Source organism: Perognathus longimembris, chromosome 1 (genome assembly GCF_023159225.1).
Source record: "Perognathus longimembris pacificus isolate PPM17 chromosome 1, ASM2315922v1, whole genome shotgun sequence".
Taxonomy (NCBI): Eukaryota; Metazoa; Chordata; class Mammalia; order Rodentia; family Heteromyidae; genus Perognathus; species Perognathus longimembris.
In genome coordinates this window covers 59,599,493-59,724,256 of record NC_063161.1, presented here as the reverse complement: position 1 = coordinate 59,724,256, position 124,764 = coordinate 59,599,493, and the positions used below count along the sequence as shown (strand labels likewise).

Below are 124,764 nucleotides of genomic sequence, written 5' to 3'. Positions count from 1 at the left end.
TAAGCACCTGTGGCTCACACCTATGTGTGTGTATACATATACATATATATTTATATAAAATGTATATAGGTGCTTTAGGCCCTTGAGCTTACTAAGGCAGGCACTGTCATTCAAGCCATGTCCCAAGCCCTTTTTGCTTTAGGTATTTTTCAGATAGGGTCTCATATTTATGCCTGGGTTGCTGGTGGCTAGGCCATGACTGCCCTATTGACACTAGCTGGGATCACCAGTGTGCACCCAGCTTTATTGATGAACATGGGTTGCTGGTGGCTAGGCCATGACTCCCCTATTGGCACTGTCTACATAGCCGGGATGACCAGTGTGCACTCAGCCTTTTATTGATGGGTGGTTCTGAACTTTTTTTTTTTTTGCCCAGGCTGGCTTTAAACCATGATCTTCCTGATCTCTGTCTCCTTGAGTAACTAGTATTATTGGTATGAGTCACCATGCCTGGCTTATTTTCATCTTCTTAATGATATGATTTATATCCTCTGGAATCAAATGGTTCTAGAGAAGTTACTCCTTGAGTTGGCATAACAATATTTTTTACATATAGAACAATAGAGAAATTTTCAAATTGATCCCCCTAAGGGAATACTGGGCCTAGCTGGATTCGTTCAAACAGTATAAAGTAGTCTAACCTTGTAACCAAGTCTATGTAGACATCTAGTATCTTACTTTTCTTTCACATTTCCTCCACTACCATTTTGAAAGCCACTCTTAAATTGTTCCCCCAGAAACATAATTGTCCTTGGCAAATTATGAGCTCAGAACTAGAAAATTCCATGATTTTGCTTATTTGTCCTTGATCCATTTCGACTCTCTCATGTGCTTAAGGGTCAGCAGAAAGTCCAAGGATGACAAGAGCGTGCTTATGGCCGGTTATATAGCAATTAATTCTGCCTTCCCTGGACCACTCTAAGAATAAAGGAGCCTGCTTCTGACTCATGGCCAACGAGATGAGGACTGTGATAACAGGCTCATTTTGTTAAACAGTTTTGTTGGTCACAGGAATCGAACTCAGGTCCTGGGCACTGTCCCTGAGCTCTTTTGCTCAAGGCTAGTGCTCTACCACTTGGAGCCACAGCACCACTTCCATTTTTCTGGTGTTTAATTGGAGATAAGGTTCATGGACTTTCCCGCTTGGGCTGTCTTTGAACTGCAGTCCTCAGACCTCAGCCTCCTGAGTAGTTAGGATTACAGGCATGAGCCACCAGTACCTGGCTTGTTCAGTAGTCTTGTTCAGTAGTCATTAAGGAAATGTTTGAGTTCACTGCTAACATTTAAACTTCACAAAGGTTCAGATTCCTGGCTGCTCAAGAAAAAACATGGTCCAGCTTTTTGGTTCATTCTATGACTATAGTTTGCATCCAGAAATGGAGCACTAGTAATCCTCAGGACTCCTTCCAGCTTTTTTTTTTTTTTTTTTTTAATGTTGGTCCTGGGGTTTGAACACAGGGCCTGGGCATTGCACTGTCTCTGAGTTGTTGGGGTTTTTTTTTGTTTGCTTTGTTTTGTTTTTTTCCACAAGGTCAGAGCTCTTCCATTTGAGCCACAGCTCCACTTGGCTCTTTGGTAGTTCATGGGAGATAAGAGTCTCATGGAGGGCTGGGGATATGGCCTAGTAGCAAGAGTGCTTGCCTTAAATACATGAAGCCCTGGGTTCAATTCCCCCGCACCACATATACAGAAAATAGCCAGAAGTGGTGCTGTGGCTCAAGTGGCAGAGTGCTAGCCTTGAGCAAAAAGAAGCCAGGCACAGTGCTCAGGCCCTGAGTCCAAGGCCTAGGACTGGCAAAAAAAAAAAAAAAAAGTCTCTTGGACTTTCCTACCTGGGCTTGTTTTGAATCACATTTCTCAGACCTCAGCCTTCTGAGTGGCTAGTATTACAAGTGTAAACGACTACTGCCTAGGTCCCCTTTTACTATCATTTTGAAGGCCCAGTTTTGTCTCTAAAGTGAGACGTTCTAAAGAAAATGTTACCTCCCTTGTGGTTTTAGTCAGGGACTAGAAGACAGTGAAGAGAACAGCAAACATACCCTAAATGAATCGTGTTCTCTTAATGGGAGCTGAAAGGAGTTTATGTCAAGTCTCTGCTGGAGACCCTGTGGGCAGTGTTCTGTGTGGCCTGCTCTGGGAACATGCACCCTTTAGTTTTGCCATGCCCTTCTAGGGTTAACAGCCAGGCCTTGACGACTGATGTTTATCTTGGGCCAAATTTTGGAGCATACATATATAGTAACTTGCCCAAGTCCTTTATACTCTTGCTAGCTAGATCTGTTGACATCTTTCACTAACTTGAACTGAAAGGCAGTTGCTGCCACTTCTCTTTTGGTAGCTAGCTAGTCTTAGCCTATAGGATTTTAAAACATCAAGGCTGTTATTGCAATGAGGCATTTCTGTATTTCCTAAATATGTAAGGAACTTGGGACAAATGAGAGTAGGGTAATTGCTGCCAGTGTGTTCAGTGGAACACGTGCATTTGTGCAGTCTGCAGATCTGCTTGATGCAGTCCACTGCAGCATAGGTGTTTCTAATGCCCTAGAACTGGGTAACTAGTTTCCTTCTAGAGACAAGTAGAATGGAGAGGCCCCAATGTCTTTGTTTCTGTTTGAGTTTTCTGCCACATACATGTGCTTTCATTTTCCTGGTGACCTTGTTTGGGAAATATATTGGACCCAGGAAATGATGCTGCAGTTAGGCTGGCTCTTTTCCCATGAGAGCTTTTCCAAAGAAAATCTTTATAGACTAGCTAGAATGTCTCATCTTACCCAGGGATGGGCCTAGGCAGGTTGTCCAGCTGATGCTTTACTTCTATTGGCCTTCTCTCCTCTTCAAGGCCTGACAATTTTCATATCCTGACGAGCATGGAAAGATGCACCTCAAGTCCGTGTCGTCCACTTGTTAATGGGGTGTGGGACATGCAAGAGTCAGAGGAAGGCCTGCTAGCAATAGGAAGACTGCAGAATGATAGCTCCCCAATAGTGGAAGTTACCCAAATATGTTTGTAAAGACTTGTATCCAGAAGGGTGGTTTGTTATTTATTGAGCAGTTATTAAATACCTCCCTGGAAAGCCCTGGATGGTACCATGACCTTTCATTAGGACTCAGATGTATATGCAGGAATGGGACATTAACAAAATATTGGCTCCTTACTTCAAATCCAACATAATTTACCCCTTGAACTAGAATCTCATCAACTTGAAGTGTACTCAGTGGCACAGCAAAAACCATAAATTCTACTGGCTATGTTTTGGATCTTCCCCACAAGATACCTATTACCTTGCTCAAGCACCGCCTACCCCAAGGGAAAAACATCCAGACAGCTTCTACTTGTTTTTACCATATATTCCAAGGGTATGTATGGAGATTTTTCTTTTTTTTTCTTTTTAGTTTGTTTTTACATTTATACAGTTTACATTGCTTGACCCATAAATAACACTCGTAAGATTAATAGGGCCATGGTTTTCAAGAGTATTTACACAGCCCCACCATGCATACAGAGCCTTTTTTTAAAATTCAAAAATCAAATCCAAAAAAAAAAAACAGCTTTCCATCACTAGGCAATATAAATTTGATCATCTAAACTTATAAACCCTGACTAAGATACAAGCAGTCGTTTCATCTGTAAATGCCACTTCTGATTCCCTAATGAATCTATGCACTGCAGTGTAACAAACATCTTGCAATTCAGGGATATAAAAATATCAGCTTTAAAATCTGAACTGTACAGTATATACATTAATATTTGCACCGTTAAATTAGGAATACACTTAAGTCTAGGAAGTTCTACATTATAAATAGCGATTTTTTTTTTCCTTTCTCAATCTGTAGCTGGAACTAATACAATAACAATGTTCACCTGGCTAGTCCAGGCCCAAGAGGGGACAAGGTGGCCTCGTACAATAGGGATGCACAGTGTTAGCTAGGTCTGTGTGACGACATGCATGCCTCACAACAAGGACCAATCAGGACCTGAGCCAACCTGACTGACTTATGGAATGACAAACACTATTGCTTTACAAAGGTGGCTGGAGCTCTCCATCTTCCAAGAGGGCCACTCGGTCCAATCACCTGGTGACCAGTTTCTTGGGTATGCATACTCATGTGGGTTGGAAACCAAAGTAGCTCTAGGAAACAACTATACCTGTCACAGGCACAAGATACACCTTGGCCCCATCCAAGGAAGGTAACTGGAGAAACCACACCTTAATGTTATCTGACACTGTAAACAGCAGTAGGGTTCTCATTTACATGGGCAAAGAAAGCACTTTAAAACTATTTGAGCAACTTTTCCTACAGAAGAATAAAAGTCCACTAGTTCGTGGCTAGACTTAATAACAAATGATCTCCATAGCTACTTAGTTAAGAAATAATACAGTTTTTGCCCTTGTGTCCCTTTTTCTTCTTGGATTTCGTTGTCCTCTGACTAAACTGAGGGGTGGGCAGTGCAGAAGCTGGACTGGAAAGGTCGTCTGTGTAATAGGTGAATCTCTGAGGCCTGGGCTGAGGGATTGGTTGTCCAAGAAAATATCCTTCTTCCTCCGAGTCGGAGGAGGAGGAGGAGGAGGAGCCCCAGGAGTCCTCGTCCTCTCCGTACAGACCCAGAAACCGATTCAGCCCTGGGTTTTGCAGTGCGTAGTCGGACGTGGCATGCGCGTACTGTCCATACAGATCTGCGTTCTGGATGTACGCTTGGATCTCGCGGGCGCTTTTATTCTGTATGAACTTCTCATAGTTATCCGGAGTGTAGAGCCGCAGTCGGTCCTTTGGCGTGTATTTCCTCTCCGTGACGAGATTCAGGGCATTGTCAGAGCGGGACTTGCGACTTCTCCGGCGACGATTGTGGTGGGGCCTGGATCCTCGCTCTTCAAAATGGTAGACCCGTCTCCGAGTCCTCTCACTCATTGGTGGCTGCCGGATCTCCAGGTTGTCGTAGCTGCCATTGTCGATGACATCGTCCGAAAACTTTACCTGCTGTGGTCTGGACTGAGACTTGGATCTTCTGAGCACCGGCAGGTGTGCAGGTTTCTCCTCAGGTATGATTTTTTCTGGACACAACTCTGAACTTAGACTTTTTAAAGACTCTGCACTCCTGTGCAGCATGGAGGAGTTCAGAGTCCCCATATTGCTCATCTTCTCACACTCATCGGCCTCCATCTCCTCAAAGTTTTGTAGAGAATATAAGGATGGCCTGGGCTTGCTTTCTCCATCCACAGAAGCCCCTAAAGGAAGCCAAAACAAGATGTGACTCTTAGAAATCCTAATATTCTGACAGTTGTTACAAACACACCACCTAAAGCAATCATTTCAAAGAAAATATCCTATTTCATTGGGTGCTGGTGGCTCATACCTGCAAACCTACCTACTCAGGATGCTGAAATCTGAGGGTTGTAGTCTGAAGCCAACCTGGACAGGAAAAGTCCAAGAGACTCTTATGTCCAATTAACTACAAAAAAATGAAGTGGGGTGGTAGCTCAAGTGATAGAGAGCTAGCCTCAAGCAAAAGATCTCAGGGACAGTGCTCAGGCCTCAAGTTCAAGCCTCAGGAATGGCATAAAAATAATAAATGTCCTGTTTTAATATTTGATTAAACCAATGTGCATTTTTCACAAATTGAGAAGTATGACTTTGTTAATGATACAAGGGTCACTGTTTTGAACCCAGCTTTTTTTTTTTTTTTGGCCAGTCCTGGGCCTTGGACTCAGGGCCTGAGCACCACCCCTGGCCTCTTCCCGCTCAAGGCTAGCACTCTGCCACCTGAGCCACAGCGCCCCTTCTGGCTGTTTTCCATATATGTGGTGCTGGGGAATCGAATGGAGAGAGCTTCATGTGTAGGAGGCAAGCACTCTTGCCACTAGGCCATATTCCCAGCAGGGCCACTGTTTTGGAGCCAAAAATTATTCTAGCACATGGCATAAGCAGCAGAAATCTTGCCAGCTCTTCACAATAGCCTTTTCATGCATTGTCATAAGCTGTGGAAGCTTACATTATTGCATCCATTAAAGTCAAGTTGCCTCAATGAACATCTCTCAAGTCAGTCTTTTCCTTTGATCAGCATCATGGGCCATTGGGAATCCACAGCCCAACAGCCTGTTTGTGTAGAGTGGCACTAGCAGCTCCTACTTCACACATTGTCTATATTTGCTTTCACAATGGCAGAGCAGAGCGATTGCAACTGATACTGTATGATGTCAAAAGGACTTTCCGGTCTTATCAACTCTTAAAATATGCTACTTCCAGATGAATCCTTTTACTTTATTTTTATGCTGGTACTGGTGCTTGAAATCAGGGTCTCAAATACTCCCTTAGCCTTTTCACTTAAGGCTGGTGCTCATACTCTACCTCTTGAGTCACAGCTCCACCTTAGCATTTTGGTAGGTAATCAGAGTCTCACAGACTTGCCTACCTAGGCTTTGATCTGCAATCATCCTATCTCAGCTTCCCTAGCGGCTAGGATGGTAGACATGAGCCACCAGTGCCTTGTTGATTCATCTTATTTCAGAACATTTCTCAAAACTAAGACTCTCCTTTGTCATAATAAACATATAACCTAGTAGACTAAAGGACAATGGAGGGTGGTGTGGATTGTGATTCGCTGGAGACTATGTAACTCTTTAAAACCACTTGTTGTTATTAAGGAATTATCAGTTCCTACCATTTTTTTTCATGTGCTGGGGATTGAACCCAGAACTTACACATGTTAAGAATACGCTCTATTATTACTGAGCCACACGCTATACTTCCAGTTCTGTCTCTAACACTTGAACTTGCCCCACATCATGGCTGTCTTTTTCTTTTTCTTTTTTTAATTTTAAAATACCTTGCACGAGGCCTGCCATACTTCTTCCTCCACTCACTCCCTTTTATTTCAGGCATTACTGCTGACAAGTCCACCAACCGAGGGTAACTACTACTCATCTCTTTTGCACAGGTCATTCTTGGTAGAGGGCAGCCATTCATCCCTTTCTTGGTTTTATTACAGTAACATTACCTTTATCAAAGGACTGGGTATCACAATGTGACTATAAAACTAGCTGAATGAGGACATTTCTGTGGCCAAAGGCCTTATCACAAGAGAATCTTAACTAGCTGGGTTCTAGGCCATCTTGCATTCAGAACCCTTTGAGATGCTTGCATTTTAAGTAAAAACAAAACAAAACAAATCTCAAATATTTTTGAACAATCTTGCAACAGGGTAATTCAGGAAAACATCAAAACAAAGCAAAAATCCATAAGCTTATAAAGTACACTATATAATATAATCAAAGAATGCAGAGATCTTTTGTATACAATCCAGCTATAAATTTTCTTATTCAACCAAATCCAATTTCTCTTCCTTAAACCAGGGTTAATACTGCTGGACACTGGTGGCTCATGCCTATTATCTACTCAGGAGGCTGAGATCTGAGGATCCAGGTTCAAAGCCAGTGCAGGCAGGAAAGTCTGTGCAGCTGTTATCTCCAATTAATCACAGGAAAAAAGAAAGCCAGAAATGGTGCTGTGACTTAAGTGGTAGAATGCTAGACTTGAGGGGGGGGGCGGGGGGAAAGGGAGCAGGACCGTGACCAAGCACAGAGTTCAAGCCCCAGGACTGGCAACCCCCGCCCCCCCCCCCCAAAAAAAAACCAAACCCAAAATGAAGGTTAATACTGCTGTGTTAAGCAAGTGCCAATGGCTCACACCTGTCATCTTAGCTATTCAGGAAAGTCCCTGGGATTCCATTTCTAATTAAAACTATCACAGAATAGCCAGAAGTTGGAGCTGTGTCTCAAGTTGTAGAGCACCAGCGTTAAGCAAGAAAAGCTCAGGCAGGGACAATGCCTAGGTCCCAAGTTCAAGCCCTAGGACTAGCCAAAAACAAAGAAAAACAAAACAAAAAAGTTGTGTTAAAAATATATATAGGGGGCTGGGAATGTGGCTTAGCAGTAGAATGCTTGCCTAGCATGCATGAAGCCCTGGGTTTGACTCCTCAGCACCACATACACAAAAAAAGGCAGAAGTGGCACTCTGGCTCAAGAGGTAGAGTGCTAGCCTTGAGCAAAAAGAAGCCAGGGACAGTGCTCAGGCCCTGAGTTCAAGCCTCAGGACTGGCAAAAACAAAAAAATTATGGATGCATTCACTTAGAGATACCTTTATTTCACTATAATGTAGCTTTACATAAAATGTCTTCCCTTGGGCTGGGGATATAGCCTAGTGGCAAGAGCACTTGCCTCGTATACATGAAGCCCTAGGTTTGATTCCCCAGCACCACATATACAGAAAATGGCCAGAAGTGGCGCTGTGACTCAAGTGGCAGAGTGCTAGCCTTGAGCAAAAAGAAGCCAGGGACAGTGCTCAGGCCCTGAGTCCAAGGCCCAGGACTGGCAAACAAACAAACAAACAAAAGTCTTCCCTTAAGTCCTGGGTTTTTAATAATATACCATACCCTAATGAAATCCGTAATGGCTCCCTTTTACCAAATACCCTCAACTCTGTAAATTGCATACCTGTGATATTAGACAAAGCCAAAGAATCCAGAGAATCTCGAACACTTTGCTCTGGTTTCAAGTCTGACAAGCACTCCAGAGAATCTTCATACCACTGCGTTTGTTCATGATTATATCCTGAGGCACCGTGGTCCAGATCCAGTTCCTGGAGCCTCCGACTGCTTGCAGGGCCAGGGTGGCTGCCATATGCAGAATCACCCAGTCCATCTTGTGACTGGGCCCAGTACATATCAGATTGGTATTTTTTACTTGCAAGGCTCTGATGATTTTGCTTTAACTCGGTCTTGTTTTTAACCATGTTATCAGATATCCAGTGCTCATTGGCTCTTATATCCATCTCACTGGACTGTTGCTGAAAGAGGCTTTTATCACCGAACTTGAGGAGGAGCTGTGTCATATAATCTTCATGCTCTGCCCATTCTTCGGGGTCTTCGGGAGTTTCTTGTTCTACTCTGCCTTTCCAGAATTCGTCATTGGCGTAACTTGCCCCTTGCCTGGAAAGATTCAGGTCATCTAGCTTCCGAGAAAGGGTATCCTCGGCATTGCCTGAAAGGCCCGGAAACTTGTAGTTCAGAGCTGGGGATAAGAGAAGGGACTGTCTGCACTGATCAGCTGACCGACTGCTTTTGCCCATGCGGACACTCCTCCTGGAGTCCCTTGATCGGGCTGACTGGAATGCAGAGTCAGAAGAATCGGAGGCATGGACATCTTCACCAAGGCTGCAGGTTTTGGAGCAATAAATCTGGCCTTGTTTAGGAAGGAAGGGACAGCCCAACAAAGAAGCCTTGCACTGGGCACAGGAGAAGCATGCTTCCGTGGCATGCCAGTGCTGCCCATCATAGGTCATCTGTGCGTGGTCAACACCTGTTTGGTCAAAGGGTAGAAGCACAGCTTACTGCTTGAAATGAGGGAGTACCAAAAAAGAAACCAGTCCCAAAGGGAACTCTTGGGTGACAGAAATGCTCTGTCTTGTTCCTTTTTGGGGTGGGGAAAGTCCTGGGGCCTAAACTCAATGCTTAGGCACTGTCCTTTATACTCAAGGCTAGTGGTCTACCACTTGAGCCACAGTTCCACCACTGGCTCGTTGGTGGTTTAATTGGAGAGAACAGTCTCATAGACTTTCTTGCCCAGGCTGTCTTTGAACTATGATCTTCAGATCTCAGTCACCTTAGTACAGCTAGGATTATAGGTGTGAGTCACTGGTGCCTGGCTTCTGTCTTGTTCTTGATGGAGTATGGGTTACTTGGCTATTAAGAGCCTTCATCATTTGTAGGTTGTGGATTTGTCAGTTTGCCTACTGACTTATCTGTGACCCTCCCAAAATTGATACTTGCCACTTTCACGGGAATCCATGAGGTGAACCATTTCAAGAATGAGGTCAAACAAGAGGATGCTCTGTCTTTAGTCTCAGCTCCCATACAATTAACAACTGCCCTATTTGTAGCTATTTACTATTTACTGCCAGGATTTTTTGTACTTTTGTGCTTTTTATTGGTAATTTGCTGTTTAAAGTAGCCCTCAACAATGGGAGGGGTGACAATGATCAAGATGCTTTGCACTCATTATTTGACATACTGAGTTGAAAACTCCTTTGTACAACTACTTATAATAATAATAATAAAAATAAGCCAGGTGAGAGGTTGTTCATGCTTGTAATACCAACTATTCAGAAAGCTGAGATCTAAAGACTGCAGTCTGTGGCCAGCTAAGGTAGGAAAGTCCATGATATTCATATCTCCAATTAACCACAAAAGCTGTGGCTCAAGTGGTAGAGCACTAGCCATGAGTGAAAAAGCTGAGGATCAGCATCTAGACCCTGAGTTCAAGCCCCAGGACTGGCACAACAAAATAAAATAAAATCAGTTTCACAGAACCCCTGAACAAACGGTTTAGTACCCACTCATTCATTCCTTGCCACTGTGATGTCAGAATTCATTAGACTAAAACCTTCATGATCTGCATGTAAGTTTTACAAAAAGAAAGTGAAGGGCTGGGAATATGGTCTAGTGGTAGAGTGCTTTCCTAGCATGCATGAAGCCCTGGGTTCAATTCCTCAGCACCACATATACAGAAAAAGCTGGAAGCAGCGCTGTGGCTCACGTGGTAGAGTGCTAGCAAAAGAAGCCAGGGACAGTACAAGCCCCAGGACGGGCAAAAGAAAAAAGTGAAAAACCCACCCCACAAGGCTATAGGTTGCCTAAGGTGTCTGCCAGGGCACAGCGGCCAGGTGGAGGCTGGATGAAGGCTAGACTTACCGATATGTTCCCCACAGGTTTCACAGTACTCAGCGTAGAGAGACTCAAAGCAGCCGCAACAGAAGGGGCGGCCATCCTTCATGATGTACCTCTGTCCTCCCAGCACTGTCTCACACTCGAGGCAGCAGAAGTGTTTCATGTGCCAGTGGCGCCCCTCAGCTTCTGTGCACTCATCAGCAAAAATTATCTTTAAAAGAAAAAATGAAACCAGATGATGAAAGAAAACAAATGGGAACAACAAAGGCCAAGCAATTTTGTTTCCCTGGGCTCCTAGCTTGACTCTTGAATTTGATAGCTAGGACACCGTGGTGGCCATCTTAGGGGCTTCTTGCCTGATAGCTTTGTAGTCCTTGAGGGGAGGCAAGAAAGTCAGCATGTGTACAGCTCTCCTCCCACAGACCTTGACAGGACAATCATCCTGAAGGAGGGAGTAAGGAGGGATTGGGGTTTTTGTGGTGGTTTTGGTGTGTATGCCAGTCCTGGGCTTGAACTCTGGGCCTGGGCATTGTCTCTTAGTTTTTCAGTCAAGGCTAGCCCTCTACCACTTGAGCTCCACTTCTGGCTTTTTGATGGTTAATTAGAGATAACAGCTGCATAAACTTTCCTGCCTGGGCTGGCTTTGAACCCTGATCCTCACATCTCAGCCTCCTGAGTAACTAGGGTAAGATCCGAGAGCCACCAGCACCTGGCTATAAGAACTTAGTAGAGACTTCTTGTATCTTATCTTTACAGCTTTTCTATAAATTAAAAGTTAGGAAAAATAGTTTTCCTATCACCCCATAATCCTTTCACACATGCCCACCATTTACTGGGTATATTTTCTGAATATGTAGTAGGTACACACACACACACACACACACACACACACACACACACTATAGTGGATTTTTCAACCCACTTTAAAAACATTGCTCTGCTGAATACTCTTCTTCAAGTTATCCCTAACCCCTCCCCCCAATTCATCAAGGACATTATACTTAGGAAAGCAAAGACACCTGCTACTCTCTATTATCTTCACAGTATTCTACTTCATGAATGCGCAGCGTTATCTTACAAAACACAAAGAACACCAGGAGTCACATATCTGGCTTAGACAGGAAGAGTGGAATACTGGCTTACTAGTAGCTCATTTTTTCCAGCATTAAGGGCTAAACTTTTTTTTTTTACCTCGTCACATGCCGAGCACCGTGGTTTGAGCAGTTCAGCATGGTGCCTGCCACAGTGAATTTTCCCATCCTGATAAAAATAGATGAGGTCGACCAGTAGCTCATTACACGTGAAGCAGACAAAACAGGATGGGTGCCAGCACACACCAGGGCCCGCACGGGAAGCAAACACAGCCACTTCACCTCCATTTATCTTCAGTCCACACTGAAAACAAAGATTTTAAATGAAAACAATCTTTTCAGTAACTGGATTCTCATTGTTCCCTATTTGACAGTAAATTCCAGCTTCATCAGAAAAGGTCTATTTATTTTTGGTTGTGGGGCTTGAACTCAGGGCCTGCACCCTGTCCCTGAGCTCTTTTTTGCTCAAGGCTATCATTCTACCACTTTGAGCCACAGCTCCACTTCCAGTCTTCTGGTGGTTAATTGGAGAGTCTCAAGGACGTTCCTGCCTGGACTTGCTTGCATTGAACCATCATGCTCAGATCTCAGTCTCCTGAGTAGCTAGGATTACAAACATGAGCTACCAGCATCCAATATAAGCTGTATTATTTTATTTTTTACACTGGTCCTGGGACTTGAACTTAAGACTTGGATCTGTTCTGGAGCTTTTTAGTTCAAGGCTAGTGTTCTACTACTTGAGCCACAGCTCCATTTCTGGCTCCTCTATTTTTTTAAGCTAATTAGTAATCAGTTTCATGGATTTTCTTGCCCAGACAAGCTTTAAACTTAGATCCTCAGACTCCAAGATAAGGACACAGGAGGATTCAATTGTTGTTGTTATGTTTAATGTTCTAGGTGAAATTCCTTTGGCATACCCCACGTGGTTACTGTATATGATTTTGGTACAGTGGGTATTGTATATATGCTTACCTGAACTAGGGAAGGGAAAGAAAAATGAGGAAGGGTGTAACAAATATGACAAGAAATGTACCCACTACCTTACTATGTAACGTACCCCCTCTGCACATCACCTTGTCAATAAAACTTAATAAAAAAAACAAACACCAAAAACAGATCCTCAGATCTGTCTTCTGAGTAGCTAGGATTACAGGCATGAGCCACCTGCCATTGGAGAAGTGTTTTGTTTGCCAGTCCTGGGGCTTGAACTCAGGGCCTGAGCACTGTCCTTGGCTTCTTTTTGCTTAAGGCTAGCACTCTACCACTTGAGTCACAGTGCCACTTCCAGCTTTTTCTGTTTATGTGGTGCTGAGGAATCGAACCCAGGGCTTCATGTATATGAGGTAAAGTTACCATGAGGCCATATTCCCAGCCCCTGGAGAAAAGTTTTATCTCCTGTAACTAAATGACTCTTTAATAGTGGATTACTTGTGTACCTTGACTGTAATGAACAAGCTTCATACACAAACCACCCTTGGCCTGTTTCTAAGTACCATTGAATTGGATCCCCACTGACTGCTTTTCCTGAGCCAGCTTCGTGCTGGGTCCATTTCCTAGTCTGAGAACTAGCTACCAGTAAAGATCTGAATGTCTTCATTATGTGTCTGCATTTCTTCAACAGCTAGTGTGTATCCTAGTGCCTTTCCATGCCAATCTCCTGGATAAAGGCACAGTTTTGCCTGTGTTTACTATGGGCAGACTGAATTTTACTGTCATATACCAGGATAACCAATGAGAAACATGCCTTGATATGAAATAAAATTCTGGGCTGTCTCTCCCTCTCCCCGCTCTCTCTGTTTTTTGTATAGGTTCTGTGGCTTGAATTCAGGGCCTGGGTGTTGTGGACTGTGATCCTCAGATCTTTTTGATTAGAGTCTCATATCCATTCCACTTACCACTCACTCAGCAGAAAGGGCTTACCTGCTCACATACAGCATGCATCACTGCTCTGGATAAGAGTTTAATAGTTCCTCTTCCAAGAGCTTCTTTCTTCCGCTGAGCACTGAACACCTGCAATTCTTTCTTCTCCTCCTCACTCAGGGACTGGCAATACCGTACCTTCATAGAATGGAAAACATAAGTCCATGCTACAGTATTCCTCACCCATTCTTTGTTTATGAGAGTTTCCAGAAACAAAACAGCAAGGATAACTCCCCTGCCTTGAATCCCCAGTGGGTTATTTTTTCTTTCTTTCTTTTTGGGGTGGTGGTGGTGTTGGGATTGAACTCAGGGCCTCATATTTGCAAGGCTGATGCTCTATCACTTGAGCCACACCTCCAGCCCCTTTTTGCTTTGGTTATTTTTGATGTAGTCTCCCACAGTGCCCAGTGTAGTCTCCCAGTGACCTGGGAGCTTTGGTCCTCATAGTTGGGCTTCTCTGTGTGCTGTGGATTACAGGTGCACCCAGCCATTGAATGAGATGGAGTCTTGTCTAGTTTTTGCCTAGCCTTAAACCTTGACCCTCTGCTCTGCATCTTCTAAGTTGCTAAGGCTTCTAGCTAGGATTATATCTGGAAAATCACCAGTTTTTTTTTTTAATCCTACACCCAAATCTTGTAGCCCTCAAAAAAAGGAAAATGCAAGCTAAAATGTAAGGAATAGCCTTGTTTTACTACTTTTTAAATATGAGACAGAAATGGGGGACAACAATGGAAGGGGTGATATTGACTGGGGAGCACTGTACTCCTAACCTGACTTTATGGAATTATAACCCCTTTATACAATTACTTAATAATAAGCAAATAAAAAATTAAAAAATATGAGCCGGTCACCAATGGCTCATGCCTGTAATCTTCATTACTTAGGAGGCTGAGATCTAAGGATTGTAGTTCAAAACCAGCTCATCCAGGAAAGTCTATGATACTCTTATCTCCAATTAACCACCAAAAAGCCAAAAAAAATGGAGGTGTGGCTCAAGTGGTAGAGTGCCAGCTTTGAGTGAACAAGGTTTAGTAAGTGAAATTATGAAGCTTCCCTGAGCTCAAGCCCCAGGACTAGCCCCTCCCCATGGGGGGAAAAAAAAGTTTATTATCAACCTTTACTAGAAAGAGACACTGAAAGAAGATGTTACTTTTCCACAGAACTTTTTCCCATATGTTAACTATAACTACCATTTGACTCCCAGGTTCCCAGGCGCTCAACTTTGGGCCTAAACTCCCAAAAAGCATTTACTCTGGATACAGACAGAGGGAAATGTCAGGAATTTGTATGTTTCTGACCACAGGTGGGTGGCTGCAAACACTATAAAAAACTAGTGTTAAGTTTATTACAGGACCACCCTTTTCTCTGTTCACTTAAAAGAATGGACAACTGTATTCTCAGGTCAAATTTGGACTGAAGAAAGAAAGGCCAAAGAGAGGCCTAGGTGAGTAGGGTTTTTGAGAGACAACTCAATATACAGTTAATTTTCTTCTTCCTGTGTCTTTACCTCATTATCGTGTGGTGGCAGCTGGTATAAAAGCTGTTTAATCCGATGTTTCTCTCCAGGGCTATTGACATAAGGAACCTTTTCTTCTGGAAGGCATGCAAAATAAAGCTGAATCTGCATAAGGGACAGAGAATGATATCAGCACACAGAACTGTGAGGTCTGAGCTTGCTCCTTCTTTATAAGTACTGCAAATCAAGGTTTTGGGGTCTCTTGGAGCTTAATAAGAAGACCAGCTGAGCCAACTCAGCAGAACTACAGACCTGCAAATAACTAGCACCCAGTTGCTAAATTGCTCTTCAGGAATGCAATCTGCCAAGTGACAATTAGGGGCGTTCTAAATTACATGCCATAAAATATGCACACTGAATGTTACTTTTTTCTCAGCTCAAGTCTTCCAAGGGTCATGAAGGAATCTTCCAGAGCAGTCCAGGGTAAATTCTGCAAATGACCACCCAGGCTGTGTGCAGTCTTAACCAAAGGCATTCACTTGGTCTTCTGCATTTTACATGTTCCAAAGACAAAAGCTTTGTTGTTGTTTCATGTAAGTGTTCCCTAGTCAGGTTCTCCCAAGGATGAGTGGAAGTTTCTCTCTTCCATGGGTGCTATTGTCTCAATATTTGGCATCAGTTTTCCCAAGGAAACCAGAGAGAAGCCATGTTGAACTGCATTTACCTCATTTTGAAAGGACTTTTTTTTTTTTTTTTGCAGGGGGTGGGGGAGGGCTTGAACTCAGGGCCTGGGCACTCACTGTCCCTGAGTTTTTTCACTCAAGGCTACCACTCTACCACTTAAGCCACAGCTCTACTTCTGGCTTTCTTCTTTTTCTTTTTTTTTTTTGCCAGTTTTGGTTTTGAACTCAGGACCTGAGCACTGTCCCTGGCTTCTTTTTGCTCAAGGCTAACACTCTACCACTTGAGCCACAGCACCACTTCTGCCTTTTTCTATATATGTGGTGCTGAGGAATCAAATCCAAGGCCTCATGCATACAAGGCAAGCACTCTACCACTAGGCCATATTCCCAGCCCCCTGGCTTTCTTCTTTTTGGTAGTTTATTGGAGATAAAGAGTCTCACAGACTTCCTTGCTCTGGCTGGCTATGAACCTTGATCCTCTGATCTCAGCCTCCTGAGCAGCAAGGATTATAGGCATGAGCCACCAGTGCCTGGATGTCCCTCAAGTTTCAAAACAAGTAAATCTGTCTTAATGATCATTTATCAGAAGTCCATCTAACAATGGAATTTTGTCTTTCATGACTGAAAAACCAGCATCGCTGTGGGGTGCCTAGATCCATGAGTGCAGAGAGGGAAAATTAAATAGGACCTTAAAGACCCAACACTCAAAAGTTATCCCAACAAGACTGTGATGGGTGGAGGAGGGGATGACACACCACTGCTGCAGTTATATTTTATGCATTCTTTTTTCTGGGGTTGAGGGGGCAGGCTTGGGACTTGAACTCAGGGCCTGGGCACTGTCCCTGAGCTCTTTTGCTCAGCCACAGTTCCACTTCCAGTTTTTGGAGATTAATTGAAGCATCTCGCATACTTTCCTGCCCAGGCTGGCCTAGAACTATGATTCTCAGATCTCAGTCTCCTGAGCAGGTAGGATTACAGGTATGAGCTGCCAGTGCACAGCTAGTTCTATGCATTCTTAAAACAGTATTCTAGAAAGCCAAGCAACCAGGAATGATGAGGTACCCACCTGCTCTGGCCTAAGGCCTGGCGGGACCCAGGCATACTCCTCCAGCGCACAGCCTGAGTCATCGTCTGACGTGGAACTTCTCTGACACCCAAAAGCCAGTTTGCTCATTTTAGGCTCCATCTCCAATGGCATAATAATAACAACAAAGCTAAAAATCTGGGTTCTCAGTCACTGGACATCCAATAATGGCTGCTGTGGACAATGAAAAAAAACCAAACCAGTTAACCTGCAGGCATTACTCTTACCATCCAAGGGTATTTATTAAATGCTTGTTTACAGACAGCTGGCCTCAGAGAAAGTAATCAAATTACTTTGGTTCCCTACCCTCTACTCCCAATAGCCCTTACCAATTCAGTATTAAAAAAAAAAAAAGAAAAAACTGCTACCAAAGCCAGCCTGTATCGAGGTGCTGGTGGCTCATGCCTATAATCTTAGCTATTCAGGAGGCGGAGATCTGAGTATCACGGTTCAAAACCAGCCCTGGCAGGACAGTCAATGAGATTCTTATCTCCAATTAATCACCAAAACATCAGAAATGGAGCTATGGCTCAAGTGGTGGAGCTCTAGTTTTAAGCAAAAAGGTCAGGGACAGCACCCAGGCAGTGTTCAAGCCCCAGGAGCAGCGTGTGTGCATGCGCACATGTGTGCGCCCATGCACGCACACACAGAGTCCTTTTAACACTCAATTCATTGGGAAAAAAAATCCTCAAAATTGCTTTGTTGACTGTCTTCAGTTGCTTACAAATGAAATCCCTGTGCTAAGACTTTCAGGGAGAGGTGTTAGGAGTGAGCCACCTGCCTTGTGCCCATCAAACCCCCACGCAGCACCCAGAATTTTGCAAACAATTTCACAAAGTGAGGTGCTGTTACCTGCTGAGATTGGGTTCCTTGGGCCAAACTGCTAAAGTTCCAGACTTCCAATCTTGCCACTAAACTTTATACACTGACTAGAAATCACAGAGTTAAATCCTTATTCAGCACTTTAAATTATCAAGCCTCTTCTGAGGGTGAAAGCCAGCCAGGCATTTCTCAATGGGTTCCTTCAACATACAGTAATTGAATACAACACTAAATCCAGCCTTGGTGACTCTTAATGTTTAATTTCCTTAGAAGCCAGCATTTATTGAGAAGTGAGGCAGCTCCTAACTGTGTGTCAAATGCCACTAGCCCTGATGTTGCTGAACCCAGTGAGACACCAGGTCCTCCTCTGGGCCAGAAGCTAGTTCAGATAAAGGGGTTGCCCCATGTATCATTTTAAAATTTATTTTTGTGAGTACTGTGGCTTGAACTCAGGGCCTCACCCTCTAGCTTGGCTTGCTTGCTCACAACAGGTGCTCTACCACTTGAGCCATGTCTCCAGTTTAGCATTTTTGCTGATTCACTGGAGATGAGTATATCAGACTTTTCAGCCCAGATTGGCTTTGGCCATGATCTTCTAGATCCTCAGCTACTTGAATGTGAGCAACAGCACACTATAGCTATAGTCGGTGCTGGAATCATCTTTCTAAGGGGTTTCTGAGTTAAAAATTATCCCCCTGCTAATACTCTACGAATAACAACTTTCAGAACTAGTTGGAACTTTTTATACTTGTCCCCTGCCCCCTCCCTGCACAAAAGAGGTTTTAAAGAAATTACAACCAGCCCAATCAATCATTTTAAGAGAAAACAAAGGTCAGAGAAGTGACCTGCTCAAGGTCACACTGCAAAAAGCCACAGACTTCCAACAGTACCTTAAACATAGAAAGCCCTAAACAACTCCAGCCTAACATGAGGTCCTTTTTTTTGCAATTATTTCATAATAATTCTAAGTAGTGTGAGTTAATCTATGATGATCAAATGGGTTTTCTTTTATAAAGCAGAGGACACTTGAACCTAAATTTCAACCAATTTGCCAACAGTCACAAGCCAAGCATCTCACAGCCATAGTCTTCACTGCACAAGGAACTATGCCACTTCAGTCTAATAAATTTAACTTTCACTCACTCTTAACAGAAAGCAAAGATCGCCTCATTTCCCACAATATCATCAGGAGGCTGACCTTTTAGAGTCATGATTTCGAACAGGTGCAAGTCATGCCTTAAGTCTTCTGGCTATTCGATAAAAAGGGTTATGTTAATGAGAGAAAATGTCTTGAATCTAACCAAGTTTTTCTCAAACAACAACAACAAAAACCCTGCCGGGTGCCAGTGTCTCACACTTGTAAGCCCTAGCTACTCAGGAGGCTGAGATCTGAGGAACAAGGTTAGAAGCCAGCCCAGGCTGGAAAGTTTGTGAGACTCTTATCTCCAATTACCCACCAAAAATCCTGAAGTGCTCTGTGGCTCAAGTGGTAGAACACTTAAGTTTTGAAGCAAGAAAAGCTCAAGGACAATGTCCAGGACCTGAGTTCAAGCCCTAGGAAGGTACAAAAACAAAAAGAAAAAAATCCAACCCACAGTAGTTGGGTATTGGTGGCTCATTCCTGTAATCCTAGCCACTCAAGAGGCTGAGATCTAAGGATTGAGGTTAAAAGCCAGCTTGGGCAGGAAAGTCCACAAGACATTTATCTGCCATGAACCACCAAAAAGCCAGAAATAGAGCTGTGGCTCAAATGGTAGTGCTGGCTTTGAGTGAGTTCAAGCCCCAGTACTGGAAAAATAAATAGGGGGGATATGTTAATAAAAAAAAAACACAAATGTTTTGGATCTCTTTCCCTTAAAAATAAGAACCGCACATGTCAAAGGCTAAGAAGTAGAGGTTCTGACTTCCATGAGTAACTCAAAAACCCTCATCAAAAGAACCAATACCTTCAATACAGTTTAATCTGGATCATCAAATATGTACATGTGTTCCCTGTAAATCTGATTGGGGATACCACAATTATGTTCTTTTCGGATCCACAAAGGACATAAATCAATTTTTCCTAAAAAATTGTCACCTTTTTATGTAAAATAGGGAAAACCCCACAAACCATGGATTTTTCCATGCTGGCCCAACAGACTGCCAAAGATCACAATGCCTTCTCCCACTACCCTCCTTGATCTCTTTTGTGCAATGTGCAATGAATTGTTCCCTATGATCAGAATAACCCAGGTTTAAACGCAGCCATTTCTCTTTCCAGTTACCTGGATGTACTGGCCACGTGTCAAAGCTGTAACTCTATAGGAGTCTTTCAACAAGGTACACCTAGGACGTCATTCACTGACAACTTCAGGCTCATGAGGGACAAAATCATTGTATGTGGTATGTGTGTCCTACTGGGGCTTGGACTCAGGGAACAGGCGCTGTCTCTTAGCTTTTTTTTTTTTTTTTCACTCAAGGATAATCATCTACTTCTGGCCATAGCTTTCCAGCTTTTTGGTGGTTAATTGGCATCTCATGGACTTTCCTGCCCAGGCTGGCTTTCAACAGTGGTCCTCAGATCTCAGTCTCCTGAGCAGTTAGGATTACAGGTGTGAGCCTTTGGCACCCTGCTTATTAATGTTTACTAAAGTAAGTTCTACTGAACCATCAATTGTTCATACTTTGCTCCATTTGCTTTATCATCACATCTTTCCCTTCTTCCTCTCTCACACAAACTACTTTTATGAGATCTAATTGAAAGTATTTTTACATTCTCTTAAAGAAATACAGTTAATTGTATCTTTAAGAAAACATCTAGTGCTGTATGCCAGTGGCTCATGCCTATAATCCTAGCTACTCAGGAGACAGATCTGAGGAGCATGATTGGAAGCCAGCTCACATAGGAAAATCTCCAAGACTCTCATCTCCAATTAACAACCAAAAGGCAGGAAGTAGGGCTGTGGCTCAATTGGTAGAACCTTACAACTAAGGGACAGTGCCTACCTAGGCTCTGAGTTTAAGCCTCAGGACTCGTATGCATGTGCATGTGGGTGCAGTCAATCACACACAGTCAGTTCGAGAAATTGGTGATGCATAGAAGAAAAGGATCTAGACAGAAGGAAGTTGACTTACAAGCCTCAAGTTGGTAAAAGTGAGGATACCTGTTTTCCTAGAAAGCCAAGGATTATCATGGAGGTAATTCTATGCAAGCTGTGCCATAGACAATGGAACAATTCCATTTCCCTCCTTTGTCTTTCCTCTTCCTTGGAAATAGCTAAACAGCAGCTTCTCATCATTTAAAAAGAACCAAATACAAAGCTTGTAGATGTAAGACTTCTCAATCATGATATAATTGTCAAGAGAACATCTGACCTGGGAGCTAAGAGTGTTGAGCATTCAGTAAACTCAGCCCTGGCATTTCTGTACTTTTGACAAGTGGATTGCCCAGGGTTTTTTGTTGTTGTTGTTGTTGTTATTGTTTGTTTTCTTTTAGTGCCTATCCTGAGGCTTGAACTCAGGACTTCGGGGCTGTCCATTAGCTTTTTTGCTCAAGACTGGTGCTCTATCATTTGGAGCAAACTTCCATTTCTGACTGTTTTGGGTGGTTAATTGGTGCTAAGTCTTATGGACTTTCCTTTTAGCCACAGGGATGGGATCTTTTTTTTTTTTTAATGGAAAATTATTCTCCTTTCAAAAATGGTTTAACAATGAGCATGCAAAAGAATATTAAAATCAGGAATGATCTGAATATAAAGACTTCCTATTGCTACTACAATACATGAACTGGCATTGTTACTTCTACTGTGACTAGACACCTGCTGGGGATTCCTTGCAAGTACTAAGCAAATACTCTATTACCACTGAGCTATAGAGCCAGCCCTAAGCCCTAGGCAGGCTTTACTCACCAGTGACATTTGAATAGGAAAAAGTCTAGCTTCCTGAAGTACAATCTTGCCAAATCATTGCCCACATTCTCTATTTGTCTTGGAGGCAACTTCCACCTGTCCTGTAGAACCTTGAACACCATCCAGGTTCAGGGGCTCACACCTGTAATCCTAGCAACTAGCTGAGGATCAGAGTTTGGTGCCAGTCTGAGCAGGAAAGTCTGCAAGATTCTTTTCTCCAAGTAACCACCAAGAAGCCAGAAGTTGAGCTGTGACCAGCCTTGAGCAAAAAAGTCAAGTGAGAATGTGAGGCCCTGGGTTCAAATCCCAACACTGACATATTCCAAAATGCATCTTCATTGTTTTGCCCTACTAATATGGTTATTTGGGAGATAATCTTATTTTCTACTGTGTGGTATGCTGCTTCTGGGCTAGCTAAGGATTGTAGCTTTGACCCTGACATACCCACAGATTAGCATAAAACAGTTTCCTAGAGAGCGTAATTAAGTCATGACAGCACAGGAAGGTGCAGGTGAACAGTGGCCATTTTCCCCAGAAGACATCTTCTCAGCAGCAGGGCAACTGTATCTGAATTAGAATTCCAGAAATTAATATGTCAGGCAGAGGACTTTGAACTTGACACCACAGGCAACCGAAAATGGCAAAAAGGTACAGGAATAAAAGTAGCTATAACGTATTTCAGGCCTTTAAGAAGGTCAGCATGAGCTGGGCACCAGTGGCAGACATCTGTAATCGTAGATACTCAGGAAGCTGAGATCGGAGGATCATAGTTCAATGCAAACCTGGGAAGTCAAAAGAAAGAAAGAAAGAAAGAAAAGGCAATTGAGACCCCAAGGCCCTGAGTTCAAGTGCTAGTACTTGCATGTAGGTTGAGGGGGAAAGGAGAAAGAGGAGGAGGAAGAAGAAGAAAGATACAAGTGAGGAAAGGAGCCTAGGAGGGACCAATGAGTCTTTTAGGAATCCTACCCATAGTTGCTTAATGGAGGAAACTGAGGCACAGCCATAGCTTGGATAACTAAGCACCTAAAAGAGGGCATGCCAACACTTAAATATGGATCAACTCAGCAGGGGGTGAGGGTTTGAGAGTACAGGAGGATGACTTCAGCAGACACACATGGAGGTGGTAACTGTTGTCAGTGATGCATGTGTGGTTCCTGTTATTCATTGTCTCTTTGGACTACATCACCAAATCAAATCATAATCATGCAAATAGACAACAGAATATTTTTCACTGTTGCCCTTGAATCTGAAGTGTAAGGTCCTTTCTCTCATGATGAGTCCTCTAGCTCCAGGGTGAAGTTTGCTATGGCATTCTTGGATGCTAGGAAGAAGTATTTCTGCTGCAAACATGCCCAGGGGAGTTAGGAATCCTTTGATCAACATACACACAAAACCAAAACCCAAACCCACCAGATCTTGATTTGTGAAGTCAGTTGTGCTCACATTCCCTAGGTGTCCCCTGCTGCTAGGGGCCACAGAACAGCAACTTTTCCTTAAACTGTTAACAAGGCCTTAGTGCATTCAGCATGGAGCTCACAGGATTCCCCATTCAAAAAAATGACTCAATCATCCCAGGCTAAATATAAATATGCCCACGAATGCAGACACCTGTAAAGAGTTGTGTTGCATGCATTCAAATTTCTTTAGTTTTCACACAGCCAGAGACTATTCAGTGCCTGTGACCTATTAGAAACCAAAGCTGACAGAACCCAATTCAACTTCACTTGAAAAGGAAAAGTCAAGCCAAGGGCTGGTGGTTAAGGCCTATAATCCTTTCCACTTACAAGGCTGAGATTTGAGGATTGAGGTTTGAAATGAGCCTGAAGAGACAAATCTAAGAGCAAAAAGTCAGAAGTAGAGGTATGATTCAAGTATAATAAAATAATAACAAGGCTAAGTAAAAGCAGAAGGTCCTGATTTCAAACCCCAGTACAGACACAAATAAAAATTTTAAAAAGCATAATGCAGGTACCTACACTGCTTTTGAAACATGACTTGTAGCACTTCGGACCAGTTTTAGTGGCATTATGCCCTTTGGTATTTAAAAAAAAATTTTTTCCAGGTAAACCCTCATTCTAATGCACACATTTTCCAACAGCTGACTGGGCTGTCTGTCATACTGCCACCAGTTGAAAAGAAAAAAAGATCCATTTTTCCAAGAGGAAATGTGGAACTCTTTCAAAGCATTCTAGTTTCATGCACAAATAACATTCCACGACAGTAACACAGACTTGCTTAACAAAAGGAGGAAATCTGATGACAAAGAATGGTCTTTTGCCAGAGATGCCTTTTTTTTGGGGGGGGGGAAGGGACTTTTTTTGTGGTTTATAAAGACAAAGATCCAAAATGCAGTGTAGGCCGCAAGCTCACAATTTTGCACAGTAGGAAACAGCACCTATTTTTCTCAAAACCGTGTTCCCGTCAGTTCTATTGATTTGATTTGATTTTGAATTTCTATTTTCAACGGAGGCCCAAGGAAACGGCCAGCCAGACTCCACTCCAATGTACACAGAAACTCGGGTTTCACCCCGTCACCTGTTGGCTCCTGAACAACACTCTTCTTTGTGGAACTTACAACACTCGTTTGAAACAAGCTTCCAGAGAAAACACTTCAGTAAAGTGTTTGAGAAGTCACCAGCCTGTGAGTTGTAAAAACAAATTCCACACATAGCCTTGGCTGAGGCGGACAGATGGACGTGAAAGTCCCGGCCTTTCAACCCTGTGCCCACCGAAAGGATGGAACCTTTCTTGGAATATTTTGGTGGCCCAATTCTTTCCCCCTTTCTTTTCTTTTCTTTTTTTGGTGCCAATCTTGGGGCTTGAACTCCGGGCCCAGACACTGTCCTGAGCTCCCCCCTCCCCCAAGGGTAGCAATCTATCACTTGAGCCAAACCTCCACATCCAGCTTCCTGGGTGGGTAACTGGAGATAAGCGTCTCAAGGCCTTTCTTGCCTGGGCTGGCTTCGAACCCCGATCCCCAGATCTCAGCCTCCTACGTGGCTGGGATTACAGGCGTGCGCCAGCGGCGCCCAATGGCGACCCACTTCTAGCCACTCCAAGTCCACTGACCCCGGCCGTAGGGAAAGGGACACAATCCCTGAGAGACAGGCGCCAGCGCCCCCCCTGCACCCCAAGGCCCAGCAGAGGGCGCCTCGGTCCGCAGCTCCCGCCGGCTCCCGTGGCTTCGGGAAACCCGAGGCCGAAGCTGGTCAGAGCGGCGCGGTGCGACCCCTCCAGGGTGCAGACGCGAGGCTCCAGCACAGTCCCCTAAATCCGCAAGGCGCCTGCGAAGCCCCCTCACCACGGCTGCAAAGATGCCCGGGTCCTCTTGCCGCAGCTGGGTGGCAGCAAGTGGCCGCGGGTCTCCCTACCCCAGCTCCCCGAGTTCGGTCCCCACCGGGGGTCCCCCAACACCTGTGCGCACGAGCTTCGGGTGGGGGCGGGGAGGTGCTGAGCGTGGCCCGTGTACTCCCTGGGTACCCATCCGACCTGGGTGAGATCCCCAAGGCCCAGAGGACAGGGTGCATCCCAGGTTACCCCGGACACCCATTTCCCGAGCTGAGATTGAGGACCGGGCGACGGCGAGCTGGCTTGGCCGCCCCACGGGGGTCCCCACCACTACCCTTCCCGCGCCAAGACGCACTTGGCGTCCTGGTGGAGTCCTTTTGGGGTACGCGATCCTCACCCGCATCAACCCCCGCCCCCAAAGCTAAGCATCCTCCAGCTCCGGGGCGACCCCCGGCCCCCACCCCGCGAGGCCCACCCCGCTCCGCCGCACGAGTCCCCCGGTCCGTATCGCCGCAACCCCTCGCACTTCCGACGCACCAATTCTGCGTCTATCCACCACGGAGAGTAGACGCCCGCCGCCCGGCTTGCCCCGAGCCCCAAAAGTAATCAGGAAAAAAACCAAGCAACCATTTCGCTTTCCAGCCGACCTCGGCCCGGCTTGGAGGGGTGCAGTGGGGGCTCCCCTTTCCGCCCCAGCGCCCGATCCGTTCCGCAGGAGGTGCTGCCTAGCCCGGGTCTCACGGCTGCCCGCTTTCTAGGAACTGTCACCGCTGCCCGCGTCCCTGGCCCGCGTCCACCCGCGCGCGCACTTCCAGGTACGCACCTCCGTGCGCGCTCGCCCTCCCGCTCGCTCGTTCCATTCCGGGGGAGCCCCGGGAGCCCGAGGAAGGCAGCCGCCGCGGCGCGGACGCCCCCGGGGACGGCTCAGGTCAACTTCCCTCCTGCAGGTGCAGGCGCGCACGCCGGCTGCGAGGCCCGAAGGAAAATGCAGAGGACGAAAGGCTCCGGGGGGCGGGGCTGGGGAGGGGCATGACGTCACGCCCGCCGGGCGAGCGCCCCGCCCCCAAGCTGCACCCCCACCCTGCGCCTAGTCCCCAGGCTGCGGCCCCCCCTTCCCCGCGGCACCCCCACCCAAAGGCTGCGCCTCCACTCCCGCGCCCCGCCCCCAGCTGCACCCACCCCTCCCCACACACCCGGCCCGGGCCTGGACGACCCCCACACACAACACCTCCACCAGGCCCACAACAAGGGCAGCAAATGGCACCTTTTCACCAAGTTCTCAACACCCAGCTGCTAGTTAACATACGAATTCTCCCCCAAGACTCCCCAGCATTTAAAAGTGATACCTGCTGCTCTAGAGCAGGAATATATATGTATACATTTTTTTCTCCTCTCAGTAAATAACAAGCCAAAGAAAAGAAATCAGGTCACCCGAGGTACTGAGTTAGCTAGTTTTTTGTTTGTTTGTTTTTGCAATTAATGTGCAAATTATTATAAAAATGCAAGGAAATATGCCATATAGGTTAAGGTTAATCTTGCTTTTGTGGTATTATAATAGGAGCTCTTCAGTGTTTGTACAGAGGGGACAAAAAAAGCAAAAACAAGACCTCACATCCAGCCCCAGGAAAAAAAAGATGGATATTTAAGAATCAATAGCACAAAACTGGTGGCTCACACCTGTAATCCTAGCTCAGGAAGCTGAGATTTGAGAATCCTAGTTCCTAGACAGCTCAGGTAGGAAAGTCCATAACGTAAGACTCTTATCTTCAATAAACTACTCAAAAACAAAACAAAACAAAAAAGCCGAAGTGGAGCTGTGGCTCAAGTGATAGAAGCACTAGCATACACACACACACACACACACACACACACACACAACATAGAGATGCTCTTCACCAGGTAGAATGTCAAGGGAGAACGTGTGGAAAGCCATGTGTCTAAGAGCTTCATTTATCTATAACACGCCAGTAAATAAAAGTAGCCTCAAATGCTCTCCAAAAAAAAAAGTACCTTCAGGATTCCTTCCAAGTGATATATATACAGTAAGTATACCACTGAACAATAGCCTATTGTAACTGTGGTTTAAAAATACACAAAGTGCCATAAATAGATCAGTCAAATAAATAACTCTGCAACCAAATTCTGTTATCTCTGCCTTTAAAAGCAAGGCAGCTGAGACACTGATTCTTCCCCCGCCCCCCCCCCCCGCAGTTACTTATTTTTAAAGTGACAGAGACCAAAAAGCTGGTGCTTTGCTGTTAAAAGACTAGTTTGGAAATATTGACCAGACAACATGATTTGTAATTCAAATAACCTATCAGCCAGATAATTCCAGTTTCCAGAAGATTTCCCCAAATGTTCTAAGTTAACTCTCTGGCAATAGGGAATAGGGGTTTGAAACTTCAAAGATTACTACCTTCTCCTATGAATCTGTAAAATGAACCAGGAATATGCTTAGGCTAGATTTTTTTTTCCTGCTTTTTTGTGTTTAAGAGTTTCTTCAGGAGGCTGGTCTCCGGTAGTTCAGGCTTGTAATCGTAGCTACTCAGGAGGCTAAGATGTGAGGATCACCCTTTGAATCCAGCCTAGGCAGAAAGTTCTGGAGACTGTTTCGAGTGATAGAGAACTAGCTTTGAGCAAAAAAAGCACAATGAGAGTGACTAGGCCCTGAGTTCAAGACCCAAACAGGTGGGGAGGGGAGAAGGGAAGAGAATACTTCAAGAGGGCCTGTAGCTCAAGGCCTGCAACCCTAGCCACTTAGAAGGCTAAAGTGTGGTGGTTCAAAACCAGATCAGGCAGGAAAAGTCCATGAGACTCTTATCTGCAATTAACCAGCAAAAACCCCAAAATGGAGCTGTGGCTCAAGTAGAAGAATCCTTGGAGAGTGCCCAAGTCATGAGTTCAAGCCCCAGTAACAGCACAATTTTAAAAAATGATTGCTGGGCTCCAGTGGCTCATGCCTGTAATCCATACCTGTAATCTCAAAAGGCTGAGACCTGAGGATCGAAGGTCAAAGCCAGCCTGGACAGAAAAAGTGCCAGTGAGAACTTTTATCTCCAATTAACCACTCAAAAACCAGAAGTGGCACTGTGGCTCAAAGTGATAAGAGTGCTAGCCTTGAGCTAAAAGGTTCAAAAGGGTTCAAGCCCAACAAATGACATAAATAATAAATTATCTAAATAAACAAATAAAAATGTAAAAGAGATTTTAAAAAGAAGAGAGCCTGATATCAGTTGAGGCCACAAAAATCCTCTGACAACACCCACAGCTGCAGTTGGCAATGCAATTGCATGTGTGTTCTCAGAGGCAGCTCCTTGTAAATACTGTTTGCTAGGTTTTTCAGCTAACCCTGACTAGCAGCTTTGTTATCTATTGTAAGTGTTTCTACTGATGAAGCAGTTTGGAGACAGCTAAAAGCTTCCAAACTTTCAATTTGAATGAAAGAGATTTCAGTCTAGTCCGCAAAGCCTGGCTATTGAAGGTGAATTTATGCAGAATAGGAAGCAAGCCCCCCCCACACACATCCTTTTGTCTTTGCCAGGTGGAATATGCATTGCTTGCAGATCACACTTGTGGGGGGCTGAGAAAGGAAACCTACAAATTCTCAGGGCTTAATTTCCTCCATCCTGGTTTCAGCCCTGCTGTCACCTCCTGTGAGAGACTTTCTCCAACCCCTTGATCCAAAATAACACACACTCACACTCACACACACATATACACACACACACACGCACACCCCTCTCCATTTGCATTATTAGTCTTTGGAGCACTTGGCACTGCTTGGCATTATACTTATTTATAAGTTGTTGTTTTTTTGTTGTTGTTTTTTTTTTGTCTTCTCTGGAAGTTGGAAACTTGGGGAAGTTTGCTGGTCTGTTCTCCCAGCTAGCATTCTGCTTGGCACAGAGCAGACAAGTGTGATAATGGAATGGTCCTCACACACTAATCTTGGGCCTTCAGGTGTATCCTACTTGCCCAAGTAACTGTGCTCTGTATGGAAGAGTCATTGTCCTGAAGAATGAGATTACAATAGAGCCAGGCTCTAGTGCTCACTCCTGTAATCCTAGCTACTCAAAGGGCTAAGACCTGAGGATCACAATTTGAAGCCAACCCAGGCAGGAAACTCTCAGACTCTTCAATTAACCACTCCAAAACCCAGAAGTAGAGATGTGACTCAAGTGGTAGAATGCTAGCCTTCAGCAGAAAATCTCAGGGACAGTGCCCAGGCCCTGAGTTCAAGCCCCAGGACTGGCACATGCACACATGCATACACGTGCACACAAACATACACACACAGAGAACACTGGGATTCATGGTACCACCCCAGCACATCTGAGATGCCCTTGGCAAAGGGAAATGTGGTGGCAGCTTTAGTCTTTAGTGAGGTGTCAGGGAGAATAGCAGTTGGTTGCTCTGCCAGTACAGACTAGGATCTGAAAGAACCCCCAAATCATGTACTTGTAGACTTAGTCATTCCTTGGGACCTACATCTTGATAAATCCAGGAGTAAATCTATAGTCAGATACAAAGTGGCTCATGCCTCTAGTCCTACCTAGTCAGGAGGCTGAGATCTGAGGATCTAGGTTCTAAGCCAGCCTGGACAGACAAATCCAAGAAACTCTTATCTCAAGTTAACCAGAAAAAAGGCAAAAGTGGAGGTGTGGCTTAAGTGGTAGAGGCCAGCCATGAGAGAGAGAGAGAGCTCAGCTTCAGTTTTAGCCCCAGTGCTAGCACAAAAATAAATAAATATGTGAATAAACACATACATGGTGAATTTGATCAACATACATTTATATGCATGTTGTAAATATCACAATGGAGCCCCTTTGAGTGATTTGTGTGTGTGTTTGTGCTCAGCCGGAGGCCTGAACTCAGGGCCTGGGTGCTGTCCTTGAGCTTTTTGTTTAAGGCTAGTGCTCTACCACTTGAGTTATAGCTCCACTTCTGGCTTTTTGGTGGTTATTTGGAAATAAGACTCTCATGGGCTTTCCTGCCCAGGCTGGCTTTGAAGCATGATCCTCAGAATTCAGTCTCCCGAGGAGCTAGGATTACAGGTATGAGTCACAAGTGCCAGGCTATGGAATATTTTTTAAAAAGGAAAATAATAATAAAAAAGAAGAAAAAAAAAGAAAAAAAAAGCAACAGCTCCAGAGGAATCACTAGGGTCATTCTTTATGTTTGTTGCCACTGAAAGCTTCTGCCACATGTTTTACTTTCTAGTCAATGAAACGCTTCTGTAACCCATTACAGAGCACAGTACACTGGTGGGTTTGGGGAGGAAGTCACTCACAGGACATTTGTGAACTGTAGTTACCATTAGCAGAGTATGTCCCATCCCCAGGGAAGCGCCCCAAGGCAGACATGAAGCTCTTCCTAGGCATTATGGTCTATAATAGGTTATAGTTTCTCTAAGTCTCCAATTACTTCCTTTACCCTCTGATTACATTCAAGGCATTGAGATTAGAGAGCACTGATGCTTTAACATTGTCTGCACCATTCCTGTTAGATTTACTACTCTAGTCCTCACAACTATTGGTCCCCTGCCCCCCTCATCTCCTTTGTACGTGGGGGTAAACTCTCCTTTCGAAGTACCCAGGTGAGTACACTGTGTTCAAGGCTAAGAAACTTGGAAAAATTACTACCCTAAAATTTTAGTGTTTTGTTCCTGTTGGTTTTCCATCTCAAAAATGCCAGAATTTGGATTGCCTTAATGTTTAGAACTTTTGAGGTGGAGACACAATCCATTTTTCAACTAAAATAATATTGGGGCTAGATATTGGTGGCTCATGCCTGTCATGCCAGCCACTTAGGAGACCGAGATGTGAGGATGGAGATTAAAAGCCAGCCTGGGCAGATACAATGTGGGAGACTTTTACTCCCAATGAATCACCAAAAAGCCAGAAGTAGAGCTGTGGTTCAAGTGGTAGAGTGCTAGCCTTGAGGGGAAAAAACTTAAGGGGCAGCGGCCAGGCCCTGAGTTCAAGCCCCAGTATTGCCACAAAAATGGATAGATAGATGAGCAAGAAAGGACTTGGATAGAGATGAAAGTAGCATGCTTTGGTGCTTTGTTGAAGCCCTGGGTGGACTTCCTCTCCAGTCCTCCCATTGTGTCTCACCACCATGTTCAAAGGTGAGCCACGGGCTCCTCCATCTCCAACTACATGCTCCAAGAAATCCCACCCGTTCTGATAGTTTCTGAGTCTCTAAAAACTTGGTAGCTATTCATGACACTAAGAACAAAGAAGTGCTTACAGCTGTGTTGTCTTGAAATAAGCCCCGATTGGGTGGGAGAAGCCAGGGCCAGCCCTTGGTGAGGGCTAAGACTGCCCACCCTACCCCTTACCCCCTGAATATTTTGAGGTACCTCTTCCCAAGCCCTGGGAAACAGTGGACAAAAGAATTAGCATTCCGATCAACTGAGTAAGTTAACTCAGATTCTGACCTTAGATTCTCCTGTTCTTCTCATGTCCTGTAGTTCTTTTTTTTTTTTTGGCCATTTCTGGGGCTTGGACTCAAGGCCTGAGCACTGTCCCTGGCTTCCTTTTGCTCAAGGCTAGCACTCTGCCACTTGAACCACAGTGCCACTTCTGGCCATTTTCTATATATGTGGTGCTGGGGAATTGAACCCAGGGCTTCATGTATACGAGGTAAGCGCTCTTGCCACTAGGCCATATCCCCAGCCCATGTCCTGTAGTTCTAAGCTCATTTATTTTTTCAGTGCCAGTCTTGAGGCTTGAACTCAGAGCCTCTCACTCTCACTTGGCTTTCTCACTCAAGGCTGGCACTCTACCACTTGAGCCACATCCCTACTTTCGGCTTTTGGGTGATTAATTTAAGATAGGAGTCTCATAGACTTTTCTGCCTGGGTTACTTGATAGGCTTCAAAACATGATCCTCAGATCTTAGCCTCCAAGCCGCTGAGTTCTGCTTAATATAAACATCCTTAAACTTCACTTCTGAAAAACTGCTAACATGTTAAGGATGAATCTTCCAATAAGTACGAAAAGAGCTGTACCATGGCAAGATAGTGAAGACATATTACGTTGCAAACTTCAATACATTGTATGATTCTATTGTTGTAATTTGAGGATTTATAAAGCAGTATGTATAAAGCAAAATAATTTAGAGAATGTAAAAACAAAGCACATATCCAAATGGAGCTATCATTTTAACCCATATTTATATGAACAAAAAAGGGAGGCTACATCTTTTAAGGACTACAGCTAGTTGATCAGGAGTAAGCACTGGCACAGGGTTAGGTAGGGAGCAAAGGGTTATGTTAGGGGAGACCAACAGAAGTTTGAAGGCCCAGCTGGGTGCTGGTGGCTCCCTGGAATCCTAGTTACTACTGAGGCTCAGGTCTGAGAATTAAGGTTCAAACCTAGCTTAGATAGGAAAGTCCTTGAGACTCTTATGTTGAAATAACCACCAAAAAGCCAGAAGTCGAGGTGTGGCTCAAATGGTAGAGTGCTAGCCTTGAGCAAAAACACTAAGGGACAGTAGCCAGGCTTGAAGTTCAATCTCTAGTGTGTGAGCACACATGCACACACACACCTACCCCCCCCCCCCCCCACTCACACAAAATTTGAGAACCCAAAGAAAGGAGAGCTGGAGATTGTGTCCAGAAAGAAGCAGGTCCAGGCTGTTATTGGCTATGTGTCCAGGCTGTGACTGGCTACTTATGCCATCATAAGGATGCTAAGTTACTCCAGGGTGGACACCCACAGACGCTTGTGCAAGAAGAGCATCCTAACAACCGCGTGACAACCGCATGCCCTAATCAGAGAAAGGGCAGAGAGAACAGTGCCAAGAAACCAGATGGGAAGAACTTGGAAGCTGCCCCAACAGTTAAGGGCAGAAAGGACAAGACAGTGTGTCTGAGTCTTTTCTAGAAGCAAATAAATGGGATTTGTGGCTGCTCAGTGTATAGGGTAGGAGTGCAGCGGTGGGGGAGGTGGTGGCAGATGGCCTGACATTCCTCCATGAGTCAGCATTCCCATGGTTTACCTGAAAGACAGCTAACAGATTAGCCCCTGATGGGAGCTCTAATTTGGGATTGCAAATATTCTTTACTGTCCAGGAAGGAAACTGAAGGTAACCTGAAGAATGTTCCTTCCTTTCTTCCTGCCCTCTCTTCTTTCTTTTTTTTTTTTTTTTCATTTTGTTTTTCCCTTTTTTGTGTGTGCTTATACTGGGGCTTGAACTCAGGGCCTGGGATTGCTCCCTTAGATTTTTCACTCAAGGATATCGGTCTACCACTTGAGCCACACCTCAACTTCTGGGCTTTTTGCTGGTTAACTGCAGATCAAAGTCTCCTAGATCTTTCTGTCTAGGCCGGTTTCAAAACATGGTCCTCAGATTGCTCTGTCTCCTGAGTAGCTAGGATTACAAACATCAGCCACTAAAACTGGCTAGGATGTACATTTCTACATTTAAACTCCTATTTTCTTGTTGACAATCAACTTTCAAATATATTTACATCCTCCAGAGCAAAAGAAACAGAGTCCTCCAGTGTGAAACAAATATACATGTTCTTTTAAAGTTGTAGGATCATCTACACAGCCTTGAGCACTCACTCTCTCTGGTGAAATCAAAATGGCAGGGCTCTATGGGGAAGTGGAACGATGCCTGTGGTCTTCAATCTGGCAGTTAATGTTTACTATGAAACAATATTGATTGTTTCATTTGGAGTTTGAAAACTATAGAACACCACCAGAATCAGAGCTTCAAGGACTTTCCTTACTAGGCTGGCTTTGAACTGTGATCTTTAGATTTCAGCCTCCTGAATAGGTAGGATTACAGGCGTGAGCCACTGGTGATTGCTGTTACAGCAAGCACGGAGAACTTGTCCTAACAATTTCCTTCCAGGGAATATTCAGAGGCTCAGAGATTGTGGTTGAACCTGAACAGAACAAGGAGGTAAGTACATTTAGAGTTATGACTTGCTTTGATGTACAGTGCCAAGTCACTACATTATCTTTGATAATATATTGCATAAGAACAGATGAATCTATTATTAGATAGGTGGTGGCATGCTTGTATAGTAGGCCTTGTGCTAAATTCCTGCTCATATCTTTTTTTTTTTCCTATGCCAGTACTGGGATTTGAACTCAAAGCCACATGCGCTTGGTAGGCTTTCCTGTTCATAGCTGGTGCGCTACCATTTAAGACATGTCTCCAGCCCGATTTTTTGCTGGTTAGTTTGAAGATGAAGTCTTGTGAATCTTCTCATGCTGGCTTCAATCCGTCATTTTCTCTCCAGATGTTGGCCTTCTGAGTAGCTAGAATTATAGGCATGAGCCACTGGCCACTGGCCTTGAGCTTAATAGTACCATTTCAATGTCTATACATACAAAATGATTTTATTGTCTAAATACAATAAAAGTAGCTTTTCTTTTTTTGAAATCAGGATACAAATAGTTGCTCTGTGGTCCATTAGTCATGAGCTGTATCAGTACGTACTAAGCTTGTACTCAAATAAAAGAGATATCACTCACTTGTGGTTGCCTGCAGCCCAACCCTATCTCTTCAATCTCAAGGGCAAATGATGCAGTGCCAGGGGCAGACTCAGGCCTGGCTAGGTTTACAGCTATGTGTTACCCTTCCTGCTGAATGCTGCTCACAGGACAATCTCAAGGCACAAGAGACACTGAAGGAATAAAGCCATTCATAAACTTGTCAGGCAAAATTTATCACAGTTCAACTCAGAGGATAAGAATACTTTAAAAAAAAAACACAACTAAACTCCTTCAGGTCAGTTACAACAATGAAAAAAGAAGAAAAGGCAATAGAATTAGTCTATTTAGGTAGCACTGGTGGGCAAAGATTTATGGAAGATGAGCTCAAATAAGGAGAGTTGCCTCAAAATGGCTTATCAAAACAATCTACTTGAGCTGGGAATGTGGCTTAGTGGTAGAGTGCTTGACTAGCATGCATGAAGCTCTGGGTTCAATTCCTCAGTACCATATAAACAGAAAAAGCCAGAAGTGGTGCTGTGGCTTAAGTGACACTAGCCTTGAGCAAAATAAGCTCAGGGACAGTGCCCAGGCCCTGAGTTCAAGCCCCAGGACTGACAAGAAACAACAATAAACAATCTACCTCCTTTTGAAGACCAAATATGTTTATATCACAGCAATTCAAGGTGCACCTTAAAATCGCTGACTAACAATAAACCAATTTTAAACATTAAAAATAAAATTTATCACTGACTACTTTGCTACTAACAGAGCATAATTCCATTACCAACACTTTACAGAGTTTTATTTACTTATTTTTGTGCTGGTACTGGGACTTGAACTCAGAGCCTGGGTACTGTCATTTAGCTTTTTGGCTCAAGGTGGTTGCTCTATAAATTGAGCCACAACTCCACCAACAACTTTTTGCTAGTTAATTGGAAATAAAAGTCTCACTGACTTTGCTTCCTGAGCTGGCTTTGCACCTCTACCCTCAGATCTCAGCTTCCTGAGTTAGCTAGGATTAGTGGTATGAGCTACTGGTATCCAGATTAATATTTTAGGCAGTTTTTAAAGGGGAAACTCAAAGTCTACTTCACTGCAGTCCATATGAAGTATTGTTTTAATTGTTTCTTGGTTCCTTTCTATTTCCAACTTACCAAGAACCCACATTTTATACTGGATTGTATTTTTAGGACAGATGGAGAAAAAGAACAGACTCTCAGATACCTCTCTTCTCTATCTGTTCCCTTCCCTGTGAGGGTTTTCAATAAGGAGGTTTCCATTTTTGATTTCCAAACTATCCTAACGTCAAAACAGGCTACTGAATGCAACAAACCACATGTTGCTCTGCTGTTTCATTTTTTATTTTGGAGTGAAGAAAAATCCATGTTAGATGAAGAGTATGCACACTTAGCAGTTACACTGAAATTAAAGATGTCTTAAAGGTTTTATAACCCCGGTGTTCACCATCTTGTAATATTTAAAAATATAACTGGAAGCATATGAAGATGAATAAATTGATGCTACTTCAAAGCAAACAAAAGACATTAAAATCTGTCGATCATAATTTAGTAAGTGGATTTTGACTTCTGGGGCAATCTGAATTCTTTCACCTATACCAGAGACACAATTAAAAAGAATTAACTTGAAGCATATCCTTGTGAAATCAAATCTAGGGTATTGTGAGTCCCACATGAAACAATCTATATCTGGACTCCTGCAGATTTGCATAAACTACTCAAAACTTTTATGGCTCAATTCAGCTGTCAGAGAGGAGAGTTTGGCCACAGCACTTCACACCTGCTCCTTATCTAGTACTAAAGTTTGGGGCACAGCACCTCCCCCATGGGGTAACTTAAGCATGTCCAGGCTTCTTTTCCCTCATTTTACACAAGGTTCTCTGGAGTTCCCGGTAGTAAAGAAATTAAGACACACTAAAATCCTTGGAATTTCCCCCAAGCAGATGATTACAATACACATCTTAATTACACTCATCACAAACTACCATCACAAGAGGTACATCTGTCTCTTCTAGGCCTTCAGTGCTACACACATGGGCATGTGCTCAGACCAAAAAAAGTCAGCTATCCAGATGTAATAATGATGCATAGATGTAATCCTAGCTATTAAGAGGCTAACGTAGGAAGATTGTGAGTTCAAGGCCACTGACTTCAATATCTGCTGTAAGGAAGGCACTCAACTTGTGTAAGAAATTATGAATGTTGATGTGTGTGTGTGTGTGTGTGTGTGTGTGTGCGCCTCAAGAGTAGTAGGAGATGTGGATGCACAATTACTGATGCTCATCAGAATACTCTCAGCTGCTATGGTCATTCTGTGTAATAAGAGTCTCTCATTTCCTACCTCATATACTTTCTTTTTTGGCCAGTACTGGGGTTTAAACTCACAGACTGAGCTTTTATGCTCAAGGCTGGTGCTCTACCATTTGAGCCACACTTCCACTTCCAGTTTTTTGGTGGCTCATCAGAAATAAGAGTTTCTGGATTTGCCTGCCCAGGCTGGCTTCAAACCATAATCTTCAGATCTCAGCCTCTGAGTAGCTAAGATTACAGGCATGAGCCACCAGCACTCAGCTCCCACTCAGACTTCATACACCTAATAAACCTCTCTGAATATCAAGATGGGTCTCCCCGAGGTCCCAGTGACCTCCAAAGTTCCTGCTGTGGTCCTTCCCCCATGGAGCCATCTACAATTTAAAACATGGGCAGACTGGTTATATAATAATGTAGCAAAGGGATTCGTGGGGAAAAGAGGTTTGAGAGAAATAATCTACTTTTAATTTTAGGTTTATGGTGGGAAAGATAAATTATACAATCTTGTTCTTCACAAAACATCATATATGGATTTAGAACTCTACATGTCAAACAATACATAACAGGGACCTATCAGTTCTGTTGATGACTCTCCATGTAAAAGGTGATGACATTTTAGCACCATGCTCTATACAACTGAGCTACTAACCAAGGTGATGACACTTTAAAGCCAGCCTCCTGCAAAGCTAGGATTGCGGGTGTGAGCCACCAGTGCCTGGCCAAACCCATGTTTAACCTAATTATGCATCGTTTTTCCAATCCCACCTTTTCTTAGGCAAAAGCTCCATTTTCTCCACCAGCAAGTGGTCCTGTGGGTGAAAGAAGCACCTGTCCTGCTGGGGTAGGAGGAAAAAAACCTTGAAGGTTGCTGCTGCTAGACAGCTGCTGTCTCCCTACCTTCTGGAATGTTCCTTGGTGTCTCAACACAGGGATGTACATGGAGGAGGCAGATCACATCATTTGTGGGGACAGGGGATATTTGAAAATAATAAGACATCAAATGTACAACCCTCACAGACAAGACCTGGAAAGGATCTACAGCCTTCTATTTCTTTAATTTAATGAATTAATGTGCTTAGCTACTTATTTTGTGCCAGTATGGAACAGAACTCAGGACCTCATGCTATTGTTTAGTTTAGTTTTCTTTTCACTCAAGGCTGGTGCTCTACCACTTGAGCCATAGGTCCACTTCTGGCTTTTCGCTGGTTAGTTGGAGGTAAGAGTCTTAACAGATATATGGGCTGGTTTTGAACCATGATCTTACTTCTAGATCTCAGCCTCCTGAGTATCAGGGATTACAGGAATAAACCACTGATGGCTGGGTATACCTTTGTGGGGTGTGTGTGTGTGTGTGTGTGTGTGTGTGTGTGTGTGTGTGTGTGTGTGTGTGTGTGTGTGTGCTGGTCCTGTAGCTAGAATTCAGGGCCTGGGTGCTGTCCCTGAAGTTTTGTGTTTTTTGTTATTTCCCCCCCCCCCCCCCCCTCAGAGCTAGCACTCTATCACTTGAGCCACAGCTCTACTTCCAGCTTTTGGGTGATTAGAGATAAGAGTTTCATGGGCTTTCCTACCCAAGCTGACTTTGAACCAAGATCCTCAGATCTCAGCCTCCTGAGTAGCTAGGGTTATGGGCATGAGCCACTGGTACCGGGTTTGGCTAAACCTTTTTTTTTTTTTTTTTTTTTTTTTGGCCATTCCTGAGGCTTGGACTCAGGGCCTGAGCGCTATCCCTGGCTTCTTTTTGGTCAAGGCTACTAGCACTCTACCACTTGAGCCACAGCGCCACTTCTGGCCATTTTCTGTATATGTGGTGCTGGGGAATCGAACCCAGGGCTTCATGTATACAAGGCAAACACTAGGCCATATTCCCAGCCCTGCTAAACCTTTTGAACTAAACATCTACTCATTCACTCAGACAGTCTTGTCTCCATAGAGGACAGAGTGGGTGTTCCTGCCCCACAACTTGCTTTTGCCCCAAATAGGCTACTAACAAATGCTTCCATCTGTTGGCAATTATGTATCTTGTTCTTCTCTGCTATAATCCTTTTCCTTTCTTCTGGACCAGTTCTGTAGCTTTTCCCTTGTTCAGGCTTCTGATTTGTTTTATTACATGTAATAATTTTTGCAGAGCTATTATTATCCTATTACTGTAAGGACGAATTCTTCTGGAAGAATGAACCTCCAATCCCTATCACCCCATCATGGAAGGTCAAGATGCACAGAGCAGGCTGGGCAGGCTAACAGAAGCGGAGTGACATTTACAGAGCCACAGCATCTGTGTTGATTTAATGCAGAGAAATGGAGATGACAATGGCCAGGCACACTAGCAGGGCTTATCAAGGGCTCCCAGGACAATAGTGATATGTATGTTGATACTGGGGCCTGAAGTTAAAGCCTCTTGTTTTCACCTGGCTTTTTCATTTGAGCCACACCTCCTCTCCTCGCTTTTTGCTGGCTAACCAGAGGTTAAGAATCTCATGGACTTTCCTGCCCAGGCTGTCTTTGAACCTCAGTCCTCAGATTTCAGCCTCCCGAGTAGCTAGGATTATAGGCATGAGCTGCTGGTGTCCAGCTAGTATTGATGGTATTACTCATTAGCCAGAGAACAAGGGAAACACTGAGCTGAGGATTCACAGGAGGGGAAAGTTACAGTTTCTCTTCCTGTGTGATTTTTATCAGAATATGAAGCACAATGTCAATCTGACTTGAGTGAATCCATCAATTTGTCACTTTGGCTTTTCATAAAAGCTAGCTAGATAAACAAATGACAGTGAAATGTATTTAATTGATGAGTGAGAAACTATTATTACATGTTTCTTACTTTTTTTTTTTTTAATGTGCTGGTACTAGGGTTTGAACTCAGGAACTCAAGGGCTCAAACTCTCCCTTAGCTTTTTCTTTTGTCTTTTTTTGCCAGTCCTGGGGCTTGGACTCAGGGCCTGAGCACTGTCCCTGGCTTTTTTTTTGCTCAAGGCTAGCACTCTGCCACTTGAGCCACAGCGCCACTTCTGGCCGTTTTCTGTATATATGGTGCTGGGGAATTGAACCCAGGGTCTCATGTATATGAGACAAGCACTCTTTGCCAGTAGGCCATATCCCCAGCCCCTCCCTTAGCTTTTTCTTTTCAAAACTGATGCTCTGTCACTACAGCCATACCTCCATTTCTGTCTTTTTGGTGGTTCATTGGAGAGAAGAGACATTTCTACCTGGCTGGGCTTGAACTGTGATCATCAGATCTCAGCCTCTTGAGTAGCTAGGATTATAGGCATGAGCTACCAGTGCTAGCTTGTTGTAAGTTGTTTTAAAAGCTCGTGGTAATGAACTTTCTTTTTATAATGGTTACACAACACAAAATTGAAAAGACAGAGCAAAGCCTTGAGAAGGAAGGAAGGGGCAGGAAGGGTGGGAAGGAGGAATGCTGGCTCTGGTGTTGGTATTTCTGTTAAAAAAAAAATCTCAGTAGTATCATGCTGCTTCAGGACACCATGAACTTCATTACATGCTAACGATCTTGGCACAACAGACTTTCCTATTAGAATGTCCTGTACTATTACTGTGAACTTTTTTGGCTTAAAATTCAAGCCTGAACATTGTGTGTCATTCAATTCTTACAAATGAGCTACTGTTTGGAAAAGAAAAAAAGGGGGAAGGGCATGCAGTGATCTCTCTGGAAATCTCTATTGCAGCAGTTCTTGAGATCATCTTTAATGGTCTGACTTCAACAATCCCATAGACAGAGATCTCACATATGCTAAATTAGAAATGTAAAAGTTACCAACAGATCTCACAGACAGAGGATGCTCTCAAAACTAACTTTGTTAGAGGCTGGGATTGTGTCTTGGTGATAGGGTGCTTGCCTGGGTTTCGGTATGATTCCTCAGTACTACATAAACAACAACAACAACAACAACAACAACAAAAAGGTCATTAAATGAAAAGAAAAAAAAAAGCAAACAAAAAAACCCCAAGCTGGGCACTGGTGGCTCATGCCTGTAATCCTAGCTACTCAGGAGGCTTAGATCTGAGGATCACAGTTTGAAGCCAGCCCAAGCAGGAAAGTCCAAGAGACTCTTATCTCCAATTAAACACCAGAAGGCCAGAAGTGGAGCTGTGGCTCAAAACAGTAGAGTGCTAGCCTGAGCAAAAAACCTGGGGCAGCATCCAGGCCTTGAGCATTGAGTTCAAACCTCAAGGCCAGCACCAATAAACTAACCCCAAAGAAAAAAATCTGTGTTCTTTACAGGTTAAAAATGTGGAGAAGCATTAGTTTTGATGGTACGCATAGGAAACATCTCTAAAGAACCTGGTTTACCACAGATCTTACCAGGAGCAGGGAAAGGAGTGGCCAAAAGGCTCCTTAGAGGTGTGGGCCTCTATTTTAATTCTGGGAGGGGGGCGGGGAATAAGCCTTGGAATCATGGGTCTGTATCTGTCATTGAATGGCTAGTAGACCTTTTCTTCCCTTGACTGTAACATTCCTTATCCATAACATGGTAGGTGATCATTAAGATCGTGTGTGTGTGTGTGTGTGTGTGTGTGTGTGTGTGTGTGTGTGTGTTGGTACTAGGGCTTGAACTCAGGGCCTGGACGCTGTCACTTAGCCTTTTCATTCAAGGCTAGTACTCTACCCTTTGAGCCACAGCTTTACTTCTGGCTTTTTGGTGGTTTGATTGCAGATTGAATCTCACAGGTTTTTTCTGCCCAGGCTGTCTTTGAATGGATCTCAGCCTCCTGAGTAGTAGGGTTACAGGTATGAGTCTCTGGTTCCTGGGTGAACAAAAAATTTTCTGAGTTTATCTTAGAGGTAGAATACTTAGGATCTTCAAAATAGCCATTAAAAATACCATTTATTCTATTTTTCTACTTCCTTTTTTACTAAGAAGCAACTCAAAGGAAATCACCACTCACTTTTTCAGGCAGAAAGCACAACATTTTCTGGGGTGAAAAAAATCCAAAGCCTTTAGTTGAGTTTTATTTGTATTTTGTTCTTGGTATAATTAATCTTTTAATGAGTAACCAGCAGCAGAGCCTCCAAATGGATGCTATTTTTTTTTTTTTAATTCCCCAAAGACCTTCATTGAGATGGGAGGAAGAGAGAGTTTGCATCCTTATAATAAAGGAGTGCCAGGCTGGGACTGTGTTATTACAGAAGGGCTTCAAAAGCTTCTATTTACATCTCTAGCAATGACACCAGCCTGCTCTGTGAATAGAGCTCTAATAAAAACTTGTGTGATAAAAATGCCAAGGCTTGCTTATCTGAAAAGGCTCTCCCCAGTTCAAAGGGTCACTTTCACACCAGGCTCCCAAGTCTTATCAGCGGGCCTCCCAGTGCCTCCCCCGTGGAAGACAAAGGATGCATCCAGCTGGCACGCACAATGCTCCAATCACCACACTTCAAAAGACACAGGCCTAGCCCTGAGGATGCCCCTGGGTCCCTCCTTGCTGGGATGTTTACAGCTCAGCTCCCCACAAAGGCTGAGCCAGAGAGTCAAGGGCACCGGGCCGGCCCAGTAGGCAAAGACACTGTTTTGCCAATAAAGCTAGGAGAAGACTTCCATTTATTAACTATTTACTCTCAACACTGTGCTCTCAAGAAGTCAGTCTGTCTTCCTGGGAAGAGAAGGCAGTGGGCTGCGTCCTTAGCATGTGGTGCAGAGGGAGCCCGTGTATGTCAGCAAGCAGTGCAGGACAGTCCACAGGTGTGTCCACATAGACTTGACAAATGTAGATTAAAACTAAGAATGAGAGAACCTGATGCTGGTGGCCTGTAATCCTTGATTCTTAGGAGGCCGTAAAATATGAGGACCCAAGTTTGAAGTCTGCCTGGGAAGAAAAGTTTGAGAGACTCTTCTCTCCAATCAACTAGCAAAAAAGTTGGAAGTGGAGCTATGGCTCATGTGGCAGCGTGCTATCCTTGAGTAAAAATAGTGAAGGAAGAACATGAGGCCCTGAGTTCAAGCCCCAGGACTGGCAAAAAAACAAAAACAAAACCAAAAAAAAAAAACCTCCTCTCCCAAATTAGACTGTGGAGAAGGACTGAAAGGATTACTCTGAAGTTTCCCAGAACCTTTCTTGGAGAGAGATGTGTATTGGAGACGTTATAAAAAGGATTATTTCAAAGAAATCCAGGCACCTAGACTATGTAAGCAAAAAGTGAATGGGGAAACAGCTTGATCTCTTTAGGATCAAAGGTTTACTTATAAAGATGTCTTTACTCCTCAAAGCAAGGCCTGTTCCTCGCACATTCTTGGATGCCAAGGATGTTTTCAAAACAAATGACCCTCCATTATTGCAGATAATCTGTTGTGCTTTGCCAAGAGCTTGGGTTTGCTGAAAGATCAAGATGAGCAAGACCTAGGAGGCTGAAATCTACATGAATTGTCCATTATACCCTGATTCTATCACCCCATCCTTCTTGGGCTGGGCTACTTGATGAACCTAGCCCTGAGTCCTTATTCCCAAGAATATGCTTGGATGTCCAAAAAGATGATTTTAGTGTGAAACAAAATAAAGGGTTCAGAAAAAGTTCCCAGAGACATGGACAGAATTGTTTCTCAAAGAGAAAGCAATGGTTCATGCCTATAATCCTGACTACTCAGGGAGGCTGAGATCTGAGGATCATAGTTGGAAGCCAGTCTCGGCAGGAAAATCCATGAGACTCTTATCACCAATGAACCACCAAAAAGCTGGAAGTAGAGCTGTGGCTCAAGTTGAGGTGTGAGAGACTTGAGGGAAAAAGCTAAGGGGGAGTGGCCAGAGCCTGAGTTCAAGCCTGAGTAATGGCACAGAAAAACAAAACAAACAGAACAACCCATGGGGGGTGTGAATAAATAAGAGCAACTCTGGTTCTTAATTTACTATATATTTTCTCTACTTATATGTCTTCATTGCTTCCTCACTTTTATCTCTTTTTAAAGCTTTAATGTTTCTCCTTTAAAAATATAATTTTTTAAAATTTATTTATTAATTGAACACAAATTTTTTGACAAGGTGTTGTGCAAAAAGGGTACAGTTACATAGTAGGGCATTGTGTACATTTCTTGTGATATCTTACGTCCTGTTTTTCTATCTCTTCTCTAGGTCAGGTAGACATATATACAATATACAATGTATCAAAAACATATACAGTAGCCAGGGGGCCATGCCCAAGAAAGTTCGCCTAGGGCTTTAAATGTAATGTCGATATTAGACCATATGTAAAAATATAATTTTATTGTTACTATTAAGTGTTGTACAGAGGTGCTACCATTTCCTAAATTAGGTACTAAGTATACTTTTTTTTTTTGGACAATGTCCCTTCTTCCGCTTTACCCCTCCTGTCCCTGCCCACAACTTGCATAGATCATTTTCCACACAGCATATACTGAAAAGCTTTGGTGTTTCTTCTTTTAAAAAGTCATTTTATGATAAAGCATGGATACAATCTCATTGTCTGCTCGGAAGCTATTCAGATTAGTAGCTACAGCGTATAACTGTCCTCAAACTCATTTGGTGCTTCTCAAAATCCTTTGAGAGCTTATGGCAACGAGATCGTTTAGTATTGTGATGTGCAAATGAATCCCCAAGACATGAAACATTAATGGTTTAATAAAAATAATCGGTTTTAGGTCTCTGCAACTGAAATTACATCTTCCATTTTGGAATTTAAAACTCTTTTATTTTCTTCATTTCCTATTTTCCTCTGTGTGTGCTTGTATGCCAGGAACAATCACTGTGTGTGTGTCTATGTGTGTTTGTGTGCCCATGTGTTCGTGTGTCTCTGTATATGTGTGTATATGTGTATGTTTTGTCTGTGTCTCTGTGTATGTATGGCTGTGTGTGTTTGTATATCTGTGTCTATTTGTGTTTATATGTATCTGTGTTCATGTCTGTATAGGTGTGTATATGTATTTGAATTAGTCAGTGTTCTTATAATAGCTAGCCAAATATAGAGTAATTACTGATACAAAGAAATGATTTCACCAAGGCACGTGAACCATCAGAAATACCTTGAGCTAAAATTAATCTGAACAATTTATCTATTATATGCAGTCAGAAGATTTGTCAAGTTGAAAAATCTACCTTGCCCAACAAAAATGAGAACCAACTTTGTTTCTCCATCCTGGCCTATTACATTGTTCTCTCTTTTTCTCCTAGGTACTTGTGGCTTAAACTCAGAGCCTGGGTGTGGTCTCTGATCTTCTTTTGCTCAAAGCTAGCCCTCTGCCACCTAAGCCATAGTGCCACTTCTGGCTTTTCTGGTAGTTTAGTGGAGGTAAGAGTCTCAGGCAGTCTTCAAATTGTGATTCTCAGATCTCAGTCTCCCCAGCAGCTGGGATTGCAGGCATGAGCTACCACCACCAGCATGAACTAGTTTTTAAGTCCATCTCCTAACACCTGTTCCATGGCCTTTTGTGGCTCAAGGGATCTTTGCAAAGGGAAAGTGCAGGAATTTCTGTTGATAAAAGGCAAGTGTGTCAGCAAATACACACTCCAGGGGGTAGTGAACAGAGAGGGGCATGTACTTCTTTGACAGTCTGAAAGATGTTTTTTTCTTTTCTGTAGGCCTACATTTTTAAAGTTTGAAGGACGAATTAAAAGGTCTCAAAATGACTCAGGAAACTGAGAGCTGAGGATTGCAGTTCAAAGTCAGCCCAGGTAGGAAAGTCCATGAGACTCTCATCTCCAATTAACCAGCAAAATGCTATAAATGATTCTATGGCTCAAATGGCAGAGCACCAAACCTTGATTGGAAAAGCTAAGTGAGAATGCAGGGTCCTGAGTTCAAGCCCTAGTAGCAATGCGCATACACACATGGTCTCAAAATATCTCTTGTAGACCCATGTTCACAATTTTTGCAGAATTTTAAACCAAGTCTACTATGTCTTTATTCCATTAGCAAGAAGGCAGATTTTACTACAAAAGTTGATCCAATTAGAAACCATCAGAAGCCTCTGAGGACATTTTTTTTTTTTTTGCCAGTCCTGGGGCGTAGACTCAGGGCCTGAGCACTGTCCCTGGCTTCTTTTTGCTCAAGGCTAGCACTCTGTCACTTGAGCCACAGTGCCACTTCTGGCTTTTTCTATATATGTAGTGCTGAGGAATCGAACCCAGGCATCACATATGCGAGGCAGGCACTCTACAACTAGGGCGTATTCCCAGCCCAGGACAGATATTTTTATAACATTATAATCAGTAATCAATTGCCTCCTAACAAGATTTTTTTTCATGTCCTGGCGCATTTCTTATATTTTTCCAATTGCAGTGCCTTTCCCTAATAAACACAAACATTAAATATATAACTTGCTGAAATCCATATGTTATAGATTTATTTTCTAACAAAGCAGTTATTTAAGTTCTGACACTCACAACAGCTGCAAACTTAATTTGAAACCGTTAAAAATAGCTCAGTGGTCCTTAATTTTCCTATATTTGTCTCTTACATCTGTCTCCCAATTTTAAAACGAAAAACCATAATTCACCTAAATAGAAGCCTCATTTTAATCTCATCTTTACTAAAAACGAAATCATCAGACCTGTAATCTTAACTACTCAGAAAGCTGAGATCTGGAGGATCACTGTTTGAAGCCGGTCCAGGCAGAAAAGTCGGTGAGACTCCATCTCCAATTAATCTGCAAAAGGCCAAAAGAAGTGTGGCTCAAATGGTAGAGCACCAGCTATGGGCAAGAAAGCTGAGCAAGACTGTGAGTCCCTGAGCTCAAGCTCTGAAACTGGCAGCAAAGAAGAGAGAAAGAAAGAGAGAAACAGAGGGAGAAAGGAGTGTTGAAGAAATGGCTCAGGCGGTAGAGCACCATACCAGACAATGAGTGAAATGATCTTGGACCCCACCCCCCAAAAAAAAGCTGGGCACCAGTGGCTCATGCCTGTAATTGGGGTTACTCAGGAAGCTGAGATCTGAGGATCACAGTTCAAAGCCAGCCCTAATAGGAAAGTCTGTGAGACTATAATCTCTAATGAATCACCAGAAAACCAGAAGTGGATCTGTGGCTCAAAGTGTAGAGTGCTAGGAGCTCAGGGACAGTACCCAGGCCCTGAGTTCAAGCTCTACCACTGAATTCCCACCCCCCACCCCCCCCCAAAAAAAAAAGAAAGAAAAAGAAAAAAGAAAAGAGATGGGCTGGGAATGTGGCTTAGTGGTAGAGTACTTGCCTAGCTTGCCTAAAGCCCTGGGTTCAAGTCTTCAATGCCAGTGCCACATGAACAGAAAAAGCCAGAAGTGACACTGAGGCTCAAGTGGTAGAGTGCTAGCCTTGAGCAAAAGAAGTTCAGGGACAGTGCCCAAGCTCTGAGTTCAAGCCCCAGGACTGGCAAAATTAAAAACAAACAAAACAAAAAAAAGAAAAGAAAGGGAAGGAAGGGAGGGAAGGAGAGAGAGAGGGAGAGAGGGAGAGAGGGAGGGAGGGAGAAAGACAGAAGAGAAGGAGGAAGGGAGAAGATAATAAGGGAACAATTACTGAGCACAGAATTTCTTCATCCTCCTTTTCCCTATCAGGAATGGTGAATTTCCCCCACAATGTTGGCTCACCCCAGTGACATGGTGTGCCCTCCAAGACTGCCACCTTTCCCAGGGTACCCACACACTCCACTCTGCTCTAGAAAGTCCTAGTGCTGTACCTCTGTCCCACTCTCCTGATTGTCTAGGTTTGTGTGATTCATTACTTGGGCCATGATCCTATTTCCAGGGCTCATCAGACATGGTGGGTCTGGCTTCTCCATAAAAGATCAGAAGCAACCCTATACACACACACACACACACACACACACACATACACACACACACACTTTTTTTTTTCTCTGTCAGTCTTGGGGCTTGAACTCAGGGCCTGAGTTCTGTCCCTGAGCTATTGTGCTCAAGGCTAGCACTCAACCACTTGAGCCACAGCTTCACTTCCATGTCACTTAATCTATCTGCAACTGAAGTTTTCTCTGGGCTTTTATAACCTAATCTAGAAAATGTGGTACTGCTTGTGGATAGGCAAAGGGTAGGCCTGAGTCAGACAGTTCTGACCTCAAATCTCATTTTTCCACTTAGTGACTGTGATTGGTTGTAAGTCCTTGCATTTTCCCTTGGCCTTATTCTCCTCCAGCATGCAACAGCAATATAAATTTCTTTTTCTTTTTACTAGTCCTGTAGCTTGAATTCAGGACCTGGGCACTGTCCCTCAGCTTTTTTTGCTCAAGGCTAGCACTCTACCAGTTGAGCCATAGCTCTGTTTCTGGCCTTTTCTGTTTATGTAGTACTGAGGAATGGAACCCAGGGCTTCATGCATGCTAGGAAAGCACTCTACCACAAAGCCACATTCCCAGCCCTAAAATTACTTTTTAGATTAAAATTACTTTCACTAGGGATGATGCATGGAAAATGTTTTGCATGATGGGGACTTCATACGCCCAAGATAGATCCTACATAGGATGCTACATTGCTTTCATGTGATTCACAGGCCATGCCATGTGTTCTCTGCATTGACCTCTAAATTCCAAAGCTTTTATTTATATTTATTTAGTTTTAATTTTTGCTTTTTTGTTGTTGTTGTTGTTCCGTGCCAGTGCTAAGGCTTGAACTCAGGGCCTTGCAATCTTGCTTGGGTTTTTCACTCAAGGTGGGCGTTCTACTCCTTGAATCACAATTGTATGGTGGCTTTTTGCTAAAGATAAAGAGTCTCCTGGACTTTTCTGCCTGGGCGAGCTTTGAACTGAGATCCTCAGACCTCAGCCTCCTGGGTAGCTAGGATGACTGGTGTGAGCCCCCGGTGCCCAGCTCAATTGCATTTTTAAGTTTGATTTTACCTACTTTCCTACCTACCTCCTCCTGTCCCACCCAGGCTCACCATGAACAGGAGATCTTACTGTCTCTGCCTCTCGAGAGCTGGATTGCACGTGTACTTTGGAATCTTTCTTTAAAGCAAGAAATTAAAAAAGTTATTCAAGTGGATGAGCTACTTAAATTTGATGTTCTAGAAATTTTTAGTGAACTTCATAAGACACAAAACTTTGTGCTTCTCTACTTTGTTTCTGGTCACTGTGTGTGTATGTGTGTGTGTCTGCTTGTCTGTCTGTGTGTATGTATTGGGGCTTGAAGCTAGGACCTGGGCACTATTCCTAATCCTTTTTAGTCAAGGCTGGTGCTTTGACACCGGAGCCATATCTCCACTTCCAGATTTTTACTGGTTAACTAGAGATAAGAATAACAGGCTTTGACTGCCTGGGCTGGCTTTGAACCACAATCCTCAGATCTTAGCCTCCTGAGTAGCTAGGATTACAGGTGTAAGCCACTGGTGCCTGACCCCAAATTCTTATTGTTTAAAGCAGAGGGCTGATATTAACTACTTCTATTGAGTCTTCAAACAATCAATAAAAAGGAGAGAGGAGAATGGGAGAGGTAATAAATCTTTGCCTATAGTAAGCTGGGTGTTCCTTTTTTCTGCCAGAGGCTATTTGATGTTTATACCAGCATTTGAATATTTATAACATCATTCAAGTATCACAGCAAATTATCAACCTAGGCAGCTGGGCTGAGGGCATCCTATCAGGTACCAAAAAATTTCAAAGGCCTTCTATAGCCAGGCCACCCCTATTGATGCATTGAAGGGCCTAAACCCCAGGAGATGTGTGATTCAGGTGGAAAAGACACACAGAAACACAGTCAGAACAGATGATGGGATACTTGTAACATATCTATCTGCAAACTTATCCAGGGAGACTCCCTTATCCCATACTTAAGTGAAATTAACGTTGGCCAACTGCAAAGTTGAGGATAAAGATCTTTGATGTTAAACATAGCATTCTGAGCATGTTTTTATTAACTAGTCATTTTGTAAATATAGCATTTATCTTCAAAGCCCAAACTCAGCACAATCCCAGGTACACAGTCCCAAGGAACAACTGTGATGAATTAATTCATGATCTTAAGCATTCCTTCCTCATGAAATGGATTTTAACACACTTTAATTGAATGGACCATAGCTTTATGGAGCTAATCAAAGGCACTTCCTATCTGTAAGTTAATTTTGTTTCCATTAAAATGGCCCATGCAACACAGGTAATTTGAAACAGCATGTATATGCATAATACAGCAGCTTTACAAAGGGCTTTGTGCAGAATGTTTGATTATAAAAGTCAGGGCTATATGAAATACTGCTGATCATCTACTTATGCACCTTGACTTTATTTTTATTTTTTTGTGCCAGCACTGGGGCTTGAACTCTGGATCTCTGATTTTTCTCTCATGGGCTGGGGCTCTACCCATTCAGCTATACCTCTGGTCCAGCCTTTCTGATGGTTCACTGGAGATGCTATCTCATGGACTGTTCTTCACAGACTGGTTTTGAACTGAGATCAGAACAAAGTGCATGTGTGGTCATGTACACACACATAAATTGGGTATGGTGTCATATATCTGTCACCCCAGCTATTGAGGAGATAGAGACAGAAGGACAGTGGTCCAGATCTACTCCATCTCAAATATAACCCAAGAAGGGCTGGGAATGTGGCTTAGTGGTAGAATGCTTGCCTAGCATGCATGAAACCCTAGGTTCAATTCCTCAGTACCACATAAACAGAAAAAACTGGATGTGGCACAAGTGGTAGAGAACTAGTCTTGAGCAAAAGAAGCTCATGGACAGGGCCCAGGTCCTGAGTTCAAGCCCCAGGACTGGCAAAGAAACAAAAACAAGGAAAAAGAGCCTGGTGTCAGGATCAAGTGGTGAAGTAAGTACAAAGCCCCGACAAACCCAAATACTTAAAAGAAAAATGGTTTGGAAGAGTACTAAAAGATGTGGAGGTAGAAAGACCAATCAGGAAATGTTCAATAGCAATGACTATACCTCAGTGCGGCAACTGGCTGGGTGTTAGGGAAATTTCCCAAGGAGGATGGAAAATCTTGTGCTTACCCAGCACTGGTGGCTCACACCTGCAATTCGAGCTACCCAGGAGGCTGAGATCTGATGATTGGGATTAGAAGCCAGCCCAGGCAGGAAAATCCATGACTCTTACTTCTAATTAACTTCTTAGAAGCTAGAAGTTGAGGTATGGCTCAAATGGTAGGTATTAGCCTGAGCAAAAAAGCTCAGGAACATTGCCAAAGCTCTGAGTTCAAGTCCAAGGACTTGCAGCAAAAAAAAAAAAAAAAAGTCTTGTGGTGCTGGAATAATTCAGGGGTAAAGGGGGAGAGCTCCTTTGTGGCCAATAGCACTCTGTACATTCAGATAAATAAAGCAGTTAATAAACACATGAACAAGTCACATGCAGTCAAGAATAGAAGAATACAACTCCTTGGGAAAACCACTTTCTTCTTGTCTCCTCTTCCAGTGAAAGCTATGAGGAACCTAATAGGCAGCATGATGAAGGCAGTCAGGAGCACTGCTTCAAGACAAAGACCAGTGGTGCCTGTGGCTCACACCTATAATCCCAGCTACTGAGGAGGCTGATATCTGAGCAGCAAAGTCCAAGACACACTATCTCCAATTACCCAGAAAAGAGCCAGAAGTGGCGCTGTGGTCCAAGTGGTAGAGTGCTAGCCTTGAGCAAAGAAGTTCATGGACAATACCCAGGCCCTGAGTTCAAGTTCTAGATCACACACACACACACACACACACACACACACACACACACACACTCATTCCATAGCTAGTGAGTATATAGAAGTTATTCAGTGAATGTGTGAATTAACAGTGCTTTTTAATGGAATTATTTTATTTTATTTTTTGCCAGTCCTGGGGCTTGGACAAAGGGCCTGAGCACTGTCCCTGGCTTCTTTTTGCTCAAGGCTAGCACTCAACCACTTGAGGCACAGCGCCACTTATGGCTTTTTCTATATATGTGGTGCTGAGGAATAGAACTCAGGGCTTCATGTATATGAGGCAAGCACTCTACTGCTAGGCCACATTCACAGCCCCTAGTGCTTCTGAATTTTTTAAAAGTCCCTCGGTTTCCTCTCTCCTAAGCACTGAGCTCAGCTCCTTCCCTCTACTTATTTTCTTTCTTTTTATTAGGTGAATGGATGTGCTAGCCTTGGACTTTTTTTTTCTTTTGGCTATGACATATGGAACTGTTTACAAAATTATGGTAAAATATGTACTAGGTTTCTCTCTGTTTTTCTTTTTAATGAGGAAAAATACCTAGTCTTTTTAAAGTAGCTATTTTACTTGGAATTCTATTTGTAATCCAAATGCTCCTCTGGAAGCTTTTCCTGGGTCTTCATTTGTCCATTACAGAGGCCCTGGGGGACTGCGTGTTACCAGTGTTGTGGCAAGAGGAAAAGGTTTAGGATGGAGCTAAACTGCACTGTGGATACATGAGCATGCTGGCTCAGTGGCTCACACCTGTGGGGGGCTGCAGTGGTGGAAGTCGTCCCAACAATGAACTCAGAGTTTCACAAAATCCATACCAGGAAATGGGAGCAGGCATTGTTGGGGTGCCTGGAGGGGAGTCAGAGGTGGGGAGCAGATGAATGGAGAGAGGAAGGGTGCTGGATGCAGTCATGGTACTTGAGGTACGTATGTGAAAATAGAACTGGGAAGCCTGGGAGGGCTGAGGTTGGGAGACACAGGGGAGAAGGATGGGAGAGGTGACACGGATCAAGATGCATTGTGTTCATAAACTCACATGTTGAGTTGGAACCCCTTTGTACACCCACTTAAAGATAATAAAAAATAAAATGAAGCTATAATTGCATACACAAGCTGAAAGGAGTCTAAATGGATAGTTTTTTTGTGTGTGTGTGTGCTCATACTGGGACTTGAACTCAGGGCCAGGGGCACTGTCCCTTAGGTTTTTCACTCAAGGCTAGTGCTCTTTCACTTGAGCCACAGTTCCATTTCTGGCTAATTGGAGATAAGAGTCTCATGAACTTTTCTGCCAGGGCTGGCTTCAAACCATGATCCTCAGATCTCAGCTTCCAGAGTAGCTGGGATTACAGGTTTGAGCCACTAGCACCTCGCTTAGTCTTTTTCCTATTTAGAACACATTTCAGTCCAGACCTGCTGAAGTGCTAGCTCCTTGCTGGCTCATGTTGCTAGACCCAGAAAGAAGACCATTAATATATATTACAACATAAAAACTATACAGCAAATGTAGGGTATGCTTGGATAATTTTGTGAATGGGGAAAGTGCTCAGAAGTATACATGCTAACATGTTCATAGTGGTTCTCTGGGGATAGTTGTTATTGTGTTTTCCAAAGAGCTGACAACAGCCAGGTGCTGGTAGCTCACACCTGTAATCCTAGCTACTCAGGAGGATGAGATCTGAGGATCCAGGTTCAAAGCAGCCTGGGCAGTAAAGTAAGTGAGACTCTTATGTCAAATTAATCAGCAAGAAGCTGGAAGTAAAGGGCTTAAGTGGTACAGTATCAGTCTTGAGTGAAAAAGCTAAGAATCTGAAGTATGGAGTTCAAGTCCCAGTACCAACACAAAAAGTACCACGTCCTGGTGGTGGTGGTTTTTTTTAAATTATTATTTTTTGACTTTTTAGGGGTGATACAGTGGGATGCAGAAAAGGAGGGACACAGGTTGAACAAATGCAATCATGCTATTCAGTATACACTAGGTAGAAAATGAGCTATGCAAGTTGTGGGCAGGGATGGGAGGGGAAAGCGAAGGAAGGGGTGACATTGTCCAAAAAAAAGTGTACTCATTACCTGATAACCCTTCTGTACAATCCTTAATGATAACAATAAAATTATGTATATATTTTTAAAAAGCACCACTGCCAACAAGATACAAGTCAAGATTTGACAATAAATCTTCAAAATCACATTTTGAAGTTAATTAACAGATAAGCTATTTCATATTTTCTAGCCAGCATTGATTGATGATATATTTGGGACTCTTAAGAACAGAAATATCTGGAGCTGGCTTTGTTCTCTATTGCATACTAGTGTGCATTGCCCTCTGAGAATCATTCACTGCTCTGAACAAGACTCAGACTTTGACTATGGCCCTAATATTTGTTCTTTAAATGTGTAATTATAGTAAAGAACTGTGGGTAAATTACTTCATTGCCTGTTAAATGGCCATTTGTTAAGTCTAGACAACAATAATAAATAGCCACTACTTATAATATGGCTATTCAAAGTACTTGGAAAATTGTATAATAAATAGGCCATGTGGCCAACACCTCCTTGTACTCCATGTCCTATAAAAATATATAAACCAAACAAACAGAAGCATAAAATTGCCAGAGGTGTTAAATACAGACACAGCTCACTTAGAAAAAAATCAGAGTAAGCCACGCCCGTAATTCTAGCTGCTCCGGAGATCTGAGGATCTAGGTTTGAAGCCAGTGTGGACAGGAAAGGTCATAAGATGCTAATCTCCAATTAAAGCTTCTAACAAGTTGGAAGTAGAGCTGTGGCTCAAGTGGTAGAGCACCAGCCTTCAGCGAAAAGACTCAGGGACATAGCCCAGGCCCTGAGTTCAAGCTACAGTATTGATTCAAAATAAAATAAAATAAAGAAATTTAAAAAGTGATCTTTAGGAAGGGGACTGTTGTCAGCTGTCTTGACTTAAGCAGGTGCCTGTATAATGCTTCTGGCATCAGTAATTTCCTTTTTTTTTCTGTCCTTCTCAGTGATTTCTGTTTGTAATCACTTGCTAAGAGTTCTGCAACAAAGTTTTTAAAAATTCTTTTTATTTTTTAATATTTTGCCAGTCCTATGGCTTGAACTTGGGATCTTGGTGCTGTCCCTAAGCTCCTTTTGCTCAAGGTTAGTGCTCTCCCACTTGAACCACAGCGCTACTTCCAGTTTTCTGGTGATCAATTGGAGATAAGAGACTCATGGAGGGGCTGGAAATATGGCCTAGTGGCAAGAGTGCTTGCCTTGTATACATGAAGCCCTGGGTTCGATTCCTCAGCACCACATATATAGAAAAGGCCAAAAGAGGTGCTGTGGCTCATGTGGCAGTAGTGCTATCCTTGAGCAAAAAGAAGCCAAGGACAGTGCTCAGGCACTGAGTCCAAGACCCAGGACTGGCAGGAAAAAAAGAAAAAGAAACTTATGGAACTTCTTGCCTGGATTGGCTTCAAACCACCATACTCAGATCTCAGCCTCCTGAGTAGCTAGGATTATAGGGGTGAGTCACAGGCCCGCTTGTAGCAAAGTTTAAGAGGTCATTTTTGCATTTGAAAGTTGTGTGAGAGGCTGGGGATATGGCCTAGTGGCAAGAGTGCTTGCCTCGTATACATGAGGCCCTGGGTTCAATTCCCCAGCACCACATATACAGAAAATGGCCAGAAGTGGCGCTGTGGCTCAAGTGGCAGAGTGCTAGCCTTGAGCAAGAAGAAGCGAAGCCAGGGACAGTGCTCAGGCCCTGAGTCCAAGCCCCAGGACTGGCAAAAAAAAAAAAAAAAAGTTGTGTGAGTGTGCACGCGCGCGCCGGCACGTTTTAAAAAGTTCTGTCTTCTTAAATGTATTCCTTGCAAAGTAACGAGAACAAAGTTTTATTAACATAGAAGACTGCAAGCAATGTCAAATATGCTAGGGTTCTGGTTTTGATTTGGAACTTCAGAGAGAGTCGGAAAAGCCATGGAACAGAGCCTTTTAATTACAATCCAATGTCCCGGCGAATATTTGATATCTCTTCCAGTTGGCAATGGGAGAAGAAAATCAACTGCGCAGACTCATCCCACTTCCTCCCCAGAATCGGGGGTGACACAGCCACGTCCTCAACCACTCTGGTTTTGTTTAGGGTCATGTTTGACACATTACAAGAGAGACATAGCTCAAAAGTGATATCAATAGTTTGATTTATACTCCAAAACCTAAGCCAATAGAAGTTTGGTGCTAAGTTGTTCTGTTTGTATTTTTTCTCCCAACTCTGCTTCACTTTGGGAAGGATAGACTCAGTGTCTTTTATCCCCTAGACAACTGGAAGGATTCTGGAAGAAAGATGGCAGCCGTTTGGCTGTTGAGAGGTGGAGGTTGAAGTTGAAGCCAGCTGGGAAAGAAAAGGCTGTGTGATTTGCTGTCCCAAATAACCAGCAGCAGCAACAACAACCAACCAACAAAAACCCCCAAACCAAGTGGGAGGCATGGCATAAATGGCAGATCACCAGCCGAGCAAGCTGAGCAGAGTACAAATTCTGAATAACAAATTCTTCCCTCAGCCTCATCATGCTGGCCTTAGGAAAATATTCACTGTCTCTTTTAGGACTCAGATTTTTTTTTTCTGTGACATGGGTCTGTGAATAGATGTGGTGGATTAATATTATATATAATGCTGATCATATGGAACTGAACATAGCAAAGAAACATTTAGCATAACATAAACTTTAAGTAGAGGCTAATGTTCTTATTAGAACCGAGAGAGAAGCATCATGGCTTAGTGACCATGAAGTTCCTCCACTTTTATCAAGCCCCTTTAAAGCCCCCTTCTCTATGCTTCTATTTAGAAATCCTCTCTGAAGATACACAAAATACCTGTTTATGAGAGGAATAAAAGTAGTATTAGGCTTAAGGAAAAACAAAACAAATCTAGGGATTGAACTCAGGGCCTCATGAATGCTTCGAATACTTGACTCATGCTCTACCACTTGAGCCACAGCTTCACTTCTGGCTTTTTGACAGTTAGGAGTCTTCTGGACTTTTATACATGGGCTGGCTTTGAACTTAGATCCTTAGATTGCAGCCTCATGAGCAGGCAGGATTACAGACATGAATCAAGGAGACCCAGCTTCCCACTGATTTTTTTTTTTTTTTTGCTGGTCCTGGGACTTGAACTCAGGGCCTGAGTTCAGGTGGTGTATAATTTTGAGGCACAGGTCTACTTCTGTTGTTTTTTGCTTGTTAATTGGAGATAAGAGTCTCATGGTCTTTCCTTCCCTGCCGGTTTCATATCACAATCCTCAGATCTTAGCCTCCCGAGTAGCTGAGATTCCAGGAGTGAGCCACTGGTGCCCAGCTGTCAGCAGGCGCTTAAGAAAATTCTTGGTGGGCTGGGAATATGGCCTAGTGGTAGAGGTCTTGCCTTGTATACATGAAGCCCTGGGTTCAATTCCTTAGCACCACATATATAGAAAAGGCCAGAAGTGGCACTGTGGCTCAAGTGGTAGAGTGCTAGCCTTGAGCAAAAAGAAGCCAGGGACAGAGCTCAGGCCCTAAGATCAAGCCCCAAGACTGGTTAAAAAAAAAAAAAAAAAAGATAATACTTGGTGAATGTCATTAGGTGAATGTCATCACATGGGTGCCATGCAGGAAGGCAGGCCGTGTCCTGTGGGTTCCCACAGGAAGTATAAACTGAGCAAAACACAGAACCGCTCTCAAGGCTAATCAGCTCTCAATCAGCTCTCAAGGCTACACATCTGTGACATCCCAGTTCAAGTATGTTCTGGAATAACATTCAAGCTCAACCCATCATTTTCAAAGACAGAATTAGTATAGTGAAACAAATCTAAATGACCCTGTAAAAATATGTCTGCAGCTAATTTTGCCAAGTCATTTATGTTATTTTATTTTTGCACATGTGAAGCACAGGCCTTTCCATTGAATTAATTCTCTTCTCTCTCTCCCTTCTTCTCTCTGTCTCATCTGTCTGTCTGTCTGCTCTACAATGAAGTCTTACTATGTTGTCTAGACAACTCTTGAACTCCTGGGCTCAAAAGATTTCTCCTATTTCCATCTCTTGAGTAGCTGAGACTATAGGCAAATGCTATTGCTCCTGGCTGCCAAGTATTTGTTTGTTTGTTTGTTTATTGCCAACACTAGGGTTTTCACTCAGGGCCCTGAGTGTGCTTGGTAAGTTTTTTGTTGTTTATTTTTACTTACAGATGATGCTCTATCACTTGAACTATGCCTCCAGCCTTTTTTTTTTTTTTTTTGAGATGAAATCTCATGGACTTTTCTGCTAAGACTGGTTTCAAACTGTGATCCTCTGGATCTCAGGATTACAGGTGTGAGCCACTAGCACCTGGCTTTACAAGCCATTTTTCACAGTAGAGAAAAGAAGTATTTAGATAAAAGAAAAATTTGAGCTCTCATAAAACACTGATAAACAATTGCATCTAGAAAATATATGGGAGACCTTACCTGGAGGCTCCAAATTCTTTGCCTTGCAGAATTTCAAAATTAGATGCCAAACACACACACATTCATTCACTTGGAACCAATTTTGGGAGGCAATACTAGGATTTGGACGGAGGGCCTCATGCTTTCTGGGAAGGAATTCTACCACCGAACCAGGCCTCCAGCCCTGGTATTTGCTGGTTGTTTTTAGGACAGGACCTCACTTCTTGCCCAGGCATGTGACAGAATCACAATCCACCTCTTTTAGGTTTGCAAGTTGTAGCTGGGATCACAGCCATGTGCCACGATGTCTAGTTTCCCCCCACTCAGATAGAGTATCACAGACTTTCATTCTCAGACTGGCCTTGAACTTTGATCCTCCTATTTTCAGTCTCCCAAGTAGGTGTGAACCACTGATCACCAGATTATTATTTTTTTAAATATTTCAATGGCAAGTGTTCTATCACGGAGTTACATTCTTGGCTATGAGTGTGTGTGTGTGTGTGTGTGTGTGTGTGTGTGTGTGTGTGTGTGTGTGTGTGGTATGGCAGTATTGTAGTTTGAGCTCAGGGCCTTGTATTTGCCAGGCAAGCACTTGGGCCACACACCTAGCTCTCTATATTTTCAGATTATTCGGCAGAAGGTCTCAGTTCTTCCCTGGGGTGCAGTTCCCCTGCTTATGGCTTCCCACATATGGAGGATGACAGGTCCAAGTCATCACAACCAGCCTGTTTTTTTTTTTAATTTTATTTTATTTTACTTATCTATTTATTTATTTTTGCCAGTCCTGGGCCGTGGGCTCAGGGCCTGAGTGCTGTCCCTGGCTTTTTTTTTTTTTTTTTTGCCCGTCCTGGGCCTTGGACTCAGGGCCTGAGCACTGTCCCTGGCTTCATTTTGCTCAAGGCTAGCACTCTTCCACTTGAGCCACAGCGCCACTTCTGGCCATTTTCTATATATGTGATGCTGAGGAATCAAACCCAGGGCTTCATGTACACAAGGTAAGTACTCTTGCCACTAGGCCATATTCCCAGCCCCAGCCTGTTGTTTTGAGATGGAGGTCTCATTAACTTTTATCCAAGGCTGACCTTGAAGAGATCATCTCAGTCTCTGCCTCCTAAGCAGCTGACATTCCACATATGCACCACCATACCCTGTCCCTGATGTTATTTTCAAAAGATTGAATGGTATGACATATACTGTGTTCAAATTATATGATTTATCACAGGCTAATTCAGGGGACCAATTCAGGATGGACCCCTGTCTAAGACTCTCAGATAGAGAGAATGTGGTGTCCGGTCTGGCCATGGCCCATGCACACTAAAGGCAACCATGTGCACTTGAGGCTCTGAAGACTAAGATTTGGCTGGAGCACGTGGGAGAGATGCCTGTGTGGCCTTTTGCTTTCTAAATACAGGTCTACCAACAAAAGCCTCCTGGGTAATACCAAGGAACCATCTACAATCATCCTAGCCTTGTTTGTTTTCCAGGGGTAACATTACACTCGCAACAAGCTCCAGCCAAATCTCCACCCAGAGGGGCTCATGGGATACAAAATCAAAAGGTAAAGAGTCTGGGGTGATGCTGCATGGGCAGCTCACATCTGTCCTCCTCGTCATGCAGGAGGCTGGCATCTGAGGATCACAACTAGAAATCAGCGTGGACAGGAAAATCCCCGAGGCTCATCTCTAATAAAGCAGCAAAAAACTAGAAGTAAAGGTGTAGCTTAAGGGGTAGAGTGGTGTAGCCTTGAGTGAGAAATGCTACAGGACAGCACTGTGGCCGTGAGTTCAAGTCCCACACTGGCAGGGAGAGATGAGAACAGAAGAGAGGAGAGAGAGACAGAGTCAGAGACAGGGGCAGAGACAGGGGAGGTGAGGGCCATGAAAAGAAAGAAGTGTTTTTTATTTTTTGTTTTTGACCAGTCCTCAGTCTTGAACTCAGGGCCTGGGCACTGTCTCTGAACTTCTTTTGCTCAAGGCTAGCAGCACTTTATCACTTGAGCCACAGTACCACTTCCTGCTTTTTCTGCTTATGTGGTACTGCGAAATCGAACCCAGGGCTTCATGCATGCTAGGCAAACACTCTACCACTGAATCACATTCCCAGCCAAAAGAGCTGGTTTTTTTTTTTTGACACAGTTTCTGGAGCTACACACAGAGCTTTCAACTTAGGATCCAGGCCACGTGTCTTCTTTATGTTTCTTGCAACCCTCATCCCCACAGGGACATCTTCCCCCAAGAGACACAGGATCCCACTCTCATATGCATCAGCTCCTGCAAAGGCCCCAGACATTTTCCTCTCCTCCCCTCTGTGGGGTCACACTGCCAGCCTGCCTCCCAGCCCGCGTTCACCACCTTTAATCTCTGCAAGGTCCAGACTGCTGAGTCCCCTACAAGATCATATGTGAACTTCTTCCAGCAAAGCATCAGCCAAGGGCGTCATTATCTGCTCCCAGTCTACCTGTCCTACTCCTTTCCTTGAAACTTGCTTTTTGGAAACATCTAATTATCTAAAAATGGTCATTGCACCTCCTCTGTTTTGGGGCCTCCTGGCCATCTCTCCCCATGCTGACAATTGGAAACATCTCCACAGCTTTCTGTTCAAATGCAAGCGCTTGGCCTTTCTGATAGCATTACTTGTGCCTCCATGCTTCCCTTCTACTCAATGGTTAAACAGCGGTTAACTACTCTAAGTGCTTGAATCAGGGACAAATCCATTTCCTTCCTTCTCTCCCTCCCTCCCTCTCTCTCTCTTTCTCTCTTTTTGCTTTTCTCTCTCCATCTCCTTCCCTCCTTCTCTCCTTCCCTCCCTTTCTCTTTCTTTGCCTTGTCTTTTTCTCTCCTTCCTTCTTTTCCTTTCCTGTCTTTACCCCTCATTCCTTTCCTCCCTTCCTTCAGTATTTACCCCTCCTTCCCTCCCTCCCTCCCTCCTTCCCTTCCTTCCTTCTTGTCTTTCTTCTGTACCAGTGCTAGGGCTTGAAACTCAGGCCTGGGCAAGTGTCCCTTAGCTTTTTCCACTCAAGGTTGGTGCTCTACCATTTGAGCCATAACTCCCCTTCCAGCTTTTTGGTGGTTAACTGTAAATAAAAGTTGCATGCAATTTTCTGCTCAGGCTGCTTTCGAATGTGAATCTTGAGATTTCAGCCTCCTGAGTAGCAAGGATGACAGGTGTAAGCTGAGTCCAGCTCAGAATTACTGTTTCTTCTTCTTTTTTTTTTTTTTTTGGTTGGTCATGGGGCCTGAACTCTGGGCCTGGGCACTGTCCCTGAGCTCTTCAGCTCAAGGCTAGCATGCTACCACTTGAGCTACAGTGCCACTTACGGTCTTCTGAGTGGTTTATTGGAGGTAAGAGTCTCATGTTTCCTGCCTGGGCTGGCTTTGAATTGTGATCCTCAGTTCTCAGCTTCCTGAATAGCTAGGATTACAGGCGTGAGCTACCAGCACCAAGTTTCAGAATTACTTTTAAATCTCATCTATAAAGCAAGACACGCTATGCAACTGTTTCAAGAATTTCTTTTCTTTTCCCTTCCCTTGAGAAAGAGGCTGATACACAGACTCATACCTAAAATAGTAGAACTGATCTAAAATCCTCAAGTTTTGAGTTCTTGGTTAATTATAATCATTTGTTCTCTTTGGGAATTAATAGTAACCACATGCTTAATGATAAAACTGAGCTCTACAATTATTTGAAGAAAAATATGTCATAGTCAGCATAAAAGTACCTTCTTGAATAAGCCTGCTACACATATGTATTTTTTTAAAAATTAAAGTCAATTGCATTCATTAATTTAAAAATCCTGTAGTGATCAGCTGCCTTGATTTCTAATTTATCAGCACCTTCCTCGTTAATATGCACCTATGCAGGCTGCAATTTGAAGCTTGCAGTAAGGTTAAATAACTATAATTGGATAGATGGCTGGGATCCCACTGAAGAATATTGAGGTATTCATGAGACAAAAAGTAAAGATGGAGAAGGAATGTCTTCTATGCACAACGTGGCCGCCTTAGGAGCCCCATGCCTTGGTGTAAGAGAGTTACATTCCTCTCCTGCCAAGCAGGAAGATGGTCATAGGCCCTCCAAACAAACTTCCTTTGAACTGGTCATGGCTCCAGCCTCTGCAATTTCAGAGATGTGGAGGGTCCCAGAAAAAACAACAGCAACAAAACAGGCAGCTTTTGTCACACAGCTGATTTCAGGACAGGAGAGCCAATAGTCTGTTTTGGGAAAGGCTGCAAATATTGATCTGCCTACAATGAACATGGGTGGCAAATAAATAAAGGGGTGGCAGAAAGCAAAGAGAAACACACACACGTGCAAACCCGTGGTTAGGTCTTCTCTTTGTGTGTGGTCAGAGGGAGGAGATGTTTATTTGGACATCTCTCTTCTGACAAGCTGCCAGCTGACTGCCTGCTTTTGAATGGGTCCAGTGGGAGAGCCCAGTTAATTTCATAGGCGGTATGATCAAGTAGCTTCTAACCAACTTCAAGATGACTTTGCTGTTTTGGGTTTCTTTCTTTTTTTTTTTTTGGTGTTGGTCCTAGGGCTTGAACTCAGGGAGCAGGTGCTGTCCTTGAAACACATATGGCAAACAAACAGATTGGGAACAAACCTTATATTGAAATGAGCCTCACTAACAGTAAGAAAAATGTGAACTATCTACTATAACTCTAAGCAGAATATGTCTAGTAGCAAAATGTGAATGAAAATCATACCCAAATGGTCCAAAAAGATTTAAAGATATCCAAACCAAAACACAACTCCAAACAAAACAACAACAACAAAACTCCAGAAATCACCCAAACAAACAAAACCATCTCCAAAATAAACATGCCTCTATTTCTATAATCCACAGTCACTTAATCTACAATCTGGCACAGGGCTTAACAAGATGTACATTCTATCAGTTAGATACCAACTAAAATCTCCAGTAAATGTATATTATTTGTATACATTTAAGAAAGTTATATTTGGGGGTGGGTTACTTGGAATTGAACTCCGGGTCTCCCTCCATCCCTTATCTTTTTTTTTCAAGGCTGATGCTCCACTTCTCATTTTTTTGCTGTTTAAATGGAGATAAGAATTACACAAACTTTCCTGTCTGGGCTGGCTTTGAACTGGGATTCTCAGATCTCAACCTACTGAGTAGCTGGGATTACAGGCCGGAGCTGCCAGTTCTCTGCTTCCCCCCTGCCCCCCCTCAAACAAAACAGGTGCCGTGGGGATAATAAAACCTCATCAAGCATCGACTGTGCTCACACGGAGCTCATTCTGCTCACTGTAGAGATGGCAACGGGAGTGTAATGCACACCAGCTTTGTAGGCAATAAAGTGTCCATGCTGAACAGCCACATCCTAACTGAGAAGAATCAGAAAAAAACATAAACTGTAGAATACAAACAACAACAACTGAGTTCCAAAGTGGAAACTTTAAACATTAAGTAAAAGCCTATAAAGATAACTGAAATAATGGCAGGAGGAAGACTGGAACGCCAAGAAACCCATGGAAGTTGCCCTGATTATGCTGTTTTAAAAGGAGGCCAGGTGGGATGCTGACACCCCTGCTAGTGGGAGATGGCTTCTCTTTTCTTTCACCACATTAATACTTCTGAAAGTACTCAAAGGCAGAATTAGAAACCTAGAGGACAGCAAAGGCCTCATACAAAGTGAGACACAGTCTTATTAGAAAATGAGTATCAGCTGTGAGCTGGTGGCTCACACCTGCCATCTTAAACTACTCAGGAGGCTGAGATCTGAGTATCTCAGTTCAAAGCAGCCAGATCAAGACACTCTTATGTTCAATTAACTACCCCAAACACCGAAAAGCTGTGGCTTAAGTTGTAGAGCATCAGCTGTAAATGACAGAGCTAAGGGACAGCACCAGGCCCCCAAGTTCAAGTCCTAGTACCAGCACAAGGAAGGAAGGAAGGAAGGAAGGAAGGAAGGAAGGAAGGAAGGAAATGAGAAATTTCAAGTTGAAAGAAAGGCTTTCAGCCAAAACCAAGAAGGGGAGTGGATTTGTTAAGTCAAGTTATGTCCAGGGTGGAAGTTGTAAAGCACAGTACTTTAGGTGGACGCAGGTTCCCACCACCAGCTCTTCCCCTAATGTACTCAGGAGCATGAGGAAAATTCCTGCTTGGAGAAAACAAGACAAGCTGCCAACTCTTTTTTCTTAGGAATAATAAATGGTACAGTTTGAGATTTACATGAGATCCCTGTTTAAAAGTGTTGCTTTTTGAATGGGTAGCTCTAAAAAAAAAGCCTTCTAATTTTATTAGAATACGTGAATTGTATTAAAATTTGGAGGAAAAAAATATTAGACAACTAGTTAGCCCAATCACTTAAAAAATTATTAAATAGAGCTGGGTCCTGGTGGCTCACGCCTATTGTAATCCTAGCTACTCAGGAGGATGAGATTTGAGTATCACAGTTTGAAGCCAAATGGTGGGGTTAGAAAGCCCATGAATTTTTTTTTTTTTTTTTTTGCCGGTCCTGGGGCTTGAACTCAGGGCCTGAGCACTGTCCCTGGCTTCTTTTTGCTCAAAGCTAGCACTCTGCCACTTGAGCCACAGCGCCACTTCTGGCTGTTTTCTGTATATGTGGTGCTGGGGAATTGAACCCAGGGCTTCATGTATATGAGGCAAGCACTCTTGCCACTAGGCCATATTCCCAGCCCAAGCCCATGAAATTCTTATCTCCAATTAATCACCAAAAAAGCCCAAAGTGGAGCTGTGGTTTATGTGTTAGAGTGCTAGCCTAGAGAAACAAAGCACAGGGACAGTGCCCAGGCCCTGAATTCAAGCCCCACGACCAGCACACAGAAAATTATTAAATAGTATTATTGTGTTTATATATGTGGACAACAATAATCTTTATGAGTATATGATTTGGGGTGGGGGCAAAGGGGGTTTGAACTTAAGACCTGTTTGCTAGGCAGGTGCTCTACCACTGAACGTCCAGCATTGTATGGGTACACAAAATCAGCTTAGCAATGTTTCTTTTTAAAAAAAAATTATCTTTAAGTAGTTGTATAAAGAGGTTTTACTTCAACATGTCAGTTTATGAATATAATGCATCTTCCTTTCTTTCTTTTTTTTTTTTCTTTGTGGGTCCTGGGGCTTGAACTCTGGGCCTGGGTGTTGTCCCTGAGCTCTTCAGCTCAAGGTTAGTGCTCTACCACTTGAGCCACAGTGCCACTTCCAACTTTGTGCTAGTTAATTGGAGATTGAATCTTCACGGATATTTCTGCTTGGGCTGCCTTTAAATTGTGATTCTCCAATATCAGCTTTGTGAGTACCTAGGATTGCAGGCATTATTTGCATTTCTTATTCCTACTTAAAAACTTTTTACCCTGTTCCTAGAGATTACATATGCATAATCACATTTTTTTCTTGCAAGGCAACCCAAAGATAATTACCCTATGTTTTAGCAAGCTCCAAAAGATACACTGCCCAGGACTGAAAATGTTTTTACATTTTTCATGGTTTTGAACATTATTTTTTGAACAATATTTTGAAGTAGAACAAATTAATATCTGTAAGCTCTGATGTATTCTACAAATTCTATCCATAAGAAACAAAAGTAACTGTTAAGGATCAGTTTCTTTTTTTTGGTGCTAGTCCCGGGATTTGAACCCTGGGCTTGAGTACTGTCCCAGAGCTTTTATACTCAAGGATAGCACTCCACTTCTGGATTATTGGTGGTTAATTGGAGACAAGAATCTCAAGGACTTTCCTGCCTGGGCTGGTTTCAAATCATGATCCTTAGAGCCCAGCCTCCTGAGTAGCTAGGCTTACAAGCGTGAGCCACCAGCACTGGGCTGAAACATCTGCTTTTAAAAGCTGAGGTGATCTTCCATGCTGCATTTTGTTCCTGTGCTACTTGGTGGCTTAGCATTAAAGAAGAACCCTGTGTCCTAACTCCCTGCACATAAAATGTCTATTATTCTAAGGTCTAGGGAGTAAGTAGAAAGAATTACACCTTTCATTACTTAATCACCAAATTTGATTTTCTATCCTAATAGCCTGGAGTTAGGGCTGTAATATTACAGTATCTCTAAGTTCCACTGGGAGAAAAAGCAAATATTCCCCACCCCGTTCTGTAGCTGAGGACAATCCATATTCTTCTCTGTGATTCATGCACAAAGCCCCATTGATCCTGTCCATGTTGCCTTAAGCAATCCCTTGCTGAATTCCCTCACAGGCTTTCCACCCTTGGCAAAGAACTTCAGACCTCCTTGCTAAAGAGGTTTCCATGAGGCCCAGCACCAGGCCTGTGATCCTAGCTACTCAGGAGACTGAGATCTGAGAAAGCCTGCCCAGGCAGGGAAGTCCATGGTACTCTCATCTCTAATTAACTACCAGAAAATCGGAAGTGGCATGTGGCTCAAAGTAGCAGAGCACTAGGCTTGAGCTGAAGAGCTCAGGGACAGTGCCCAAGTCCTGAGTGTAAGCCCCATCACACACACACACACACACACACACACACACACACACACACACACACACGTGCGCGCGCGCGCGCGCACACGCGCGTTCGCATCTCTCAGATTTGTCTACCTTGGCTGGTTTCAAACCTTGATCCTCAGATCTCATGATTCTCAGATCTTGGCCTCCTGAGTAGCTAGAATTACAGGTGTGGGCCACCAGCACCTGTCTTATATCTGTTGTCAGTGGTACCTGTTATGCGCAATCCAGGGAACACTTGAGTTATAATTTCCAGATTCTGGGGGAGTCAAGTTGTTTTCATAAAACTGGCAAATCAAAATGTTAGGTTTCATAATTGTTTTATGTAACCATGCAAAGTTTTTCCACAGACATTTAAAAAAAAAAAAGCTCTTCACACACCCAACTCATTCTAAAACGTCACATTTTTTGTTCAGTCAAACATTGAAGAGGTTTGACATTTTAAAATAAGAACTGTCATGGAATTCAATTAGACTGTTCTTAATAGCAGGCTGCAGTCATTAAAACAGGCTTTTGAAAAGACATGTCACTTGCTCAGTAATTGGCATGGAGGAATGACAGATTCCAAGTCAGGCTGAGGATAGTCTCCCTAAAGCTCTGATAAAGGGCGGGGACACAGTGTGGCACCTCTTCATCACAAATTATGCTAATCTGCATAAAGAGATGGGACCAGCTATGCCCTCATCAATGCACACACATAAGCTTTCATGAGAAATGTAAATGATGCTGAGCACTGGTCGCTCATGGGTAGCTACTGAGGAGGCTGAGATCTGAGGATCCCAGTTTCGAAAGCCAGCTTGGGTAGTAAAGTCTATGAGACTTTCATCTCCAATTAACCAGCAATAAAACCAGAAATGGAGCTGTAGCTCTAGTGGTAGAGGGCCAGCCTTGAGCAAACAAGCTAAGGGACAGTGCTCAGATCCTGAGTTCAAGCCCCAGTATCAGTACAAAAAAGAAAGAGAAGAAAAAAGAAGGAAAGGAAAAAAGAAACAGAAGAAGAAGGAAGGAAGGAAAGAAAGAAATGAAGGAAGAAATGAAGGTAAAATATATTCGGTGCACTGTTAATGTCACTTTCATTTGTAAATAATAATACAAAAACTGTTCCATAATTGATGCTTCTTTCATAGTAATAACAACAATAGCATCTCTGTCCATTATTACCATGAAAGGAACAATCAATAAGTTGTTAATGGTATAGTAAAAGAAAATGCCAGCTTCATTAAAACAACAAAGGGGGCACAATGTTTCTTAAGATTTACAATCATTTTATTGAAGGACAAACTTTCTTTAAAATTCCAGATGTGAGACTGCCTTAGGAAAATTCCAATGCTTTTGTGGAAAAAAGGCAGTGAAGGTCTCCAACAGGCTGCTGCTTGTCTGGGTCCTGGGCAGAGTCCCCCTCCCCCCGGGGGGCCAGCAGCCCCCACAACCACCAGTGGGCACTAGAACACCAGCACCCTGACTGGCTTTTGCCTTTGGGTCACAAAACTACAAAGCCAGCCTGTTTTAAAAAGTCTTCTTACAGAAAGTAATAAAGTGCTCTTTCTTGGCTTTTATGACCTTATTATTATGATTTTTTTAAGAACTTCATTTTCTTATAAAGAAGCTAAAGCTGAATCACATGGTGAATAAATAGTATAGATATTAACCCAGAGGTGATGTTCTGAGACAACAAGAAAGACTGGGAAGAGAGGAAGTCTATGCAATTAGTTAATTTTCCTTAGTCAGTCAAAGAGCTGGGAACAGGCAGAGGATTAAAAAGAAAAAGAAAAACAAAAACAAAACAAAACCCAGGAACACCAAGCAATACAAAACAAAACCTGATAGTCAGATATACAAAATTGCCTGCTTGATTCTATACGGTTTCATTTGCAGTAAGTCTTAGCTTTTCTTGACTATATGTTTGAGCATGAAGTTCTGTAGAAAATTAAGAATCTATGAACACTAAAGAGTCAGAAAATGGGGCATTTCTTTTATTTAAACATTTTTCTTAATATAATTTCTTGGTTTGGTGCCAGTACTGAGGTTTGAACACTGGGCTTGGGCACTGTCCCAGAGCTGCTTTTAACTCAAGGCTGGTGCTCTACCACTTGAGCCACACCCCCACATCTGGCTTTTTGCTATTTAATTGGAGATAGATTCTCATGTAATTTCCTTCCCAGGCTTAGTCCTCAGATCTCAGCCTCCTGAGTAGCTAAGATTACAGGCATGAGCCACCAGTGCCTGACTCCATTTGTCTATTTATTGTGAATTACTTTGTTTTGCTTTGCCATGGATGTACCCAGTCTTCTTAACTCTGGGTCATAGCTCACAGGCGCCAACAAATTCTGGGGAACCCCCCCCCCAAGCTGTTAATGTTCTGAGACTGGTAGTCCCTTCTATATGCAACAATCAAATAAATAAACAAAAGCACATGTACTTCTGGGAATTCTGGTAACTTTGGTGAGCAATATAAGAAACTAGTGATTAATTATTCATTAATAATAAATTAATTACATAATGAATAATGAGCATGTTAATTATAAAATACAGCTAATTACATATAATTAATAATAATTAATAATGGCCTAATCATGACATAATTTTCTACTCTCAAAAAGAGCCCAACTGTCTTAGAGGCTCTGTAAAGGCTGCAATGGAGGGTTGTGGGATGTGGATCCCACCCTTCCCCCTTCCCATTGCACTTGTCACACTGCCAGCCAGGATTAGAGGGAGATAAGCCCAGAACCTTGTGAAGAGGGGAGGGACTCATGCCAGGAAGCCGCTCCATCAACCCCATACCTGCAGCTAATAACATGTGCTGTTCTAAGACAGGGTAAGAGACAAAGCCCCCCCCTCCCCCCAAGGGACCACAGCTGCCCAAATCACCCGACACTGCTTTCCTTTTGTTCTGTGTGTGGAAGAAAAGATTCATGAAAAAAAAAAAAAGCACAAAAGAAAAAGTTATGAAGTGCCAAGGCATTTTCTTTGAGAAAGTACATTCCAATCACTCGCATTCACTCCTCTGACCTTTCTTCCTTTCCAAACTTTCCCAAACTCCACCCAAGTTTGTCTCTTAAGTAAGTCTTTTCTTTATCTCTCTCTCTCTCTCTCTCTCTCTCTCTCTCTCTCTCTCTCTCTCTCTCTCTCTCTCTTTTTAACCAGTCCTGGGCCTTGGACTCAGGGCCTGAGCACTGTCCCCTGGCTTCTTTTTGCTCAAGGCTAGCACTCTACCACTTGAGCCACAGTGCCACTCCTGGCCGTTTTCTATATATGTTTTCTATATATATATGGTGCTGGGGAATCGAACCTAGGGCTTCATTTATACAAGGCAGGCACTCTTGCCACTAGGCCATATTCCCATCCCTTTTCTTTATCTCTCTTTCTTTCTTTCTTTCTTTCTTTCTTTCTTTCTTTCTTTCTTTCTTTCTTTCTTTCTTTCTTTCTTTCTTTTCTTTCTTTCTTTTTCCTCTTCTCCCTCCCCCCTTCCCTCTTCCTCCTCCTCCTCCTCTTACTCCTGGCTCCTCCTCCTCCTTCTTGTTGTGTGTCTGTCTATGTGGGTGTACTCATACGAGGCCTTGAACTCAGGTTTTTTAGGTTTTTCTCTCAAGGCTGGTGCTCTCCTACTTGGTAAGAACCTCATGGACTTTTCTGCCCAGGGTAGTTTCCATCAGATCTCAGCATCCTGCGCAGCTAGGGTTGTATGTACAAGTCACTGGTGCCCAGCTTTTTTTTTTTTTTTTTTTTTGTGCCAGTCCTGGGGGCTGTCCTCAAGATTTTCTGCTCAAGGCTAGCAACCACAGTACCACTTCTGGCTCTTTTCTGGTTAATTGGCAATAAGAATAGCATGGACTTTCCTGCCCAGGCTGGCTTTGAACCTAGATCTTTAGACCTCAGCCTCCTGGGTAAATAGGATTACAGGTGTGAGGCAATGGTGCCTTTTTTCCCTTGCCAGTCCTGGGGCTTGGACTCAGGGCCTGAGCACTGCCCCTAAGCTTCCTTTGCTCAAGGCTAGCACTCTACCACTTAAGCCAAGGCACCACTTCTGGCCTTTTCTGTTTATGTGGTACTGAGGAATTGAACCCAGGGCTTCATGCATGCTAGGCAAGCACTCTACCACTAAGCCACATTCCCAGTCCTTTCCCCCCTTTTTAACCCTATTCTACTCATGAATTTTGTGATAGTCATAAGCTAGCTGACTGATGGTATTTTTTGGTGGATGTGTGTGCTTTCCACCTGTCATGAAGGTTAACTCTGGTCTCTCCAAAAATTAATGAAGCAATCTGGCTTAACTTTCAAGGCAATACGTGTTTTTTTTTGTTTTTTTTTGGCCAGTCCTAGGCCTTGAACTCAGGGCCTGAGCACTGTCCCTGGCTTCTTTTTGCTCAAGGCTAGCACTCTGCCACGTGAGCCACAGCGCCACTTCTGGCCATTTTCTATATATGTGGTGCTGAGGAATCAAACCCAGGGCTTCATGTATATGAGGCAAGCACTTTTGCCACTAGGCCATATTTCCAGCCCCGGTAATACATTTCTAATACATCATGCTTTGTTCTGAATTCAGAGCCTTGTACTCTTGCATGGCTTTTTCACTCAAGGCTAGCACTTGACCACTCAGCCTCATCTCCAGCTAATAAGATATTTCTTAATTGAAAACTATCCTGGAAAGTGTGAGTGGTGGTAGGTGCCTGTAATACCAGCACTTGGAAGGCTGAGGCCAGAGGATTGTGGATTCGAGACTAGTCAGGGCAATAGAGTGAGACCCTGTTTCAAATAAAATGAAAAACAACAACAACCCCAAATCAACTAATTCGCCAACTGAACAAACAAAAAGGCACACGGTGCCGTAGTCACTGAGGTGCCATCTCTAGCTATGCCAAGGAAAATGAGAAAATGTAATGTCGTCCATTTTCAAATCAATCAAAAGCTAAGATCTTATTTTTGTGGTAGGAAAAAAACCCTAAAAATATACATGCTAGCAAGGTAATATTCCAAAGAGATTATGATAGGAAAGAAAACTCATTAGAGACTGTGCAAAGACATCTAGAAGGAGATATTAATGTTCAAAAAAGGCAGCCTCGAAATATATGATCAACGTATCAGAGCTAAAGGAAGTTGAGAAAAGCTTTCAGTGTACCTGAAATCAGCCAATCTAGTACTAACTACAGAGAATTTCAGAAGATAGCTCGATAAGAAGATTTTGGAACTAGAAATGAATAAGCAAAGCAAGGAATGACTGCAATAAGAAGCAAACATAGGAATGAGGATTCAGTAACAAACACGCAGGGAGTTCCAAAGCAGGCCAGATGCACAAAGAATAGGATTCAAATATTCCTCTAGAACAAGAAGAAGAGATGTGAACATTTATCTTATATAAATCTTATATATTTGAACTAGGATAATGCCTGTTACCCTGGCTACTTGGAAGGCCCAGTTTGGGAGGACCCAACTTCCAGGTCAGCCCACACAGAAGTCATGAGACTTCTTCTCAAGGAAGAACTGAACTTGCTGGTAAGCCAGAAATCTGAGGATCAAGGTTCAAAGCCAGCCCAGGCAGGAAAGTCCATAAGACTCTTTTTTCTCTTCCTTCCTTCCTTCCTTCCTTCCTTCCTTCCTTCCTTCCTTCCTTCCTTCCTTCCTTCCTTCCTTTTTTCCTTCCTTTCTTCCTTTTTTTTTTTTTTTTTTTGCTACTCTTGGGGCTTGAACTCGGGGCCTGAGCACTGTCCCTGGCTTCTTTGCTCAAGGCTAGCACTCTACTACTTGAACCACAGTGCCACTTCCAGTTTTTTCTATATATGTGGTACTGAGGAATCAAATCCAGGGCTTCATGTATATGAGGAAGCACTCTACCACTAGGCCATATTCCCAGCCCTCTTGCATTGGATTTTTAAAAATTTATTTATATTTATTTATTTATGGCCAGTCCTGGGGCCTAGGCACTATCTGTGAGCTTCTTTTGCTCCAGGCTAGCACTCTACCACTTGAGCCACAGTGCTACTTCTGGCTTTTTCTGTTTATGTGGTACCGAGGAATTGAACCCAGGGCTTCATGCACACTAGGCAAGGTCTCTACCACTAAGCCACATTCCCAGCCCTCTTATCTTTAATCAACCATTAAAAACCTGGGAGTGGCACTGTGGTCCAAGTGGTAGAGTGCTACCTTTGAGTACAGAGTCCCAGGGAGAGTGCCCAGGCTCTGAGTTAAAGCCCCACAACCAACAAAAACAAAATAATGCAAACAAAAAAAGTGCATAATCTTCTACTTTGTGGACATGGCTTCTTGACCTCCCTAGTTTTTAAAGTGACTGCATTATAAAATGCAGTAATAAAGTAATTCAGTAACAAAATTGGTTCAGCAACACTCACTGACCTAACAGACTATGGAATTAACTTTAATTTCAACAAAATTCCATAACGTGGCACAAAACTTCATACTGTCCTTAGGTTTGAAATGATTAAGAAGCAAGGCTTGTCAGGCACTGGTGGTCCATGCCTGTAATCCTAGCTACCCAGGAGGCTGAGATCTGAGGATCATGGTTCGAAACCAGCCCAGCAGGAAAGTCCGTGAGATTCTTATCTCCAATTACCCATTATAAAACTGGAAGTGGTACTGTGTCTCAAAGCAGTAGAGTGCTAGCCTTAAGGAAAAGAGCTCAGAGACAACACCCAGTCCTTGAGTTCAAGTCCCACGACCAACACACACACACACACACACACACACACACACACACACACACAAAGAAGCAGAGCTAGAGCCCAAGTTCATTTGCAATGGAAGTGACTGCTTGTGGGCATTGCATTGATTTTTAGGGAGAGTCATTTCAAGTTTAAGACTGCCATCTAGTGCCTAATTTTTTTTCTCTGTTGGATGGGAACAGGATTTCTGCACACAAATCACTATAGGGATATTCTCTGTATCTGGGTGGTTTGTTTTCTGTGTGTGTGTGTGTGTGTGTGTGTGTATGTGTGTGTGTGCGTGTGCGTGTGCATATGCACGTGTATACTGGTCTTGGGGCTTTCACTTAGGGCCTAGGTGCTGTTCCTTAGCATTTTCACTCAAGGTTGGTACTCTATCACTTGAATCACTGCCCTCCATCTGGCTTCTTGGTGGTTAAATAGAGTGAAGAAGCACAGACTCTCCTGCCCAGGCTGGCTTTGAACCGTGATCCTCGAATCTCAGCCTCCTGAGTAGCTAAGATTACAGGCATGAGCCATGGGTGCCAGGATTAATTAACTCAGGTCTTAGATAATGGTAGCCTTTCTCAGATTATAGGTCATTCTTAAGGTACCAGCTACGAAAATTAGGGAAATTGCATTGTTCAGTGGTCTTAGAAAGAAGTGAGGGAAAGACTTAAAAACAGTCATATATCATCCTTGCCTGACTCATGCAGTTAAACCAAGCAACACAAATGACCTCCTCTGTGGGGATGGATTAATAATGGCAAAGGCATCACTCTACTGAGGCTGTTCCCTGAGATGAGTTGTGTGGTGTTTGGAAATTGTGCTCAGGATGGCAGAACTCAGAGATAATGCTGTCACCTCTGGAATATTATTAGCAGTGTATTTTCTTGTGCTGGCAATAGGGCTTGAACTCAGGGCCTGGGTGCTTTCTCTTAGCTTTTGTTTTTGCTCAAGGCTGGTTGGTGCTCTACCATGTAAGCCACAGCTCTACTTCCAACTTTTTGGTGATTAATTAGAAGACTACAAAGAGTCTCATGGACTTTTCTGACTGGGCTGGTTTCAAGCCATGATCCTCAGATATCAGCCTCCTGAGGAGCTAGGATGACAGGTGTGACCCACCCGCATTCAGTTTTGATTCTGAAATTAGAGCCTCAAAGGACACTCATCATCAACCTCACAGTCTCTGTGTGGCTGAATGTATTTTGTGTGTGTGTGTGTGTGTGTGTGTGTGTGTGTGTGTGTGTGTGTGAATCAATGTGGGGTCAATGTGCTACTGTGGTATAGGTTGGCACTGTACTAATGGAGAATGAATGGTCAAGGGACACAACCAAGTAGAACTCAGTCTTATGAACTCATTAGCTAATTGGCATTGGAATCAGGCCAAGACATTTGGGTGGCTGTCCACTTCCTGAATCACCCCAGACACTAAACCTTGGCCATTCCCATCTGAGTCATAGTGACTGACATTTTACTGTGCCCTGAGAGACAGTTGTCATGTGTCATGTTCCCATGACTGCCTTCCAAGTGCAAGATGAAATGTTTCTATCATAAAATTCACAGAAGCCAGGTTTTGGTAACTCACACCTGTAATCCTAGCTACTCAAGAGGCTGGGATCTGAGGATTGTGATTCGAAGCCAGCCTGAGTAGGAAAGTCTTTGAGACTTTTATCTCTAATTAACTACCAAAAAGCTGGAAGTGGAGGTGTGGCTCAAGTGTAAGGGAAGCAGTCTTGAGAAAAAAAAGCTAAGTGACATTGCCCAGGCCTTTGAGTTCATGCCCCAGCACTGATCCAATAGAACAGCAAAGAAATTAGAGTAAAATGTGTTTTTTTTTCCCTGCAGTATTCTCACACTAATATTACTGAGAAATTCTCACATTAATATTATACAGAAATACAGCTATGTATTTTAGACTTTAGACTTGGTATGAGTTTGAGATCAAAATAAAAATGTAAAACCAATAAAAGAATTTCCTTCTTTCCTTCTTTCTTCTCTCTGCCCCCCTCCCCCCCCCCCCATCTCTGTGCTAAGGATCAGTCCAAAGATTTTAGGCAACTTCTACCACTGTTTTTTTTTTTTTTTGGCCAGTCCTGGGGCTTGGACTCAGGGCCTGAGCACTGTCCCTGGCTTCTTTTTGCTTAAGGCTAGCACTCTGCCACTTGAGCCACAGCGCCACTTCTGGCCATTTTCTGTATATGTGGTGCTGGGGAATTGAACCCAGGGCCTCATGTATATGAGGCAGGCACTCTTGCCATTAGGCCATATCCCCAGCCCCTCTACCACTGTTAAAGAGATTTTTTTTTTTTGGAAGAGATAATATAGGAATAAACTGACAGGCTATTTCCTCTAGGAGAATATAAAAAGAAGCTAAAAGGAAAAAAGGGATGCATGTAAGTTACAGAGTCAGTGACAAACCAATTCTTGTGAAGCAGCCCACCCCAGCCCACCCTCATCACCCACATCCAGAGCTGGGAGGAGGCTGGATGGTGGCGGAGTCCGCCTGTAGTCAGCCCTTCCCAGAGCTCCAGATGTACTCACGAGGCCCAAGCCTCAGCTCTGGACATCGGCAGCGCCTCTGACGGCTTTAGTTATCTCTATCTTGTGGGATGGGAGCTTGGACTTGCTTCCACGGAGCCAGACTGAACCTGTGCCAATCCCATGTCCTGGATTTTCAGGGAGTGATTGGGACATGCAGTCTGCTGAAAGTCTAGTGGAGAACCAGAGTCCTCTACCCATTTCAGTCTTGGTGGGAATATGGGCCTTGTCCCACTGTGGCATGAAGTATTAAGGTGGGGGTGGGAGGATCTTCATCGGCCATATTGTCTCCCTTGTCTTTGCTTTCCACACACCACCCCTTCTTATGACATAAAGTGCTATGTCTATATTATATTTCCTTATCATGCTGGTCCTGGGGCTTGAACTGTTTTTGAGCTTTTGTGCTCAAGGCTAGTCCTCTACTACTTGAGCCACAGCTCCACTTTCGGCTTCTTGATGGTTACTGGAGATAAGAGTCTTTCGGACATTCCTGTTCAGGCTGGCTTTTGAACCACAATGCTCAGATCTCAGCCTCCTGAGTAGCTAGGATTACAGGCATGAGCCACCTAGACCTGGCTACATATTTCTGTAACAACTATTTGTTGAATGAATTAAAGAATTAAGAGTTTTTGTTGCTGTTGTTGTTTTGCAGGTACTGGGGCTTGAACTCAGGGCCTGGGCATTGTACCTTTGCTTTTTCCTCTCAAGACTAGTGCTCTACCACTTGAGCCACATCTCCAGTTCCAGCTTGACATAGAAAAAGCCAAGCAAGAATGAGAGACCCAATACTGGCTCAAAACCCAAATATACACACACAGAAACCTAAAAGATAGATAAACATTTTCATATAAAACATGTTATCTGTATCCCAGAGGATCTTCATTGATCACTTTAGAACATATAAACGTAGACATGTTGTTTAAAAATCGATCGCTAATATTTGTTTTTTTCCTATTTTGAAAGTAGCGTGCTTAAAAGCGCAAGTTTTGAAAAAGACTGAGAAAGGCTCCAAGAATTAAATCATACCCTTCCTAACATAAATACCAAGAAACACACCATTACTAACATTTTATGAATACAAAAAAATCTTACAGAGCTGACAGGCCACCCGTGCAGAGAATCAAGCCTAAAGCAGTTGGACTTGTTTTAGATTCATGATAGTCTCTTCAGCTCTGTGTGTGTGTGCGTGTTAAGATTTTATCAGTTCATTCAGGGGGTTTCTGGGGCACTGGAGGATTATTTTCCCCCAAACAAACCTAGTGCCTTCAGATGGCTGATTGTACTCACTTACACTGAGAAATTTAACAGCCAAATAAATAAAAATACTATATGGAGTAGCTGGCTTATGAGAGAGCAGTAATAGCCAAAGACTGTTTTAAAATATTGCAATGGCCTGGTGCCAGTAGCTCACGCTTGCAATCCTAGCTACTCACGAGGAGGCTGAGGTCTAAGGATCACAGTTCAAAGCCAGCCCAGGCAGGAAAGTCTGTGAGTATCTTATCTCCAATTAATCAATCGCCAAGAAGCCAAAAGTTATCTGTGGTTCAAGTGGTAGAGTTCTAGCCTTGAGTATAAGGGCCAGGCCCTGAGCTCAAGACCTAATATTGGCACATATGCACACACACACACACACACACACGCACACACACATACACACACACACACATTGCAGAACTAAAGAACAGAATTATTCCACTGGCTTGCCATCTGGACCCAAACACCAGGACAAGCCCGTGGGAGACAATTCTCCTCTAGCTCCTATTGGCGTCTCTCACAAGCAGCTCTCAATTTTCATATGCTCAGTTGGGCCAGCCTGCCCTGGTGAGAGCTCCATTGTTCTCCTGCTCCTTGCAGACAAGTGGTGACCTTCTATATTAACATGACTTCAACTTTACTTGCTAGGATGGGGAGACAATGGATTTTATCCTAAGAAAAATAATAAAGGCAAAGTCAAAGCACTGTTGCATTAAAATGACCACAGGTAGCAATGGGGATACGGAAATCAGCAAGATTCTCAGCCCCAAAAGTGGTAATATTTTCAGAGTTGACAACACATAAGTCCATGAGATTCCACCATCATGTAACCAGCAAAATGCTGGGCAGGAGGTATGGCTCAGGTGGTAGAGGACCACTTGTAAGCAAAAAAAAAAATAACAGAGCAAAAGGCCTTGAGATTGAGGCCCTGAGTTCAAGCCACAGTGCCAGTATACCCCACCTCCCACACCTGCTACATACACAGTGTTCAGCTAGGTAAAAAATGGTTGAAAAGTCCTTTTTAGACAAATCCAGTTAAACACCTCTGAAGCTCACTGTCTGTGGATTTCTCATCAGTAAAACCAAGTGTATGTGGCTGTCCTGAAAATTAATGAAAGCTTGTAAATCTCTTTGAAATTGGCATGCTCAGCCAATATGCCACAAAACACTTATCATATATCAGAATGCCTGCAAACATATGGATTGCTCAGTGAACTAGATGGCAGAAATTCTTGAACTTGTTAGGTTGCAATTTGAACAATGCCACATTGAAGAATGACAAATCAAAACACAGAAGAACCTTTTGATCCTCAGTTTATCTTTAAAAACAAACATGATTTGCTATTCAAAGTACTTTATATTGTTACTGAATCTTTCCAGGTCAATAATAGATTTTTTTTTTTTTTTTTTGGTCAATCATGGGGCTTGAACTCAGGACCTGGCGCTGTCCCTGGGCCTCTATGTGCTTAAGGCCAGAGTTCTACCATTTGAGCCACAGTACCACTTACAGCTTTTTCTGTTTATGTGGTACTGAGGAATTAAGCCCAGGGCTGCATGAATGCTAGGCAAGCACTTACCACTAAGCCACATTCCCAGCCAAGATTTTAAAAATATATATAATTTCAGCTGGGCACTGGTGATTTATGCCTGCAATCCCATCTATTCAGGAGGCTGAGATCTAAGGATTCTAGTTCAAAGCCAATCCTGGGCAGAAAAGTCTGTGAGACTCCTCGTGAGACTCTTATATCCAGTAAACTATTCAGAAAAGGCTGGAAGTGGTGTTGTGGCTCAAGTGGTAGAGCACTAGCCTTGAGCACAAAAAGGCCTGGGACAGCGCTCAGGCCCTGAGTTCAAGCCCCAGGACAGGCCAAAAAAAAAAAAACCTGCCAAAAGTGGAGCTGTGGCTCAAATAGTAAAGCACCAGCCTTGAGCAGTATAGCTCAGGGATAGCTCCCAGGCGCTGCTTCAAACCCTGGTACTGGCAAATGTATACGAGCATGTATGCGTGCGAGCGCGCACACACTCACACACAATATAAAAAAGGTTTTCTGGAAATAAAACTAAAATAACCACATAATAAAACAGATCTAGAGGCCACTTGATGACATCCAGACTCCTCCCCCATCCCCAACTATTAGACTTCATGAAAAACTCACCCAGTATTAAAGCAAATGTCATCATAAAAGTGTAACATTCATCCTACAATGATGTATAAACACTAGAGGCAGAAATTCAAGCCTGCCAGTACAACTGAAGAGTAAATAAGTTTAGATTGCACCAACATAGCAATGAAAAGACATGTGTAAATAGCTGGTAGGTTGCCAGGTGGGCTCATCTGTTAAGGAGGAAGAGTGAGTGAGGGAGCTAGGGAGAAAGAGAGAGAGCACCAGAGAGCTTTTATTCTGAAGTTTAACACCAGCTATAAAGAAGAAAGAGAGGTCCATAATGAAAGTTGTTAAAATTCCTGTCTTCTTTCTGGTTGCACTAAAGTTTTTCTTTTCTTTTTTTTTTCTTGGCCAGTCCTGGGGCTTGGACTCAGGGCCTGAGCACTGTCCCTGGCTTCTTTTTGCTCAAGACTAGCACTCTGCCACTTGAGCCACAGCGTCACTTCTGGCCATTTTCTGTATATGTGGTGCTGGGGAATTGAACCCAGGGCTTCATGCATACAAGGCAAGCTCTCTTGCCACTAGGCCATATTCCCAGCCCTGCACTAAAGTTTTGTAAAGGCAATGACAAGTCCCTAACCAAGAGTAGCTAAAAGAAAGACTTTACACTTCCAAGGATCACTTGGCTACTATATATTTTTTTCTCTTTCTTTTTTTTTTTCCCTCTTCCTCTTCCTCCTGCTCTTCTTTTTTGGTGTGGGAAATGGGACTTGAACTCAGAGCCTTGTGCTCTCTGTTGGCTTTTTCACTCAAGGTTGGTGCACTACCAGTTTAGCCACATCTCCAACCCTGCTATTTTTGCTGGTTAGTTTGGAGACAGAGTCAGTCTTCTGCTTCAGCTGGCTTCCAACTACGATCTTCTGGATCTTGCTCTTCTGGGTAGTAAGGATTACACACAAACCACTGGCTCCCAGCCAGTCAGCTCCTTAAAGACTGACCCATGCATACTTCATACTTGTGTTCCCAGAGCCTATCACCATGCCTGGCACATTACAAGCATTCAGTAAAAGTGAAAACTGCACATTGAGATAAAAACAGTAAAAAGTGCCTACCTAGCATCAATGGCTCATGCCTGTAATCCTAGATACTCAGAGGCTGAGATCTAAGGGTCATGGTTCAAAGCCAGCCTGGACAGGAAAGTCTGTGAGACTCTTATCTCCTGTTAATCACCAAAAGAGCCAGAAATGGAACTCAAGTGGTAGAGCTCTACCTTGAGCACAAAAAAGCTCAGAGACTGCATTCAAGCCCTGAGTTCAAGCCTTAGAATCAGCACCAAAAACAAATAAACCAAAAGTAGGGCAAAACTTTAATAGGAAAACAGCTAACATGCATTTGTGAGTGCAATTTCTCTTGGCTTTTCAGAGAAGGAGAAAAAAAATGGCAGCAGAGAATATGCAAAATAGCCTACTATCACTTTGAAGTGAATCCATGTGGGGGAGGGGGGAGAGGAACCGATGAAAAGCTTAGCACACAGGAGCCACTGGGAACCAGCCCCAAAGCATCTCTGAGAAAGTGTGCCAGGGGCCCCGAGGGAGGGCTCAGGGGACAGATTCCATCTTGCCTGGAGGGTGCTGAAGAGTCTGGCAAAGGTGTCATTAGGAAATGGAAGGTCTTCCCAGGGACGTGGACACTCTCATTACCTTCCCATGGTGTTTGATCTTTTGAGTCAGAGCTGAGGTGACCCAGATTTCAGACTGGTGATTAGTAATGTCACATTTATGTGTATCTTTCCTATTGGCACAGCACTTCAGAGTCACATAAGAGTCTGCAGCAGCCTGGCGCCAGTAGCTCATGCCTGGAACCCTAGCTATGCAGGAGGCTGAGATCTGAGGATCATAGTTCAAAGCCAGTCCAAGCAAGAAAGTCTGTGAGACTCTTATCTTCAGTTGACCACTTAAAAAAAAAAAAAGCGAGAAGTGGAGGTGTAATTCTAGTGGTAGATTGTTAGCCTTGAGCAACAAAGCTCAGGGACAGAACCAGGCCCTGAGTTCAAGTCCCAGGACGGATGCCAAAAATATATAAATAAATAAAAATAAACTTACAAAAAAGGAAAAGAAATAAAAAGATTTTGCTGGAAGACGTACCACCCCATATTGCTACAATCATCTGAATAATTCACAAATGGGGCGTTTTTAGACATACTAACAGATGGCAACTTCCCAGTGGAGCCTGATTCTAACATCCGGTAGAGTCTAATCAGGATGAGAGGAAGCTTTGAGGTCCCGAGGATTTGCTGAAAAGTGACTTAATTAATCACAATGCTGCTAGATGGGACACCAAGTATGATGACGTTTATAAACTAAGGATAATACAGCAAGATGTCAGTCCTCACTACACACACCCCAGCTTTTATCTGGAGGTTGTGGGAGATAAGAAGGTTAGTAGGACCAGGCCCTGGTGGTTCACACTTGTAATCTCAGCTACACAGGAGGCTGAGATCTGAGGACTGCTGTTTAAAGCCAGCCTGAGAAGGGAAGTTCATGAGACTCATTTCTAATTAACCACCAAAAAGCAGGAAGTGGAGCTGGGGCTCAAGTGGTAGAAAACCAGCCTTGAGTAGACAAAGCAAGGTAACAGTATGAGGCTGTGTTCAAGCCCTAGTACTGAGCACAAAGAAAAAATAGAGTATTATTAGGGCTCTAATTTTTTTTTTTAAATATCAAGAATGCAACTAATAAGAAAGTTGGGGTATTTTTTATTGTCTAGGAAACCTTTTTCTAATGTGGCTCATGGACATCCACATTTTAAACACAGTCATAATTGCTGTGATTATACAAGCATAGAACTTTGAGTTCTAGTTGTTAAGTCTTGGCTATTTCCTGTGTATTAACCCTACACTCACACTTATCATTTTTACTATGAGCATAAGTAGGCCAGAGTTCTAACTTCATCTGGTTGCTAATTCATTCTTTCAGATTGCTGCAATATTTATCTTTCTTTTAGCTACTATATGGAAACTGATGTAACCTATTTAAACCAGGCTTTGTTTCTGGGAAGTATAAAGTCTCTTAGGTCTTTAAAACATAGCTCTTGTGGAATTGTGAATTGGTCCTACTGAGTAATGAATAAAGCTAAGAGGAAAAATTGGCATAGATTTACTAAATAATTCAGGTGAGTGATTCAAATAGCAAGGACGAAAATAAAATAATAACATCACCTCACATCTGCTATTTTCTGTCTCCCTGAAGTTTGGGGCCTCAAGATCCAGTATTTTAGAATCAAATACAATTTAAGTCAAAAAAAAATCACCATGAGCCAGGTGCAGGTGGCTCATGCCTGTTACTCTAGCTACTCACGGGGCTGAGATCTGAGGATCATGGTTTGAAGCCTTCCTCTGTCCCTTTCCTTCCTTCCTTCCTTCCTTCCTTCCTTCCTTCCTTCCTTCCTTCCTTCCTTCCTTCCTTCCTTCCTTCCTTCCTTATCTCCTTCCTTCCTTGTCCCCTCCCACCCTCCCTCCCTCCCTCCTTCCCTCCCCCCCTTTATAGTTGCAAACCTACATTTATTTAGGGACTGCCAAGCCTAAGCTCCTGCAGAACCCACATCCCCAGCCAGCAGAAAGACGTTCCTGTGTGAACTGGGATGACTTCTGGCTAGAGTGTCCTCCCCACAGAGACACAGAGAAGATGGACAGATGCAGGTCACAGAGCTTATTTCTTACTAAACAACCTCCAAGGTAAATATGATCATTTCTGGACAAATCAGTTGGCTTAGTTTCTTAACAGGAAGGCGGACCTGCTGTCAATTAGACCCTAGAACCTGAGACATCAAAATAATAATTTCCAGCAAGAAGGTTTCCTAGAAAGCTGCTTGATATCACTTACAGGATTAGCTTTTCAGTCTTTGAATTTAGGTCAGAGATTTCAAGAGTGAGTGACAGGACGCGTGCCTGGAGGGCTCATGCCTGTAATCCTAGCTATCCAGGAGGCTGAGATCTGAGGATCCAGTTTCAAAGCCAGCTAGGTCAAGAAAAACTATGAGACTCTTATTTTCAATGAACCACCCAAATGCCAGAAGTAGAGCTGTGGCTCAAGTGGTAGAGTACCAGCTTTGAGTGAAAAATACTAAGGGACAGAGCCCAGGCCCGGAGTTCAAGCCCTTGTTCTGGCACAAGAAAAGAAAAAATAAAAGAGTCAAAATTAGTCTGTGGTCCTAGTTTTCACATACAGAGCCAACACCAAGGCATGTCTGAAAATACTGTGTGTGTGTGTGTGTGTGTGTGTGTGTGTGTGTGTGTTACTGATCACAGCCTGATCCCTGAGCTTGCCAGGCCAGTGCCCCACCCCTGAGCTACATCCCAGCCCCTTGACTTGCAATTTTCTTTCCTTATTTTTCTTTTCTTTCTTTCTTTTTTTTTTTGTCACTCATGGGGCTTGAACTCAGGGCCTAGGTGCTATTCCTGAACTTGTTTACCCAAGGCTAGTGCTCTACCACTTTGAGTCACAGCTCCACTTCCAGATTTTTGGAGATAAGAGTCTCACAGACTTTCCTGCCAGGGATGGCTTTGAACCACAATCCTCAGATCTCAGCTTCCTGAGCAGCATCAAGGATTAAAGGCCTGAGCCACCAGCCACCCTCTACCCCCCTGCAACAGATCACTTTGGAGGGGAACCTGAAAAGTAGAGTGAGCCACAAATCCTCTATGTCTCTTTATTCATTCATTCAGTCAGTCCTGGTCCTAGGGTTTGAACTATGGGCCTAGGCACTGCCTCTGAGCTTTTCTGCTCAAAGTTATTGCTTTAGTACTTGAGCCACAGTTCCCATTAGGATTTTTGGGTGGTTAATTGTAGCCAAGAACCTCATGAACTTTCCTGCCTGGGCTGGCTTCAACTCTTGATCCTTAGATCTCAGCCTCTTGAGTAGCCAGGATTACAGGCGTAAGCCACTACTGCCAGGCCCAGATGTCCTTTTATATGAATGTGAAATCCAGCACAAACAAGATTAGCTGTACAACTGCAGGAGAATTAAAGCTATCAATATTAAAAGTCTTATGCTGTACTTAAAAGTAGCTCTCAATTGATCTCCAATGATCCTTAAACTCTGTGTAGTTATGGCTTAGTTTGAGCTTCTCTTTTCCTGAGTAAAACACCTTGCAGTATGTCTTCAATAATGTTGAAAAGGGAGAGCTTTTATTTACATTGTGCAAACAACCCAAGTAGATAAATTCAGGTTGAAATTTCCACTCTGAAGTCCCCCTGATGTGATTTGGCGTTGAACATACAATAGGGGAAATAGTAAGCAGATATTACCAAGTAGGATGGACCTACATGATACAAAAGTGTGAATGATATTGCACAGTTAGCCAGGCATGAAAAGAGTATTAAACGTTCTTCTTATAGATTAAAAAACAAAACAAAGTCAGGAGCCCACACCTGTAATATTAGCTACTTAAGAAGTTGAGATCTGGAGGATGGTAGTTAGAAGCCAGCCCAGGCAGAAAATTTCTTGAGAATCTATCTCCAAAATGAGTAGCAAAAAGCTAGGTTGGAGGCATGGCACAAGTGGTAGAGTACCAGCTAAGCAAGATCAAGGTCTTGAGTTCAAGGCTTAGTACTGGGGGGGAAGGCCAAAAATTACCTCAAAACTAAAACAAAAAATCCAACAAATAAAAAACTCCCCACAAAATTGCAACACAAAACAACAATGGCAAATACCAAGGGAAAAAGATCCAAGCATTTGATGTTTGTTTTCAGGTGGGTGGTGTAGACACAGGGCGTAATACTAATTGGTTCAAGTTTTTAAGGTATTAGCCTGCAAACTTCATTAATCAATGTTCCTAAAACTATGCAATGGAGCCTGGTGACTCACTCCCAGATCCTAGCTTCCTGGGAGGCTGAGATCTGAGGATCCCTGTTCAAAGCCAGCATGGGCAGGAAAGTCCTTGAGACTCTTAGCCCCAATTAACCACCAAAACTCGGGAAGTAGAGTTGTGGCTCAAGTGATAGCACTCCAGCCTTGAGTGAAAAAAACTAAAGGACAGTGCTCAGGTCCTGAGTTTAAGATCTAGTCCTGGCACAAAAACAAACAAAAAACCCCAAACTGTTTGAACCCAAATTAGAAAATGCCAGTGTCTACAGGTAGCAAAAACATAGTTTCAACAAATGAGACCCATTAGACAGTGTAGAAACCTGACTGATTCCTGCTTAAATAGCACGTACACACTCCCATACAAATATCATGACTACCAGTTTCCATTTTGGTACTGCAATGAATAAGAATTTGGCTGGCATTGGTGGCTCACACCTGTAAGCTACTCAAGGAGGCTCAGGGGCTGGGGATATGGCCTAGTGGCAAGAGAGCTTGCCTTGTATACATGAGGCCCTGGGTTCGATTCCCCAGCACCACATATACAGAAAATGGCCAGAAGTGGCGCTGTGGCTCAAGTGGCAGAATGCTAGCCTTGAGCAAAAGGAAGCCAGGGACAGTGCTCAGGCCCTGAGTCCAAGGCCCAGGACTGGCCAAAAAAAACAAAACAAAACAAAATCAAGGAGGCTCAGATTGAGAACCATGATTCAAAGCCAGCCTGGTCCCAAAGTCTGTGAGACTCTTATCTCTAATTAACCAGCAAAAAGCCATAAGTAGAGCTGTGGCTCAAGTGGTAGATCACCAGCCTTGAGCAAATAAACTAAGGGACAGAGACCAGGCCCTGAGTTCCAGCCCCAGAGGGGAAGAAAAAGACAATGATTTTCATTATAACTTGGAAGATTACAAACAAACAAAACATTTCCCGCCCTTAACATGAGGGAGGACCCAGTCCGCTTTTAGCATATTTGGTGAAGTTGAGGGCCCACTGCAGGATATTAGCCTAGCCAGCTGTGGACTTATAGAGGGGCCAGGAAGGGAACTTACATGGTTAAATTATTTAAAAAAAAATTTTTTTTGTGCCAGTTCTGAGGCTTGACCTCAGGGCCTGAGCACTTTCCCTGGCTTCTTTTTGCTCAAGGCTAGCACTCTACTACTTGAGTCACAGCGACACTTCTGGCTTTTTCTGTTTATGTGGTGCTAAGGAATCAAACCCAGGGCTTCATGTATGCTAGGCAAGCATTCTACCACTAAGCCACATTCCCAGACACACATGGTTAAATTAAACACTAACATCTTCTCTGCATAATACGTCACTCCTCCCTTCATATTCACAAAGATTTAAAAGGCTAAACTGAGGGGGCTGGTGGCTCAGGCCTGTAGTTACTCAGGAGGCTGAGATCTGAGGATCATGGTTCAAAGCCAGCATGGGCAGGAAAGTCTGTGAGACTCTGATCTTTAATTAGCCACCAGAAAACTGGAAGTGGAACTGTGGTTCAAAATGGTAGAGGGCTAACCTTAAATGAAAAAGCTCAGGGACAGTGCCCAGGCCCTGAGTTCAAGGCCCAGGACTCACACAACAACAACAACAACAACAACAACAAGAAAACTTCTAAAGCATTTCTGGAGCAGGTGATGGGAACTGGGTGGGTTAGTGACCCCTGCGGCTCTTTCCTGAAGGCATATGTGGATGCAAGCAGAGGTCACTCAGGCTCTTTATTTTTCACCGGTTCTTGCAAAGCTCAGAATTCCTGCTCAGCACAACTTTATTCTCTTATAAGAAACATCTGTGATCCTCTAATGCATTTCAATGGAACGTTATCACTTTCCAAAATGATGTAACATGCCTATACTGCAGGCACTGAACATACTTCTTAATTACATAGTCTCAGAAGAATTTCAAATGTCATCTCTTTTTGGACATACTTTATAACAAGTATTTCAACACCAGAACACTAGGCAGTCTTCTTACATAAAATGTAACCGTTCCCTAAGAGATTTGGAAGAGATTTTTTTAAAAAGTGAAATAAATACCATATTTCATAGTCTTTTTTCTGACCCTAAATAAGGTACTTAAGATTATTCAAGCACATAAATAGCCTAGCTAGAAATATCAATGACTGCTAACACAGTACGAGTTTCTTTAGATGATTTACCCTATTATTTGCTTATCACTGAAATAAGAAAAAGGAAAAAAAGTGGAAATATCCCTGGTGAAACTATAACATGATTTTAATCATTTACTCTTATTTGTTTTAATGCCAGTACTGGTACTTGAACTCAGGGTCTTGAATTTTTGCCTGGCTCACTTGCTTATGAGCAAGTGCTCTACAACTGGTGCTCTACAACTTGAGCCATGTCTCCAGGCCAGCATTTTGCTGCTTTATTGGAGATGGAGTCTCTAGGACTTTTCTGCCTGGGCTGACATTGAACTGTGCAGTCTGGGTCTCAGCTTCCTGGGATTACAGACAAGTGCCATTGGAACCCAACTTCATTTACTATTATTAAAGTGAAATAGTTTGACATTATTATTATGACATGTATGTATGTGTGTGTGTGTGTGAGAGAGAGAGAGAGAGACAGAGAGAGACAGAGAGAGACAGAGAGACAGAAAGAATGGAATATAGGGCAGAGAAACTGACCAATTCAGACAAAAACTTTAATAAGCTCTCTATTTCAATGATAACTATTGTGCTCTGCTAGAGGTAAATTTAAAGGCAGTATGCATACCAGCCAGGCACTGGTGGCTCAGGCTTGTCATCCTAGCTACTTAGGAGGCTGAGATGGGAGGATCATGGTTCCAAGACAGTGTAGGCAAGAAAGTCTGTGAGACTCTCATCTCCAATTAACCAGCAAAAAAATGAAGTGGAGCTATGGCTCATGTGATAGACCCATCTTCAATTTGCTTAAAGGCCTCTAAGGTCACATGTGGGACATGGACTCTAAGTTTACCCTTGGGATTTCAATGGTCCTAGAAGCCTGAGTTCTCTTCAGCTGCCTCTACAGGGGCATGAAACACAGCATTTACAAATCTGGATATACAGCACTATTTATTCTACAATGGAAGTTTTCCAAAAATGCCAGGAGAGATGTTGGCATGTGTGCAAGCCAAACTACTGTTCAACCCAAAGAGCCACTGTAGTCTCTTGGATTTTTTTTTTTTTTGGCCAGGGCTGAAAGAGTCTATGTGAAGATACCTTACTTAGGGCTATCTTCCTACACACCCCATTCCATCTCTTTAAGCCGTGGGGAAACCTCCTGAGGGTGGTTCTGGGGTGGTCAGCCATCCTAGAAACAGCCCCCTGCCTTCTCCCAGCCCTGATAGCAGCCCACTCAACCCAAATCTTCAGACAGTCTGTTTTCTCATTTTCAACTCCAGTAAGCCAAATGTGTCTGGTAGCTATTAAAAGACTTAAAGTACCACCTGTAAAAAGTTTCAGTACTCAGAACCTTCAAGTGCACAGCCCAGGCAGATGAGGAAGGCTTAGTTCCTGCTAAATGGTGAGATGATGTGCTGGGTGATTTCCCCCCCTCCCCGCCCCTCCCCCTTTTTGGTGTCAGTATTGGGGTTTGAACTCAAGCTACTGGGCACTAGTCCCTAAGCTTTTTCATTCAAGACTGGCACTCTTCTTAGTTTAGCCACAGCTCCACTTCTGGCTTTTTGCTGATTCATTAAAAGTCTTTGATTTATGGCTTCCCAGACTGGCTTCGAACCTGGATCCTCAGATTTCAGCCTGCTGAGTAGCTAGGAATGTAGGCGTGAGCCACTGATACCTGGATGCTCTTCTTATTTACTTATTTTTGGGCCCATCCTGGGGCTGGAACTTAGGGCCTGCGTGCTAGGCTCAAGACTAGCCACAGCTCAACTTCTAGCATTTTGGGGGTTAATTGGAGATAAGAGTCATGAACTTTCTTACCTGGCTGGTCTTGAACCTGGGTCCTCAAATTTCTGCCTCCTGAGTAGTTTAGGATTACAAGTGTGAGACACCAGTACCCGATGTCCCCCTATTATTAATCATTCTCTACTCCTATACTTTTTTATTTTTTCTGTTTATGTGGTAGTGAGGAATTGAATCCAGGGTTTCACACATGCTAGGCAAGCACTCTACCACTAAGCCACATTCCCAGCCCTCCTATAATTTTTTTAAAAAAACACCTCTTCATGTACTTCCCAAAAGGAAGAAGACAATAATCTGAAGAAAAATCAAAACCAATGTATCAAATGATATACAGTGATATAAAAGAGATAATTCTAATGACAGATCCCTAAAGAGGAAGGAAGGGAAACTTGAAAACATTATCTACTTACAATCTGCTATCATATAACTGTTTTACCTTTTCTTCATTGAGGATATCCACACTGTGCTACAATCTTCCTTTAAAATTCCTTTATTAAGAAGTCCTTTGTGCTTGCTCAAAGCAAACAATATCCTAGAAGACTGGGATCAGTACATCCCATGAAGTGTTGAGTGCTTTGTTTTAGTTTCTCAAAAGGCAAAAGGTGGGGATGTGTGTGTATGTCTGTGTGTGTCTGTGTGTGTGAGATAGGAAACCAAATAGCCTTTATTTAAATTAATAGCAATCAGTCTGATTCTTGGAACACACTTGGAAATGTTTCTTTGGCATGCAGCTGCTCCATGCAGCCAATATTGTGTGTAATTGGAAACATTTCAAACAGAATTGTTACCAAAGTCAAAGACTGTAATTGTGAACTGTGGGATCAGAGCCTCAGATAAAAGAAGGGCAGGTGAGCAAGAGTCCACAGCACAGAGAAGCCATGCAAAGGACTGCATCTAACCATAGTATTTCATTATATTATTATTATTATTATATCATTATTATTATATTTTGTGCTGGTACTGGAGCTTGAATTCAGGGCCTGGGCTCTATCACTTTGCTTTTTCGCTCAAGGCTAGCACTCTACCACTGGAGTCATACCTCCACTTCTAGGTTTTTGGTGGTTAATTGGAGATAAGAGTCTAATGGAATTTCCTGCCATGGCTGGCAGGAATTCTGGATTCTCAGATCTTCAGATCTCAGCCTCCTGAGTAGCTGGGATTACAGGCATAAGCCACAGGTGCCCAGATGTCCTTCAGCATTATTGACAAAGCTTTCCTTCCTTCCACAGATCCAAGGAGAAAAAGCCATTGAGATAAAACTTTTAGAAGGAGCTAATGAAATCATCCACTGAAAATGCAAAAAGTTCGCCTCAAATCTATGTGTGATAAAAACAACCAAAAATACCCAAACAAACAAAAAACACAACCACACTTTATTTAATTGCCCAGTGGACTTGTAGGATCACTTAAGACAAAACTTAGGGATGAGGGGAAAGGAATTTAAGTAAAGGTGATTGACAGCTGCTTGCTCCTTAAGAACTGTTTTTTAAAATGTTTACCTTGGTGTCTACCTATCAGCCCTTTTCACTTTCCATGTAAAATCTCAGTGGGAAGATGAACCTGGAAGGACACAATCATTCTTGTTCCTAGAAGGACCCTTCAAAAGTGACTGAAATGGGGCTGGGAATGTGGGTTAGTGGTAGAGTGCTTGCCTAGCATGCATGAAGCCCTGGGTCTGATTCCTCAGTACTACATAGCCCAAAAAGGCTGCAAGTGGTGCTGTGGCTCAAGTGGTAGAGTGATAGCCTTGAGCAAAAGAAGCTTAGGGACAGTGCCAAAGTCCTGAGGAACTGGCAAAAGAACACAAAACAAAAGTGGCTGAAATGTGTTTATAGTTGAATCCCCACAAGAGCACAAACCAGAGACAAGATAATTTATGGTATAATTAGTTACTGTTATTACTTTGTTTCCTGATGGTAGTGGGGCTTGAACTTCAGGGCCTTGCACTCCGTTTTCATTCAAGGTGGACACTTGACCACTTGAGGCACACCTCCACTTCTGGCTTTTGGGTGGAATTGGAGATAAGAATCTCATGGACTATGCTTCTCTGGGGCTGGCTTGGAACCAAGAATGGAGGACATTGATCCTCAGCCTCTTGAGTAGCTAGAGTTACAGGCGTGCAGCCACTATCACTCTGCCAGAGCCATGTGACTTGGTACAGTGTGTTTAAGAGGCCCCATTCTTCCCCGGAGGAACTGTTAACTAGTCAGTGCCAGTGGACCAGAGGCTCAGGAACAGCTCTTGGAAAAATCATGTCATTCTGGCACAGAGAAAGTGATCTGATTATTCTGTTGTATCTCTGTGCCAGAAGTGTCAGGACATCAGCCAGCGCCAACTCATACAATGCATCTCCTTCCCCCTTACTCCCTCCTGAAGGAGAGAGGGACAGGAGAACACAGCCTCACTCGCACTCCCATTCACTTCCGATCCGTTCCAAAATATGCACTCATATGAAGTTGGTAGCCTGGATTTGGGTTTGGCACAAACATAAATGAGGAAGTACATGGTTGGTTATTGGGGTGCTGGTGTGTGTGTGTGTGTGTGTGTGTGTGTGTGTGTGTGTTTGCGCATGCACGTGCTAAAGTTCTACTCTGTTTGCCCAGAGGTAGAGAGGTCCAGAATCCTGTGGGTTTCCCAGGCCATGTTGGCTCTGAGGCTCTGACTGGAGCACAGCTCCACATACTGCTTAGGATTTCCAGGAACTGTTAACACCATGGGACTTGGCGCCGGGCCACTGGTTCACCCACACCCACCTAAAGACATTAACCTGTCCTTCATTCTAGGATCAGAAGGAGAAGACTCTTCTAATACTAACCAACAAGCATCCACCTTTGTTCAAAAAAAAAAAATTGTTCCTGTCCTGGGGCTTGAACTCTCTGCCTGGGTGCTGTCCCTGAGCTTTTGTGCTTAATGATACAGCTCTACCACCCAAGCCACACCTCTACTTCTGGCATTTTTTGTTTGTGTGGTTAAATGGAGATAAGAGTCTCATTGACCTTACAGCCAAGGCTGGTTTTGAACTATGATCCTAAGATTTCAGCCTCCTGTGTAGTTAGGATTACAGGAGCGAGCCAGTGGCACCTGGTTCTCATTGACTTTTTAAAACTTTGGGTGTGTGCAATTTACACACTGATTCAAGTAATTTAATAGTCTTACCCTAAGATCTATAATGTGTTATATTATTTTACATCCCAGGGATCTTACCCTGACCTAATGATGCTGCTAGCATTTCAATACACAGATGACAACTTGACTTTTAAAATTATTATATTTATTGTTGTTGTTATTATTACTATTTCTGGGGCGGTATTATGGCTTGAACTTAGAGCTCTGCATTCTTGTTTGGCTTTTCCCATCAAGGCTGGCCCTCTACCACTTGAACCACAGCTCTACTTCCTGCATTTTGGTAGTTAATTGAGGATGAGTCTCACAAACTTCCCTGCCTGGGCTAACTTTGTTCGGTTTTGTTTTTTTGCCAGTCCTTGGGCTTGAACTCAGGGCCTGAGCACTGTCCCTGGCTTCTTTTTGCTCAAGGCTAGCACTCTGCCACTTGAGCCACAGTGCCACTTCCGGCTTTTTCCATGTACATGGTCCTGAGGAATCGAACCCAGGGCTTCATGTATACAAGACAAGCACTTTACCACTAGGCCATATTCCCAGCCCCTAAGTACAGGTTTTGGAAAAATGACTTTACAATAGTACTTTTAAAACTTGCATGTCAGCTTGCTTTGGAAAATCTTTTAGGGAACTACAAAATGTAACTGTTTCTCATTGGTCTTTTCATAGTTATCCTAAGGAGAGAATTTTAGGAACAACCTCATAATAGTTCAGCTATTAACTCTAAGGTTCTTTTATCTTTCCTGCTTAGATTTGAATTGCTTTTCATGACCCAAGCTGACTCATTACAACCGTTTTTTATTAGCAAGATAAATGGTGGTCCCATGGACCTTGATTATAAAAACATAATGAACTTTTAAAGCTCCATTGGTATTACTGGAAGAACTAACTAAATCTGTCACTTTAGTAAAATACATCACTTTTTTTCTTTTAAAAAAATCCATGAATCAACAGCCTCACTCAGTAGTAAATCACCAATTAGTACCAAATTAGGGATGAAAATTAATTTATGAAACTCATTCATTCATATCAACTTGTGTAGGCATGATGCAGTTTATTCTTCTTCCCTCCCTCTCCCTCCCTCTCTCCTTCCTTCCCTCCCTCCTTCCCTCCCTCCCTCCTTTCTTCCCTCCCGCCTTTCCTTTCTCTCCCTTTTAGGTTTACTTGTAAGACTGAATCCCTATTTATAACTTATGAAACTTAGGTTTGTTTCAACTTTATTGACAAGTGTACTAACTCTCTTTTTCTCCTTCCTCCCTCCCTCCCTCCCTCCCTCCCTTCCTTCCTTCCTTTTTTGTGCTGGAAGTGGGGGGAAGTCAAGACCTGAGTTCTGTCCCTTAGCTTTTTCTACTCAAGGATGGTGCTTTACCACTTGAGCCACAGTTCCATTTGTGGGGTTTTGATGGTTAATTGGGGGTAAGAGTTTTGTAGACTTTCTTGCCCAGGCTGACTGCAAACCTCAATCCTCAGATCTCAGCCTCTTGAATAACTAGGATGGCAGGCGTGAGCCATTAGTGTGCTAACTCTTAACTTGGGTAACATCATTTATTTCCAGCACTTTTCAGCTTTAATATGTAGAGCATATGCATTGTTAACCTTTAAATCCTTTGTATAAACATTTCTGGAAGAGCTTGTAAAATCTCTCCCTTCTGTGTTTCCTGATGGGCAGTTGATGGCGTTTAGCAAAACCCTGTGGTACCAGCAGGTGCTGTATTTTGCTTTCTTCAGGTTCCAGCTGGCTCCCAAATGACAGATTCCTGTCCCAGGCCCAGCCCAACCAACCTCGGCTGGGACCACATTGCAGGCAAAACGAAACCGGGCTCTACCAGACAGCAAGATAAATGACTGCTGTTTAAGTTTAAAATCCCCTGGTGGGAGTAAATATTGTTTCAGGAAGGGGGGGTAGGCTTGACAAATATTGCATCATCCTTCCATAACTGTCTTGATTAAAACAGAATTTCTACATTAAGTTGGTGCTCTAGTCAAAGTGTATCTATCTTGCTGTCATGGGATTTTTTTTTCCTCTCTCTTTCCCCCTTTCCTAGAGTATGAAAAGAGACATACTGTTAAAGATGGTCAAACAAGGCTACCCTATCCCTGGGGGCTAGAGTCCCCCTGGTTGGTGACAGAAGCCCGGCTGCTCTGAACATAGACACTTCACTGAGGATAATGAAGACTGCCAGGGCTTGGGAAGAGAAGACCAGTTGTCACCTAACTGACAGGCAACTGCCAGGCAACAGCTGAGCTCACACATCTGGAGCTAGGCAAGGACACACATTAGCCACACTCCTCCTGTCTACACCTTGGGCCTGTCTACACAGATGGAAGTTTACCTCAAAAGTACACACACACACACACACACACACACACACACACACAGAGGCGAGATCTGATGGCGAGCCCTATCAATTATATAACAACGCAGACATAACCTTTTCAAGTACTGATGAAAACGAGGCACTAGACAAAACTGTACGCAGGGACCAAGAGAGGAGAGACAGTTCCATTAGGTCTATCTAATTGGTCCTTCTTAAAGCCTATCCTAAAGCCCTAACTGCAATGCATTAATATCTATCTATCTATCTATCACTAATGCGTCTGGATTCTGAAGGAGAGGCAGGATTAAACAGCAACTACTACTTTAGATCGTTTCTCATGGAATATTCTTCATCTTGTGCATTGCCGCAGGTCTGCCTGTGACTCAATTTTTAAAATCAGGAACAAAACGCGTTGAGCTGGTTAATTCCGAAGCCTCCTGGGGGTAGCCGGGACGCAGCGTGACGCCCAGCCCTCCTCCCCTTCGCGACCTCCCCAGCTACTCCCGCCCCTCTTTCCTCACCCCCCCACCCCCAATTCTTCAAGCCTTCCGAAGACAATCTGTGGACAATTTTCCCAGAGTCCCAAAAATAACACTGCACTGCCAACAGTCATTGGCGATGCCGTTTGTTTTGCTTCGAGGGCAATGAACATTTATAACAGCTTTCCTGCTGCATCCCGCGTCGTACCCCACCGCTCAGGGGCTAATGATTAACATGCTCAGTTCCTCCAACTTTTCACCCATTCCTTCCCACAGACGTGATGCATCCAGAAAACACCTAGACGGAGGCCCGCTGCACCCCAGCTTTCCCTAACCCCCCACCCTAGCCCTTCTCCTGCGTGCGTTTGGAGCTAACCAGGACCCTCCCACCGGACGCCGGTAGGTGACAGGCGATCTTCGGCCAGCTCCCTGCCATCCGCAATGCCCCGACTCTGCCCCCCCGCCCGAAACTGGCTTCCAACGCAGAAAAGGTGGGGTGCTTGTGGACGAGGCGGTCAGGACCCGAGCGCATCGGATGAATCTGGGTTTGGCGCTGCAGCCCGTAGTACCTGCCTTCCCTGTCAACACTGCCTAACTGCCGATCGCGCCCCCCTCCTCTGATTTTCGGCGACCGGAGCCCCAGTCCGGGCCGTCGCCTAGCCTCCCCGCAGTGCTAGCCAGGGTCCCCTCGGCCCCCGCCTCCCCACCCCCGATCTTGCGGCGCCCCCCCCCCCCGCCGCCGCCGCAGTTTCCCCCACCCCTTCTCCGGCAGCGCCAGCTCGGATCCCGGCTGCCCCTCGCTCACCCCGCGCCGAGATCAGCCCGGCCGGCCGGAACGGTGGGGGGCGGTCGGCGGTGTCAGCAAGGGGCGAGCGCGGGCGGCACGCTCACCATCCGGAGCCCGCTGCAAAGTGGCTCCGACGTCTCCCGGGGAGGCGGTGGGGCGGGAGGCGGGGAAGTCAGCTCAGATAGCGCGAGCGGCGGGCATGTCCAGGGCACGGTGCTGCCTGTCCGTCTCTCCGGGCGGCGGTGGCCGCGAGCAGGAGTGGCGCAGAGCGTCGGGGCTGCAGGCAGAGTGCGCTCCAGCTCCCGGGCGCCCGGCGCGCCACGCCGCCGCCGCCGCCGCCGCCGCCGCCGCCGAGTAGCCCCGCCCCCGGCCGCCCGGGCTGGCGCCTGCGAAAACCCGGAGCGCGGACGTCCACGGGGAGCCGAGGCCCAGCCGGAGCCAGGCCCGGGCCACACGGCGAGGGCGCTGCGGGACGCGGTCCCCCCCTCGCAGGCGCCGGGCCGGGATGCGGGGCGGGCGCTGCCAGACGCGCGAGCGGGCGAGCGAGCGTGGGAGCCAGGGATCGGGGACGGGACGGGATCCGTGCGCTGGGGCTTCGGGTGACCGGTTCAAGTTTCACCCCGGCGCGGCCCTGGTTCTCAAGTGAAGCTGAATTTGTCCCGCCCCCGATTTTATGCCTAAAAAATCTTGATGAGTAGATGGAGAGGAGGAGGGGGGAGACAAACCCAATTTCCTCTGATCAAACAGTTTGTGGGTGCCTCCATGAGGGGTTTCCTCCTCCCTCTTTGGTGTGTTGGTTAATTAAACTCTTGGCTTCCTTTCCCCTGCGCCTCTTGTCCTGTCGGGTGGGGGGGGGCGGGGGGAGAGGTGGGGACCCACGTTGGATCCAATCCTATGTCGTGGGTTCCCACAGGCCGGTCTCGAGTCTGCTTCTGGGCCAAAGGTGTGGGGGTGGGGTGGGGGGTGGCATTTTAGAGCAAAGAGGCCGGAACTCCAGCCTCCAGTCGGTCCTTTCCCTCTCCTCTATTGGCCCTGGGCATCTCCAGAAAAGCCGCGCTTGGGGCCCCTCGGCGCACCCGCAGTGTGTGGAGAGAAACCCACCCGCGTTAGAGATGCGCTGCTCGCACCATTCATTCCATCACGAGGATGAGTTTTTCCACTGACCAAAACGACACTCCGTGTTTTCCTTCTGCCCGGTTCCCAGGGCTGGGCGTGCGGGGCACATCCGTGCACGCCCACGGTGAACTGGGTCTCAGCCTCCCGGAAAGTTCTGTGCTGGCCCTGGCATCGTGGGCATCTCTTTAAGCCTTTCCAGCCCACCCCTCCGCTCCTCAGGCCCCGATCGCGGGGTCTCCTACAGCCGCACTACTACCCACCCCTCCCACCCCACCCCCGCAGCACAGGGCAGACTACGGAGGCAGCTAATAATCCCAGAATGAAGCTTTCTTCATCATGGAGTGGGAAGGGTGGTGTGGACTGGTACATTTTAAATCCTTTCAAGAAAAAAATCCAGCTGTTTGTTGCTTTAAAGAAAATAGTTATTCGAAAGGTGATGTACAGAAGAGTTACACTCACCTAACTCGGGTAAAGAATACATTTCTTTTTTTTTTTTTTTTTTTTTTTGGCCAGTCCTGGGCCTTGGACTCAGGGCTGAGCACTGTCCCTGGCTTCTTCTTGCTCAAGGCTAGCACTCTGCCACTTGAGCCACAGCGCCGCTTCTGGCCGTTTTCTGTATATGTGGTGCTGGGGAATTGAACCTAGGGCCTCGTGTATCCGAGGCAGGCACTCTTGCCACTAGGCTATATCCCCAGCCCAAGAATACATTTCTTTTTGGACAATGTCACCCCTTCCCTCCCTCTCTCCCAGTTTTTGCCTCCAGTCTTCACCCACAAGTTGTATAGTTCATTTTCAACATAGTGTTGCACTTCTTCACCCTTTGTCCCTCCACTTCTGTACCTTCCTTTACCCTCCCAAAGACAGATAAACATACAGAACAAAAAGGAAAGAAAACAAAAACAGCAAACTAAGAAAAAAAACAACAACTCTTGTTTCCATTTCCTGGAGATCAGTTTGATAACTATTATTTTGTGTTGTCTTATGATACTGATTATTGCCTGACTTGGTGGTTCATGCCCGTAATCCCAGCTATTTCAGAGGGTGACATCTGAAGATGTGGTTCTAAGCCAGCCCAGGCAAAAATGTCGGTGAGAGTCTCTCCAATTAACCACCAAAAGGCCAGAAGGGGAGCTGTGGCTCAAGTGGTAGTGTGTTAACCTTGAGGAAAAAAGCTTATAAGCAGGGCACAGGGAACAGGCCCTGCATATAAGGTCCAGTTTACGCCCTGATGCTGGCACACATACACACACAAATACAGACAAAATGGCCAGTTTTAGGACTTTTCAGAACAGTCTCTTAGATGTCTAGCAAGCAAGCGCTCAGCATGGAGCCAGTGAGGAGGAAATGGTCCCACACCAAGCAATGTTGGGCCTCACTCTGCCTCTGTAATTCCAAGTCTGACTCAGCTCCCCTTACAACATACAAAACCTCTCCATATGCAGGCAGGCAGGCAGGCAGGCAGGGCAGATCTGCTCAGCCCACAAGGATGTGTTGCTTTTGAAATCATTTGATTTGCTATTGGTGTTTGCAGCTGAGGAACAAGACCCTAGGCTGCTTCTTCTGTCTTTTCCTCGCCACTTGACTGGAATTGTTTCTCACTGCTTTGCCAGGCAGAAGTGGTAGACTTCTTAGTTAACCATCAGAACTACCCAAGGAAATGGACAGCATGATTAACCCAGGCATAGAAATAGTGAAAATTTGTTTGTTTGTTTGTTTGTTGGCTGTGGGGCTTGAACTCAGGGTTGGGTGCTATTCCTGAGCGCTCTCTCTCTCTCTCTCTCTCTCTCTCTCTCTCTCTCTCTCTCTCTCTCTCTCTCTGTGTGTGTGTGTGTGTGTGTGTGTGTGTGTCTTGAAGCTTGAACTAGGCCTGGTCTCTAGACCTGTGCTTCCTTGGCTCAAGGCTAGCCCTCTACTACTTGAGCCACAGCTTCACTTGTGGCATTTTCTGAGTAGTTTATTGGAGATAAGAGTCTCACAGACTTTCCTGCCTGGGCTAGCTTTGAACTATGATCCTCAAGTCTCAGCCTTCTGACTAGCTAGGACTATAGTTGTAGGCCACCAATGCCAAGCTGAAAATGAGTACTTTTAAGAGCATAACAGTCATTTCCTTTAGCCTCCTTAGGTGCTTATTTTCTTACCCAAAGTCTTCGGGAGATTCTTTTCAAAAACCAAGTTGAAAGCTGTAAAATGGTGGCTCATGCCTATAATTTCAGCTACTCAGGAGGCTGCGATTTGAGGATCATACTTCAAATGCAGCCCAGGCAGCAAAATCTGTGAGACTCCTTTCTCCAATTAATCACTGAAAAGTCAGAAGTGGAGCTATGGCTCAAGTGGTAGAGTGTTAGTCTTGAATGATAAAGCTAAGGGACAGCAGCATCCAGACCCCTAGTTCAAGTCCTAGTAGTGGTACACACACACACACACACACACACACACACACACACAACCTGAAACAATAACAACAAAGAGCAGGACATGGTAGAATACCATCAAGAGATAGGCTTGGAGAATGGTATCATTTAACTGCTATGGTCTCATCTTCCTGAGAAAGTCCTCTCCAGGGAGCCAGTAGGCACCTGTAGCAAGCACCACAGGGCAGGAGAAGCTCATGGAAAGGATATTTTTATAGCCTGAACTTGAACTTTTCTATTCATTCGGGGAAAATTCTACTGACTTACAGTATGAAATGAGTCTGACATCACAGGACTTACAGCTACCTAATGACTTTACAAATGAGTTTTTAAAATTGAGCCTCTTTTGTTACTCAAACATGTCATGCACTGTTAAGGATAAGTGAATGTTCCTTCTATTGTTGCCTCTGTGGACAGCGCGCTGGAGGCATCTTTTGGGTACCGCACAAAGATCTTAGCACAGCACTTTGATGAGTACTTGAGCAGAATAGGTACCATCACCTGAAGGATGGTCCAAGGTCAGGGAAGTCTGCTTTCAAACCTCAGCCCCATCATTTACCAGATGGACATTGTGACCTTGCCAATGCTTGGTTTTGCTTTATAAATAAAGATTCAATGACATTTAACTCAGAGAGACATTGGGAAGGTTGGAGGCCTTGGCTGCGGATAGAAAGGATATGTTGATGTCATTTTAGAGGGAACTTTCTCACAATTTCCTTCTCTATACCATCTTCCATGCAAAATCCTGTACATTTGAAACAGACACCCTCAACTGGGGCTGGGACGCTGAGTCCTGCACAGGCTAGGCAAGCATTTGGTCACTGAGCTACATCTCGGCCCTTTTGACTTTACTTTTGAGGTGATCTTGCTAAGTTGACATGGCTGGCCTCCACCTCAAGATTCTTCTTTCCTTACCCTCTCACATGACTGCCATTACAGGCATGTGCCACCCTGCTTAGAAAAGAATCACCAAAATTTTAGTCTGTGAAAACATTTTTCACTGTGGACTATTTGGGCTACTTCTAGATCTCTCCTTTTTCTTTTAATTTTGTTCTAATTGATTGTTTTGTTTTATTTTAATTTACTTTATTGTTTTTGTTTTTTTTTGCCAGTCCTGGGGCTTGGACTCAGGGCCTAAGCACTGTCCCTGACTTCTTTTTGCTCAAGGCTAGCACTCTACCTCTGAGCCACAGTGCCACATGCGACTTTTTCTGTACATGCGGTGCTGAGGAATTGAACCCAGGGCTTTGTGCATGCTAGGCAAGCACTCTACCACTAGGCCACATTCCCAGCCCCATGTCTTCTTCTTCTTCTTCTTTTTTTTTTTTTTGGTCAGACATGGGGCTTGAACTCTGGTCCTGGGTGCTAGCCTCTGAGCTCTTTTGCTCAAGGCTAGTGCTCTACCACTTGGAGACACAGTGCCACTTCCAGTTTTCTGTTGGTTAATTGGAGATAAGAGTCTCACAAACTTTCCTGCCCAGGCTGACTTTGAACTGCGATCCACAGGTCTCAGCCTTCTGAGTAGTTAGGATTACAAGCATAAACTATCAGTTCCCGGCTTAGTTTATTGTTATTATAAACAATAGAGATTATATTTATAGTCATGTTTTTTTTTTTTTAAATTCTTGTTGGCAGTACTGAGGTTTTATCTTAGGGCCTTGTGTTTTTTCAGCTGGTGCTCTACTGCTTGAGTCTCCAAGCCCAACTTTCTGTTGGTTAGTCTGGAGACAAGTCTTGCACTTCTGCTGACTGGTTTTGAACTAAGATCCTCTAGATCTCAACCTTCTGAGCAGTTAGGATTACAGGCATTAGCTAGTGGTGCTCAGCTTCTGGATTTCTTTTATTAATAGGATTTTCTTCTGCATCTGCAAATTAACCTGGTGGCATATCTTTTATTTTATTTATTTATTTATTTATCCCCCATATTTATTTATTTTTATACCAGTCCTGGGCTGGAATTCAGGGCCTCATGCTTTCACTTGGCTTTTCCCCTCACAGCTGCAGCTTGACCACTTGAGCCACAGCTCCACCTGTGGCTAATGAGAGATAGGAGGCTCAAAGCTAGCTTGGACACAAATGTCTGTCAGACTCTTAAGTAGATAGGATTATAGGTGTAAGCACCAGTGCCTGGCTACCATACCTTTTAGAAATAATTCACCTCAGAGAAAGTCTATGTTTTTAAAGCCTTGATAACTAATTTTTTTTTAAGTATGTTCTTGAGTTGAATTATCCCTTTTTTTTTTTTTTTTTTTTTGGCCAGTCCTGGGCCTAGGACTCAGGGCTTGAGCACTGTCCCTGGCTTCTTTTTTGCTCAAGGCTAGCACTCTTGCCACTTGAGCCACAGCGCCACTTCTGACCGTTTTCTGTACATGTGGTGCTGGGGAATAGAACCCAGGGCTTCATGTATACGAGGCAGGCACTCTTGCCACAAGGCCATATCCCCAGCCCCTGAATTATCCCTTTGAAAATTCCTACACTGAAGATTTTTTTACCTCATAGTGTAATCTTGTCTGAACTTAGATCTTTACTGAAATAATTAAATTTAAATATGGGCATTAGATTGAACCCTATTCCAATGTAAGGATTAATCTTACAAAGATGAGATTTGGAGACAGAAGAACATGGGGAGGGAATCTCCTGGGTTTTCCCACAAGGGCTGACTTTGAACTGTGATTCTCAGATCTCAGCCTACGGAGTGGCTAGAATTATAGGCGTGAGCCACTGGCATTAAGCTCTTGTGGCTGTCTTCAGAGCCACAGAAGGAAGCAACTGTATCTACAACTTAATCTCAAAGGCCTCTCTTCTTGCTCAACTATGAGACAATACGCTTCTGCTATTTAGCCCATTCAGTTTGTGGTGGCTTTTTTTCTGGTGGCCAATCAATATAATTCCCACTCAAGTCATGCCCTGAGTGCTCTCAGCTCACTGGAAAGTACTTTTACTAGGTACTTTCAGTTTAAATCATAAGTTTGGGACTTGAGCAAGTGGGAACCTGATAATGTTGACTGTCTTCATGTCTGGGTAGGTTTGCTTGTCTCCTGTATTTCTCTGTCTCTGTCTCTCTCAATCCTTAGGTCTCAGCCTCCTGACTCACTTAGGATGACAGGTGTGAGCATCAGTGCCTGGCTTACCAGTGTCTCTGGGTCCTTCACATCCGGGTTTCCTTGCTCTGACTGCAGACTTGCCCCACCCAGCGTTTGACCCAGCTGTGCTCAGCCAGGACTTAGGAAGGATTGTGTTCCTCTGTCGTAAATCTTACACAGATTCCCAAGGCTTTCAGGCCAACCTTTTCACTCCTTAGATTAGTTTAAAAGGTCCTTCGTGTTTACGCTGCGCCTATCTCTCTAGCTTATGGTCCTACTGCTCCCCTCACCTTGTTTGCTCTGACCACATTCCACTGTTTACAATTCTTCGAAAGCATCCAGCTATTTTTTGCCTCTGTGCCCTGACCCTACCAAGAACAGCCCTCTGCATTAGCTAACTCCTGCTTATCCTTTAAAGTTGGACTCAAAGATCAACTTCTTTGTAGTTCCTTTGGTATGCATATTTGTGTTTTGTCTGCCCACTATGTTTCTCCTTGTTTGCTATGCCCTAGATTTCTTTTGCGCCTAAAGGCAAATCGCCTTCCCCCACTGCAGTGTTGTGCTTTTAGTTGGAGACTCATTCTTACTTTTGGCTTTAGGACCATGTGGAAAATTAAATAGTTGGATTCCTCTCTCCCCCAAGCCTCCACCCAGCTCACAAAGGGGGATCAAAGTGTGCAATGTGTGAGAGCTTTTAGGAATTCCACATGGACAAGTAAACGTTTGTTTTCCACTTACCTATCAGCTTCCTCTATGCTGGGAATTCTTTCTATTCTATTTCTTCTATTTGGATGGATTTTGTGTCAATAAACAGGAGACATTCTAATAAATTATTAATTAATTATTTTTTTGTGCTGGCACTGGAGCTCGAATGCAAAGCCTTGATGTTGTTCCTTTGCCTTTTTCTGCTCTAGGCCAGTGTTCTACCACTTGAGTCATATCTCACATCTGACTTTTTGCTGTTTAATTAGAGATATAAATCTGATGGGCTTTCTTGCATGATCTGGCTTTGAACTGAGATCCTTAGATCTCAGCCTCCTGAGTAGCTAGGGTTACAGACCTGAGCTACATGCATGTGGTCTGCCTCTGTTTCTTTGCTGGAGGTTGGACTCTGTTCCTAAGTCCCAGCTGCTCCATCACTTAGGCCTCTGGCTTCCCACCCAAAGCCAACCCAGCTGAGCTGACCTGAGTCCTTCCTACTACTGAGTCCTGGCTGGATCACCTTGCAGCATGGTTGGCCAGTCCTAACTGCCTCTAACCTTAGCCCACTAGACCCCCACTGAAGTCTGTTTATCTCCCAACACTGAGCCATGATATTAAACCAATCGCTGTAATCCTAGCTACTCAGGAGGCTGAGATCTGAGGACCACAGTTTGAAGCCAGCCAGGGCACTTCCACAAAGCCAGAAGTGGAGCTGTGGTTCAAGTGGTAGAGCTCTAACCTTGAGCAAAAAAGCTCAGAGACAGTGCCCAGGCCCTGAGTTTAAGTCCAGGACTAGCAAAAATAGAAAGAGGTGGAGGCAGGTTGTTATTATTTAACCAAAGGATCCAAGGGTGGATCAGGCAGATTCCTAGTTGTCTATTCTGGGGATCAAGGTGAAATCCAATAGTATCTACAGGTAATACCTGGGGAGGGGGCACAGCTGATAGCCAGTGTTGGGGAGCAAAGTTTGTTGAAGTTCTTCACACCCAACTGGAGCATCTAGACAGAGAAGAGCTGAGGTTTTGTTTATTTTAGCTTTTTGAATCTGGCTTTCTTATTTGTATTTCAAATTCAACACTGTTGATCTCCCTTACCTACGAGTCTGAGAAAGAGAGAAAAAGGAAAGGAAGACAAAATGTCCTTCTTGCTCACAGAAATTGTAACATTACCAGGTATATCTCGTGTCATCTTTGTTCACATAGACACTCGAGACTGATTTGCTCACGTGGGCAGCTGACAAAAACAAACTAACAAACAACTTTCATCCAGTGACATGAAGGTTTTCTAATGTCCTTTTCTGGAAACTATCCTGGGTGAAAGGATGCTTTATTGTCTATTTTGTTTTCATCTAAAAGGAACCCTGATACTTATAGCTGAGTCACTGAAGGAAGAATAAAATCAATAGTCTACTTTTGAAACGGTAGAAGCAATTCCTACTTCAAAATGTTGCTTCTTCTGCAATGTCGGTCCCTGAGCTTTCAGATTTTCTATAGATAGCACCCTATGTCCCAGAAATATTTTCATGTATGACCTGCAGTGAGTGTCTGAAGCCTAGTGCTGTTGCTGGGACTGAGGTTCCCAGGTAATCAGATTCTGGATTATTCCATGACTCTCAGTCACATTATTATTCCTGAGTCTATCTGCCACTCAGAGTCAAAGATGTGTGGGACATAAAAATAAAATTCCAGGGCTGGGGATATGGCCTAGTGGCAAGAGTGCTTGCCTCATATACATGAGGCCCTGGGTTTGATTCCCCAGCACCACATATACATAAAATGGCCAGAAGTGGCGCTGTGGCTCAAGTGGCAGAGTGCTAGCCTTGAGCAAGAAGAAGCCAGGGACAGTGCTCAGGCCCTGAGTCTAAGCCCCAGGACCGGCCAAAAAAAAAAAAAAAAAAAAAAATTCCAGCAAGTGAAAAAAAAAATCTATTTTTTTTTCCACTTGCTAGCCAGGGGCCAGTGGCTCACATCTATAATCCTAGCTATTCAGGAGGCTGAGACCTGAGAATCACAGTTGGAAGCCAGCCTTGGCAGAAAAGTTCATGAGACTCTAAATAACCAAATACTCCAAATAACCAGTTAAAAGTGGGAAATCGAGCTGTGGCTCAAGTGGTAGAGTGCCTGCCTTGAGCAAAAAAAGACAGAACTCAGGCTGTGAGCTCAAGCTCTAGTACCACCACAAAACCATCCAACCAAACAAAACAACCTAAAGTACAAAAGAGGAAACTAGAGCTTTTCACTGGATTTGCACTGACTCTGAAAATGCAGACTCAGAGGTGACAGGGTAGGAGGGTTTAGGAAAAGCTCGGACATGTTTCGTGCCTGAGCTCCTGGGGGCAGATTAGGATTTCCTGGTGATGGAGCTCCAGCGACGGCTCTGGCCTCAGCCTCAGTGTGCTAGCTGTGTGAACAGAACACATTCTCCTCTACATGACTGTTCTGAAGCATTAGCACAGTCATGTGTCACCCTTGATGTGATTGAATGAAAGACAGAAAGGAAATTAAGTTTCCTAATCCATTAGGTTAAAAGGCAAATGGGTGAGGGAAACAGTGATCAGAGGGTAATATTTTAATTTTCAGAATTAGTTCTCTGACAGGGAATTTCTCTTTTAATTTGCTTTCTACATTGTGAAATAATGAAGTTGGAGGAGCAATATGGATGAAATTAGGGTAACACACAAATCAACACAGTTAATCCTTTTTATTTTTAAATAGAGTTTCAGGCTTCAACCCACTCTTGCTAAAAAGTGCCATTTTAGCCACCAAACCAGAACTATTCAATATGAGAACAGGAAAAAAAACCCAAAGAAAACAAAAACAAACAAAGCAAAACAAAAACATGACCATGATAAGGAGCTAAACATGAAGCTTAAGAATCACAGGTAAACTGGGTGCTGGTGGCTCATGGCTGTTAATACTAGCTACTTAGAAGGCTGAGATCTGAGAGTTGCACTTCAAAGCCAACCAGGGCAGACAAGTCTGAGAGACTCATCTTCCATTAACCAGTGAAGATGTGGCACAGGTGGTAAAAGCACAGCCATGAGCCAAAAGAGCCAAGTGAGAGTGTGAGGGCCAAAGTTCAAGCCCCGGTCTGAGCTGAAGAAATAAAAAGAGAATGACTTAGGCAGTGAGATCCTGGATTGTGTCTCTAATTGGCATTTGCAGATTGTGTCAGACGTCATCTCATCTGACATTGGAATTTGCCTGTGAACAGCTGTACACCTCTGGTTCTCCCTAACTAGTTAAATGGTCACAAATAGGCTCTGGCTGGGTGCCAGTGGTTCACGCTTGTAACCCTAGCCACTGAGGAGACTGAGATCTGAGGATCTAGATTCAAAGCCAGCCTGGGCAGGAAAGTCTGTGAGACTCTTATTTCCAATTAACACCAAAAAGCCAGAAGTGGAGCTGTGGTTCAAGTGGTAGAGCACTAGCCTTGAACAAAAAAGCTCAGTGACAGCACCCAGGCTTGAGTCCAAGCTACAGGACCAGGACAAAAAAAAAATCCCAAACAGGCTCTGGCAGTCCTAGCAACAGGACCAAAAGAAATGTGTCTGTATCCTTACTCATTGATTTCCTCTGCAAGAAATGAGGAGTGAATAGGTAACAAGTGAGAAAGAAAGGAAGTGAAAAAGAGTAACCTTCCTAACATGGCCATGGAAAATTAGGCTCCTGCCTCAGCTCCAGCAGGAAGGTACTGATGCTATTCTTGCCATGGAGATGGATGCAGCTGTCAGGGAGAATGGTACAGCTTCTCATGGCGTGACTGTCTGTCAACTCAAGAGGAGCACTTCCACGTTATTCTGTCACTAGGAACATAATTTCTATTAGGATCTTTAGAGTTAGAAACAGAAAACTGAATTTTCTTTGCTGTTACTGTGTGTGTGTGTGTGTGTGTGTGTGTGTGTGTGTGTGTGTGTGTATACTGAGGCTTGAGCTTTGAACCTCAATCCTCAGATCTTAGTTTCCTGGGTAGCTAGGATTCCAGATATGAGCCACTAGTTCCCAGTTACAACACTAGAAAATTTCACCTAACATTGAGATAAATGCTAAATGATGCATCTCCTTAGTGCCAGTGGGAAACAACAAAGGGAGGGTAGATTGATAGCATGGGCCAAGCCAGGCCAGGCAAGTATTTTGGAAGGAAGGATTCCTATGAGGGATGGGGTAGGTGAACAATGTGCTGAGTGGTAGAGCTGTATGTATATCTTAATGAAAACAGAAGCAGCAAGGTGTGTCTGAGAATCTAGGAGTAGTTTAGTGTGGTAGAGAGTAGGGTAAGGTAGAAAGCTAAAGAAGTTGGGGTGCTGGGCTATGGAGGTTTTTGGTTTTTTTTTTTTTGGTGTTGGTACTGGGACTTGAACTCAGGGCCCAGGTGCTGTCCTTGAGCTTTTCTTCCCCAAGGCTAGCACTCTGGCTTTTTGAAGTAGTTAATTGGAGATAAGACTTTCCTGCCCTGGATAGCTTTGAACAGTGATCCTCAGTTCTCAGCCTCCTGAGTGGTTAGGACTGCAAGTGTGAGCCACTGATGCCTGGCTAGACTTCATATGTTAGCTCTTGGTGAAGGGGAAGAAGAAATCAGCAGAGCAGAAACTCACTATAAGAATGACCTTTTCCTCAAATGACATGAGTTGCTGCCTATAAATAGCACAGCTAAGGAAAAAAGATCTCTGGGATCATCTGATTTTCCTATAAAGATGAAAATTAGTTCTTGCAGGTGTCTTTTGCTTTTGTGATTGTTAGTTTTTTTCCCAAGTGATATATAATTGTGCTTTTATAATTAAGTCATTGAGTATATGTGTGTGTGCGTGTGCGCACATGTGCGTGCATGTGTGCTGGTACAGGGCTTCAACTGTAGGCCTGGGCTCTATCCCTTAGCTTTTTTGCTCTAAGTGGGTGCTTTACTACATGAGCCACACCTCCTCTCTTCTGGTTTTGTGCTGGTTCATTGGAGATGAGTCTCTGGTATGTTTTCTGCCTGGAAGATTGATTTGGGGAATCTCACACTCTTGAGTAGCTAGGATTACAGGTGTGAGCCACCATGCCTGGCTGGCCTATGTTTATTTCTGCTGTGTAGGAATCTGAATAGAACGCTGGAGCTATGTTTGATTTTGAAAAAGACAACTGGATTGTCTTTCAAGTTCATTGATCTCGACCATGGAGGCCTGTGTTACTGAATGGGGAAATCCTTTGGATAAAATGGTTTGATGTTGCCTATATATGTATGTGACGGAGCGTCTGCCTAAGAGGATGGATTCCACATAATGAGTGGTTAGCTGTTCTTGTAGGCAGTAATTAGAGGTCACTTCTGGAATGTGACATTGAAAAGATTCTTATCTTCTCTTGGTCCAAGGAGTCCTCTTTGATTTCAAGCTGTCACCCAGCATGGCAGGTACAAGTTAAAAGTAGAGGGAGGCCAGGTGCAGCGGCTCACGCCTATAATCAGCTACTCAGGAGGCTGAGATTGGAGGAAGCTATCCTGGGTAGGAAAAAAAGTCGGCGACACTCAGCATCAAATGTATAACTGAAAATAATGCAATATCTACTCAGAAAGTGAATCCCACTGGCTCTGAGACTAGTAGAAAAAAATCAATGCTATAAAAGGAGTATTAAAAGCTTGGATCAATGCAACTTTGACTATATATCTGTGCCTGCAGAAAGAAGAACTGACATGAGATCAATAATTGCCAGGAAAATTACATTTCTCATTTAGTGAAACAGAAAAGCAATGAGGAGAAGTTAAGCAGGGAAGCGGCTGGCTCTTTAGGGATAATAGAGGAAGGATCCAGCTCTGTCATATTTCAGGCAAAGGCTGCCAACAGAGGATTTGGAGGAAATAAAAAATGAAGTCTAAAGGCTCTCCTGTGCTGAGAACGCATTCTACCACCAAACTTTTATTGTTCTACCATATTCTCTCTCATTTTTTTTTAACCACAATCCTCAGATCTCAGCCTCCTGAATAGGATTACAGGTATGAGCCATCACCAGCACCCAGCCCCTTCTTGTTTTTAATGATCTTTGGGTCTCTCCAGTGAAGGGAAGTCCATACAGATTTCTACAAAAAAGCAGGCTTGGTAGTGACAGTGGAGAGGAAAGAGCCTGAAGAGACCAATGGGTAAGAATGACAAGTGTTCTTGGATATATATTCCTGAGCATCCTTTCTGGTTTAAGAATCTCTCAGGAAACGTTCTGGAAGCTGCCAAAGAAGAGCCCCTATCTTCTGTAAGGTAGTTATACCTGCAGAGACAAAACTCACAGAGGTGTGGCTCATGTTCTTGCAGTGCTGCTCTGAGCAACAAAGCCCAGCCAGGTACTGTCCCCTAGGACAAGAGGCCTGTGGAGGTGGAGGAACCTCTTCCTTCCGACCTTCCTTCCCTTTCATCTTCCTTTTTACTCCTATAGGGAAACCCAGGGTGCTTTGCCAGGAGTAACTCAAATCACTTCCTTGCTCATCTGCCTGTGTTTTCTTGGCTCCCTAGCAGGTCCTAACACAGGGCAGAAAAGAAGGTGGGGCGTCTCTACATTTACTTGATCTCTAGTTCATGGCGGCTTAGTGCAGGATCCCAGCTCTGGATTCTATCAGCCAAATGACTTAATTGAAACACATCAACAGTGACTCCCAGGAGTCTGAATATTCAAACACTCTTCATGAAGTTTTTGTAAAGCAAAGCATCTCTTTTCCATGTGATTTGAAACACTTCCTCTGTTGATTGTATTTTATAGGTTAGTATGCGATTGGGCCTCTAACCATAAAGGGAACACATGTAGTCACAGTCTCAGAAGAATGCTGATGGGATTTCCAGGTAAGTTCAGGGGCTCTGGGGTCCTGTTTCCTTATGTGTAGCAGGCTGGCTGTTAAATTAAATGTCTCATTCTTACAACCTGTTCTTTAGCCTCTGTTCCACATTGAAGATCAGTGTTTTAATTGTTTCAAGTAGCAATTCACCAGATGCCTTTTCATATTGTTGGAGACACATACATTTCACCTGTCCTCTGTGTGTGTGTGTGTGTGTGTGTGTGTGTGTGTGTGTGTGTGTGTGTACTGGGGCTTGAACTCAGGGTCTTATGTTCTTTCTTGGCTTTTTTTTTTTTTTTTCTCAAGGCTGCTACTCTACCACTTGAGCCACAGCACTCCTTCTGACTTTTTGGTGGTTCATTGGAGATAAGTGTCTCATGGACTTTTTTGCTACGGCTGACTTCATAGGGTGACCTTCAGATCTCAGCATCCTGAGTAGCTAGGATTACAGGCCCGAGCCAAAAGAGGCTGGCTTTTCTGTCCTCTGTCACCCGATACAAGATCAGGGTCCTTTTGGGGGAAGCACTAACATGGGGAAGTGGCTGACAGAAGGCAGAGAGGGAAAGAGCAATGGCCCATTCCCTATGCCTTCTCATCCCACTCAGCGCACTGAAGAATGCAATGCATGGAGGGGATGTCTTGTCTTCCTTTATAGAAATATTATTCCACAAAAAAATTGTGTGAATAAGCAAAGACACATGGCTATTCTAAAAGAGTAGTGTTTTAATAACTTGCATTTCAGCCGGGTTTCTCTTCTACTGAAAATAAACACAAGTTCATTAAAAAACTGTTGGAAAATATAGAAGGGCAGAAAAAATATGTGGTGGGTTTTTACAAAAATGGATCACATTGGACAAATGAAATTTGTTTTTTCACTTAATATATGATGAAACATTTCCTCTGCAATTTATTTGGTTTGTCCCTTTTAAAAAAAAATTGTGCCAGTCCTGAGGCTTGAACTCAGGAGCTTTTTTTGCTCAAGCATAGTGCTCTACCACTTGAGCCACAGCTCCACTTCTGGCTTTTCAGTGGTTCATTGAAGATAAGAGTCTCGCAGACTTTACTACTCAGGTTGGCTTCAAACCATGACCCTCAGATCTTAGCCTCCTACATAGTTAGGATTATAGGCCTGAACCACCAGAGGTCCTGGCTCCACTGTCATTTATTATTATTTAACAACCATTATTTTATGGCTTTATGATACATTTACAGGACAAAAATACAAAGAATTTTCTTTTACTAAAGTTAAAAATTTTAAATTGTTATTATAAAGGTGATGTACAGAGAGGTTACAGTTACATAAGTAAGGACAGATAAATAAGCAAACAAGAAAGAAAGAAAATAAAAACAGCAGCAGAGGAAAAAAACCTCTAGTTTCCATTTTCTGGAGTTCATTTCGATAAGTATTATTTTATATGATCAGACGTGCATGGGCATTGAGTTATGCTCCCCCCCTCCAAGAATGCCTTCCCTTGGGCTCATGTTGTGTGAATGCCTAGGGTTAATCAGCTTCTAAAATACACTTTCATAGTGATGAGCATTCTTTAGCATATTTGTGCTTTTCCATTGTTTTCTTTTTTCCTTTGGTATCCATTATTTTCCTAAATTTGTCAAAAGATTTTTTTTCTCTATTATAAAGCAATATTTGTCTCAAGTGAAGGGAGAGGATGGAATCCTGTCTGCTTGATATTCACATGGGAGACAGCAATCCACTGTATGCCAAAAGCATTAGAACAATCGTCAGCAGCACTGCCCTGTTCCACCTTCTGATTGCTGGACATTCTTCTCTGCACAGTGGTGAGGTATGGTTCCACATCCCATTATCTCAGCTACAGCCCAAACACAATGGTTGGATGTAGAGGCTTCTGGAGAAGTACAAGTAGGAGGATGGAAGTCCAGGCTAGCTGGTTTGGGCAAAATGTAAGACTCTACCTTGAAAATAATCAATGTAAAAAAATGCTAGAATTATGGTTTAAGTGGTAGAATATCTTTCTAGCAGATAGATACAAGGCCCTGAATTCAATCCCAGGTACAAGGAAGGAAGGAAGGAAGGAAGGAAGGAAGGAAAGAAGGAAGGAAGGAAGGAAGGAAGGAAGATGGAAAGAAGGAAAAGAAAGGAAGGAAGGAAAGAAGAGAAGAAAAGAATAAAGAAGCAAAGAAAGAGAGGAAGGAAGGAAGAAATAAGAAAAGAAAAGGAGGAAGGAAGAAAGGGAGGAAAGAAGAAAGAAAAAGAAAGGAGGGAGGGAAGTGAAGCAGAAGGATGGATGGAGGGAGAGAGGAAGAGAAAGGAACAGAAGAAGGTAGGAAGGGTGGAAGAAGCTAAAATCTAGAAGGTATTTAATAAAGTTCTTCATTCAGTACTCCTTTTAGAAATAAATGATTCTAGAATCTTTGGGAAGCTCTTTGGCAAGAACTCCATGGGACTCATGTCCCTTCATAGGCAGTCTGTAAACTTGCATGTTTTTCATTATGGAGCTGCCTAGCAATGTAATTTGCACACTTGTGCTTTGGCGTTAAAAGTCAACACGACCATTCTTTTAATTTGAAGCAAGCTCATCTTTTACCATGTTCTCAAGATTCTTCTTTGTATGTGTGTGTGTGTGTGTGTGTGTGTGTGTGTGTGTGTGTATACTCAGGGGCTTGAACTCAGGGCCTGGACACTGTTCTTGAGCTTTTTTTGCTAAAGGCTGGGACTCTACCATTTGAGCTACACCTCTATTTCCAGCTTTTTGCTGATTAATTGGAGATTAGAGTCTCATAGACTTGCCTGGGCTGGCTTTGAACTGCAATCCTCAGATCTTAGTCTTCTGAGTAGCTGAGATTACAGCATGAGCTACCTGCCAAGATACCTCTACCTCTTCCTTATCTCCTGGAATCCTGCAATTGAAGGCTGTAAGTGAGGAGAAGGGAGCCAGAGAGGGAGAGGATTGGTTGCTATGGCCATGTTTTCATAGGGGACAAATGTTCGAGGCCAGATGGGAAATGAAGGTGCCACCCTCATGTTCCTGAGCCCTAGGAGTGGGTGGTGGTTTATGTGAGGCATCTGGCAAATGTGTCCAAAGCTAAGTATCTAATTCTGCTTCCTTGTTCAATTGCTTTCATTTATAAAAATAATTCCAGGATGAAACTGTGTTTGATATAAACTGAATGCACAGGATTTGGTTTTATGTTCCTACTCTGTGAAGACAATGAGGCCATTCATGTGCAAAAAACAATTTAAACAATCAGAAAAACAAAAAACACAGAGTAGGAGGCTCATACCTCATACCTGATCCTAGCTACTCAGGAGGCTGAGCTGTGAGGATCATGGTTCAAAGCCAGCCCGGACAGGAAAGTTCATGAGTTTCTTATCTCCAATTAATAACCAAAGGGCTGGAAGTGGAACAGGGGTTTAGGAGTGTGAGAGTGCCAGCCTTGAGCAGATAAAGGTAAGGGACAGCATCCAGGCCCTGAGTTTAAGTCCCAGTATCTGTGTGTGTGCGTGTGCACATGCTCGCACACACACACACACTGTCCTACCTGCAAGACCCAGAGCTGTCTCACAGCTGGATTCTGGTCTTTGGATTCAGCCTAGGATGGTCTCTTAGGTAAAGTTAATAGAAGCGTCCTGCGTTGTGTTGTACATTGTACATTCTTTAGTTTTGTGAAAGCGATTTCATTTCGCAGAGTCTTGTTTATATTTTGGAGACACCGTGGCTGCAGTGATGTATAACAGACACACGGGAACTTTACAACACCCAGGACACTGGGCTCTGCGTCTGGGAGATGTTAAATACTGGGAACTGTCTTTACAGAGAGTCTGGTTTTAAACTGTTGCTTGATTTAGGCAAGAGTCACAGTCAAAGAAGCAGATTGAGGGTGATGCAGATTATGTGGGTGACACACAAGTTTTCTGGAAGTCTGAAGTTCTGTCTTGTCAGATCTCCAGGACTGGATGGGATCACAGACAAACTCCTCTTGCCTCCAACTCAAACTCTTGCAGGAGGGTTACAAAGAAAGATATCAGAGAGCTGGAGGAGGGGAGAAGTGCACACCTGTAATCCTAGCTTCTTAGGAGGCTAAGATCTGACAATTGGGTGCAAAGTCAGCCTGGGCAGAAAAAAAAAATCTCAGAGATTTTTTATCTCCAATTAACCAGCAAAATGTGGATGTGGAGGTGTAGCTCAAGTGGTAGGGCCCCAGCCTCTAACAAAAAAGCTCAGGAAGAGTGCCCAGACCCTGAGTTCAAGCTCCAGTACCAGCACAAAAGAAGAAAGGAAGAAAGGAAGGAAGGAGGCTAAGGAGCCTTACTCTATGTAAATTATAGTTCAGTGGGATTATCTTCCCCAAGGACTTCTGAGGACAGAGAAATTTATTAATAGATCACTCAAATTGTCTATTTTATCCTTCCTTCTTCTTCTTCTTCTTCTTCTTCTTCTTCTTCTTCTTCTTCTTCTTCTTCTTCTTCTTCTTCTTCTTCTTCTTCTTCTTCTTCTTCTTTTTTGCCAGTCCTGGGCCTTGAACCCAGGGCCTGAGCACTGTCCCTGGCTTCTTTTTTGGTCAAAGCTAGCACTCTGCCACTTGAGCCACAGCGCCACTTCTGGCCGTTTTCTATAGATGTGGTGCTGAGGAATCGAACCTAGAGTACTCTTGCCACTAGGCCATATTCCCAGCCCTATTCTTTCTTTTATATTGGGATTCTGTGCTAAGTACTCCTTCTCCTCCTCTTCCTCCTCCAGTTAATGATTATTATTTGGCAGAACTGGGAACTGGGCTAAGGGCCTGGTGCTTTGCTAGGCAGGTACTCTACCACTTGAGCCACTATGCTATTCCCACCTGCTTATTTAATTACTGCAATTATTTAAGGCTTCTCTGTCACAGTATTTTTTTTCCTCTAATGGCTAAGATAACATTGGTTTTCACTGTCTGTCTTCCTTGCCCAGTATACATTGTAGTCAGTTTTTCTGGTTCATACAATAAGGAGTCAGCTGGGTGCTGGTGGCTTATGTCTGTCATCCTAGCTGATCTGAAGATCACAGTTTGAAGCCAGGAAAGCCCATGAGACTTTTACCTCCAATTAACCAGCAAAAAGCAGGATGTGGAGCTGTGACTCAAGTGATAGAACACCAGCCTTGAACAACAACAACCACCAAAAAAGCCAAGGGACAATTCTTAAGACCCAGGATCAGCATCAAAAGAAAAGAAGAGAAAGGAAATGAAAAGAAAGCAAAGGAGCAGGCAGGAGAGCTGTAAGTTGTGAGGAGGCTGGACAAACCCTTCCTCCCACTCCATTCCCAGTCCAGTCTTCCATGTCTGCCCCTAGGTTGTGTGAGTCAATCTGTGTCTTAATGACAAACCCCTCTCCCATTCCCAGCAGATGTGAGGATTTCTTCTGCTGCCTCTTACAAAAAGCATTTCCTGAGTTGACGTTCTCACTGACCCGACTACTATTGCAAGAAGCAGTGGGAGACACAGAGGGGAAAGGAGAGAGGCACATACACGCAGCTCACCCGACAGCTGGGAAACCAAGGTCTCATTTCCAGTCACAGACTCATTCCTTGAGAGGACAATGCCTGATGTGTGCCAGAGGCAGAGACGTGATCTAAGATAACAAATGGCAAACAGCATGATGCGGCCAGAACCAGGAAAGAAAGAAGCTTTTTTTTTTTTGGTTCTGCACTGGGGCTTGAACCCAGGGCCTGGGCATGGACCCTGAGCTTTTTTGCTCAAGGCTGGTACTCTACCACTGGACCCACAGCTCTACTTCCTGCTGTTTGGTGGTAAACTGGAACTAAGAGTGTCATACACTTTCCTGCCCTGGCTTTGTTTGTTTGTTTTGCCAGTCCTGGGGCTTGGACTCAGGGCCTGAGCATGTCTTTGGCTTCTTTTTGCTCAAGGCTAGCATTCTACCTCTTGAGCCACAGCGCCATTTCCAGATTTTTCTGTTTATGTGGTGCTGAGGATTTGAACCAGGGCTTCATGCATGCTAGGTGAGCACTCTACTACTAGGCCACATTCCCAGCCCCATTGGCTGGCTTTGAACCATGATCTTCACATCTCAGACTTCTGAGTAGCTAGGATTGAGCCACCAGCATCCAGCAGAAATAAGCATTTAAAAAACGGAATTTTAAGTTTTACATGCATGGAATGCGCATCAGTGTGAAAGATGCCTATTTTCTTCAATAGATATAATATTGTATCTCATCTTGCTTGTAATTATAGCTCCTCAGAAGACTGAGATCTGAGTATTGGATTCCCAAGTCAGCACAAGCAAGAAAGGGACTGCTATTTCCAACTAATCAGCAAAAAGCCAGAAGTGAAGCTGTGGATCAAGTGGTAGAGCACTTGAGTGAAAAAGCCAAGAGAAAACATAAGATCCTGAGTTCAAGACTCAGTACCAGAAAACAAAAAAATTTGAATCTTAGATCTTTTCACTTTTGGTAGGAAGTAGGAATTATTTATCCTTCAAACACTGGTTAAGAAGCTTTGAACACTGGGTGCAGGAGGCTCATGGCTGTAATCTTAGCTATGCTGAGATCTGTTGATCACAGTACGAAGCCAGCCTGGGCAGCAAAGTCCTTGAGACTTGTAGCTCCAATTGGTCACAGAAAAAAACAGAAGGGGTGCTTTGGTTCAAGTGGTTAAGTGCTAGCCTTGAGCAAAGAAGCCCAGGGACAGTGCCTAGGCCCAGAGTTCAAACCCCAGGACTGGCCAAAGAGAATCCACAAACTTTGAAATTTGGATATTATCTTTTGTTTTTGTTTTGCATACTGAGAGAAGTAAGAGAAACTTGAAAGCTGTTTTGCTAATCTCCACTCCCTTCCCCCTTGGACAGGGATAATTTCTATCCCAGTTGTGATTTGACTTATTCAAACATGCTTGTTATTCAAGCACAAATCTTCTTGTATTTTCATTATCAGAAAATAACTTCCTGCTCGTCAGAGCCCTTTATGGGGGAAGTCAGCATTGTCTGTTTCTCATAAAGCACATTCTTTCTCTGCCTTGTGCCAACATTCTGTCTGTGTTGAAAAGAAAGTGGAAAAATCTTTGTTGTGGCAGATCTAGAGCTTTTTATGAGGAGGAATATATTATGAATCTTGCCTTTGACCTTATGTTTGGATTTCAGAGTTATAGGAGTAAAATACTTAAATCAAGGTGAGTATTCAGAACCAAGACTTTAAGTACAATGTGAGATAATTTGTAAATTTTAATTTAATTTTAAAAAGTGATGCTGAAGTTTGAACCCAGGGCCTTGTACATAAATGTCAGGCAAGCATTGTAGCACTGATTGAGACATACTCTCTGCGCTCTTATATTTACTTTTGAAATTTTATGTATCATATTTTTTTGTGCAGATACAGGGGCTTGAACTCAGGGTCTCACACTCTTGTTCAGTCTTTTCTGCTCAAGATTGGAAAGCTACCACTTGAGCCACACCTCTAGTTCCAGCTTTTTTGTAGGTTATTTGGAAAGAAGAGTCTCAAAGACTTTTCTGCCTGGTCTGGCTTAGAACCTTGACCCTCATATCTCGGCCCCCTGAGTAGCTAGAATTATAGGCATGCGTTATGTATCCAGCTAGATTAAAATGTTTTAAATCAATACAAGAAATTGAAAGGGAAAATAAATCTTTCTTATTTCTTGTTTTTACTTGGGAAAAACAAAGTAAAAACAAATCTTACTCATATTATGTCCGATGGATGAGAGAATATTCTTCTCAACGGACAGTATTTATAATGTCTCTTCTTTGCCAGGCACCAATGGCTCATATCTGTAATCCCAACTACTCAGGAGGCCAAGATCTGAGGATCACAGTTTGAAGCCAGCCCAGGCAAGAAAGTTTGAGATACTTGTCTCCAATTAACTACTAAAAATCTGGAAGTAGAGCTGTGGCTCAAGTGGTAGAGTGCTAGCCTTGAGCAAAAACAGCTCAGAGATAGTGCCCAGGCTCTGAGTTCACACACACACACACACACACACACACACACACACACACACACACACACACACACACTTCTTATTACAAGTTATTTTCAGGTTTGGAATCTAAGTATTATGCAGGCAGGATCTGCTTGTTTCTATCATTAGACTTGTGGATTCCACTGACTCCTGTGTTTACTCCAAGTGGGTTATTGTCTCCTGTTCGTTTATTTGTTTGTTACCTGCCCAATCTGAAATGAGCAAAAGCTTCATTTTTTTCCTTCCTGCTTTGGTTTTCCCATTACATATGTTGCCAGATGGCTGGGTTTCATGTGGAGAAGAATTTTCCATAATAACCTATCACTTGGTCCTCATGGCCAATGATTTCCCCCTGACTCCCTCTGCCATCTGTAGGAACCAGGGAATAAAGTGTCAAATGAGTCAGGCCTGGCAGAGCCAGGAGGAGGAGGAGAAGGAAGAGGAAGAAAAGGAGGAGGAGGAGGAGGAGGAGGAGGAGGAGGAGGAGGAGGAGGAGGAGGAAAAGGAGGAGGAGGAGGAGGAGGAGGAGGAAGAGGAGGAGGAGGAGGAGGAGGAGGAGGAAGAGGAGGAGGAGGAGGAGGAGGAGGAGAAGACGATGACATATAACCGATTGACAGGAGGCTTGGATTGCTAAGGCCTTGATGGAAAATCCTTCCATCACAAGGCCTGAGTAATGTGTGTGTGTGTGTGTGTGTGTGTGTGTGTGTGTGTGTGTGTGTGTGTGTAGGGGGAGGGGAGAGAGAGAGAAGCCAAGCTTACCATGCACACACACTCAGGAACTGTAAGCACTTTGGAGTGTGTGACTGGGAGGCATCTGAGCAGATGTGGAACATGTGTAGCTCCACTTTGTGTGGAGGAAGGGAAGATCAGAGGAGGAGGAGCCTCCCTCCACTGCGAGAGCAAGGAGGCTAAAAGAGGGAGCTTATACACTATTTTCTGCACTTGCGATTTTCTTTATTGGAACTGAAAAGTAAGAGATGGATCTCTTTTACCCAGAGCTTTGATTTGTATTAATTAAGAAATCCCCTGGGGCTGGGAATATGGCCTAGTGGCAAGAGTGCTTGCCTCCTACACATGAAGCTCTCGGTTCGATTCCCCAGCACCACATATATGGAAAGGGAAGAAGCCAGGGACGGTGTTCAGGCCCTGAGTCCAAGGCCCAGGACTGGCCAAAAAAAAAAAAAAAAAAAAAAGAAATCCCCTGACAGTGGCTCACGCCTGTAATCCCAATCTCTGCAGGAGGCTGAGATCTGAGGATCATGGTTCAAAATCAGCCCAGGCAGGGAAGTCTGAAACTTCTATCTTCAACTAACCACTCAAAATCCAGAAATGGAGCTGTGGCTCAAGTGATAGAGCAAAAGAAGCCCAGGGATAGTGCAAAGGCCCAGAGTTCAAATCCAAGTATCACACGGACACATGATTACTCATCATTCTAACTATGAGAAAAAGGTCTACAGAAAGGATAAAGCAAAACACAATTTAGATAGTGTTGGGTTTTGTACTAACTGTTCTCTTTCCAATTACATCTCTTGCAAAGGAGGCTGCTACAAGGAAGATGTGCGTAGAGTTTAGAATTGCACAAATCAACCTATAGAGTCTTGACTCAGGGGATGGCAGCCAGCTCTGTCACATTGCCCTTTTTCTGTAGCTCCGACTTGTCAAAATACAAGGATGTTTCAAGCATTATTGTCTTTCTCCCCCCTTCTCCCCAAAGATCACATATAGACAGTTTAGATAAAATAGTGAACTTTAATGGTTGATTTCATTATTGCCAGTTTCAAGGAGAACACTTCATGCGTCATGTAATTTTGGTGATAAGGTTCAGTGTGGTTTGGTGGGAGGGTGGTTTTGGCTCAGTTTTCCAAGAGCAGCATGAGTTGTGTGGACTGGAGAAAGTGGCCTGCCCAGAGGAGCACAGTGCCTCTGTAAGGAACTGCATGTGGCTGGCCTTCAAACAGCCCAGTAGAAACATCATGTCGGGGAGGGGGTCCTGCCCAGGTCTACTCTTGCTAGTAATTGACAGAGATAGGAAGAAACAATGTCCCCTGAGAAATCCTTGTCTGGATGGTAATAAAGTAGCCCCAGTTTGGCCAGCAGGCTCCCCGCCATTTTTTCCATCTAAAGCTCCCATTAAATCATGTCAAATCATTTCCAAGTTGAACTCTTTTAAAAAAAATTCTCTAATAAGCTTGCCAAGTTTATTGCTGACTGTATATTAAGGGAATTTGGGCAGTCATCTCCAGAAAATTAAGAAGGATAAAAGAAACATTTCGTTTCCAGAGCCGTGATAAGTAATGTCAGGGTTTGAACAAGGAGTAGCATTCATGGCTTCTTTTTACTTTTCGTCTTCTTTCAGGTTCTAGGATTGGAACTTGGGACCCTGTGCTTGCCAGCACTGTTTTTGATTTTCTTTTTTGTTGGTCTTGGAACTTGAATTCAGAGCTTGGGTGTTGGTTGTCTCTGTGCTTTGTTTTATGAAAGGCCTAGTGCTCTACCACACTGAGCCATGATGCCACTTCTGGGTTTTTTTTGTTTTTTGTTTTTTTAAGGTGGTTAAATGGCAATAAGAGTCTCATGGACTTTCCTGATCAATTTGTCTTTGAACTTCAAGCTTTATATCTCAGACTCCTGAGTAGCTAGTAATATAGGCATGAGCCACTAGCACCCAGATTTGATGGTTGTTTTTGAGATAGAGTTTTGCTAACTTTTTTTGCCTAGGCTGACCTTGAACCACAGTCTTCTGGGTCTCAACTTTTAGAGTAGTTAGGGCTAGGCATCAGCTATTAGCTCCCAGGTAGGTCTTCATTTAAATTTGTATCATGATCCTGGGGCCATAAATTTGAGGCCTTTTCCCAGGTCTTTATTAGGTAGGCAATCTTCATAGGAGACTAGTGCATTGAATTTGAAAGGAAGCCTGAAAGAACTTTTTTGTTGTTTGTTTTTGAGCTGATGCTGGGGCTTAAACTGAGGGCCTGGGTGCTTTCTCTAAGATTTTTTTTTTCACTGGAGGCTAGCTTTATCACTTGAGCCACATCTCTACTTCCAGTATTTCGCTGGTTAACTGGAGATAAGAGACTCATGGAATTTTCGGTCTTGGGCTGGCCTGGAACTATGATCCTCAGATCTCAGCCTCCAGAGTAGATTGGATTACAGATGTAAGCCACCATTGCCCAGCTTGCAATGTTGTTTTTAAGAGCACCACCACACAGCAGAACTAACATTAATCACCACTTCCAGGTGTCATCAATTAGGGAAACCAAGGGAGTCACACCTTCTGAGGGGAAAGCAGTGTTGCAGGTAACTATCGGGTGTCCTAGCAAGGTACCTTGTCACTCTGGAAAGTGCACTTTGCCAACTACTGTTTAATTATCTGTCAGTGTTAGAGTGCACATGAAAAATGCATAAAGACAATTGAATGTGTCTGAAAGGAAGAGGGAAAATTTTTTCCCCAGTTAATGCTTCCCAAATAGGTAAAACCGAAGCTTCTATGAGGCACTAAATGGAATTGATTTTAACCTCCCCCCTCTTGCAGTTATTCTAAGTGACAAAGAGCAATTTGTTTTAAGAGAGGTTGACAATTTTTAGTAGCCACCTTTCATAACATAGAAGTCTTTCTTGGCTGAGATTTTTTTTTTAATACATTCACTTTGGTTTAGGAGTCTTAGTGTGGTCCTACTGTTGCCAGGAGTTTCCTTCTCATCATTAAATACCCATCAAATATATTTCTCTTTAATTAATTAACTTATTATTTATTTAGTGCTGGTACTGGGGCTTGAGTTCAGGGCCTGGGCACTGTTCCTTAGCTTTTTCACTCAAGGCTGGCACTCTACCACTGGAGCAACAGCTCCACTTCTGGTTTTCTGCTGGTTAATTGGAGATAGGAGATGTTCCTATGTTCATAGGAACATAGGAGATGTTCATAGATGTTCCTGTCCAGGCTGGCTTTAAACCATTATCCTTACATATCAGCCTACTGAATAGATAGGATTACACATGTGAGCCACTGGTACCCTGATTTGTTCTCTTCTTTAGTTACATACTATAATTTTCCTTTCCTCTTATCCAGTCTGTTCTATTTCTCTCCTATTTTATTAAAATGGTCACAACCATTTTCTGGATACCACTGGCTCATGCCTGTAATCCTTGCTACTCAGGAGGCTGAGATAAAGAGGATCACAATTTAAGGCTAGCCAGAGTGAAAAAGTTTGATAGACTCCATTTCTGAAATAAGTAGCAAAAAAAAAAAAATCATATCTGGAAGCTCAAGTGGTAGAGTACCAGCAGAGAAAACAAGTCTAGAAAGTGGGAGGTCCTGAGTTCAAATCTCAGTACTGGGGAAATGATAACTATCTTTTAGATTTTCAGACTTTCTCACAGATCTGCCTTTGCAGGATCTAGGAAAAGTTTCAGAGAGAGAGTTTATTCCCTAAACCTCTGTTTTGCATAATGCTGTTGACAGACCGTGTGTTAGAGGGTTTGTTCTTGGTGCTGGAATGCGCCCGCCAACTGAGTCTGAAAAGCAGGAAATCTGGGCTCTCTAGACCTGAAGCTCTTGGGGAAGGAAATTCACTACTTTCTGTGGACTATAAATTGTTTGACCTTCAGTCTTTTCCAGCTTCTCAACCTGTGTGGGCAGAATTCTTAGTTAAAAAACAACAACACAACTTGAATTCAGGATGCTACATCATTTGTAATTCAGAGCCAGGCTCTGTGTGTGCTGTGGACATCAGTATGTAGTTATTGATATTAGATGAGAAGAGCAAGCCTGAAACCCAGTCTTGCCCACAGCCATTTGCATTTCTCAGCTCTGAGGTCCTTGGTTTAAATTCCAGAAGGTGAAAACAGTGTAAAAACAAGTGATGAATGGAATGAAGAGCTGATTTATGGAGAAAGATCTTCTGAGATAAATACTTGGAGCTCTGCAGTAGGAGGCCCCCAGGACAGCTGGTGATCTAGATAGATCATGAGCAAGGGTGAACCTAATGTTAAAGCCAAAACAAAGCAGATAGAAAAACAATTCAGGCCTTCTTGGGAATACATAATCCTTAACAGCTGTGATATGCATTATCAATAATCATCCATATCAGTTCTCATTAAAGGCCTTTTTCTTGTGATAGGCACTTGTATAAAATTCATTTAATGTCAGTGTTTATTAAGTGCTTAGTATGTGCAAGAACTGTTCTGGCTCCTGGAGATAGAGCAATCTATGAGAAGGGAAAGCATTTCTCTCCACCCAACACTCACCTGTAGTTGGGATAGGTAGAAAATACCAAATATAAAGAAAAAAAATATATGCCAAGCACGAGTGGCTCACACCTGTAATCCTAGCTACTCAGAAGGCTGAGATCTGAGGACGGCAAATAGAAGACAGCCGGGGCAGGAAAGTCCAAGAGACTTATCGCCAAGTAACCACTGAAAAGCTGGAAGTGTTTCTGTGACTCAAGTGGTAGAATGCTAGCTTTGAGCAAAAAAAGCTAAAGGACAGTACCCAGGCCCTGAGTTCAAGCCCCAGTAATGGCACAAAAGTAAAAGAAAGGAAGGAAGGAAGGAATGAAGGAAGGAAGGAAGGAAGAAAGGAAGGAAGAAAGGAAGGAAGGGAGGGAAGAAAAGTAAGACTATGTTATTGTGTCTGGTGGTGGTGTTATGAAGAAACTATTTGTTCCATTTGCAAAGTAATTTCCATACCATTACTCCATTCAGCAGATGTACTTTTGCATCCATTTGAGTTAGCCATTTTACAACTATGTAGTTGTCATCACCTTGTTTGTATTTTGTACTTAAAACAATGTGATAACAACTACATAGTTAAGATTTAGAGGAAGTGTGGTGGTGGTTGTTCACGCTTGTAATCCTAGCTACTCAAGAGGAGGCTGAGAGCTGAGGATCAAAGTTCAAAGGCAGCCTGGGCAGGAAAGCCTGTGAGACTCCAATCTCCAATTAACAACAACAACAACAACAACAAAAGGCAGAGTGGAGCTGTGGTTCAAGGGGTACAGCACAAGCCTTGAGCTACAAAGTTCAGGGACAGCACCCAAGCCTTGAGTTCAAGCCCCAAGTTCAAGATCTAATTCTGGCATGCTTGCGCATGCACACGCACATACACAGAGACAGATTTAGGGGGATTAAGGGACATCCCCCCTTCTTCCTCCTCAGATAATAGAGCTTGAAGATGGCAGAGTCGGGCCCTGAAGTCATACCTTTAGTTTCTAAAGTAAATCTTTTTGAAGCAATAGTTGTAATTTTGAAACCTGAGCCTCTGAGCAAGCATTTCTGGAGGGGAAGAATTGTCTACTTCTCATTTTCCCTTCTGGCTTGATTGCAACATAAAGCACTTCTAGGGAGATTCATTTCTACCTCTGGAGCCTCCTGGCTGTGGGTGTTGCTTGGGCCATAGTTGGCCTTCAGTTAGATAATTTCAGATAGCTAAAAGTTCATTTTAACTTGCAACAGAAATTTAAGCAAAAATTACAATAAAATTTCTTTTAAATGACTTTAAACAAATTCATCTACCATATGGTTCTTCTCCCATTTCTTATCCTTCATTTAATTTTATCTTGGCTGCTTTAAAAAATAATTTGTGTGTGTGTGTGTGTGTGTGTGTGTGTGTGTATGTGCCTGTGCGTGCGCTTATTCACAGGGGCATGAACGAGCCCCGAGGCTTTAACTCAGGGTCTAGGTGCTGTTCATTGGCTTTTTTTGCTCAATGCTGATGGTCTACCACTTGAGCCACTGCTGGTTAATTGGAGATAAGAGTCTCATGGACTTCATTGCCTGAGCTGGATTCAAATCGTGATCCTCAGATCCCAGCCTCCCAAGTAGCTAGGATTACAGGCATGAGCCACCAGCATCTGCCTAGCTTATTTTTTCAGTTTCCTCTAGTCGGATAATGTTAAAACAAGGTCCTTTGAGTGATTAGAAGTTTGTTCTTAGAGTCTCTCAAATCTCAGTGAGATGTTGCTGGAATCTCAAAAGCTCCTAGACTCCCTGAATTCATCCTTCATGCAAGAAATCACAGGAGAATTTCTTGGAAATAACCTGAATTGCCCTCTACTTTTGCTGTTTTTAAATAAATTTAGAAGAACTTTAAGAAAGTCAGTACACACAGAGTTGAAAATTGGAAAAAATCATGAGCCAAAGAACTCAACCCCTTTCTGAGAGCTTACATAGAGATCTTGATTTTTCTTTAGATTTTTTTTAACACACCCTCCTCCCCTCTTATTTTTGCCCCAGGATAGACTGATTTCCAATAAAACATTCAAAATAGATTTTAAACCAGGATGAATGTAGTAATGGTATCATGAAGAAAATTAACATTTTACAGGAGACAGAAAACAGGCCCATCCATCCATCCATCCATCTATCCATCCATCCATCTATCCACTATTTATTATTGTGCTGGTTCTGGGGCTTGAACTTAAGGCTTGAGCACAGTCCCTGAGCTTTTTTTCCTCAAGGCTAGCATTCAACCACTTGAGCCACACCTTCACTTCCAGCTTTTTGCTGGTTAACTGAAGATAAGAAT

The 124,764-nt window shown here is 43.6% G+C and overlaps 1 protein-coding gene and 1 long non-coding RNA gene across 4 annotated transcripts; one reads left to right on the top strand and one right to left on the bottom strand.

Annotated features, from left to right (window-relative positions):
- Nucleotides 1-3,263: 3,263 nt before the first annotated feature.
- Nucleotides 3,264-96,463, bottom strand: Prickle1 (prickle planar cell polarity protein 1). 3 transcript variants are annotated; one of them, XM_048366070.1, is made up of 8 exons: nt 96,379-96,463; nt 16,938-17,129; nt 15,240-15,353; nt 13,733-13,870; nt 11,913-12,116; nt 10,746-10,932; nt 8,491-9,354; nt 3,264-5,225 (listed from the first exon to the last, which is right to left on the bottom strand). In XM_048366070.1, exons 2-8 carry the CDS (start codon nt 17,067-17,069, stop codon nt 4,366-4,368), a joined length of 2,499 nt encoding a protein of 832 aa, XP_048222027.1. In that variant the 5' UTR covers nt 17,070-17,129; nt 96,379-96,463; the 3' UTR covers nt 3,264-4,365. The 3 variants fall into 3 exon arrangements, with proteins under 3 accessions (XP_048222027.1, XP_048222031.1, XP_048222038.1); XM_048366074.1 differs by lacking the exon at nt 96,379-96,463 and adding an exon at nt 95,222-95,487; XM_048366081.1 differs by lacking the exon at nt 96,379-96,463 and adding an exon at nt 95,222-95,487 and having other exon boundaries at nt 16,938-17,126.
- Nucleotides 10,244-35,110, top strand: LOC125365839. The gene is made up of 3 exons (XR_007213747.1): nt 10,244-10,276; nt 12,818-12,820; nt 34,982-35,110. It is a non-coding gene; the product is annotated as an uncharacterized LOC125365839 (long non-coding RNA).
- Nucleotides 96,464-124,764: the final 28,301 nt, after the last annotated feature.

Excerpts from the sequence above, each read along its gene's own strand:
- Prickle1 (XM_048366070.1), bottom strand. The coding sequence starts at position 17,069 with ATGCCATTGGAGATGGAGCCTAAAATGAGCAAACTGGCTTTTGGGTGT. Across the intron at positions 13,871-15,239 it reads TGCCACCACACGATAATGAG|GTACGGTATTGCCAGTCCCT; the intron begins GTAAAGACACAG and ends CATTCTATGAAG. Across the intron at positions 5,226-8,490 it reads GGCTTTGTCTAATATCACAG|GGGCTTCTGTGGATGGAGAA; the intron begins GTATGCAATTTA and ends GGCTTCCTTTAG.